This window comes from Mercurialis annua, linkage group LG3 (assembly GCF_937616625.2).
Source record: "Mercurialis annua linkage group LG3, ddMerAnnu1.2, whole genome shotgun sequence".
Lineage (NCBI taxonomy): Eukaryota > Viridiplantae > Streptophyta > Magnoliopsida > Malpighiales > Euphorbiaceae > Mercurialis > Mercurialis annua.
In genome coordinates, this window is record NC_065572.1 from 32,824,619 (window position 1) to 32,968,797 (window position 144,179).

At 33.1% G+C, this 144,179-nt stretch overlaps 1 long non-coding RNA gene across 1 annotated transcript; it reads right to left on the reverse strand.

The window, feature by feature from the left end:
• Positions 1-23,502: 23,502 nt before the first annotated feature.
• On the reverse strand, positions 23,503-25,117 carry LOC126671187 (uncharacterized). The gene is made up of 3 exons (XR_007638950.2): positions 24,986-25,117; positions 24,823-24,907; positions 23,503-23,716 (listed from the first exon to the last, which is right to left on the reverse strand). It is a non-coding gene; the product is annotated as an uncharacterized LOC126671187 (long non-coding RNA).
• Positions 25,118-144,179: the final 119,062 nt, after the last annotated feature.

Below are 144,179 nucleotides of genomic sequence, written 5' to 3' on the forward strand. Positions count from 1 at the left end.
AGCGATGAAAGCCAAACGTTTACAAACGTTACGAAACAAATCCAAACATCTCACATTTTTAGCGATTGAAACCAAACCTTTACAAACGTTAAGAAACAAATTCAAATGTTTCTCATATTTAACAATTTAAGCCAAACGTTTACAAAATTTACGAAACAAAACCAAGAGTTTCACCTTTTTAGCAATTTAAGACAAACGTTTACAAACGTTACGAAACAAAACCAAACGTTTCACATTTTTAGCAATTTTAAGCCAAACGTTTACAAACGGTACGAAAGAAATCCAAACGTTTCCCCTTTTTAGCGATTTAAGCCAAACGTTTACAAACGCTACGAAACAAATCCAAACGTTTCATCTTTTTAGCGATTTAAGCCAAACGTTTACAAACGTTAAGAAACAAATCCAAATGTTTCCCCATTTTAGCGATTTAAGACAAACGTTTAAAACGTTACAAAACAAATCCAAACATTTCACCTTTTTAGCGATTTATGCCAAACGTTTACAAACGTTACGAACAAATCCAAACGTTTCCCCTTTTAAGCGATTTAAGCCAAACGTTTACAAACGTTACGAAATAAATCCAAATGTTTCACCTTTTCAGCAATTTTAGCCAAATGTATACAAACTTTACGAAACAAATCAAAATGTTTCACCTATTAGAGATTTAAGCCAAACGTTTACAAACGTTGGGAAACAAATCCAAACGTTTCTCATATTTAATAATTTAAGCCAAACGTTTACAAACGTTACGAAACAAAACCAAGTGTTTCACCTTTTCAGCAATTTAAGCCAAACGTTAACAAACGTTACGAACAAATCCAAACGTTTCACCTTTTTATCGATTTAAGCCAAACGTTTCACCTTTTTAGCGATTTAAGCCAAACGTTTATAAACGTTAAAACCAAACTTTCAAAACGTTACGAAACGAATCCAAACGTTTACAAAAGCTACAAAACAATACCAAACGTTTCCCCATTTTAGGGATTTAAGGCAAACGTTTATAAACGTTACGAAACAAAACCAAACGATGGTAAACGTTATGAAACAAATCCATTTGTTTAACATTTTTAGTGATCTAAGCCAAACGTTACGAAAAAAATCCAAACGTTTCGCCATTTTAGTGATTGAAGCGAAACATTTACAAACGCTATGAAAAATATCCAAACGTTTCGAAACAAATCAAAAGGTTTAAAACGCTACGAAACAAATCTAGCCGTTTCACCTTTTTAGCAATTTAAGCCGAACATTTACAAAGGTTACAAAACAAATCCAAATATTTCACCTTTTCAGTAATTTAAGCCAAACGTTTACAAACGTTACGAAACTAATCAAAACGTTTAAAATGTTAAGAAACCCTTTTTAGCATTTTAAGCCAAATGTATACAAACGTTACGAAACAAATCCAAACGTTTCTTCTCTTTAGTGATATAAAACAAACGTTTACAAACGTTACGAAACAAATCCAAACGTTTGACCTTTTTTAGTGATTTAAGCCAAACGTTTACAAATGTAACAAAACAAAACCAAACGTTTCACCTTTTTAGCGATTTAAGCCAAACATTTACAAACATTACGAAACAAATCCAAAAGTTTCACCTTTTTAGCAATTTAAGCCAAACGTTTACAAATGTTACGAAACAAATCCAAACGTTTCCCCTTTTTATATATTTAAGCCAAAAGTTTACAAACGTTACAAAACAAATCCAAGCGTTTCACCTTTTTAGCTATTTAAGCCAAACATTTCAAAATGTTACGAAACAAATCCAAATGTTTTTGCTTTTTAGCGAATTAAGCCCAACGTTTGCAAACTTTATGAAACAAATCCAAACGTTTCATCTTTTTAGCGATTTAAGCCAAACGTTTACAAATGTTACGAAACAAAACATGACATTTCACCTTTTTTACGATTTAAGTCAAACGTTTACAAACATAACGAAACAAAACAGGACGTTTCACCTTTTTAGCGATTTAAGCCAAACATTTACAAACCTTACGAAACAAATCCAAACGTTTCACCTTTTAGCGATTTAAGCCAAACGTTTACAAACATTATAAAACAAATCCAAACGTTTCCAATATTTAACAATTAAAGCCAAACGTTTACAAATGTTATGAAACAAAACCAAGTGTTTACAAACATTACGAAACAAAACAGGATGTTTCACCTTTTTTAGCGATTTAAGCCAAACGTTTACAAACATTACGAAACAAAACATGACTTTTATCGTTTTTTAAAATTTAAGTCAAACGTTTATAAACATTACGATATGAAACCAAACGTTTAAAACGTTAGGAAACAAATCCAAACGTTTCACCTTTTTAGGGATTTATGCCAAACTCTTACAAACGCTACGAAACAAATCCAAACGTTTCACCTTTTTATCAATTTAAGCCAAACATTTCCAAACGTTACGAAACAAATCCAAGCTATTCACCTTTTTTAGCAATTTACGCCAAACGTTTACAAAAGTTACGATACAAATCCAATCGTTTCACCTTTTTAGCGATTTAGGCCAAACCTTTATAAAATGTTGCGAAACAAATCCAAATGTTTCCCCTTTTAAGAAATTTAAGCCAAACATTTACAAACGTTACAAAAAAAATCCAAACGTTCCCCCATTTTAGCGATTTAAGCCAAACGTTTAAAAAATTACGAAACGAATCCAAACGTTTTACCTTTTTAGCAATTTATGCCAAACGTTTACAAACGTTACGAAACAAATCCAAACATTTTACATTTTTAGCGATTGAAGCCAAACAAATCCAAACGTTACGAAACAAATCCAAACGTTTCTCATTTTTAGCAATTTAAGCCAAACATTTACAAACATTACGAAACAAAAACCAAGCCTTTTACATTTTTAGCAATTTAAGCCAATCGTTTACAAACGTTACGAAACAAATCCAAGCGTTTCACCTTTTTAGCAATTTAAACCAAACGTTTACAAACGTTATCAAACTAATCCAAGAGTTTCACCTTTTTAGCAATTTAAGCCAAACGTTTACAAACGTTAGGAAACAAATCCAAACGTTTCACATTTATAGCGATTTAAGCCAAACGTTTACAAACGTTACGAAACAAATCCAAACGTTTCACTTTTTTAGCGATTTAAGCCAAACATTTACAAACGTTACGAAAGAAATCCAAACATTTCACCTTTTAGCGATTTAAGCCAAACGTCGAAAAACGTTACGAAAAAAAACCAAACGTTTAAAATGTTATGAAACAAATGTTAGTAGTATATGCCCTAGGGCCATTTGATCGTGTATATTTGTAGAGTTAATCCCAATGGAAAAGATATATATGTTCTATTTGAATTAAGTGTCTCATCAACTAAGTGTTCATGTATTACATATTGTCCTTATCACATTGTGATAGAATCTATTCTTAAGGTGCTAAGAATATGAGTGAAAGATTCTATTATACAAGTGATCTAAATAACCGTTCACGATCGATGGGATCTTGCGAATAAGGTCATCGCATTATCACGGAAAGATTGTCACCTCTATTTATTCTCCTGATTAGTAAAGAGTTGCTAATTATAGGAAGTAGTGAGTCTCATAATACTTGATGGGGATCAGAATAAACATGTGCACACTCAAGGTGTTGAGTAAGTCGAACAAGTGACGCTAGATGACTTATACATGGTAATTCATTAAAGTCAATTTAATGTCATCTAGTTCATAATTGTACATATGTCCTTTGACTTGCGGTGACACTATCTTGTATATAGGTGATTAGAGTTTGATACTCCTTAACCCTAGATCTTTCATGAGCTAGGGCCGCAGGATGTGTTGGCTCTAGTTAGTTGTATATGGAGATAGGGGTTTAACCTAGAAAGGATTCATCACTCTGGATGAACGGAGACAAGATTCTATGCTATCTCAAATTATTCTTGATGGATGATAAAACCTGCGCAGGTGTATATGACTTACATAGAAAGTCGTTTCTAGTGGAAGTCATATTTATCAAGAATTAGAACTGAGAGATGAGGTCATATAATCAAGACATACAGTGTTTGACATAACCGTGAAACTAGTCAAGATTGGAATCTTAGATGAAGGGAATTTTGAGTGTACGGTAATTATGAACATTGGTTCAAAAAGAATGCATCGAAACATTCATCTCTATTTGGGGTCGTGATATGTTGCTAGACGTCACTCTCGATCTACGAGAATTAATAATTAAATGGGATTTAATTATTTAATATAATAAAGGCGTTTCTTATGTCTCTCGTTGCCATATATATGTGAACCTAGTTAGTCACACGCAATAGAGTGTGCAACCGATTGAGTTTACGAAAGATCAATTTCATATGGATACTAGCATATCTCGGAAATTAATCTAAGATGAAAAACAAGTACAAATTAGGGACTAATATGTATGAGTTATAAATTAGTATGAACCTAATTGTACTATGTCCAAGTTAATTAGGGACTAATTTATAAAAGTTATAAATTGGTAGGAACCTAATTTTATTTTAACCAAATTATGATTAAAAGGCTTAAGTAATTAATTAGTGTAATTAATGATACTTAAATCATTAATCATAAGCTAATGGAATGATGATGTCATGGTGATGATGTAATGAGATAAGCTTATGTCATATATGTGATATCATATGATGACATCACCTATATGATGTCACCTATGTGATGTCACCACATGAAAGGTGTCATGTGGTGGCAACACCTTTGCTTGGTGTGTGACACCTAGCATGCAAGGTGTTGCATTCTTAAGACATGCTCTAGCCTATAAATAGAGCATGTCCTTACTCATTTCAATATACCACACAACACACATCTCACTACAAAGTTGTAGAGAGAGAAAGCACTTGAAGGAGTTCAAGTAGTCATCAATCACGGGAAAAACTTGGCGACGTTTTTCATACATCCTAGCAAGGTAGTGATCGCGGCGAGAGTTTGAATTTAGGGCTGCTCGACAAGAGGAACTCTTGCAGATTACTTCAAGGCGAGGATTCAATCGGACGCATACTCGTGTGGACGAGCTTGAGGTCACCGTACTTTCGGGACTACAAGAATCGTTGGAGAATCGACATAGGTATTCTTCTTATGATTCCTAGATGCGTGCTTTAATTATTAAATGATAGGACGATCCATTTGTTGTTGATATGATCAACTTTAGGATCCGGATTGTTGGAATTTTGATTTTGAATTGAAATATATGATCCGGACCCGCGCCTCCCGCTGCGCCAACAACAAATCCAAACGTTTCAACGTTTTAGCGATTTGAGCCAAACTTTTAGAAACGATACAAAACAAATCCAAATGTTTAACCTTTTTAGCGATTTAAGCCAAATGTTTACAATCAGTACGAAACAAATCCAAACGTTTCCCCTTTTCAGCGATTTAAGCGAAACGTTTACAAACGCTACGACATCAATCTAAACGTTTCACCTTTTTAGCGATATAAGCCAAACGTTTACAAACGTTACTAAATAAATCCAAACGTTTCCCCTTTTTATCGATTTAAGACAAACCTTTGCAAACGTTACGAAACAAATCCAAACGTTAAACCTTTTTAGCGATTTAAGCCGAACGTTTACACACGTTAGGAAACAAATTCAAACGTTTCACCTTTTTAGCGATTTAAGCCGAACGTTTCCAAACGTTACGAAACAAATCCAAACGCTTTCCCTTTTTAGCGATGAAAGTCAAATGTTTACAAACGTTACAAAACAAATCCAAACGTTTCACATTTTTAGCGATTGAAACCAAACCTTTACAAACGTTACGAAACAAATTCAAATGTTTCTCATATTAAACAATTTAAGCCAAATGTTTACAAAATTTACGAAACAAAACCAAGAGTTTCACCTTTTTAGCAATTTAAGCCAAACGTTTACAAACGTTATGAAACAAATCTAAACGTTTCACATTTTTAGCGATTGAAGCCAAACATTTACAAACGATACGAAAGAAATCCAAACGTTTCCCCTTTTTAGCGATTTAAGCCAAACGTTTACAAACGCTACGAAACAAATCCAAACGTTTCACCTTTTTAGCGATTTAAGCCAAACGTTTACAAACGTTAAGAAACAAATCCAAATGTTTCCTCATTTTAGCGATTTAAGCCAAACGTTTAAAACGTTACAAAACAAATCCAAACATTTCACCTTTTTAGCGTTTTATGCCAAACGTTTACAAACGTTACGAACGAATCCAAACATTTCACCTTTTTAGCGATGTAAGCCAAACGTTTACAAACGTTACGACACAAATCCAAACGTTTCACCTTTTTATTGATTTAAGCCAAATGTATACAAACTTTACGAAACAAATCAAAACGTTTCACCTTTTAGCGAATTAAGCCAAATATTTACAAACGTTGGGTAACAAATCCAAACGTTTCTCATATTTAATAATTTAAGCCAAACATATACAAACGTTGCGAAACAAAACCAAGTGTTCCACCTTTTCAGCAATTTAAGCCAAACGTTAACAAACGTTATGAAACAAATCCGAACGTTTCACCTTTTTATCGATTTAAGCCAAACGTTTCACCTTTTTAGCGATTTAAGCCAAACGTTTACAAACGTTAAAACCAAACTTTCAAAACGTTACGAAACGAATCCAAACGTTTCCCCATTTTAGCTATTTAAGCCAAAAGTTTATAAACGCTACGAAACAAAACCAAACGATGGTAAATGTTACGAAACAAATCCAAACGTTTAACCTTTTTAGTGCTTTATGCCAAACGTTTACAAACGTTACGAAACAAATCCAAACGTTTCACACTTTTAGTGATTGAAACCAAACATTTACAGACGTTATAAAAAAGATCCAAACGTTTCGAAATAAATCAAAACGTTTAAAACGTTGAAACAAATCCAACTGTTTCACCTTTTTAGCAATTTAAACCGAACGTTTACAAAGGTTACAAAACAAATCCAAATGTTTCACCTATTCAATAATTTAAGTCAAGCGTTTACAAACGTTACGAAACTAATCAAAACGTTTAAAATGTTAAGAAACCCTTTTTAGCATTTTAAGCCAAATGTTTACAACGGTACGAAACAAATCCAAACAATTGACCTCTTTAGCGATATAAAACAAACGTTTACAAACCTTACGAAACAAATTCAAAAGTTTCACCTTTTTAGTGATTTAAGCCAAACGTTTACAAACGCAACAAAACAAAACCAAAAGTTTTACCTTTTTAGCGATTTAAGCCAAACATTTACAAACGTTAGGAAACAAATCCAAAAGATTTACCTTTTTAGCGATTTAAGCCAAACGTTTACAAATGTTACGAAACAAATCCAAACGTTTTCCCTTTTTATCTATTTAAGCCAAACGTTTACAAACGTTACGAAGAAAATCCAAGCGTTTCACCTTTTTAGCGATTTAAGCCAAACGTTTCAAAATGTTACGAAACAAATCCAAACATTTCTGCTTTTTAGCGAATTAGGAAACAAATATAAACATTTCACCTTTCTAGCGATTTAAGCCAAACGTTACGAAACAAATCCAATCGTTTTACATTTTTATCGATTTAAGCCAAACCTTTACAAAATATTTCGAAACAAATCCAAACGTTTCTCCTTTTAAGCAATTTAAACCAAACGTTTAAAAAGTTACGAAACAAATCCAAACGTTTTAACTTTTTAGCAATTTATGCCAATCGTTTACAAACGTTACGAAACAAATCCAAAATTTCACAGTTTTAGAGATTGAAGCAAAACAAATCCAAACGTTACAAAGCAAATCCAACGTTTCACATTTTTAGCAATTTAAGCCAAAATTAACAAACGTTACGAAACAAAAACCAAGCGTTTCACATTTTTATCAATTTAAGCCAAACGTTTACAAATATTACGAAACAAATCCAAGCGTTTCACCTTTTCAGCAATTTAAACCAAACGTTTACAAACGTTATCAAACAAATCCAAGAGTTTCACCTTTTTAGCAATTTAAGCCAAACGTATACAAACGTTAGGAAACAAATCCAAACATTTCACCTTTATAGCGATTTAAGCCAAACATTTACAAACATTGCGAAACAAATCCAAACGTTTCACCTTTTAGCATTTTAAGCCAAACGTCGAAAAACTCTACGAAAAAAAACGTTAAAAATGTTACGAAACATATACAGACGTTTCACCTTTTTAGCGATTTAAGCCAAACTTTTAGAAACGATACAAAACAAATCCAAACGTTTCACCTTTTTAGCGATTTAAGCCAAACGTTTACAATCGGTACGAAGCAAATCCAAACGTTTCCCCTTTTTAGCGATTTAAGCCAAACGTTTACAAACGCTACGAAATCAATCTAAATGTTTTACCTTTTTAGCAATATAAGCCAAGCGTTTACAAACGTTACGAAATAAATCCAAACGTTTCACCTTTTTAGCGATTTAAGACAAACGTTTGCAAACGTTACGAAACAAATCCAAACATTTAACCTTTTTGGCGATTTAAGCCGAACGTTTACACACGTTACGAAACTAATTCACATGTTTCACCTTTTTAGCGATTTAAGCCGAACGTTTCCAAACGTTACGAAACAAATCCAAACGCTTCCCCCATTTTAGCGATGAAAGCCAAATGTTTACAAACGTTACGAAACAAATCCAAACGTTTCACTTTTTTAGCGATTGAAACCAAACCTTTACAAACGTTACGAAACAAATTCAAATGTTTCTCATATTTAACAATTTAAGACAAACGTTTGGAAAATTTATGAAACAAAACCAAGAGTTTCACCTTTTTAGCAATTTCAGCCAAACGTTTACAAACGTTACGAAACAAATCCAAAAGGTTCACATTTTTAGCGATTTAAGCCAAACGTTTACAAACGGTACGAAAGAAATCCAAACGTTTCACCTTTTTAGCGATTTAAGCCAAACGTTTGCAAACGCTACGGTATCAATCCAAACGTTTCACCTTTTTAGCGATTTAAGCCAAACATTTACAAACGTTGAAACAAATCCAAATGTTTCCCAATTTTAGCGATTTAAGCCAACGTTTAAAACGTTACAAAACAAATCCAAACATTTCACCTTTTTAGCGATTTATGCCAAACGTTTACAAACGTTACGAACAAATCCAAACGTTTCCCCCTTTTAGCGATTTAAGCCAAACGTTTACAAAAATTACAAAACAAATCCAAACGTTTCACCTTTTCGCGATTTAAGCCAAACATTTACAAACGTTGGGAAACAAATCCAAACGTTTCTCATATTTAATAATTTAAGCCAAACGTTTACAAACGTTGCGAAACAAAACCAAGTGTTTCAGCTATTAAGCAATTTAAGCCAAACTTTACGAAACAAATTCAAACATTTCACCGTTTTATCGATTTAAGCCAAATGTTTCACCTTTTTAGCGATTGAAGCCAAACGTTTACAAACATTAAAACCAAACTTTCAAAATGTTATGAAACGAATCCAAACGTTTACAAAAGTTACAAAACAACACCAAACGTTTCCCCATTTTAGCGATTTAAGCCAAACGTTTAGAATAGTTACAAAACAAAACCAAACGATGGTAAACGTTACGAAACAAATCTAAACGTTTCGCATTTTTAGTGATTTAAGCCAAACGTTTACAAACGTTACGAAACAAATTCAAACGTTTCACCATTTTAGTGATTGAAGCCAAACATTTACAAATGATATGAAAAAAATCCAAACATTACGAAACGAATCCAAACATTTATAAAAAATACAAAACAACACAAAACGTTTCCCCGTTTTAGCGATTTAAGCCAAACGTTTATGAACGTTACGAAACAAAACCAAACGATGGTAAAAGTTACGAAACAAATCCAAACGTTTCACATTTTTAGTGATTTAAGCCAAACATTTACAAACGTTACGAAACAAATCCAAACGTTTCACCATTTTAGTGATTGAAGCCAAACATTTACAGACGTTATGAAAAAAATCCAAACGTTTCGAAACAAATCAAAACGTTTAAAACGTTACGAAACAAATCCAACTGTTTCACCTTTTTAGCAATTTAAGCCGAACGTTTACAAAGGTTACAAAACAAAACCAAACGTTTCACCTTTTTAGCAATTTAAACCAAACGTTTACAAACGTTACGAAACAAATCCAAACGTTTCACCTTTTTAGCGATTTAGGACAAATGTATACAAACTTTACAAAACAAATCAAAACGTTTCACCTTTTAGCGATTTAAGCCAAACGTTTACAAATGTTTGGAAACAAATCTAAACGTTTCTCATATTTAATAATTTAAGCCAAACGTTTACAAACGATACGAAACAAAACCAAGTGTTTCACCTTTTCAGCAATTTAAGCCAAACGTTAACAAACGTTACGAAACAAATCCAAACGTTTCACCTTTTTAGCGATTTAAGCCAAACGTTTACAAACGTTACGAAACAAATCCAAACGTTTCACCTTATAGCGATTTAAGCCAAACGTCGAAAAACGTTACGAAAAAAAACCAAACGTTTAAAATGTTACGAAACAAATCCAAACGTTTCACCTTTTTACCGATTTAAGCCAAACTTTTGGAAACGACACAAAACAAATCCAAATGTATCACCTTTTTAGCGATTGAAGCCAAACGTTTACAATTGGTACGAAACAAATCCAAACGTTTTCCCTTTTTAGCAATTTAAGCCAAACGTTTACAAACGCTACGAAATCAATCTAAATGTTTCCCCTTTTTAGCACTATAAGCCAAATGTTTATAATCGGCACGAAACAAATCCAAACGTTTCACCTTTTTAGCGATTTTAAGCCAAACGTTTCACCTTTTTAGCGATTTTAAGCCAAACGTTTCACCTTTTTAGCGATTTTAAGCCAAACGTTTACGAACGTTAAAACCAAACTTTCAAAACGTTACGAAACGAATCCAAACGTTTACAAAAGTTACAAAACAACACCAAACGTTTCCCCATTTTAGCGATTTAAGCCAAACATTTTTAAACGTTACGAAACTAAACCAAACGATGGTAAACGTTACGAAACAAATCCAAATGTTTCACATTTTTAGTGATTTAAGACAAACGTTTACAAACGTTACGAAACAAATCCAAACGTTTCACCATTTTAGTGACTGAAGCCAAACATTTACAAACGTTATGAAAAAAATCCAAACGTTTCGAAACAAATCAAAACGTTTAAAACATTACGAAAGAAATCCAACTGTTTCACCTTTTTAGCAATTTAAGCCGAACGTTTACAAAGGTTACAAAACAAATCCAAATGTTTCACCTTTTCAGTAATTTAAGTCAAACATTTACAAACGTTAAGAAACTAATCAAAACATTTAAAATGTTAAGAAACCCTTTTTAGCATTTTAAGCCAAATGTTTACAAACGTTAGGAAACAAATCCAAACGTTTCACCTCTTTAGCGATATAAAACAAACGTTTACAAACGTTACGAAACAAATTCAAACGTTTCACCTTTTTAGTGATTTAAGCCAAACGTTTACAAACGTAACAAAACAAAACCAAACGTTTCCCCTTATTAGCGATTTAAGCCAAACATTTACAAACGTTACGAAACAAATCCAAAAGTTTCACCTTTTTAGCGATTTAAACCAAACGTTTAAGATGTTACGAAACAAATCCAAACGTTTAACCTTTTTAGCGATTTAAGCCAAACTTTTAGAAATAATACAAAACAAATCCAAACGTTTCACCTTTTTAGCGATTTAAACCGAACGTTTCCAAACGGTACGAAGCAAATCCAAATGATTCCCCTTTTTAGCGATGAAAGCCAAGCGTTTACAAAAACGTTATGAAACAAATCCAAACATTTCACATTTTTAGCGATTGAAACCAAACCTTTACAAACGTTTCGAAACAAATTCAAATGTTTCTCATATTTAACAATTTAAGCCAAACGTTTACAAAATTTACGAATCAAAACCAAGAGTTTCACCTTTTTAGCAATTTAAGCCAAACGTTTACAAACGTTACGAAACAAATCCAAACGTTTCATATTTTTAGCGATTTAAGCCAAACGTTTACAAACGTTAAGAAACAAATCCAAATGTTTCCTCATTTTAGCGATTTAAGCCAAACGTTTAAAACGTAACAAAACAAATCCAAACATTTCACCTTTTTAGCGATTTATGCCAAACGTTTACAAACGTTACGAACAGATCCAAACATTTCACCTTTTTAGTGATTTAAGCCAAACTTTTACAAACGTTACAAAACAAATCCAAACGTTTCACCTTTTTAGCGATTTAAGCCAAATGTATACAAACTTTACGAAACAAATCAAAACGTTTCACCTTTTAGCGATTTAAGCCAAACATTTACAAACGTTGGGTAACAAATCCAAACGTTTCTCATATTTAATAATTTAAGCCAAACATTTACAAACGTTACGAAACAAAACCAAGTGTTTCACCTTTTCAGCAATTTAAGCGAAACGTTAATAAACGTTATGAAACAAATCCGAACGTTTCACCTTTTTATCGATTTAAGCCAAACGTTTCACCTTTTTAGCGATTTAAGCCAAACGTTTACAAACGTTAAAACCAAACTTTCAAAACGTTACGAAACGAATCCAAACGTTTACAAAAGTTACAATACAACACCAAACGTTTCCCCATTTTAGCGATTTAAGCCAAACGTTTATAAACGCTACGAAACAAAATCAAACGATTGTAAATGTTACGAAACAAATCCAAACGTTTAACCTTTTTAGTGCTTTAAGCTAAACGTTTACAAACGTTACGAAACAAATCCAAACGTTTCGCCATTTTAGTGATTGAAGCCAAACATTTACAGACGTTATAAAAAAGATCCAAACGTTTCGAAACAAATCAAAACGTTTAAAACGTTGAAACAAATCCAACCGTTTCACCTTTTTAACAATTTAAGCCAAACGTTTACAAAATTTACGAATCAAAACGAGGAGTTTCACCTTTTTAGCAATTTAAGCCAAACGTTTACAAACGTTACGAAACAAATCCAAACGTTTCACATTTTTAGCGATTTAAGCCAAACGTTTACAAACGTTAAGAAACAAATCCAAAAGTTTTCTCATTTTAGCGATTTAAGCCAAACGCTTAAAACGTTACAAAACAAATCCAAACATTTCACCTTTTTAGCGATTTATGCCAAACGTTTACAAACGTTACGAACAAATCCAAACATTTCACCTTTTTAGCGATTTGAGCCAAACTTTTACAAACGTTACGAAACAAATCCAAACGTTTCACCTTTTTAGCGATTTAAGCCAAATGTATACAAACTTTACGAAACAAATCAAAACGTTTCACCTTTTAGCGATTTAAGCCAAACATTTACAAACGTTGGGTAACAAATCCAAACGTTTCTCATATTTAATAATTTAAGCCAAACATTTACAAACGTTACGAAACAAAACCAAGTGTTTCACCTTTTCAGCAATTTAAGCCAAACGTTAATAAACGTTATGAAACAAATCCGAACGTTTCACCTTTTTATCGATTTAAGCCAAACGTTTCACCTTTTTAGCGATTTAAGCCAAACGTTTACAAACGTTAAAACCAAACTTTCAAAACGTTACGAAACGAATCCAAACGTTTACAAAAGTTACAAAACAACACCAAACGTTTCCCCATTTTAGCGATTTAAGCCAAACGTTTATAAACGCTACGAAACAAAACCAAACGATTGTAAATGTTACGAAACAAATCCAAACGTTTAACCTTTTTAGTGCTTTAAGCTAAACGTTTACAAACGTTACGAAACAAATCAAAACGTTTCGCCATTTTAGTGATTGAAGCCAAACATTTACAGACGTTATAAAAAAGATCCAAACGTTTCGAAACAAATCAAAACGTTTAAAACGTTGAAACAAATCCAACCGTTTCACCTTTTTAACAATTTAAGCCAAACGTTTACAAAATTTACGAATCAAAACGAGGAGTTTCACCTTTTTAGCAATTTAAGCCAAACGTTTACAAACGTTACGAAACAAATCCAAACGTTTCACATTTTTAGCGATTTAAGCCAAACGTTTACAAACGTTAAGAAACAAATCCAAATGTTTTCTCATTTTAGCGATTTAAGCCAAACGTTTAAAACGTTACAAAACAAATCCAAACATTTCACCTTTTTAGCGATTTATGCCAAACGTTTACAAACGTTACGAACAAATCCAAACATTTCACCTTTTTAGCGATTTAAGCCAAACTTTTACAAACGTTACGAAACAAATCCAAACGTTTCACCTTTTTAGCGATTTAAGCCAAATGTATACAAACTTTACGAAACAAATCAAAACGTTTCACCTTTTAGCGATTTAAGCCAAACATTTACAAACGTTGGGTAACAAATCCAAACGTTTCTCATATTTAATAATTTAAGCCAAACATTTACAAACGTTACGAAACAAAACCAAGTGTTTCACCTTTTCAGCAATTTAAGCCAAACGTTAATAAACGTTATGAAACAAATCCGAACGTTTCACCTTTTTATCTATTTAAGCCAAACGTTTCACCTTTTTAGCGATTTAAGCCAAACGTTTACAAACGTTAAAACCAAACTTTCAAAACGTTACGAAACGAATCCAAACGTTTACAAAAGTTACAAAACAACACCAAACGTTTCCCCATTTTAGCGATTTAAGCCAAACGTTTATAAACGCTACGAAACAAAACCAAACGATTGTAAATGTTACGAAACAAATCCAAACGTTTAACCTTTTTAGTGCTTTAAGCCAAACGTTTACAAACGTTACGAAACAAATCCAAACGTTTCACCATTTTAGTGATTGAAGCCAAACATTTACAGACGTTATAAAAAAGATCCAAACGTTTCGAAACAAATCAAAACGTTTAAAACGTTGAAATAAATCCAACCGTTTCACCTTTTTAGCAATTTAAACCGAACGTTTACAAAGGTTACAAAACAAATCCAAATGTTTCACCTTTTCAATAATTTAAGCCAAGCGTTTACAAACGTTACGAAACTAATCAAAACGTTTAAAATGTTAAGAAACCCTTTGTAGCATTTTATGCCAAATGTTTACAACGTTACGAAACAAATCCAAACAATTCACCTCTTTAGCGATATAAAACAAACGTTTACAAACCTTACGAAACAAATTCAAAAGTTTCACCTTTTTAGTGATTTAAGCCAAATGTTTACAAACATAACAAAACAAAACCAAAAGTTTTACCTTTTTAGCGATTTAAGCCAAACATTTACAAACGTTAGGAAACAAATCCAAAAGATTCACCTTTTTAGCGATTTAAGCCAAACGTTTACAAATGTTACGAAACAAATCCAAACGTTTCCCCTTTTTATCTATTTAAGCCAAACGTTTACAAACGTTACGAAGAAAATCCAAGCGTTTCACCTTTTTAGTGATTTAAGCCAAACATTTCAAAACGTTACGAAACAAATCCAAACGTTTCTACTTTTTAGCGAATTAGGAAACAAATATAAACATTTCACCTTTTTAGAGATTTAAGCCAAACGTTTACAAACGTTAGGAAACAAATCCAATCGTTTCACATTTTTATCGATTTAAGCCAAACCTTTACAAAATGTTTCGAAACAAATCCAAACGTTTCTCCTTTTAAGAAATTTAAACCAAACGTTTAAAAAGTTACGAAATAAATCCAAACGTTTTACCTTTTTAGCAATTTATGCCAATCGTTTACAAACGTTACGAAACAAATCCAAACATTTCACAGTTTTAGCGATTGAAGCAAAACAAATCCAAACGTTACAAAACAAATCCAATGTTTCACATTTTTAGCAATTTAAGCCAAAATTAACAAACGTTACGAAACAAAAACCAAGCGTTTCACATTTTTATCAATTTAAGCCAAACGTTTACAAACATTATGAAACAAATTCAAGCGTTTCACCTTTTTAGCAATTTAAATCAAACGTTTACAAACGTTATCAAACAAATTCAAGAGTTTCACCTTTTTAGCAATTTAAGCCAAACGTATACAAACGTTAGGAAAAACATCCAAACGTTTCACCTTTATAGCGATTTAAGCCAAACATTTACAAACGTTGCGAAACAAATCCAGACGTTTCACCTTTTAACATTTTAAGCCAAACGTCGAAAAACGCTACGAAAAAAAAAGGTTTAAAATGTTACGAAACAAATACATACGTTTCAACTTTTTAGCGATTTAAGCCAAACTTTTAGAAACGATACAAAACAAATCCAAACGTTTCATCTTTTTAGCGATTTAAGCCAAACGTTTACAATCGGTACGAAGCAAATCCAAACGTTTCCCCTTTTTAGCGATTTAAGCCAAACGTTTACAAACGTTAAAACCAAACTTTCAAAACGTTACAAAACGAATCCAAACGTTTACAAAAGTTACAAAACAACACCAAACGTTTCCCCATTTTAGCGATTTAAGCCAAACGTTTATAAACGCTACGAAACAAAACCAAACGATTGTAAATGTTACGAAACAAATCCAAACGTTTAACCTTTTTAGTGCTTTAAGCCAAACGTTTACAAACGTTACGAAACAAATCCAAACGTTTCACCATTTTAGTGATTGAAGCCAAACATTTACAGACGTTATAAAAAAGATCCAAACGTTTCGAAACAAATCAAAACGTTTAAAACGTTGAAATAAATCCAACCGTTTCACCTTTTTAGCAATTTAAACCGAACGTTTACAAAGGTTACAAAACAAATCCAAATGTTTCACCTTTTCAATAATTTAAGCCAAGCGTTTACAAACGTTACGAAACTAATCAAAACGTTTAAAATGTTAAGAAACCCTTTGTAGCATTTTATGCCAAATGTTTACAACGTTACGAAACAAATCCAAACAATTCACCTCTTTAGCGATATAAAACAAACGTTTACAAACCTTACGAAACAAATTCAAAAGTTTCACCTTTTTAGTGATTTAAGCCAAATGTTTACAAACGTAACAAAACAAAACCAAAAGTTTTACCTTTTTAGCGATTTAAGCCAAACATTTACAAACGTTAGGAAACAAATCCAAAAGATTCACCTTTTTAGCGATTTAAGCCAAACGTTTACAAATGTTACGAAACAAATCCAAACGTTTCCCCTTTTTATCTATTTAAGCCAAACGTTTACAAACGTTACGAAGAAAATCCAAGCGTTTCACCTTTTTAGTGATTTAAGCCAAACATTTCAAAACGTTACGAAACAAATCCAAACGTTTCTACTTTTTAGCGAATTAGGAAACAAATATAAACATTTCACCTTTTTAGAGATTTAAGCCAAACGTTTACAAACGTTAGGAAACAAATCCAATCGTTTCACATTTTTATCGATTTAAGCCAAACCTTTACAAAATGTTTCGAAACAAATCCAAACGTTTCTCCTTTTAAGAAATTTAAACCAAACGTTTAAAAAGTTACGAAATAAATCCAAACGTTTTACCTTTTTAGCAATTTATGCCAATCGTTTACAAACGTTACGAAACAAATCCAAACATTTCACAGTTTTAGCGATTGAAGCAAAACAAATCCAAACGTTACAAAACAAATCCAATGTTTCACATTTTTAGCAATTTAAGCCAAAATTAACAAACGTTACGAAACAAAAACCAAGCGTTTCACATTTTTATCAATTTAAGCCAAACGTTTACAAACATTATGAAACAAATCCAAGCGTTTCACCTTTTTAGCAATTTAAACCAAACGTTTACAAACGTTATCAAACAAATTCAAGAGTTTCACCTTTTTAGCAATTTAAGCCAAACGTATACAAACGTTAGGAAAAACATCCAAACGTTTCACCTTTATAGCGATTTAAGCCAAACATTTACAAACGTTGCGAAACAAATCCAGACGTTTCACCTTTTAACATTTTAAGCCAAACGTCGAAAAACGCTACGAAAAAAAAAGGTTTAAAATGTTACGAAACAAATACATACGTTTCAACTTTTTAGCGATTTAAGCCAAACTTTTAGAAACGATACAAAACAAATCCAAACGTTTCATCTTTTTAGCGATTTAAGCCAAACGTTTACAATCGGTACGAAGCAAATCCAAACGTTTCCCCTTTTTAGCGATTTAAGCCAAACGTTTACAAACGCTACGAAATCAATATAAACGTTTTACCTTTTTAGCAATATAAGCCAAGCGTTTACAAACGTTACGAAATAAATCCAAACGTTTCACCTTTTTAGCGATTTAAGACAAACGTTTGCAAACGTTACGAAACAAATCCAAACGTTTAACCTTTTTGGCGATTTAAGCCGAACGTTTACACACGTTACGAAACAAATTCACATGTTTCAACTTTTTAGCGATTTAAGCCGAACGTTTCCAAACGTTACGAATCAAATCCAAACGCTTCCCCTTTTTAGCGATGAAAGCCAAATGTTTACAAACGTTACGAAACAAATCCAAACGTTTCATTTTTTAGGGATTGAAACAAAACCTTTACAAACGTTACAAAACGAATTCAAATGTTTCTCATATTTAACAATTTAAGACAAACGTTTACAAAATTTACGAAACAAAACCAAGAGTTTCACCTTTTTAGCAATTTCAGCCAAACGTTTACAAACGTTACGAAACAAATCTAAACGTTTCGCATTTTTAGCGATTTAAGCCAAACGTTTACAAACGGTACGAAAGAAATCCAAACGTTTCACCTTTTTAGCGATTTAAGCCAAACGTTTGCAAACGCTACGAAATCAATCCGAACGTTTCACATTTTTAGCGATATAAGCCAAACGTTTACAAACGTTGAAACAAATCCAAATGTTTCCCAATTTTAGCGATTTAAGCCAACGTTTAAAACGTTACAAAACAAATCCAAACATTTCACCCTTTTAGCGATTTATGCCAAACGTTTATAAACGTTACGAACAAATCCAAACGTTTCCCCCTTTTAGCGATTTAAGCCAAACGTTTACAAAAATTACAAAACAAATCCAAACATTTCACCTTTTAGCGATTTAAGCCAAACATTTACAAACGTTGGGAAACAAATCCAAACGTTTCTCATATTTAATAATTTAAGCCAAACGTTAACAAACGTTACGAAACAAAACCAAGTGTTTCAGCTATTCAGCAATTTAAGCCAAATTTTACGAAACAAATTCAAACGTTTCACATTTTTATCGATTTAAGCCAAACGTTTCACCTTTTTAGCGATTGAAGCCAAAAGTTTACAAACATTCTGAAACAAATCCAAGTGTTTCACCTTTTTAATAATTTAAACCAAACATTTACAAACGTTACGAAACAAATACAAACGTTTCACCTTTTTAGCGATTGAAGCCAAACGTTTACAAATGTTACGCAACAAATCCAAACGTATCCCCTTTTTAGTGATTTAAGCTAAACGTTTACAAACGTTACGATACAGAATCCAAACGTTTCAGCTTTTTAGCGATTTAAGGCAAACGTTTACAAAGGTTATGAAACAAATCCAAATGTTTCAAGTTTTTAGCAAATTAAGCCAAATGTTTACAAACGTTGCGAAACAAATCCAAGCGTTTCCCCTTTTTAGCAATTGAAGCCAAACGTTTACAAATGTTTCGAAACAAATCCAAGCGTTTCACCTTTTTAGTAATTTATGCCAAGCGTTTACAAACATTATGAAACAAATCCAAGCGTTTCACCTTTTTAGCAATTTAAGCCAAACGTTTACAAACATTATGAAACAAATCCAAACATTTCCCTTTTTAGCGATTTAAAACAAACGATAACAAACGTTACGAAACAAAACCAAATATTTTAAACGTTACGAAAAAAATCCAAACGTTTCACATTTTTAGCAATTTAAGCCAAACCTTTACAAACGTTACGAAACAAAACCAAACGTTTCACCTTTTTAGAGATTTTAGCCTAATGTTTACAAACGTTTCGAAACAAAACCAAACGTTTAAAACGTTACGAAACAAATCCAAACGTTTTACATTTTTAGCGATTTAAGCCAAATCTTTACAAACGTTATGAAACCAAACCAAACGTTTAAAATGTTATGAAACCAATCCGAACGTTTCACATTTTTAGCAATTTAAGCCAAACCTTTACAAACGTTACGAAACAAAACCAAGCGTTTCACCTTTTTAGCAATTTAACCCAGACGTTTACAAACGTTACGAAACAAATCCAAGCGTTTCACCTTTTTAGCAACTTTATCCAAACATTTACAAACGTTCCAAAACAAATCCAAGCGTTTCATCTTTTTAGCAATTTAAGCCAAACGTTTACGAACGTTATGAAATGAATCTGAACGTTTCACCTTTTTAGCTATTGAAGCCAAACATTTAGAAACGTTACAAACAATTCCAAACGTTGCACCTCTTTAGCGATTAAAGCAAAATGTTTATAAACGCTACGAAACAAATCCAAACGTTTCCCCTTTATAGCATTTTAAGCCAAACGTTTACAAACGTTATGAAACAAATCAAATTTTTTCACCTTTTTAGCAATTTAAGCCAAATGTTATGAAACAAATCAAATTGTTTCACCTTTTTAGCAATTTAAGCCAAATGTTAGGAATTAAATCCATACGTTTCACCTTTTTAGGAATCAAAGCCAAATGTTTACAAACGTTTCGCCTCTTTAGCGATTTAAGCCAAACGTTTACAAACTTTACGAAAAAATCCAAATGTTTCATCTTTTTAGCGATTTAAGCCAAACGTTTACAAACGTTCTGAAACACATCCACACATTTTGCCTTTATAGCGATTTAAGCCAAACGTTTACAAACGTTACGAAACAAATCCAAACGTTTCACCTTTTTAGCAATTTAAGCCAATCGTTTAAAAACGTTACGAAACCACACCAAATGCTAAAAACGTTAAGAAACAAATCCAAACGTTTCACATTTTTAGGGATTTAAGCCAAACCTTTATAAACGTTACGAAATAAACCAAGCATTTCACCTTTTTAGCATTTGAAGCCAAACGTTACAAACATTATGAAACAAATCCAAGCGTTTCACCTTTTTAGCAATTTAAGCCAAACGTTTACAAACATTCTGAAACAAATCCAAGCGTTTCACCTTTTTAGCAATTTAAGCCAAACGTTTACAAACATTCTGAAACAAATCCAAGCGTTTCACCTTTTTAATAATTTTAACCAAACATTTACAAACGTTACGAAACAAATACAAACGTTTCACCTTTTTAGCGATTGAAGCCAAACGTTTACAAATGTTACGCGACAAATCCAAACGTATCCCCTTTTTAGTGATTTAAGCTAAACGTTTACAAACGTTACGAAACAGAACCCAAACGTTTCACCTTTTTAGCGATTTAAGGCAAACGTTTGCAAAGGTTATGAAACAAATCCAAATGTTTCAAGTTTTTAGCAAGTTAAGCCAAACATTTACAAACGTTGCGAAACAAATCCAAGCGTTTCCCCTTTTTAGCAATTGAAGCCAAACGTTTACAAATGTTTCGAAACAAATCCAAGCGTTTCACCTTTTTAGTAATTTATGCCAAGCGTTTACAAACGTTACGAAACAAATCCAAGCGTTTCACCTTTGTAGCAATTTAAGCCAAACGTTTACAAACGCTACGAAACAAATCCAAACATTTCCCCTTTTTAGCGATTTAAAACAAACGATAACAAACGTTACGAAACAAAACCAAATATTTTAAACGTTTCGAAAAAAATCCAAACGTTTCACATTTTTAGCAATTTAAGCCAAACCTTTACAAACGTTCCGAAACAAAACCAAACATTTCACCTTTTTAGAGATTTTAGCCTAATGTTTACAAACGTTTCGGAACAAAACCAAACGTTTAAAACGTTACGAAACAAATCCAAACGTTTTAAATTTTTAGCGATTTAAGCCAAATCTTTACAAACGTTATGAAACCAAACCAAACGTTTAAAATGTTATGAAACAAATCCGAACGTTTCACATTTTTAGCGATTTAAGCCAAACCTTTACAAACGTCACGAAACAAAACCAAACGTTTCACCTTTTTAGCAATTTAACCCAGACGTTTACAAACGTTACGAAACAAATCCAAACGTTTCACCTATTTAGCAGTTTTATCCAAACATTTACAAACGTTCCAAAACAAATCCAAGCATTTCACCTTTTTAGCAATTTAAGCCAAACGTTTACGAACGTTATGAAATGAATCTGAACGTTTCAACTTTTTAGCTATTGAAGCCAAACATTTAGAAACGTTACAAACAATTCCAAACGTTGCACCTCTTTAGCGATTAAAGCAAAATGTTTATAAACGCTACGAAACAAATCCAAACGTTTCCCCTATATAGCATTTTAAGCCAAACGTTTACAAATGTTATGAAACAAATCAAATTGTTTCACCTTTTTAGCAATTTAAGCCATATGTTAGGAATCAAATCCAAACGTTTCACCTTTTTAGGAATCAAAGCCAAATGTTTACAAACGTTTCGCCTCTTTAGCAATATAAGCCAAACGTTTACGAACGTTACGAAAAAATCCAAACGTTTCATCTTTTTAGCGATTTAAGCCAAACTTTTACAAACGTTCTGAAACACATCCACACATTTCGCCTTTATAGCGATTTATGCCAAACGTTTACAAACGTTACGAAACAAATCCAAATGTTTCACCTTTTTAGCAATTTAAGCCAATCGTTTACAAACGTTACGAAACCACACCAAATGTTAAAAAAGTTAAGAAACAAATCCAAACGTTTCACATTTTTAATGATTTAAGCCAAACCTTTATAAACGTTACGAAATAAACCAAGCATTTCACCTTTTTAGCATTTGCAGCCAAACGTTTACAAACATTATGAAACAAATCCAAGCGTTTCACCTTTTTAGCAATTTAACCCAAACATTTACAAACATTCTGAAACAAATCCAAGCGTTTCACCTATTTAGCAATTTAAGCCAAACGTTTACAAACATTCTGAAACAAATCCAAGCGTTTCACCTTTTTAATAATTTTAACCAAACATTTACAAACGTTACGAAACAAATACAAACGTTTCACCTTTTTAGCGATTGAAGCCAAACGTTTACAAATGTTACGCAACAAATCCAAACGTATCCCCTTTTTAGTGATTCACTACAAAAAATCCTGGTTTTTGTGACGGCCAAATCCGTCACAAATCCGTCACAAATTTGAGTTTGTGACGGATTTGTGACGGATTTACAGTCGTCTCTATAAACGTTGTCGCTAATTTTTTGTGACGGAAATCTATTTCCGTCACAAATTTGTGACGGAAATAGTGACGGATTTTCCGTCACAAACCTAATTTACTCACTCTAAATAAGCCGTCACAAAATGTGATGGTAGATTCTATCACTAATCCGTCACAAATTGTGACAGATTTGTGACAGAGTTTTCTCTCACTAAGTTTATTGTCGTCACAAATCCGTCACAAATTTGTGACGGATTTGTGACAGACTACCATTTTTGTTACAGCAAATTTCATTTCTAATCTGTCACAAATTGTGACTGATTTATGACAAAGATGTTGTCACAAAAATGGTATACCGTCACTAATCCGTCACAATCTTGCAAAATTGTGACTGAAATCTACATTTTTTTAAATAATGCAAATGCATTTCTTGTATTATGTAGCAAATGCAAAACATAATTTGTCCAAATCTCAATATATAAAAGTTTATACAACCAAATATTCAAATTAAAAGTTAACTCCTATGTTCAACATATGTCAATATATTGTAGTTTAAGGTATATAAGTACGATAGAAACATCATAATAATAAAAATAAGAAAGAAGACTCGATGGCCTGCGATCCTCAAATCCCTGCTCCTCCGCTAAGTGGCATACCATTTTGCATATTCTTCCACATCTCTTGCATCTGAAGTAACATTGTATCATGAATGAAGAAGTTAGCCGAGTTAACCCTTTACTCAATGATTTTCTCAAGCCCTACAATAATCTGTACAATATAGTATGCAGGTTTATAAAAGAATACTGCAGCAACTGTCAAATTAAGTAAGCAAACATGCAAAACTATAAAGACTGATGATGGTAGCAACCGTTTACAACAAGAGAGGAGATTCATGAATTTAAAAAAGATTACGAGTCACATAACATCAACTTAGTTTAGCAATTGCATCATGGGATATAAGTTTTTATAGACATTAAAGTCCAAGTACACTCAACTTAACATTTCTAGCATTATAAGCCATCAAAAAGATCCATAGAATATTCTTATTATGAGCAATTTCATTAGGACTTGACAATAAGTGAGGCTGCAAGAACATTTTATTAAGTACACAATCACATTTCAGCTACCAAAAAAATGGCATTTTGAAAGGAGTGACATAAAATGAACTTGGTACGTACATACTACATAATTTTAGACTACTTTACATTTAATAAGGATTCCAAAAACAGAGAGTACCTTTTAATGCTAAATACTAAACTAAAGTCACACATCAACCAATGTTTCTAATTTTTAATTTTCTAAACTTAAAGTCCATAATAGCAATTCTCTAATGTTTCCAATTTCCACAGCAACCAAAAACAATGTATAGTTTCTAACAATTACTGACAGTGCTTATTATAAACCATTCCAATTTCTGTATGACCGGTGTTCCAACATAAATACATGTTTATTTGCAAGATCCGCTACAGAGTTGGACGAGTAGTATGATAATCCATATGTTCATTCAAGAATTAGCAAATAAGATGCTAAATCATTGGATAAAAATATCAATGAAGGTTAGCTCAAAAATGTAAACTTTAATAAAATTATCTGAGAGGTAAACTAAGGCAAAATAACAAAAAAACATGTGCAAATATTTACATCCAAGATTCAAAAATATCGGTCCATAATTTAACCTAAGCCAAATTTAAGTAAAAAGGAAAATATTTCTAAATAGAATTTCGCGTTAATTTTCAAAACGACATCAGTAGCAACGACATTATCCGGTGATTTCAGTATTGGACAAAACTTACAGCTTCAGGTTTAATTTGAGAGACAATACGAACCCTATCGCGATTAACAAGCAGATCGCCATCCATAAAAGTACAGCTTTGAGTTCTGTCACCGATCCAGATTCAATCATTAGCCAAAAAAATACGAAATAATTAACATTATACAAAAAATTAAGGAACTCACAAGAATTTAGCGAAAGATTCTTCATCAGGAGGCGGAAGAGAAAGCTTCAGCTTCATATTTGGACAGCGGCGGAGAAAGGAAGGAGCACAACTGTTTGCACTTGAGAAAGAAAAGAGAAAATTAGGTCAAGGAGAAAATGGTAGGATCTAATTTGAGAGATTGGTATCTTTGTTTTTAATTTTGGCAAAATGTTCTTTTTTACCACAGAAAGTGGCGTTGGCAAAGGGAAGTTAGGGGTTGTTTCTTTTTTATGATTTATGATGGAAATAGCCGTCACAAATCCGTCACAAATTTGTGACGGAATTGTGACAGACAGTCGGAATTTTAATATTTGTGACGGATATGTCTGTCACAAATACTTGTGACGCCAAATCAGTTACAAATCCGTCACAATTTTGTGACGGAGTAGTTTCCTTCACAAATTTGTGACGGATTTATGACAGATTTGTCCCTCACAAATATTTGTGACGAATTTGTGATGGAATTTTCCGTCACAAAATTTGCAACGGAAATTTCCATCACAAATCCGTCAATATTTTACAATCTGTCACTAATTTGTAACAAATCCATCACTAATTTGTGACGGATTTTTTCCGTCACAAATTTCCGTCACAAAAGGCAGGTTTTCTGGTAGTGATTTAAGCTAAACGTTTACAAACGTTACGAAACAGAACCCAAACGTTTCACCTTTTTAGCGATTTAAGGCAAACGTTTACAAAGGTTATGAAACAAATCCAAATGTTTCAAGTTTTTAGCAAGTTAAGCCAAACGTTTACAAACGTTGCAAAACAAATCCAAGCGTTTCCCCTTTTTAGCAATTGAAGCCAAACGTTTACAAATGTTTCGAAACAAATTCAAGCGTTTCACCTTTTTAGTAATTTATGCCAAGCGTTTACAAACGTTACGAAACAAATCAAAGCGTTTCACCTTTGTAGCAATTTAAGCCAAACGTTTACAAACGCTACGAAACAAATCCAAACATTTCCCCTTTTTAGCGATTTAAAACAAACGATAACAAACGTTACGAAACAAAACCAAATATTTTAAACGTTACGAAAAAAATCCAAACGTTTCACATTTTTAGCAATTTAAGCCAAACCTTTACAAACGTTACGAAACAAAACCAAACGTTTCACCTTTTTAAAGATTTTAGCCTAATGTTTACAAACGTTTCGGAACAAAACCAAACGTTTAAAACGTTACGAAACAAATCCAAACGTTTTACATTTTTAGCGATTTAAGCCAAATCTTTACAAACGTTATGAAACCAAACCAAACGTTTAAAATGTTATGAAACAAATCCGAACGTTTCACATTTTTAGCGATTTAAGCCAAACCTTTACAAACGTTACGAAACAAAACCAAGCGTTTCACCTTTTTAGCAATTTAACCCAGACGTTTACAAACGTTACGAAACAAATCCAAGCGTTTCACCTTTTTAGCAGTTTTATCCAAACATTTACAAACGTTCCAAAACAAATCCAAGCGTTTCACCTTTTTAGCAATTTAAGCCAAACGTTTACGAACGTTATGGAATGAATCTAAACTTTTCACCTTTTTAGCAATTGAAGCCAAACATTTAGAAACGTTACAAACAATTCCAAACGTTGCACCTGTTTAGCGATTAAAGCAAAATGTTTATAAACGCTACGAAACAAATCCAAACGTTTCCCCTTTATAGCATTTTAAGCCAAACGTTTACAAATGTTATGAAACAAATCAAATTGTTTCACCTTTTTAGCAATTTAAGCCATATGTTAGGAATCAAATCCAAACGTTTCACCTTTTTAGGAATCAAAGCCAAATGTTTATAAACGTTTCGCCTCTTTAGCAATTTAAGCCAAACGTTTACAAACGTTACGAAAAAATCCAAACGTTTCATCTTTTTAGCGATTTAAGCCAAACGTTTACAAACGTTCTGAAACACATCCACACATTTCGCCTTTATAGCGATTTAAGCCAAACGTTTACAAACGTTACGAAACAAATCCAAATGTTTCACCTTTTTAGCAATTTAAGCCAATCGTTTACAAACGTTACGAAACCACACCAAATGTTAAAAAAGTTAAGAAACAAATCCAAACGTTTCACATTTTTAGTGATTTAAGCCAAACCTTTATAAACGTTACGAAATAAACCAAGCATTTCACCTTTTTAGCATTTGAAGCTAAACGTTTACAAACATTATGAAACAAATCCAAGTGTTTCACCTTTTTAGCAATTTAAGCCAAACGTTTACAAACATTCTGAAACAAATCCAAGCGTTTCACCTTTTTAGCAATTTAAGCCAAACGTTTACAAACATTCTGAAACAAATCCAAGCGTTTCACCTTTTTAATAATTTTAACCAAACATTTACAAACGTTACGAAACAAATACAAACGTTTCACCGTTTTAGAGATTGAAGCCAAACGTTTACAAATGTTACGCAACAAATCCAAACGTATCCCCTTTTTAGTGATTTAAGCTAAACGTTTACAAACGTTACGAAACAGAACCCAAACGTTTCACCTTTTTAGCGATTTAAGGCAAACGTTTGCAAAGGTTATGAAACAAATCCAAATGTTTCAAGTTTTTAGCAAGTTAAGCCAAACGTTTACAAACTTTGCGAAACAAATCCAAGCGTTTCCCCTTTTTAGCAATTGAAGCCAAACGTTTACAAATGTTTCGAAACAAATCCAAGCGTTTCACCTTTTTAGTAATTTATACCAAGCGTTTACAAACGTTACGAAACAAATCCAAGCGTTTCACCTTTGTAGCAATTTAAGCCAAACGTTTACAAACGTTATGAAACAAATCAAATCGTTTCACCTTTTTAGCAATTTAAGCCAAATGTTAGGAATCAAATCCAAACCTTTCACCTTTTTAGCGATTGAAGCCAAATGTTTACAAACGATACGAAATAAATTTAAACGTTTCGCCTCTTTAGCGATTTAAGAAAAACTTTTACAAACGTTACGAAAAAATCCAAACGTTTCATCTTTTTAGCGATATAAGCCAAACGTTTACAAACGTTCTGAAACACATCCACACATTTCGCCTTTATAGCGATTTAAGCCAAACGTTTACAAACGTTACGAAACAAATCCAAACGTTTCACCTTTTTAGCAATTTAAGCCAATCGTTTACAAAGGTTACGAAACAACACCAAATGTTAAAAATGTTACGAAACAAATTCAAACGTTTCACATTTTTAGCGATTTAAGCAAAACCTTTATAAACGTTACGAAATAAACCAAGCATTTCACCTTTTTAGCATTTGAAGCCAAACGTTTACAAACATTATGAAACAAATCCAAGCGTTTCACCTTTTTAGCAATTTAAGCCAAACGTTTACAAACATTCTGAAACAAATCCAAGCGTTTCACCTTTTTAGTAATTTAAGCCAAACATTTCCAAACATTACGAAACAAATACAAAAGTTTCACCTTTTTAGCGATTGAAGCGAAACGTTTACAAATTTTACGTAGCAAATCCAAACGTATACCCTTTTTAGTGATTTAAGCTAAACGTTTACAAACGTTACGAAATAGAATCCAAACGTTTCACCTTTTTAGCGATTTAAGGCAAACGTTTACAAAGGTTATGAAACAAATCCAAATGTTTCAAGTTTTTAGCAAGTTAAGCCAAACGTTCACAAATGTTTCGAAACAAATCCAAGCGTTTCACCTTTTTAGTAATTTCAGCCAAGCGTTTACAAACGTTACGAAACAAATCCAAACGTTTCACATTTTTAGCAATTTAAGCTAAACGTTTACAAACGCTACTAAACAAATCCAAACGTTTCCCCTTTTTAGCGATTTAAAACAAACGATAACAAACGTTACGAAACAAAACCAAATGTTTTAAACGTTACGAAAAAAATCCAAACGTTTCACATTTTTAGCAATTTAAGCCAAACCTTTACAAACGTTACGAAACAAAACCAAACGTTTAAAACGTTACGAAACAAATCCAAACGTTTCACATTTTTAGCGCTTTAAGGCAAACCTTTACAAACGTTACGAAACAAAACCAAGTGTTTCACCTTTTTATCAATTTAAGCAAAACGTTTACAAATGTTACGAAACAAATCAAAGCGTTTCACCTTTTTAGAAATTTAAGCCAAACGTACAAAACAAATCCAAACGTTTCGCCTTTTTAGCGATTTAAGCCAAACGTTACAAACGATACGAAATAAATCAAAACAATTCCCCTTTTTAGCGATTTAAGCCAAACGTTTACAAACGTTACGAAACAAATCCAAACGTTTCATCTTTTTAGCGATTTAAGCCAAACGTTCGAAACAAATCAAAACGTTTCGCCTTTATAGCGATTTATGCCAAACGTTTACAAACTTTACGAAACAAATCCAAACGTTTCTCCTTTTTAGCGATTTTAGCCAAACGTTTACAAACGTTACAAAACAAAACCAAACTTTTAAAACATTATGAAACCTATTCAAAGATTTCACATTTTTAGCGATTTAAGCCAAACCTTTACAAACATTACAAAACAAAACCAAGCATTTCACCTTTTTAGCAATTTAAGACAAACTTTTACCAACGTTACGAAACAAATTCAAAAGTTTTGCCTTTATAGCGATTTAAGCTAAACGTTTACAAACGTTACGAAACAAATCCAAACGTTTCTCCTTTTTAGCGATTTTAGCCAAACGCTTATAAACGTTACGAAACAAAACCAAACATTTAAAACGTTACAAACCCTATCCAAACATTTCACCTTTTTAGCGATTTAAGCCAAACCTTTACAAACGTTACGAAACAAAACCAAGCATCTCACCTTTTTAGCAATTTAAGCCAAACGTTTACAAACGTTCCGAAACAAATCCAAGCGTTTCACCTTTTTACAAATTTAAGTCAAACGTTTACAAACGTAACGAAACAAATCCAAGTGTTTAACCCTTTTAGCAATCTAAGCCAAACGTTTACAAACGTTACGAAAGAAATCCAAACATTTCACCTTTTAGTGATTTAAGCCGAACGTTTACAAATATTACGAATCAAATCCGAACGTTTCACCCTTTTAGCGATTTAGACAAAACGTTTGCAAACGTTGCAAAACAAATCGAAATTATTCCCCATTTTAGCGATTTAAGCCAAACGTTTACAAACGTTACGAAACAAATCCAAAAACTTTTCCCCTTTCTCCGATTGAAGCCAAACGTTTACAAACATTACGAAACAAATTCAAAGCGTTTCACCGTTTTAGAAATATAATTCAAACGTTTACAAACGTTACGAAACAAATCCAAACGTTTCACCTTTTTAGTGATATAAGTCAAACGTTTACAAACGTTACGAAACAAATCAAAATGTTTTCCCATTTTTGCGATTTAAAGCAAACGTATAAAACATACCGAAAGAAATCCAAACGTTTCACCTTTTTAGAGATTTAACCCAATTGTTTACAAATGTTACGAAACAAATCCAAACATTACACCTTTTCAGCGATGTAAGCCAAACGTTTACAAACGTTACGAAACAAATCCAAATGTTTTCCCATTTTAGCTATTTAAGCCAAACGTTTTGAAATTAAACCAAACGTTTCCCCTTTTTAGCGATTTAAGTGAAAAGTTTACAAACGTTACGGAACAAAAACCAACATTTCACCTTTTTAGCGATTTAAGCCAAACGTTTAAAATGTTGCGAAACAAATCCAAGCGTTTCACCTTATTTGCAATTTATGCCAAACATTTACATACGTTACGAAAAAAATCTAAACGTTACAACTTTTTAGCGATTTAAGCCAAACGTTTACAAACGTTGCAAAACAAATCCAAACATTTTCCCATTTTAGCGATTTAAGCCAAACGTTTACAAATGTTACGAAACATATCCAAGCGTTTCACCTTTTTAGCGATTTAAGCCAAAATTTTACAAATGATACAAAACAAAACCAAACGTTTAAAATGTTACAAAACAAATCCAAACGTTTCACCTTTTTAGCATTTCACCGTTTTAGCATTATAAACCAAACGTTTACAAACGTTTTAAAAGAAATCCAAGCGTTTCACCTTTTTAGCAATTTAAGCCAAACGTTTACTAGCATTACGAAACAAATCCAAACGCTTCACCTTCTTAGCGATTGAAGCAAACATTTACAAACATTGTGAAACAAAACAAACGTTTACAAACGTTACGAAGCAAATGCAAGCATTTAACCTTTTTAGCAATTTAAGCCAAACGTTTACAAACATTCCGAAACAAATCTAAAGGTTTAACCTTTTTTGTTATTTAAGCCAAACGTTTGCAATTTTTTAGTGAATGAAGCCAAACGTTACGAAACAGATCCAAACGTTTCACGTTTTTAGCTATTTAAGCCAAACATTTACAAACGTTACGAAACAAATCCAAACGTTTCCCCATTTTAACGATTGAAGCCAAACATTTACAAACGTTGCGAAACAAGTCCGAATGTTTTTCCTTTTTAGCGATTTAAGCCAAACGTTTACAAACGTTATGAAACAAATCCAAAAGTTTCCCCATTTTAGCGATTTAAGACAAACGTTACGAAACAAATACAAACGTTTCACCTTTTTAACGATTTAAGCCAAACGTTTACAAATGTTAAGAAACAAAACCAAACGTTTAAAACGTTACGAAAATCCAAACGTTTCATATTTTTAGCTATTTAAGCCAAACGTTTAAACGCTACGGAACAAAACAAAACGTTTTCCATTTTCGATTTAAGCCAAACGTTTGCAAATGTTACGAAACAAATCCAAGCATTTCACCTTTTTAGCGATTTAAGCCAAACGTTTACACAAGTTACGAAAAAAATCCAAGCGTTTCACCCTTTTAGCAATTTAAGCCAAATGTTTACAAACGTTATGAAACAAATCCAAACACTCCACCTTTTTAGCAATTTAAGCCAAACGTTTACAAACGTTACGAAAAAAATCCAAACGTTTACAAACGTTACGAAATAAAATCCAAACGCTTACAAACGTTACGAAACAAATCTAAACATTTTCCTATTTCAACGATTTAAGCCTAACGTTTACAAACGTTACGAAAAAATCCAAACTTTCACCTTTTTAGCGATTTAAGCCAAACGTTTACCAACGTTACGAAACAAATCCAAACCTTTACAAATATTACGGAACAAAAACAAACTTTTCTCATTTTTAGCAATTTAAGCCAAACATTTACAAACGTTACAAAACAAATCCAAACGTTTTACCTTTTTAGCGATTGAAGCCAAACATTTACATATGTTAAGAAACAAATCCAAACTATTCCCCATTTTAGCGATTTAAGCCAAATGTTTATAAACGTTATGAAACAAAACCCAAACGTTCACAAACGTTATGAAACATATCCAAATGTGTACAAACGTTACAAAACAAATCCAAACGTTTCACCATTTTTAGCAATTTAAGCCAAACGTTTACAAACGTCACGAAACAAATCCAAACGTTTCACCTTTTTAGCGATTTAAGCCAAACGTTTACAAATGTTACGAAATAAATCCAAAGGTTTTCCAATTTTAGCTATTTAAGCCAAACGTTTATAACGTTATGAAACAAATCTAAAAGTTTCCTCAATTTTAAGATTGAGGGCAAACGTTTACAAATATTACGAAACAAATCCAAAAGTTTCACCTTTTTAGCCATATAATCCAAATTTTTACAAACTTTACGAAACAAATCCAATCGTTTATTTCCCCTTTTTATTAATATAAGCAAAACGTTTACAAACGTTACGAAACAAATCCAAATGTTTCACCTTTTTAGCGATTAAAGCCAAACGTTTACAAACGTCACGAAACAAATCCAACTGTTTCACCTTTTTAGCAATTTAAGCCAAACGTTTACAAATGTTACGAAATAAATCCAAAGGTTTTCCAATTTTAGCAATTTAAGCCAAACGTTTATAACGTTATGAAACAAATCTAAAAGTTTCCTCAATTTTAAGATTGAGGGCAAACGTTTACAAATATTACGAAACAAATCCAAAAGTTTCACCTTTTTAGCCATATAATCCAAATTTTTACAAACTTTACGAAACAAATCCAATCGTTTATTTCCCCTTTTTATTAATATAAGCAAAACGTTTACAAACGTTACGAAACAAATCCAAATGTTTCACCTTTTTAGCGATTAAAGCCAAACGTTTACAAATGTCACGAAACAAATCCAACTGTTTCACCTTTTTAGCAATTTAAGCCAAACGTTTACAAATGTTACGAAATAAATCCAAAGGTTTTCCAATTTTAGCAATTTAAGCCAAACGTTTACAAACGTTACGAAACAAATCCAAACGTTTCCCCTTTTTCGCAATTGAAGGCAAACGTTTATAAAAATTACGAAACAAATCCAAAAGTTTCACCTTTTTAGCAATATAATCCAAACTTTTACAAACGTTACGAAACAAACCAAGCGTTTATTTCCCCTTTTTATCAATATAAGACAAACGTTTACAAACATTACGAAACAAATCCAAATGTTTCACCTTTTTAGTGATTTAAGTCAAACGTTTACAAACGTTACGAAACAATTCCAAATGTCTCCCCATTTTTAGCAATTTAAGCCAGACGTTTACAAACGTTACGAAACAAATCCAAACGTTTCACCTTTTTAGAGACTTAAGCCAAACGTTTACAAACGTTACTAAACATAGCCAAACGTTTCACCTTTTTAGAGATTGAAGCCAAACGTTTACAAATGTTACGAAATAAATCCAAACGTTTCACCTTTTTAGCAATTTAAGACAAACTATTACAAACTTTACGAAACAAATCCAAATGTTTCACCTTTTTAACGATTTATGCCAAACGTTTACAAACGTCACGAAACAATACCAAACGTTTAAAACATTACAAAACAAATTAAAAAATTTCACATTTTTAGCGATTTAAGCCAAACATTACACAAAACCAATCATTTACAAACATTACGAAACAAATCAAAACGTTTCCCCTTTTTAACAATTCAAGCCAAACAGTTACAAACGTTACGGAACAAATCCAAACCTTTTTCCTTCACCTTTTTAGCGATTTAAGCCGAACGTTTACAAACATTACGAAACAAAACCAAACTTTTCGCCTTTTTAGCAATTTAAGCCAAACGTTTACAAACGTTACAAAAAAAATCCAAACATTTCACCTTTTAAGCGATTTAAGCCGAACGTTTACAAACGCTACGAAACAAATCTAAACGTTTCACCTTTTTGTCAATTTAAGCCGAACGTTTACAAACGTTACTAAACAAAACCAAACCTTTACAAAAATTACAGAACAAAAACAAACTTTTCTCATTTTTAGCAATTTAAGCCAAACATTTACAAACGTTACAAAACAAATCCAAACGTTTCACCTTTTTAGCGATTGAAGCCAAACATTTACATACGTTAAGAAACAAATCCAAACTTTTCCCCATTTTAGCGATTTAAGCCAAATGTTTATGAACGTTACGAAACAAAACCCAAACGATTACAAACGTTACGAAACATATCCAAATGTGTACAAACATTACAAAACAAATCCAAACGTTTCACCATTTTTAGCGATTTAAGCCAAACGTTTACAAACGTCACGAAACAAATCCAAACGTTTCACCTTTTTAGCGATATATGCCAAACGTTTACAAATGTTACGAAATAAATCCAAAGGTTTTCCGATTTTAGCGATTTAAACCAAACGTTTACAAACGTTACGAAACAAATCCAAACGTTTCCCCAATTTTGAGATTGAAGGCAAACGTTTACAAATATTACGAAACAAATCCAAAAGTTTCACCTTTTTAGCAACATAATCCAAACTTTTACAAACGTTACGAAACAAATTCAAGCGTTTATTTCCCCTTTTTATCAATATAAGTCAAACGTTTACAAATGTTACGAAACAAATCCAAATGTTTTACCTTTTTAGCAATTTAAGTAAAACGTTTACAAGCGTTACGAAACAAATCCAAATGTTTCCCCATTTTAGCGATTTAAGCCAAACATTTAAAACGTTATGAAACAAATATAAACGTTTCACCTTTTTAGCGATTTAAGCCAAACGTTTACAAACGTTACTAAACAAATCCAAACATTTCACCTTTTTAGAGATTGAAGCCAAACGTTTACAAATGTTACGAAACAAATCCAAACGTTTCACCTTTTTAACAATTTAAGGCAAACTATTATAAACTTTACGAAACAAATCCAAATGTTTCACCTTTTTAGCGATTTAAGCCAAACGTTTACAAACGTTACGAAACAATACCAAACGTTTAAAACATTGCAAAACAAATTAAAAAATTTCACATTTTTAGCGATTTAAGCCAAACATTTACAAACATTGCGAAACAAAACCAATCGTTTACAAACATTTTGAAACAAATCAAAACGTTTCCCCTTTTTAGCAATTTAAGCCAAACATTTACAAACGTTACGGAACAAATCCAAACGTTTCCCCTTCATAGCGATTTAAGCCAAACGTTTACGAATGTTACGAAACAAAACCAAACGTTTCCCCTTTTTAGCCATTTAAGCCGAACGTTTACAAACGTTACTAAACAAAACCAAACATTTTACCTTTTTAGCCATTTAAGCCGAACGTTTACAAACATTACGAAACAAACCCAAACGTTTCGCCTTTTTAGCAATTTAAGCCGAACGTTTACAAACGTTACAAAAAAAATCCAAACATTTCACCTTTTTAGCGATTTATGGCAAACGTATACAAATATTACGTAACAAATCCAAACGTTTCACCTTTTAAGCGATTTAAAGCCAAACATTTACAAACGTTACGAAAAAAACCAAACGTTTCACATTTTTAGCAATTTAAGCCAAACGTTTACAAAGGTTACGAAACAAATCCAAGCGTTTCACCTTTTTAGCAATATAAGCCAAACGTTTACAAACGTTACGAAACAAATCCAAGCGTTTCACATTTTTAGCAATTTAAGCCAAACGTTTACAAACGTTGCGAAACAAATCCAAGCGTTTCACCTTTTTAGCAATTTAAACCAAACGTTTACAAACGTTATCAAACAAATCCAAGAGGTTCACCTTCTTAGAAATTTAAGCCAAACGTTTACAAACGTTAGGAAACAAATCCAAACGTTTAACCTTTATAGCGATATAAGCCAAACGTTTACAAACGTTACCAAACAAATCCAAACGTTTCACCTTTTTAGCGATTTAAGCCAAACGTTTAAAAACGTTACGAAACAAATCCAAATGTGTCACCTTTTAGCTATTTAAGCCAAACGTCAAAAAACGTTACGACAAAAAACAAAACATTTAAAATGTTACGAAGCAAACCCAAACGTTTTACCTTTTTAGCGATTTAATCCAAACTTTTAGAAACGATACAAAACAAATCCAAACGTTTCACCTTTTTAGCAATTTAAGCCAAACGTTTACAAATGTTACGAAATAAATCCAAAGGTTTTCCAATTTTAGCGATTTAAACAAAACGTTTAGAAACGTTAGAAACAAATCCAAACGTTTCCCCAATTTTGAGATTGAAGACAAACGTTTACAAATGTTACGAAACAAATCCAAAAGTTTCACCTTTTTAGCAACATAATCCAAACTTTTACAAACGTTACGAAACAAATCCAAGCGTTTATTTCCCCTTTTTATCAATATAAGTCAAACGTTTACAAATGTTACGAAACAAATCCAAATGTTTTACCTTTTTAGCAATTTAAGTAAAACGTTTACAAACGTTACGAAACAAATCCAAATGTTTCCCCATTTTAGCGATTTAAGCCAAACATTTAAAACGTTATGAAACAAATCTAAACGTTTCACCTTTTTAGCGATTTAAGCCAAACGTTTACAAACGTTACTAAACAAATCCAAACGTTTCACCTTTTTAGAGATTGAAGCCAAACGTTTACAAATGTTACGAAACAAATCCAAACGTTTCACCTTTTTAGCAATTTAAGGCAAACTATTATAAACTTTACGAAACAAATCCAAATGTTTCACCTTTTTAGCGATTTAAGCCAAACGTTTACAAACGTTACGAAACAATACCAAACGTTTAAAACATTGCAAAACAAATTAAAAAAATTCACATTTTTAGCGATTTAAGCCAAACATTTACAAAAACTGCGAAACAAAACCAATCGTTTACAAACATTACGAAACAAATCAAAACGTTTCCCCTTTTTAGCAATTTAAGCCAAACATTTACAAACGATACGGAACAAATCCAAACGTTTCCCCTTCATAGCGATTTAAGCCAAACGTTTACGAATGTTACGAAACAAAACCAAACGTTTCCCCTTTTTAGCTATTTAAGTCGAACGTTTACAAACGTTACTAAACAAAACCAAACATTTTACCTTTTTAGCCATTTAAGCCGAACGTTTACAAACATTACGAAACAAACCCAAACGTTTCGCCTTTTTAGCAATTTAAGCCAAACGTTTACAAACGTTACAAAAAAAATCCAAACATTTCCCCTTTTTAGCGATTTATGGCAAACGTATACAAATATTACGTAACAAATCCAAACGTTTCACCTTTTAAGCGATTTAAAGCCAAACATTTACAAACGTTACTAAAAAAACCAAACGTTTCACATTTTTAGCAATTTAAGCCAAACGTTTACAAACGTTACGAAACAAATCCAAGCGTTTCACCCTTTTAGCAATATAAGCCAAACGTTTACAAACGTTACGAAACAAATCCAAGTGTTTCACATTTTTAGCAATTTAAGCCAAACGTTTACAAACGTTACGAAACAAATCCAAGCGTTTCATCTTTTTAGCAATTTAAACCAAACGTTTACAAACGTTATCAAACAAATCCAAGAGGTTCACCTTTTTAGAAATTTAAGCCAAACATTTACAAACGTTAGGAAACAAATCCAAACGTTTCACCTTTATAGCGATATAAGCCAAACGTTTACGAACGTTACCAAACAAATCCAAACGTTTCACCTTTTTAGCGTTTTAAGCTAAACGTTTACAAACATTACGAAACAAATCCAAATGTTTCACCTTTTAGCTATTTAAGCCAAACGTCAAAAAACGTTACGAAAAAAAACAAAACGTTTAAAATGTTACGAAGCAAATCCAAACGTTTTACCTTTTTAGCGATATAATCCAAACTTTTAGAAACGATGCAAAACAAATCCCAACGTTTCAACTTTTTAGCGATTTAAGCCAAACGTTTACAATCGGTACGAAACAAATCCAAAAGTTTCCCCTTTTTAGCGATTTAAGCCAAACGTTTACAAACGCTACGAAATCAATCTAAAAGTTTCCCCTTTTTAGCAATATAAGCCAAACGTTTACAAACGTTACGAAATAAATCCAAACGTTTCACCTTTTTAACGATTTAAGACAAACATTTGCAAATGTTACGAAACAAATCCAAACGTTTAACCTTTTTAGCGATTTAAGCCGAACATTTACACACGTTACGAAACCAATTCAAACATTTCACCTTTTTACCGATTTAAGGCGAACGTTTCCAAACGTTACGAAACAAATCCAAACACTTACCCTATTTAGCGTTGAAAGCCAAACATTTACAAACGTTACGACACCAATCCAAACGTTTCACATTTTTAGCGATTGAAACCAAACCTTTACAAACGTTACGAAACAAATTCAAATGTTTCTCATATTTAACAATTTAAGCCAAACGTTTCACCTTTTTAGCGATTTAAGCCAAACGTTTCACCTTTTTAGCGATTTAAGCCAAACGTTTACAAACATTACGAAACAAATCCAAACGTTTCATATTTTTAGCGATTTAAGCCAAGCGTTTAAAAACGGTACAAAAGAAATCCAAACGTTTCACCTTTTTAGCGATTTAAGCCAAACGTTTACAAACGCTACGAAACAAATCCAAACGTTTCACCGTTTTAGCGATTTAAGCCAAACGTTTACAAACGTTAAGAAACAAATCCAAATGTTTCCCCATTTTAGCGATTTAACCAAACGTTTAAAACGTTTCAAAACAAATCCAAACATTTCACCTTTTTAGCGATTTAAGCCAAACGTTTACAAACGTTACGAAACAAATCCAAATGTTTCACCTTTTTGCTATATAACCCAAACGTCAAAAAACGTTACGAAAAAAAACCAAACGTTTAAAATGTTACGAACCAAATCCAAACGTTTTACCTTTTTAGCTATTTAATCCAAACTTTTAGAAACGATATAAAACAAATCAAAATGTTTCATCTTTTTAGCGATTTAAGCCAAACGTTTACAAACGTTACGAAATAAATCCAAACGTTTCACCTTTTTAACGATTTAAGACAAACGTTTGCAACCGTTACGAAACAAACACAAACGTTTAACCTTTTTAGCGATTTAAGCCGAACATTTACACACGTTATGAAACAAATTCAAACGTTTCACCTTTTTAGCGATTTAAGGCGAACGTTTCCAAACGTTACGAAAAAAATCCAAACACTTCCCCTATTTAGCGTTGAAAGCCAAACATTTACAAACGTTACGACACAAATCCAAAGGTTTCACATTTTTAGCGATTGAAACCAAACCTTTACAAACATTACGAAACAAATTCAAATGTTTCTCATATTTAACAATTTAAGCCAAACGTTTACAAAATTTACGAAACAAAACCAAGAGTTATAACTTTTTAGCAATTTAAGCCAAACGTTTACAAACGTTACGAAACAAATCCAAACGTTTCACATTTTTAGCGATTTAAGCCAAACGTTAACAAACGCTACGAAACAAATCCAAACGTTTCACCTTTTTAGCGATTTAAGCCAAACGTTTCACCTTTTTAGCGATTTAAGCCATACGTTTATAAACGTTAAAACCAAACTTTCAAAACGTTACGAAATGAATCCAAACATTTACAAAAGTTACAAAACAACACCAAATTAATGTTTCCCCATTTTAGCAATTTAAACCAAACGTTTACAAACGTTACGAAACAAAACCAAACGATGCTAAACGTTACGAAACAAATCCAAACGTTTCCCATTTTTAGTGTTTTAAGCCAAACGTTTACAAACGTTACGAAACAAATCCGAACATTTCACCATTTTAGTGATTGAAGCCTAACATTTACAAACGTTATGAAAAAAATCCAAACGTTTCGAAACAAATTTAAAACGTTAAAAACGTTACAAACAAATCCAACCGTTTCACGTTTTTAGCAATTTAAGCCGAACGTTAACAAAGGTTACAAAACAAATCCAAATGTTTCACGTTTTCAATAATTTAAGCCAAACGTTTACAAACGTTACAAAACTAATCAAAACGTTTAAAATGTTAAGAAACCTTTATTAGCATTTTAAGCCAAATGTTTACAAACCTTACGAAACAAATCCAAACGTTTCACCTCTTTAGCGATATAAAACAAATGTTTACAAACGTTACGAAACAAATTCAAATGTTTCACCTTTTTAGTGATTTAAGCCAAATGTTAACAAACGTAACAAAACAAAACAAAACCAAACATTTTACCTTTTTAATGATTTAAGCCAAATATTTACAAACCTTACGAAACAAATCCAAAAGTTTCACCTTTTTAGCGATTTAAGCCAAACATTTACAAATGTTACGAAACAAATCTAAACGTTTCCCCTTTTTATCTATTTAAGCCAAAAGTTTATAAATCCAAGCGTTTCACCTTTTTTGCGATTTAAGCCAAACGTTTCAAAACGTTACGAAACAAATCCAAACGTTCCTGCTTTTTAGCGAATTAAGCCAAACGTTTACAAACTTTATGAAACAAATCCAAACGTTTCACCTTTTTAGCGATTTAAGCCAAACATTTACAAACGTTACGAAACAAAACAGGACGTTTCACCTTTTTTACGATTTAAGTCAAACGTTTACAAACATTACGAAACAAAACAGGACGTTTCACCTTATTAGCGATTTAAGCCAAACATTACGAAACAAATCCAAACGTTTCACCTTTTAGAGATTTAAGCCAAACGTTTACAAACGTTATGAAACAAATCCAAACGTTTCACATATTTAACAATTTAAGCCAAACGTTTACAAACGTTATGAAATAAAACAAAGTGTTTACAAATATTACGAAACAAAACAGGATGTTTCACCTTTTTTTGCGATATAAGCCAAACGTTTACAAACATTACGAAACAAAACATGACGTTTATCCATTTTTAGAATTTAAGCCAAACGTTTACAAACATTACGATATGAAACCAAACGTTTAAAACGTTGCGAAACAAATCCAAACAATTCACCTTTTTAGCGATTTAAGCCAAACGTTTACAAACGCTACGAAACAAATCCAAACGTTTCACTTTTTTAGCTATTTAAGCCAAACGTTTACAAACGTTTCCAAACGTTACGAAACAAATCCAAGCATTTCACCTTTTTTAGCATTATTAGACAAACGTTTACAAAAGTTGCGAACAAATCCAATTATTTCATATTTTTAGCGATTTAGGCCAAACCTTTACAAAATGTTACGAAACAAATACAAACGTTTCGCCATTTAAGCAATTTAAGCCAAACATTTACAAACGTTACAAAACAAATCTAAACGTTTTCCCATTTTAGCGATTTAAGCCAAACGTTTAAAAAGTTACGAAACAAATCCAAACGTTTTACCTTTTTAGCAATTTATGCCAAACGTTTACAAACGTTACGAAACAAATCCAAACATTTCACATTTTTAGCGATTGAAGCCAAACAAATCCAAACGTTAAGAAACAAATCTAAATGTTTCACATTTTTAGCAATATAAGCCAAACATTTACAAAAGTTACAAAACAAAAACCAAGAGTTTAACATTTTTTGCAATTTAAGCCAAACGTTTACAAACGCTACGAAACAAATCCAAGCGTTTCACCTTTTTAGCAATTTAAACCAAACGTTTAAAAACATTATCAAACAAATCCAAGAGTTTCACCTTTTTAGCAATTTAAGCCAAACGTTTACAAACGTTGGGAAACAAATCCAAACGTTTTACCTTTATAGCGAATTAAGCCAAACGTTTACAAACGTTACGAAACAAATCCAAACGATTCCCCTTTTAGCGATGAAAGCCGAACGTTTACAAACGTTACGAAACAAATCCAAACATCTCATATTTTTAGCGATTGACACCAAACCTTTACAAACGTTACGAAACAAATTCAAATGTTTCTCATATTTAACAATTTAAGCCAAACGTTTACAAAATTTACGAAACAAAACCAAGAGTTTCACCTTTTTAGCAATTTAAGCCAAATGTTTACAAACGTTACGAAACATATCCAAATGTTTCACATTTTTAGCAATTTTAAGCCAAACGTTTACAAACGGTACGAAAGAAATCCAAACGTTTCCCCTTTTTAGCGATTTAAGCCAAACGTTTACAAACGCTACGAAACAAATCCAAACGTTTCACCTTTTTACCGATTTAAGCCAAACGTTTACAAACGTTAAGAAACAAATCCAAATGTTTCCCCATTTTAGCGATTTAAGCCAAACGTTTAAAACGTTACAAAACAAATCCAAACATTTCACCTTTTTAGCGATTTATGCCAAACGTTTACAAACGTTTCGAACAAATCCAAACGTTCCCCCTTTTAAGCGATTTAAGCTAAACGTTTACAAACGTTACGAAATAAATCCAAACGTTTCACCTTTTCAGCAATTTAAGCATAAAGTATACAAACTTTACGAAACAAATCAAAATGTTTCACCTATTAGCGATTTAAGCCAAACGTTTACAAACTTTGGGAAACAAATCCAAACGTTTCTCATATTTAATAATTTAAGCCAAACGTTTACAAACGTTACGAAACAAAACCAAGTGTGTCACCTTTTCAGCAATTTAAGCCAAACGTTAACAAACGTTACGAACAAATCCAAACGTTTCACCTTTTTATCTATTTAAGCCAAACGTTTCACCTTTTTAGCGATTTAAGCCAAACGTTTATAAACGTTAAAATCAAACTATCAAAACGTTACGAAACGAATCCAAACGTTTACAAAAGCTACAAAATAATACCAAACGTTTCCCCATTTTAGCGATTTAAGCCAAACGTTTATAAACGTTACGAAACAAAACCAAACGATGGTAAACGTTATGAAACAAATCCATTTGTCTAACATTTTTAGTGATCTAAGCCAAACGTTACAAAAAAAATCCAAACGTTTCACCATTTTAGTGATTGAAGCGAAACATTTACAAACGCTATGAAAAAAATCCAAACGTTTCGAAACAAATCAAAAGGTTTAAAACGCTACGAAACAAATACAGCCGTTTAACCTTTTTAGCAATTTAAGCCGAACGTTTACAAAGGTTATAAAACAAATCCAAATATTTCACCTTTTCAGTAATTTAAGCCAAACGTTTACAAACGTTACGAAACTAATCAAAACGTTTAAAATGTTAAGAAACCCTTTTTAGCATTTTAAGCCAAATGTTTACAAACATTGCGAAACAAATCCAAACGTTTCTTCTCTTTGGTGATAGAAAACAAACGTTTACAAACGTTACGAAACAAATCCAAACGTTTGACCTTTTTTAGTGATTTAAGACAAACGTTTACAAATGTAACAAAACAAAACCAAACGTTTCACCTTGTTAGCGATTTAAGCCAAACATTTACAAACGTTACGAAACAAATCTAAAAGTTTCACCTTTTTAGCGATTTAAGCCAAACGTTTATAAATGTTAAGAAACAAATCCAAACGTTTCCCCTTTTTATATATTTAAGCTAAAAGTTTACAAACGTTACGAAACAAATCCAAGCGTTTCACCTTTTTAGCTATTTAAACCAAACATTTCAAAACGTTACGAAACAAATCCAAACGTTTCTGCTTTTTAGCGAATTAAGCCCAACATTTGCAAACTTTATGAAACAAATCCAAACGTTTCACCTTTTTTAGCGATTTATGCCAAACGTTTACAAACATTACGAAACAAAACATGACATTTCACCTTTTTTACGATTTAAGTCAAACGTTTACAAACATTACGAAACAAAACAGGACGTTTCACCTTTTTAGCGATTTAAGCCAAACATTACGAAACAAATCCCAACGTTTCACCGTTTAGCGATTTATACAAACTTTATGAAACAAATCCAAACGTTTCCAATATTTAACAATTTAAGCCAAACGTTTACAAACGTTATGAAACAAAACCAAGTGTTTACAAACATTACGAAATAAAACAGGACGTTTCACCTTTTTTAGCGATTTAAGCCAAACGTTTACACACATTACGAAACAAAACATGACGTTTATCATTTTTTAGAATTTCAGCCAAACGTTTACAAACATTACTATATGAAACCAAACGTTTTAAACGTTAGGAAATAAATCCAAACGTTTCACCTTTTTAGGGATTTATGCCAAACCCTTACAAACGCTACGAAACAAATCCAAACGTTTCACCTTTTTAGCACTTTAAGCCAAACGTTACGAAACAAATCCAAGCTATTCACCTTTTTTAGCAATTTACGCCAAACGTTTACAAAAGTTACGATACAAATCCAATTGTTTCACCTTTTTAGCGATTTAAGCCAAACCTTTACAAAATGTTGCGAAATAAATCCAAACGTTTCACCTTTTCAGCAATTTAAGCCAAATGTATACAAACTTTACGAAACAAATCAAAATGTTTCACCTATTAGCGATTTAAGCCAAACGTTTACAAACGTTGGGAAACAAATCCAAACGTTTCTCATATTTAATAATTTAAGCCAAACGTTTACAAACGTTACGAAACAAAACCAAGTGTGTCACCTTTTCAGCAATTTAAGCGAAACGTTAACAAACGTTACGAACAAATCCAAACGTTTCACCTTTTTATCTATTTAAGCCAAACGTTTCACCTTTTTAGCGATTTAAGCCAAACGTTTATAAACGTTAAAACCAAACTTTCAAAACGTTACGAAACGAATCCAAACGTTTACAAAAGCTACAAAATAATACCAAACGTTTCCCCATTTTAGCGATTTAAGCCAAACGTTTATAAACGTTACGAAACAAAACCAAACGATGGTAAACGTTATGAAACAAATCCATTTGTTTAACATTTTTAGTTATCTAAGCCAAACGTTACGAAAAAAATCCAAACGTTTCACCATTTTAGTGATTGAAGCGAAACATTTACAAACGCTATGAAAAAAATCCAAACGTTTCGAAACAAATCAAAAGGTTTAAAACGCTACGAAACAAATCCAGCCGTTTAACCTTTTTAGCAATTTAAGCCAAACGTTTACAAAGGTTACAAAACAAATCCAAATATTTCACCTTTTCAGTAATTTAAGCCAAACGTTTACAAACGTTACGAAACTAATCAAAACGTTTAAAATGTTAAGAAACCCTTTTTAGCATTTTAAGCCAAATGTTTACAAACGTTGCGAAACAAATCCAAACGTTTCTTCTCTTTGGTGATAGAAAAAAAACGTTTACAAACGTTTCGAAACAAATCCAAACGTTTGACCTTTTTTAGTGATTTAAGAAAAACGTTTACAAATGTAACAAAACAAAACCAAACGTTTCACCTTTTTAGCGATTTAAGCCAAACATTTACAAACGTTAAGAAACAAATCTAAAAGTTTCACCTTTTTAGCGATTTAAGCCAAACGTTTACAAATGTTGAGAAACAAATCCAAACGTTTCCCCTTTTTATATATTTAAGCCAAAAGTTTACAAACGTTACGAAACAAATCCAAGCGTTTCACCTTTTTAGCTATTTAAGCCAAACATTTCAAAACGTTACGAAACAAATCCAAACGTTTCTGCTTTTTAGCGAATTAAGCCCAACATTTGCTAACTTTATGAAACAAATCCAAACGTTTCACCTTTTTTAGCGATTTATGCCAAACGTTTACAAACATTACGAAACAAAACATGACATTTCACCTTTTTTACGATTTAAGTCAAACGTTTACAAACATTACGAAACAAAACAGGACGTTTCACCTTTTTAGCGATTTAAGCCAAACATTTACAAACATTACGAAACAAATCCCAACGTTTCACCTTTTAGCGATTTAAGCCAAACGTTTACAAACTTTATGAAGCAAATCCAAACGTTTCCAATATTTAACAATTTAAGCCAAACGTTTACAAACGTTATGAAACAAAACCAAGTGTTTACAAACATTACGAAACAAAACAGGACGTTTCACCTTTTTTAGCGATTTAAGCCAAGCGTTTACAAACATTACGAAACAAATCATGACGTTTATCATTTTTTAGAATTTAAGCCAAACGTTTACAAACATTACGATATGAAACCAAACGTTTAAAACGTTAGGAAATAAATCCAAACGTTTCACCTTTTTAGGGATTTATGCCAAACCCTTACAAACGCTACGAAACAAATCCAAACGTTTCACCTTTTTAGCACATTAAGCCAAACGTTTCCAAACGTTACGAAACAAATCCAAGCTATTCACCTTTTTTAGCAATTTACGCCAAACGTTTACAAAAGTTACGATACAAATCCAATCGTTTCACCTTTTTAGCGATTTAAGCCCAACCTTTACAAAATGTTGCGAAACAAATCCAAACGTTTCCCCTTTTAAGAAATTTAAGCAAAACATTTACAAACGTTATAAAAAAAATCCAAACGTTCCCCCATTTTAGCGATTTAAGCCAAACGTTTAAAAAGTTATGAAACAAATCCAAACGTTTTACATTTTCAGCAATTTATGCCAAACGTTTACAAACGTTACGAAACAAATCCAAACATTTTACATTTTTAGCGATTGAAGCCAAACAAATCCAAACGTTACGAAACAAATCTAAACGTTTCACATATTTAGCAATTTAAGCCAAACATTTACAAACATTACGAAACAAAAACCAAGCCTTTTACATTTTTAGCAATTTAAGCCAATCGTTTACAAACGTTACGAAAGAAATCCAAGCGTTTCACCTTTTTAGCAATTTAAACCAAACGTTTACAAACGTTATCAAACTAATCCAAGAGTTTCATCTTTTTAGCAATTTAAGCCAAGCGTTTACAAACGTTAGGAAACAAATCCAAACGTTTCACATTTATAGCGATTTAAGCCAAACGTTTACAAACGTTACGAAACAAATCCAAACGTTTCACTTTTTTAGCAATTTAAGCCAAACATTTACAAACGTTACGAAAGAAATCCAAACGTTTCACCTTTTAGCGATTTAAGCCAAACGTCGAAAAATGTTACGAAAAAAAACCAAACGTTTAAAATGTTACGAAACAAATGTTAGTAGTATATGCCCTAGGGCCATTTGATCGTGTATATTTGTAGAATTAATCCCAATGGCAAAGATATATATGTTCTATTTGAACTAAGTGTCTCATCAACTAAGTGTTCATGTATTACGTATTGTCCTTATCACATTGTGATAGAATCTATTCTTAAGGTGTTAAGAATATGAGTGACAGATTCTATTATACAAGTGATCTAAATAACAGTTCACGATCGATGGGGTCCTGCGAATAAGGTCATCGCATTATCCCGGAAAGATTGTCACCTCTATTTATTCTCCTGATTAGTAAAGAGTTGCTAATTATAGGAAGTAGTGAGTCTCATAATACTTGATGGGGATCAGAATAAACATGTGCACACTCAAGGTGTTGAGTAAGTCGAACAAGTGACGCTAGATGACTTATACATGGTAATTCATTAAAGTCAATTTAATGTCATCTAGTTCATAATTGTACATATGTCCTTTGACTTGCGGTGACACTATCTTGTATATAGGTGATTAGAGTTTGATACTCCTTAACCCTAGATCTTTCATGAGCTAGGGCCGCGGGATGTGTTGGCTCTAGTTAGTTGTATATGGAGATAGGGGTTTAACCTAGAAAGGATTCATCACTCTGGATGAACGGAGACAAGATTCTATGCTATCTCAAATTGTTCTTGATGGATGATAAAACCTGCGCAGGTGTATATGACTTACATAGAAAGTTGTTTCTAGTGGAAGTCATATTTATCAAGAATTAGAACTGAGAGATGAGGTCATATAATCAAGACATACGGTGTTTGACATAACCGTGAAACTAGTCAAGATTGGAATCTTAGATGAAGGGAATTTTGAGTGTACGGTAATTATGAACATTGGTTCAAAAAGAATGCATCGAAACATTCATCTCTATTTGGGGTCGTGATATGTTGCTAGACGTCACTCTCGATCTACGAGAATTAATAATTAAATGGGATTTAATTATTTAATATAATAAAGGCGTTTCTTATGTCTCTCGTTGCCATATAGATGTGAACCTAGTTAGTCACACACAATAGAGTGTGCAACCGATTGAGTTTACGAAAGATCAATTTCATATGGATACTAGCATATCTCGGAAATTAATCTAAGATGAAAAACAAGTACAAATTAGGGAGTAATATGTATGAGTTATAAATTAGTATGAACCTAATTGTACTATGTCCAAGTTAATTAGGGACTAATTTATAAAAGTTATAAATTAGTAGGAACCTAATTTTATTTTAACCAAGTTTTATGATTAAAAGGCTTAAGTAATTAATTAGTGTAATTAATGATACTTAAATCATTAATCATAAGCTAATGGAATGATGATGTCATGGTGATGATGTAATGAGATAAGCTTATGTCATATATGTGATATCATATGATGACATCACCTATATGATATCACCTATGTGATGTCACCACATGAAAGGTGTCATGTGGTGGCAACACCTTTGCTTGGTGTGTGACACCTAGCATGCAAGGTGTTGCATTCTTAAGACATGCTCTAGCCTATAAATAGAGCATGTCCTTACTCATTTCAATATACCACACAACACACATCTCACTACAAAGTTCTAGAGAGAGAAAGCACTTGAAGGAGTTCAAATAGTCATCAATCACGGGAAAAACTTGGCGACGTTTTTCATACATCCGAGCAAGGTAGTGATCGCGGCGAGAGTTTGAACTTAGGGCTGCTCGACAAGAGGAACTCTTGCAGATTACTTCAAGGCGAGGATTCAATCGGACGCATACTCGTGTGGACGAGCTTGAGGTCACCGTACTTTCGGGACTACAAGAATCGTTGGAGAATCGACATAGGTATTCTTCTTATGATTCCTAGATTCGTGCTTTAATTATTAAATGATACGACGATCCATTTGTTGTTGATATGATCAACTTTAGGATCCGGATTGTTGGAATTTTGATTTTGAATTGAAATATATGATCCGGACCCGCGCCTCCCGCTGCGCCAACAACAAATCCAAACGTTTCACCGTTTTAGCGATTTAAGCCAAACTTTTAGAAACGATACAAAACAAATCCAAATGTTTAACCTTTTTAGCCATTTAAGCCAAATGTTTACAATCAGTACGAAACAAATCCAAACGTTTCCCCTTTTTAGCGATTTAAGCGAAACGTTTACAAACGCTACGAAATCAATCTAAACGTTTCACCTTTTTAGCGATATAAGGCAAACGTTTACAAACGTTACTAAATAAATCCAAACGTTTCCCGTTTTTATCGATTTAAGACAAACCTTTGCAAACGTTACAAAACAAATCCAAACGTTAAATCTTTTTAGCGATTTAAGCAGAACGTTTACACACGTTAGGAAACAAATTCAAACGTTTCACCTTTTTAGCGATTTAAGCCGAACGTTTCCAAACGTTACGAAACAAATCCAAACGCTTCCCCTTTTTAGCGATGAAAGCCAAACGTTTACAAACGTTACGAAACAAATCCAAACGTTTCACATTTTTAGCGATTGAAACCAAACCTTTACAAACGTTACGAAACAAATTCAAATGTTTCTCATATTAAACAATTTAAGCCAAATGTTTACAAAATTTACGAAACAAAACCAAGAGTTTCACCTTTTTAGCAATTTAAGCCAAACGTTTACAAACGTTATGAAACAAATCTAAATGTTTCACATTTTTAGCGATTGAAGCCAAACATTTACAAACGGTACGAAAGAAATCCAAACGTTTCCCCTTTTTAGCGATTAAAACCAAACGTTTACAAACGCTACGAAACAAATCCAAACGTTTCACCTTTTTAGCGATTTAAGCCAAACGTTTACAAACGTTAAGAAACAAATCCAAATGTTTCCTCATTTTAGCGATTTAAGTCAAACGTTTAAAACGTTACAAAACAAATCCAAACATTTCACCTTTTTAGCATTTTATGCCAAACGTTAACAAATCCAAACATTTCACCTTTTTAGCGATTTAAGCCAAACGTTTACAAACGTTACGAAACAAATCCAAACATTTCACCTTTTTAGCGATTTAAGCCAAATGTATACAAACTTTACGAAACAAATCAAAACGTCTCACCTTTTAGCGATTTAAGCCAAACATTTACAAACGTTGGGTAACAAATCCAAACGTTTCTCATATTTAATAATTTAAGCCAAACATTTACAAACTTTACGAAACAAAACCAAGTGTTTCACCTTTTCAGCAATTTAAGCCAAACGTTAACAAACGTTATGAAACAAATCCGAACGTTTCACCTTTTTATCGATTTAAGCCAAACGTTTCACCTTTTTAGCGATTTAAGCCAAACGTTTACAAACGTTAAAACCAAACTTTCAAAACGTTACGAAACGAATCCAAACGTTTCTCCATTTTAGCGATTTAAGCCAAACGTTTATAAACGCTACGAAACAAAACCAAACGATGGTAAATGTTATGAAACAAATCCAAACGTTTAACCTTTTTAGTGCTTTAAGCCAAACGTTTACAAACGTTACGAAACAAATCCAAACGTTTCACCATTTTATGATTGAAGCCAAACATTTACAGACGTTATAAAAAAGATCCAAACGTTTCGAAACAAATCAAAACGTTTAAAACGTTGAAACAAATCCAATCGTTTCACCTTTTTAGCAATTTAAACCAAACGTTTAAAAAGTTATGAAACAAATCCAAACGTTTTACCTTTTTAGCAATTTATGCCAATCGTTTACAAACGTTACGAAACAAATCCAAAATTTCACAGTTTTAGCGATTGAAGCAAAACAAATCCAAACGTTACAAAGCAAATCCAATGTTTCACATTTTTAGCAATTTAAGCCAAAATTAACAAACGTTACGAAACAAAAACCAAGCGTTTCACATTTTTATTAATTTAAGCCAAACGTTTACAAACATTATGAAACAAATCCAAGCGTTTCACATTTTTAGCAATTTAAACCAAACGTTTACAAACGTTATCAAGCAAATCCAAGAGTTTCACCTTTTTAGCAATTTAAGCCAAACGTATACAAACATTAGGAAACAAATCCAAACGTTTCACCTTTATGGCGATTTAAGCCAAACATTTACAAACATTGCGAAACAAATCCAAACGTTTCACCTTTTAGCATTTTAAGCCAAACGTCGAAAAACGCTACGAAAAAAAACGTTTAAAATGTTACGAAACAAATACAGACGTTTCACCTTTTTAAGCGATTTAAGCCAAACTTTTAGAAACGATACAAAACAAATCCAAACGTTTCACCTTTTTAGCGATTTAAGCCAAACGTTTACAATCGGTACGAAGCAAATCCAAACGTTTCCCCTTTTTAGCAATTTAAGCCAAACGTTTACAAACGCTACGAAATCAATCTAAACGTTTTACCTTTTTAGCAATATAAGCAAAGCGTTTACAAACGTTACGAAATAAATCCAAACGTTTCACCTTTTTAGCGATTTAAGACAAACGTTTGCAAACGTTACGAACAAATCCAAATGTTTAACCCATTTGGCGATTTAAGCCGAACGTTTACACACGTTACGAAACTAATTCACATGTTTCACCTTTTTAGCGATTTAAGCCGAACGTTTCAAACGTTACGAAACAAATCCAAACGCTTCCCCTTTTTAGCGATGAAAGCCAAATGTTTACAAACGTTACGAAACAAATCCAAACGTTTCACTTTTTTAGCGATTGAAACCAAACCATTACAAACGTTACGAAACAAATTCAAATGTCTCTCATATTTAACAATTTAAGACAAATGTTTGCAAAATTTACGAAACAAAACTAAGAGTTTCACCTTTTTAGCAATTTCAGCCAAACGTTTACAAACGTTACGAAACAAATCCAAAAGTTTCACATTTTTAGCGATTTAAGCCAAACGTTTACAAACGGTACGAAAGAAATCCAAACGTTTCACCTTTTTAGCGATTTAAGCCAAACGTTTACAAACGTTGAAACAAATCCAATGTTTCCCAATATTAGCGATTTAAGCCAACGTTTAAAACGTTGCAAAACAAATCCAAACATTTCACTTTTTTGACGATTTATGCCAAACATTTACAAACGTTACGAACAAATACAAACGTTTCCCCCTTTTAGCGATTTAAGCCAAACGTTTACAAAAATTACGAAACAAATCCAAACGTTTCACCTTTTAGCAATTTAAGCCAAACATTTACAAACGTTGGGAAACAAATCCAAACGTTTCTCATATTTAATAATTTAAGCCAATCGTTTACAAACGTTACGAAACAAAACCAAGTGTTTCAGCTATTCAGCAATTTAAGCCAAACATTACGAAACAAATTCAAACGTTTCACCTTTTTATCGATTTAAGCCAAACGTTTCACCTTTTTAGCGATTGAAGCCAAACATTTACAAACATTAAAACCAAACTTTCAAAATGTTATGAAACGAATCAAAACGTTTACAAAAGTTACAAAACAACACCAAACGTTTCCCCATTTTAGCGATTTAAGCCAAACGTTTAGAATAGTTAAGAAACAAAACCAAACGATGGTAAACGTTACGAAACAAATCTAAACGTTTCACATTTTTAGTGATTTAAGCCAAACGTTTACAAACGTTACGAAACAAATTCAAATATTTCATCATTTTAGTGATTGAAGCCAAACATTTACGAATGTTATGAAAAAAATCCAAACGCTACGAAACGAATCCAAACATTTACAAAAAATACAAAACAACACAAAACGTTTCCCCGTTTTAGCGATTTAAGCCAAACGTTTATAAACGTTACGAAACAAAACCAAACGATGGTAAAAGTTACGAAACAAATCCAAACGTTTCACATTTTTAGTGATTTAAGTCAAACATTTACAAATGTTACGAAACAAATCCAAACGTTTCACCATTTTAGTGATTGAAGCCAAACATTTACAAACGTTTTGAAAAAAATCCAAACGTTTCGAAACAAATCAAAACGTTTAAAACGTTACGAAACAAATCCAACCGTTTCACCTTTTTAGCAATTTAAGCCGAACGTTTACAAAGGTTACAAAACAAAACCAAACGTTTCACCTTTTTAGCAATTTAAACCAAACGTTTACAAACGTTACGAAACAAATCCAAACGTTTCACCTTTTTAGCGATTTAGGACAAATGTATACAAACTTTACGAAACAAATCAAAACGGTTCACCTTTTAGCGATTTAAGCAAAACGTTTACAAATGTTGGGAAACAAATCTAAACGTTTCTCATATTTAATAATTTAAGCCAAACGTTTACAAACGATACGAAACAAAACCAAGTGTTTCACCTTTTCAGCAATTTAAGCCAAACGTTAACAAACGTTACGAAACAAATCCAAATGTTTCACCTTTTTAGCAATTTAAGCCAAACGTTTACAAACGTTACGAAACAAATCCAAACTTTTCACCTTTTATCGATTTAAGCCAAACGTCGAAAAACGTTACGAAAAAAAACCAAACGTTTACAATGTTACGAAACAAATCCAAATGTTTCACCTTTTTACCGATTTAAGCCAAACTTTTGGAAACGATACAAAACAAATCCAAATGTTTCACCTTTTTAGCGATTTAAGCCAAACGTTTACAATCGGTACGAAACAAACCCAAACGTTTCCTCTTTTTAGCGATTTAAGCCACACGTTTACAAACGCTACGAAATCAATCTAAACGTTTCCCCTTTTTAGCACTATAAGCCAAACGTTTATAATCGGCACGAAACAAATCCAAACGTTTCACCTTTTCATTGATTTAAGCCAAACGTTTCACCTTTTTAGCGATTTAAGCCAAATGTTTACGAACGATAAAACCAAACTTTCAAAACGTTACGAAACGAATCCAAACGTTTACAAAAGTTATAAAACAACACCAAACGTTTCCCCGTTTTAGCGATTTAAGCCAAACATTTTTAAACGTTATGAAACTAAACCAAACGATGGTAAACTTTACGAAACAAATCCAAACGTTTCACATTTTTGGTGATTTAAGACAAACGTTTACAAACGTTACGAAACAAATCCAAACGTTTCACCATTTTAGTGACTGAAGCCAAACATTTACAAACGTTATGAAAAAAATCCAAACGTTTCGAAACAAATCAAAACGTTTAAAACATTACGAAACAAATCCAACTGTTTCACCTTTTTAGCAATTTAAGCCGAACGTTTACAAAGGTTACAAAACAAATCCAAATGTTTCACCTTTTCAGTAATTTAAGTCAAACATTTACAAACGTTAAGAAACTAATCAAAACATTTAAAATGTTAAGAAACCCTTTTTAGCATTTTAAGCCAAATGTTTACAAACATTACGAAACAAATCCAAACGTTTCACCTCTTTAGCGATATAAAACCAACGTTTACAAACGTTACGAAACAAATTCAAACGTTTCACCTTTTTAGTGATTTAAGCCAAACGTTTACAAACGTAACAAAATAAAACCAAACGTTTCACCTTTGTAACACCCCGTATTTTTTCTAACTTGTTCCGTTAGCCCAAACGATACCTTGGGTTCATTGAGTGGTTCGACCACTTAGATTCGCGTGTCGAAGGTTCCAAACCTTTTAAAATGTGTTTTAAGATGTATTAGAAGTAACCTCGGAGTTTGAAACGTTTTCGATTTAAATTTCAAAATCTCAAAATTTCATCGGAGGCAGTAGCATTTCGCGGGCGCGATATGCATGAATCACGGGCGCGATTCATGTATCGCGGGCGCGAAGGAGGTGTAGCGGGCGCGACGCGTGCACTGTGCAGTTCGCTGATTTCTATTTAAACTCACCTAATTCGACCTAAACTGATTTTACACTTTTCTAAAAACCCTAAAACGGCACATACTCTCTGATTTTCATATTCCACCTATTCATATCTTATATATCCTTGTGTTGTGTGCTCATTAGCTTTGGGTTGTTGTTCGTTCTTAGGCTGATTTGGATTGTTCTTATTGCTGGGTTTTCTTGTTGTGTGTTATCTCAAAAGGTTAGTACATCTAATCCCTTATTTTGTGTTGTTAAGATTGTTAACTTTTCGATTGGATTCGATACATTGGGTGGTTTGAGTATATTTTCTGTTTGTATTGATTTTAAATCTGTAAATGGTTGATTTAAGGTGTTATTGGCTTGTTCATATTACTTGTAACTTGGGTGGTTTGGTTTAGATGTTACAATTGAAAGGTTTATCAAATTGCTAACATTTTTGTGTTGTAAATTCTGTTTTGAAACTCTATTCAAATCTGGAAATTTCAAGCGAATGAATCATAGGGTGTTAGATACTTAACAATACTTTGGGTGGCTTGGAGAAATCGTTTAAGTAGATTAGTGTTGCATTTGATTAAAGTTTTTGGACTAAACTCTGTTTTGATTTAAAAACTAAATCTGGAAATTTCTTTTAAAAAGGTTAAAAGGGTGTTTGTTAACAATTGTTTCATTGAGTGATTTGAGGTAATTGTCTAATGGCTAAAACATATGTTAAATATGGTTTTGATGGTTTAAAACGCTGTTTTAAGAACATAGATATGTGGCTGGAAATTTGTAAGTTTAAGAATTTATTTTATAAAGTAAAATCAAATACTTTGGGTCTCTTTTGGTTGTTGGCTTAATTTGCTAAGTGTTGTGGTGTTGCCCTAACTTTGAGACATACTTAGGGTGATTTTAATCAAGTTACTAAGGGCTGAAAATTATTTACTAATTGGTTTTAACTTATTTCAGGATGTTAGTTCTATCTTAGGTTGTGGTTTGATTTTGATTAAACTATATAAGGCATATAAGAGTGTTAGTTGTCATGTAAGGTTTTGATTGATTTATTCTATTTTCAAGTTGATACTTAAAAGATGTTGAATCTTATTGATTCTATTTAAGGTGTTATATTTCAATGTACTTGGGGTGCTACTTCCTAAGTGTTAGCAAGCTTAATTGTTTATGGCATTATTAAGTTTCGGTGTGAGTTCTTATTTAAAAACTGAATTTGGTTTCATTTAAGGTTTGATTAAAGACTTTGGCTTTAAATTTGGTTTATGGTTGGGTCGGGTTAGACGTGGTCTTCCGACATGTTGTGTTAGGCTATACTGCAGTAAGGCCAACACACTACTTTGGGAACTGTTATTGTTTTGAAGATTATTTAAGTATGTAAGACTTTGGTTTTGTTTTTTTTAAAGATATGAACTCACCTAAACTGAACTTGCCTTATTTGGATAATTAGTTGTATGGATGTTTAGTTGTACTTTGATTACCTTGTTTGATTGTTGGTTGCAATGCTAGTCCTATGTGGAGTCTAGTATTCTTAGAGATAGGGGTTGTTCGGGAATTTAACTTATATTATGTTTTAGACCCGTCGACTGCTCGTGCTACGGAGTCTACGCAGGGTTAGCTGTTGCCAAGACTTACGTGGATAAGCAAGCAGTGAGTTTGTAGTGCTATTTACCGCTTTATTAAGTACCGCATCGTATTTTAATATTATAAATGTTTGTGAACTGTTTTTACGGATTATGGAACTGGATTGAAACGAGCTACTCGATAGGCTTGTATCGAGACTGTGTGCACCGGTAAGTACTCTGGGAAACGGCAAATTAAAGTCTTGCTTACGCTGGTATATATTTATGACGAGGATTTGTTCCCGTCCACTCTGGGTTTATCAGTATGCTATGTCATACTCACGCTGGGATCATTTCAATACTGTTTTTCCATAATCATATTATATTAGTATAAAAATGTTTTGATTTAAGGGTTTTAAACTTAATAAATGTAAATAGTATTGCGAACTCATCTCAGTATATCTGACCCCGTTGTTTTCCCAAATTTTCCAGGTTTATGATTTGAAAGCCGGTCCACTTCGATTCTTTTGATTCCTCAGAGGTTTTTATGTTATTAAACTAGTTTCTATTTTCGAACTCTTAGACCGCAGTAGAGCTAGTTTATATATTACATTTGTTATTGCATTGGGATTATCGATTAGACCGATTGTTTATTTTTAGCATGTTTACACTGGAATATTTTATTATTATATTTAAGGCATGTTGTTGAGCATTTCAGATATTTAAGTTATTTATAATAGAACTGTATTATAAATTGCTAGACTTAAGTTGGAGTCTCTGTTGCCCCAGAGCAGTTTTTCTGCAGGTTTAAATGTTCATTTGATTTCCGCAAGGCTTGCTACGGGTTTTGGTACAACCATACCCATACCCTAGCGCCGGTCACGATTCATGAAATTGGGTCGTGACAACCTTATTAGCGATTTAAGCCAAACATTTACAAACGTTACGAAACAAATCCAAAAGTTTCACCTTTTTAGCGATTTAAACCAAACGTTTAAGATGTTACGAAACAAATTCAAAAGTTTCACCTTTTTAGTGATTTAAGCCAAATGTTTACAAACGTAACAAAACAAAACCAAAAGTTTTACCTTTTTAGCGATTTAAGCCAAACATTTACAAACGTTAGGAAAAAAATCCAAAATATTCACCTTTTTAGCGATTTAAGCCAAACGTTTACAAATGTTACGAAACAAATCCAAACGTTTCCCCTTTTTATCTATTTAAGCCAAACGTTTACAAACGTTACGAAGAAAATCCAAGCGTTTCACCTTTTTAGTGATTTAAGCCAAACGTTTCCAAATGTTACGAAACAAATCCAAACGTTTATGCTTTTTAGCGAATTAGGAAACAAATATAAACATTTCACCTTTTTAGCGATTTAAGACAAACGTTTACAAACGTTACGAAACAAATCCAATCGTTTCACTTTTTTATCGATTTAAGCCAAACCTTTACAAAATGTTTCGAAACAAATCCAAACGTTTCTCCTTTTAAGCAATTTAAACCAAACGTTTAAAAAGTTACGAAACAAATCCAAACGTTTTACCTTTTTAGCAATTTATGCCAATCGTTTACAAACGTTACGAAACAAATCCAAACATTTCACAGTTTTAGTGATTGAAGCAAAACAAATCCAAACGTTACAAAACAAATCCAACGTTTCACATTTTTAGCAATTTAAGCCAAAATTAACAAACGTTACGAAACAAAAACCAAGCGTTTCACATTTTTATGAATTTAAGCCAAACGTTTACAAACATTACGAAACAAATCCAAGCGTTTCACCTTTTTAGCAATTTAAACCAAACGTTTACAAACGTTATCAAACAAATTCAAGAGTTTCACCTTTTTAGCAATTTAAGCCAAACGTATACAAACGTTAGGAAACAAATCCAAACGTTTCACCTTTATAGCGATTAAAGCCAAACATTTACAAACGTTGCGAAACAAATCCAAGCGTTTCACCTTTTAGCATTTTAAGCCAAACGTCGAAAAACGCTACGAAAAAAAAAGGTTTAAAATGTTACGAAACAAATACAGACGTTTCACCTTTTTAGCGATTTAAGCCAAACTTTTAGAAACGATACAAAACAAATCCAAACGTTTCATCTTTTTAGCGATTTAAGCCAAACGTTTACAATCGGTACGAAGCAAATCCAAACGTTTCCCCTTTTTAGCGATTTAAGCCAAACGTTTACAAACGCTACGAAATCAATCCAAACGTTTTACCTTTTTAGCAATATAAGCCAAGCGTTTACAAACGTTACGAAATAAATCCAAACGCTTCACCTTTTTAGAGATTTCAGACAAACGTTTGCAAACGTTACGAAACAAATCCAAACGTTTAACCTTTTTGGCGATTTAAGCCGAACGTTTACACACGTTACGAAACAAATTCACATGGTTCACCTTTTTAGCGATTTAAGCCGAACGTTTCCAAACGTTACGAAACAAATCCAAACGCTTCCCCTTTTAGCGATGAAAGCCAAATGTTTACAAACGTTACGAAACAAATCCAAACGTTTCATTTTTTAGCGATTGAACCCAAACCTTTACAAACGTTACGAAACAAATTCAAATGTTTCTCATATTTAACAATTTAAGACAAACGTTTACAAAATTTACGAAACAAAACTAAGAGTTTCACCTTTTTAGCAATTTCAGACAAACGTTTACAAACGTTACGAAACAAATCTAAACGTTTCACATTATTAGCGATTTAAGCCAAACGTTTACAAACGGTACGAAAGAAATTCATACGTTTCACCTTTTTAGCGATTTAAGCCAATCGTTTGCAAACGCTACGAAATCAATCCGAACGTTTCCCCTTTTTAGCGATTTAAGCCAAACGTTTACAAACGTTGAAACAAATCCAAATGTTTCCCAATTTTAGCGATGTAAGCCAACGTTTAAAACGTTACAAAAAAAATCCAAACATTTCACCTTTTTAGCGATTTATGCCAAACGTTTACAAACGTTACGAAAAAATCCAAACGTTTCCCCCTTTTAGCGATTTAAGCCAAACGTTTACAAAAATTACAAAACAAATCCAAATGTTTCACCTTTATCGATTTAAGCCAAACTTTTGGAAACGATACAAAACAAATCCAAATGTTTCACCTTTTTAGCGAATTAAGCCAAACGTTTACAATCGGTACGAAACAAATCCAAACGTTTCCCCTTTTTAGCGATTTAAGCCAAACGTTTACAAACGCTACGAAATCAATCTAAATGTTTCCCCTTTTTAGCACTATAAGCCAAACGTTTATAATCGGCACGAAACAAATCCAAACGTTTCCCTTTTTCATCGATTTAAGCCAAACGTTTCACCTTTTTAGCGATTTAAGCCGAACGTTTACAAAGGTTACAAAACAAATCCAAATGTTTCACCTTTTCAGTAATTTAAGTCAAACATTTAAAAACGTTAAGAAACTACTCAAAACATTTAAAATGTTAAGAAACCCTTTTTAGCATTTTAAGCAAAAAAATTTTTTACAAACGTTACGAAACAAATCCAAACGTTTCACCTCTTTAGCGATATAAACAAACGTTTACAAACGTTACGAAACAAATTCAAACGTTTCACCTTTTTAGTGATTTAAGCAAAACGTTTACAAACGTAACAAAACAAAATCAAATGTTTCACCTTATTAGCGATTTAAGCTAAACATTTACAAACGTTACGAAACAAATCCAAATGTTTCACCTTTTTAGCGATTTAAACCAACGTTTGAAATGTTACGAAACAAATCCAAACGTTTCACCTTTTTAGCGATTTAAGCCAAACTTTTAGAAATAATACAAAACAAATCCAAACGTTTCACCTTTTTAGCGATTTAAGCCAAACGTTTACAATCGGTACGAAAAAAATCAAAATGTTTCCCCTTTTTAGCGATTTAAGCAATATGTTTACAAACGCTACGAAATCAATCTAAACGTTTCACCTTTTTAGCAACATAAGCCAAACGTTTACAAATCTTACGAAATAAATCCAAACGTTTCACCTTTTTCGCGATTTAAGACAAACGTTTGCAAACGTTACGAAACAAATCCAAACTTTTAACCTTTTTAGCGGTTTAAGCCGAACGTTTACACACGTTACGAAACAAATTCAAACGTTTCACCTTTTAAGCGATTTAAGCCGAACGTTTCTAAACGGTACGAAACAAATCCATACGATTCCCCTTTTTAGCGATGAAAGCCAAACGTTTACAAACGTTACGAAACAAATCCAAACGTTTCACATTTTTAGCGATTGAAACCAAACCTTTACAAACGTTACGAAACAAATTCAAATGTTTCTCATATTTAACAATTTAAGCCAAACGTTTACAAAATTTACGAATCAAAACCAAGAGTTTCACCTTTTTAGCAATTTAAGCCAAACGTTTACAAACGTTACGAAACAAATCCAAACGTTTCACATTTTTAGCGATTTAAGCCAAACGTTTTCAAACGGTACGAAAGAAATCCAAACGTTTCCCCTTTTTAGCGATTTAAGCCAAATATTTAGAAACGCTACGAAACAAATCCAAACGTTTCACCTTATTAGCGATTTAAGCCAAATATTTACAAACGTTAAGAAACAAATCCAAATGTTTCCCCATTTTAGTGATTTAACTAAACGTTTAAAACGTTTCGAAACAAATCCAAACATTTCACCTTTTTAGCGATTTATGCCAAACGTTTACAAACGTTACGAACAAATCCAAACGTTTCACCTTTTTAGAGATTTAAACCAAACGTTTACAAACGTTACGAAACAAATCCAAACGTTTCACCTTTTTATCGATTTAAGCCAAATGTATACAAACTTTACGAAACAAATCAAAACGTTTCACCTTTTAGGGATTTAAGCCAAACGTTTACAAACGTTGGGAAACAAATCCAAGAGTTTCTCATATTTAATAATTTAAGCCAAACGTTTACAAATGTTACGAAACAAAACCAATTTTTTCACCTTTTCAGCAATTTAAGCCAAACTTTAACAAATGTTACAAAACAAATCCAAACGTTTCACCTTTTTATCGATTTAAGCCAAACGTTTCACCTTTTTAGCGATTTAAGCCAAACGTTTACAAACGATAAAACAAAATTTTCAAAACGTTACGAAACGAATCCAAACGTTTACAAAAGTTACTAATCAACACCAAATGTTTCCTTATTTTAGCGATTTAAGCCAAACTTTTATAAACATTATGAAACAAAACCAAACGATGGTAAACGTTACGAAACAAATCCAAACATTTCACATTTTTAATGATTTAAGCCAAACGTTTACAAACGTTACGAAACAAATCCGAACGTTTCACCATTTTAGTGATTGAAGCCTAACATTTACAAACGTTATGAAAAAAATCAAAATGTTTCGAAACAAATTTAAAACGTTTAAAACGTTACGAAACAAATCCAACCGTTTCACCTTTTTAGCAATTTAAGCCGAACGTTAACAAAGGTTACAAAACAAATCCAAATGTTTCACCTTTTCAGTAATTTAAGCCAAACGTTTACAAACGTTACGAAACTAATAAAAACGTTTAAAATGTTAAGAAACCCTTTTTAGCATTTTAAGCAAAATGTTTACAACGTTACGAAACAAATCCAAACGTTTCACCTCTTTAGCGATATAAAACAAACGTTTACAAACGTTACGAAACAAATTCAAACGTTTCTCCTTTTTAGTGATTTAAGTCAAACGTTTAGAAACATAACAAAACAAAACCAAACGTTTCCCCTTTTTAGTGATTTAAGCCAAACATTTACAAACGTTACGAAACAAATCCAAAAGTTTCACCTTTTTAGCGATTTAAGCCAAACATTTACAAATGTTACGTAACAAATCCAAACGTTTCACCTTCTAGCGATTTAAGCCAAATGTCAAAAAACGTTACGAAAAAACCAAACGTTTAAAATGTTACGAAACAAATCCAAACGTTTCACCTTTTTAGCGATTTAAGCCAAACTTTTAGAAATAATACAAAACAAATCCAAACGTTTCCCCTTTTTAGCGATTTAAGCCAAACGTTTACAATCGGTACGAAAAAAATCCAAACGTTTCCCCTTTTTAGTGATATAAGCCAAACGTTTACAAACCTTACGAAATAAATCCAAATGTTTCACCTTTTTAGCGATTTAAGACAAACGTTTGCAAACGTTACGAAACAAATCCAAACGTTTAACCTTTTTAGCGATTTAAGCCGAACGTTTATACACGTTATGAAACAAATTCAAACGTTTCACCTTCTTAGCGATTTAAACCGAACATTTCCAAACGGTACGAAACAGATCCAAACGATTCCCCTTTTTAGCGGTGAAAGCTAAACGTTTACAAACATTACGAAACAAATCCAAACGTTTCACATTTTTAGCGATTGAAACCAAACCTTTACAAACGTTACGAAACAAATTCAAATGCTTCTCATATTTAACAATTTAAGCCAAACGTTTACAAAATTTACGAAACAAAACCAAGAGTTTCACCTTTTTAGCAATTTAAGACAAACGTTTACAAAATTACGAAACAAATCCAAACGTTTCACATTTTTAGCGATTTAAGTCAAACGTCTACAAACGGTACGAAAGAAATCCAAACGTTTCCCCTTTTTAGCGATTTAAGCCAAACGTTTACAAACGCTACGAAACAAATCCAAACGTTTCACCCTATTAGCGATATAAGCCAAACGTTTACAAACGTTAAGAAACAAATCCAAATGTTTCCCCATTTTAGCGTTTTAACCAAACGTTTAAAACGTTTCAAAACAAATCCAAACATTTCACCTTTTTAGCGATTTATGCCAAACATTTAAAAACGTTACGAAAAAATTCAAACGTTTCACCTTTTTAGCGATTTAAGCCAAACGTTTACAAACGTTACGAAAAAAATCCAAACGTTTCACCTTTTTAGCAATTTAAGCCGAATGTATACAAACTTTACGAAACAAATCAAAACGTTTCACCTTTTTGCGATTTAAACCAAACGTCTACAAACGTTGGGAAACAAATCCAAACGTTTCTCATATTTAATAATTTAAGCCAAACGTTTACAAATGTTACGAAACAAAACCAAGTGTTTCACCTTTTCAGCAATTTAAGCCAAACGTTAACAAACGTTACGAAACAAATCCAAACGTTTTACCTTTTTATCGACTTAAGCCAAACGTTTCACCGTTTTAGTGATTTAAGCCAAATGTTTACAAATATTAAAACCAAACTTTCAAAACGTTACGAAACGAATCCAAACGTTTACAAAAGTTACAAATCAACACCAAATGTTTCCCCATTTTAGCGATTTAAGCCAAATGTTTATAAACGTTGCGAAACAAAACCAAACGATGGTAAACGTGACGAAACAAATCCAAATGTTTCACATTTTTAATGATTTAAGCCAAACGTTTAGAAAAGTTACGAAACAAATCCGAACGTTTCACCATTTTGGTGATTGAAGCCTAACATTTACAAACGCTATGAAAAAAATCCAAACGTTTCAAAACAAATTTAAAACGTTTAAAACGTTACGAAACAAATCCAACCGTTTCTCGTTTTTAACAATTTAAGCCGAACGTTAACAAACGTTGCAAAAGAAATCCAAATGTTTCACCTTTTCAGCAATTTAAGCGAAACATTTACAAACGTTACGAAACTAATCAAAACGTTTAAAATGTTAAGAAACCCTTTCTAGCATTTTAAGCCAAATGTTTACAAACGATACGAAACAAATCCAAACGTTTACAAACGCTACGAAACAAATCCAAACGTTTCACCTTTTTAGTGATTTAAGCCAAATATTTACAAACGTAACAAAACAAAATCAAACATTTCACCTGTTTAGCGATTTAAGCCAAACATTTACAAACGTTACGAAACAAATCCAAAAGTTTCACCCTTTTAGCGATTTAAGCCAAACGTTTACAAATGTTACGAAACAAATCTAAACGTTTTTCCTTTTTATCTGTTTAAACCAAAAGTTTACATACGTTACGAAACAAATCCAAGCGTTTCACCTTTTTAGCGATTTAAGTCAAACGTTTTGAAACGTTACGAAACAAATCCAAACGTTTCTGCTTTTTAGCGAATTAAGCCAAACGTTTACAAACTTAATGAAACAAATCCAAACGTTTCACCTTTTTAGCGATTTAAGCTAAACGTTTACAAACGTTACGAAACAAAACAAGACGTTTCAAATTTTTTACGATTTAAGGCTAACGTTTACAAACATTATTAAACAAAACAGGACGTTTCACCTTTTTAGCGATTTAAGCCAAACATTTACAAACATTACGAAACAAATCCAAACTTTTCACCTTTTAGCGATTTAAGCCAAACGTTTACAAACGTTATGAAACAAATCCAAACATTGCACATATTTAACAATTTAAGACAACGTTTACAAACGTTATGAAACAAAACCAAATGTTTACAAACATTACGAAACAAGACAGGATGTTTCACCTTTTTTAGCGATTTAAGCCAAACGTTTATAAACATTACGAAACAAAACAAGACGTTTATCCTTTTTTATAATTTAAGCCAAACGTTTACAAACATTACGATATTAAACCAAACGTTTAAAACGTTACGAAACAAATCCAAACGTTTCACCTTTTAAGCGATTTAAGCCAAACGTTTACAAACGCTACGAAATAAATCCAAACGTTTCACCTTTTTAGCAATTTAAGCCAAACGTTTAAAAACGTTTCCAAACGTTACGAAACAAATCCAAGCGTTTCACCTTTTTTAGCAATTTAAGACAAACGTTTACAAAAGTTGAGATACAAATCCAATTGTTTCACATTTTTAGCGATTTAAGCCAAACCTTTACAAAATGTTACGGAACAAATCCAAACATTTCGCTTTTGAAGCAATTTAAGCCAAACGTTTACAAACGTTACAAAACAAATCTAAACATTTTCCCATTTTAGCGATTTAAGCCAAACGTTTAAAAAGTTACGAAACAAATCCAAACGTTTTACCTTTTTAGCAATTTATGCCAAACGTTTACAAAGGTTACAAAACAAATCCAAACATTTCACATTTTTAGCGATTGAAGCCAAACAAATCCAAACGTTACGAAACAAATCCAAACGTTTCACATTTTTAGCAATTTAAGCCAAATATTTACAAACGTTACAAAACAAAAACCAAGCGTTTCACATTTTTTGCAATTTAAGCCAAACGTTTACAAACGTTACGAAACAAATCCAAGCGTTTCGCATTTTTAGCAATTTAAACCAAATGTTTACAAACGTTATCAAAAAAATCCAAGAGTTTCACCTTTTTAGCAATTTAAGCCTGACGTTTACAAACGTTAGGAAACAAATCCAAACCTTTCACCTTTATAGCGATTTAAGCCAAACGTTTACAAACGTTACTAAACAAATCCAAACGTTTTACCTTTTTAGCGATTTAAGCCAAACGTTTACAAACGTTACGAAACAAATCCAAACGTTTCACCTTCTAGCGATTTAAGCCAAACGTCGAAAAACGTTACGAAAAAAAAACGAAACTTTTAAAATGTTACGAAACAAATGCAGACGTTTCACCTTTTTAGCGATTTATGCAAAACTTTTAGAAATAATAGAAAACAAATCCAAACGTTTCCCCTTTTTAGCGATTTAAGCCAAACGTTTACAAACGCTACAAAATCAATCTAAACGTTTCACCTTTTTAGCAATATAAGACAAACGCTTACAAACCTTACGAAATAAATCCAAATGTTTCACCTTTTTAGCGATTTAAGAAGAACATTTGCAAACGTTACGAAACAAATCCAAACGTTTAACCTTTTTAGCGATTTAAGCCGAACGTTTACACACGTTACGAAACAAATTCAAACGTTTCACCTTTTAAGCGATTTAAGCCGAACGTTTCCAAACGGTACGAAACAAATCCTAACGATTCCCCTTTTTAGCGATGAAAGCCAAACGTTTACAAACGTTACGAAATAAATCCATACGTTTCACATTTTTAGCGATTGAAACCAAACCTTTACAAACGTTACGAAACAAATTCAAATGTTTCTAATATTTAAAAATTTAAGCCAAACGTTTACAAAATTTACGAAACAAAACCAAGAGTTTCACCTTTTTAGCAATTTCAGCCTAATGTTTACAAACGTTACGAAACAAATCCAAACATTTCACATTTTTAGCGATTTAAGCCAAACGTTTACAAACAGTACAAAAGAAATCCAAATGTTTCAACTTTTTAGCGATTTAAGCTAAACGTTTACAAACGCTACGAAACCAATCCAATCGTTTCACCTTTTTAGCGATTTAAGCCAAACGTTAAGAAACAAATCCAAATGTTTCCCCATTTTAGCGATTTAAACCAAACTTTTAAAACGTTACAAAACAAATCCAAACATTTCACCTTTTTAGCGATTTATGCCAAACGTTTACAAACGTTACGAACAAATCCAAACGTTTCACCTTCTTAGCGATTTAAGCCAAACGTTTACAAACGTTACGAAACAAATCCAAACGTTTCACCTTTTTAGCGATTTAAGCAAAATGTATACAAACATTACGAAACAAATCAAAACGTTTCACCTTTTAGCGATTTAATCCAAACGTTTACAAACGTTGGGAAACAAATCCAAACTTTTTTCATATTTAATAATATAAGCTAAACGTTTACAAACGTTACGAAACAAAACCAAGTGTTTCACCTTTTCAACAATTTAAGCCAAACGTTAACAAACGTTACGGAACAAATCGAAATGTTTCACCTTTTTATTGATTTAAGCCAAACGTTATGAAACAAATCCAAACGTGTCACCTTTTTAGAGATTTAAGCCAAACGTTTACAAACGTTACGAATCAAAACAGGAAATTTCACCTTTTTTACGATTTAAGTCAAACGTTTACAAACATTACGAAACAAAATAGGACGTTTCACCTTTTTAGCGATTTAAGCCAAACATTTACAAACATTACGAAACAAATCCAAACGTTTCACCTTTTAGCGATTTGAGCCAAACGTTTACAAACGTTATGAAACAAATCAAAACGTTTCACATATTTAACAATTTAAGCCAAATGTTTACAAACTTTATGAAACAAAACCGAGTGTTTACAAACATTACGAAACAAAACAGGACGTTTCACCTTTTTTAGCGATTTAAGCCAAACGTTTACAAACATTGCGAAACAAAACATGACATTTATCCTTTTTTAGAATTTAAGCCAAACGTTTACAAACATTACGATATGAAACCAAACGTTTAAAACGTTACGAAACAAATACAAACGTTTCACCTTTTTAGGGATTTATGCCAAACCTTTACAAACGCTACGAAACAAATTTAAACGTTTCACGTTTTTAACAATTTAAGCCAAACGTTTACAAACGTTACGAAACAAATCCAAGCGATTCACCTTTTTTAGCAATTTAACCCAAACGTTTGCAAAAGTTACGATACAAATCCAATCGTTTCACATTTTTAGCGATTTAAGCCAAACCTTTACAAAATGCTGCGAAACAAATCCAAACGTTTCGCCTTTTAAGCAATTTAAGCCAAACATTTACAAACGTTACAAAACAAATCAAAAGGTTCCCCCATTTTAGCGATTTAAGCCAAACCTTTAAAAAGTTACGAAAGAAATCCAAACGTTTTACCTTTTTAGCAATTTATGCCAAACGTTTACAAACGTTACGAAACAAATCCAAACATTTCACATTTTTAGCGATTAAAGCCAAACAAATCCAAACGTTACGAAACAAATCCAAACGTTTCACATTTTTAGCAATTTAAGCCAAACATTTACAAACGTTACGAAACAAAAATCAAGCGTTTCATATTTTTAGCAATTTAAGCCAAACGTTTACAAACGTTACGAAACAAATCCAAGCGTTTCACCTTTTTAGCAATTTAAACCAAACGTTTACAAATGTTATCAAACAAATCCAAGAGTTTCACCTTTTTAGCAATTTAAGCCAAACGTTTACAAACGTTAGGAAACAAATCCAAACGTTTCACATTTATAGCAATTTAAGCTAAACGTTTACAAACGTTACGAAACAAATCAAAAGTTTCACCTTTTTAGCGATTTAAGCCAAACATTTACAAACGTTACGAAACAAATCCAAACGTTTCACCTTTTAGCGATCAAGCCAAACGTCGAAAAACGTTACGAAACAAACCAAACATTTAAAATGTTACGAAACAAGTGTTAGTATTATATGCCCTAGGGCCATTTGATCGTGTATATTTGTAGAATTAATCCCAAATGGCAAAGATATATATGGTCTATTTGAACTAAGTGTCTCATCAACTAAGTGTTCATGTATTACGTATTATCCTTATCACATTGTGATAGAATCTATTCTTAAGGTGTTAAGAATATGAGTGACAGATTCTATTATACATGAGATCTAAATAACCGTTCACGATCGATGGGGTCCTGCGAATAAGGTCATCGCATTATCCCGGAAAGATTGTCACCTCTATTTATTCTCCCGATTAGTAAAGAGTTGCAAATTATAGGTAGTAGTGAGTCTCATACTAATTGATGGGGATCAGAATAAACATGTGCACACTCAAGGTGTTGAGTAAGTCGAACAAGTGACGCTAGATGACTAATACATAGTAATTCATTAAAGTCAATATAATGTCATCTAGTTCATAATTGTACATATGTCCTTTGATTTGCGGTTACACTATCTTGTATATAGGTGATTAGAGTTTGATACTCCTTAACCCTAGATCTTTCATGAGCTAGGGCCGCGGGATGTGTTGGCTCTAGTTAGGTGTATATGGAGATAGGGGTTTAACCTAGAAAGGATTCATCACTCTGGATGAACGGAGACAAGATTCTATGCTATCTCAAATTGTTCTTGATGGATGATAAAACCTGCACAGGTGTATATGACTTACATAGAAAGTTGTTTCTAGTGGAAGTCATATTTATCAAGAATTAGAACTGAGAGATGAGGTCATATAATCAAGACATACAGTGTTTGACATAACCGTGACACTAGTCAAGATTGGAATCTTAGATGAAGGGAATTTTGAGTGTACGGTAATTATGAACATTGGTTCAAAAAGAATGCATCAAAACATTCATCTCTATTTGGGGGTCGTGATATGTTGCTAGACGTCACTCTCGCTGTACGAGAATTAATAATTAAATGGGATTTAATTATTTAATATAAGAAAGGCGTTTCTTATGTCTCTCGTTGCCATATAGATGTGAACCTAGTTAGTCACACACAATAGAGTGTGAAATCGATTGAGTTTACGAAAGATCAATTTCATATGGATACTAGCATATCTCAAAAATTAATCTAAGATGAAAAACAAGTACAAATTAGGGACTAATATGTATGAGTTAAAAATTAGTATGAACCTAATTGTACTATGTCCAAGTTAATTAGGGACTAATTTATAAAATTATAAATTAGTAGGAACCTAATTTTATTTTAACCAAGTTTTATGATTAAAAGGCTTAAGTAATTAATTAGTGTAATTAATGATACTTAAATCATTAATCATAAGCTAATGGAATGATGATGTCATGGTGATGATGTAATGAGATAAGCTTATGTCATATATGTGATGTCATATGATGACATCACCTATATGATGTCACCTATGTGATGTCACCACATGAAAGGTGTCATGTGGTGGCAACACCTTTGCTTGGTGTGTGACACCTAGCATGCAAGGTGTTGCATTCTTAAGACATGCTCTAGCCTATAAATAGAAATGTCCTTGCTCATTTCAATATACCACACAACACACATCTCACTACAAAGTTGTAGAGAGAGAAAGCACTTGAAGGAGTTCAAGTAGTCATCAATCACGGGAAAAACTTGGCGACATTTTTCATACATCCGAGCAAGGTAGTGATCGCGGCGAGAGTTTGAGCTTAGGGCTGCTCGACAAGAGGAACTCTTGCAGATTACTTCAAGGCAAGGACTCAATTGGACGCATACTCGTGTGGACGAGCTTGACGTCACCGTACTTTCGGGACTACAAGAATCGTTGGAGAATCGACATAGGTATTCTTCTTATGATTCCTAGATGCGTGCTTTAATTACTAAAAGATACGACGATCCATTTGTTGTTGATATGATCAACTTTAGGATCCCGATTGTTGGAATTTCAATTTTGAATTGAAATATATGATCCGGACCCGCGCCTCCCGTTGCGCCAACAACAAATCCAAACGTTTCACCTTTTTAGCGATTTAAGCTAAACTTTTAGAAACTTTATGAAACAAATACAAACGTTTCCCCTTTTTAGCGATTTAAGCCAAACGTTTATAAACGTTACGAAACAAAACAGGACGTTTCACCTTTTTTACGATTTAAGTCAAACGTTTACAAACATTTTGAAACAAAACAGGACGTTTCACCTTTTTTGCAATTTAAACCAAACATTTACAAACATTACGAAACAAATCCAAACGTTTCACCTTTTAGCGATTTAAGCCAAACGTTTACAAATGTTATGAAACAAATCCAAACGTTTCCCATATTTAACAATTTAAGCCAAACGTATACAAAGGTTATGAAACAAAACCAAGTATTTACAAATATTACGAAACAAAACAGGACGTTTCACCTTTTTTAGCAATTTAAGCCAAACGTTTACAAACATTACGAAACAGTCACGACCCAAATTATTGAGCCGCGACCGGCGCTAGGGAACGGGAGTGGTAGCTCCGGAACCCGTAGAAAGCCTAAAACCAATGTAAATTTTTTTGCGATTAAAACGTACTATTATATTTAATACATTATCAGAAATCTTCTTTAAATAATATAATTCAATTATTAAAATATCGTATTCCTTTTCTGAAAACATTCGCGAAACAATTCTTAGAAACCAGGGTCTTACCGAGCGATATCTCATATCCAGCAACGCCCTGTTTCTGATCACAAACATCACCAATTCCACTCACGGCAATTGGTATCAAATTCAAACGGATAAACGCCATCTTTCTAAACAACTCATTCATAAAATTTATATCAGAGTTCACATTTTAAATACCGTTTGAAATCAAATCATAAATATTATTTTGACGCCTATTGACTACTGTAGCTCTAAGGACTCGTACTTTGCGCAAGTCAGAAGACTTCCAACACAAAGGATATGGTCTGTCTGATCCGACTCCGATCACCTGAAATAAAACACTGTGAGGGAGTCAGTATTTTGGGAAATACTGAGTGAGCTTGCAAGTTACTAACGGTATTAATATAAAAATATAACATCGCATCTCAAGAAAACAATAATATAAAACATATAAACAGGTATTTGATCCGTGCGAAACTAATATTCTAGCATGCGACACATTTCGCGAATAATCATATATCATTCAACCCAATCGTAAATTTCAAGTTGTGAGTCCAACTCACTGGTGGGTCCAACCCACTAGATACGGGAACTTCCAGACTACACCGTAGCCGAGTTCACTCTCGTATCGAAGTCATATCATATCATACGTATCCAGTCATTTCTCAAATGCAACCACACTAGACTGACTCAATACTGGTGATCACACAGCCTATTGACACCCAATAGGTAGCTAGTTTCTTCGGATCGCATACTAGTCCTCGTATATAGAAATTAATAAAACGTATAACATTTCAATCAATTATATATAATGCGATGCGTGTAAACAATATATATATCTATATAAAATAACTTTAATATATAATACACGAAAGTAAAGTGCAACTCACAGTGACCGCTATCCCAAAATTGCATTATCGTCAATTCATCACGTAGGTTCCGTGTGTCATATGATCTTGTAGCTATTCCAGCTCGTCGGCCAGGTAGCTCGTCGATACATCCGTTTCCTATTCAAATTACTTGTACGTTTAATTCATAAACGTAAACTGAATACTAAAATACTAAGTTATAAACTTAGTTTAACACGATCTTATTCTAAATATGTCTTTTAACTTTGATCGTGTTTTAATACTTAGTCGAGATACTTGTTATATCTATTGTTAATCGATTTCCAATCATATGTTTCTTATACCTCGATATCCTAATCGAACACGTCATGTTCGATATCCAAATTTCTTGTTTTTGGGGCCCATGTTTCCTTTTGAATGTCCGACACTCTTAAAGTCGGAAAACGGGGTCATACCGGGGCGGAAATAATCATTAGGTGCTTCGAATAAGTTGTGCGCCCGCATAGCCTTTATGCGCGCCCGCGCAAAGTGATTGCGCGGCCGCGCAAGATTGTTACGCGCCCGCGTAACATACTTACGTGCCCGCATAAGATAGTTACGCCCCCGCGATACATTTGTTACGCGCCCGCTTGACATAGTTACGCGCCCGCGTCACTTGCTTACGTGCCCGCGTAACATAGTTACGCGCCCGCATGACTTGCTTACGCGCCCGCGTGACTTGCTTAAGCGCCCGCGTGACTTGTTTACGCGCCCGCGTGACTTGCTTACGCGCCCGCGTGACTTGCTTACGCGCCCGCGTGACTTAGTTACGCGCCCGCGTAGTTTCTGAACTCGTTCTCGGACTATTCCGACGTGATTAAACTCGATTCCTTCATGCTCCTATTTCAATTTAACACAATCTTAACTCCAATTCACCATTTTACACTATAAATCTATCAAAATAACTCGATTGCTATACGTACGATTCGACCGTAACTATTTCATTACAAACTGCCACGAAATCAGCATATTTCACCATCAAAACGAAACTCTTACCTTGATTTGAGGCTGCAAAGTGATAGAGGATCCTTTCCTCGTTCCGTGGCCGCGAGAATCGCTCAATTTGGATGAGAAACGAAGAAACGGCGATCGATCGGAGTTTTGGATCGTTAAAGGAAAATAGCTACGAATTTCTTTCCTCTTTTCACCTTCTGGGTTCTTCTTAAGAGAAGAATCAATTCCTGATTGATAAGGAAAGGATAAATATCATGGCCAATTTGCTCTTTGGTTCCTCAATTCCTTTGTTTAAACCATTTCTCTTTCAAACTTTCTAATTTAACCAAACGGTTAACTATTCATTTTAACTCAATTACTTACGTATTATTTATATCTAAATAAATAATACTAACCCAAGATTATTATTTTCCGTCAATAATCTTCTAATTGCTATTCTCGAGGCTTAATTGACCAATTTGCACTTTAGCCCTTGAACTTTTCAAAAATTACATTTTAGCCCAAAATGCATCCGCGTCCAAATTTTAAAAGGTCTCCGATTGACCCGAAACTTTTACCACATATACTATAAAACATTTCGCGGATCTTGGCGAAATAATTTTCACTTCGGAATTTATATGGCTAAATTATAATTTTAGTCCCTGTACTTTATTTTGCGACTTTCTTAACATTTTTCTTTTCTAACTTCAATTCCAACTTTTTTAGCGATTTAAGCCAAACGTTTACAAAATGTTTCGAAACAAATCCAAACGTTTCGCCTTTTAAGCAATTTAAACCAAACGTTTAAAAAGTTACGAAACAAATCCAAACGTTTTACCTTTTTAGCAATTTAGGCCAAAACGTTTACAAAAATTTAGCAATTTAAACCAAACGTTTACAAAAATTACGAAACAAATCCAAACATTTCACATTTTTAGTGTTTGAAGCCAAACAAATCCAAACGTTACAAAACAAATCCAAATGTTTCACATTTTTAGCAATTTAGGCCAAAATTTACAAACGTTACGAAACAAAAACCAAGCGTTTCACATTTTTAGCAATTTAAGCCAAACGTTTTACCTTTATAGCGATATAAGCCAAAAGTTTACAAACGTTACGAAACAAATCCAAACGTTTCACCTTTTTAGCGATTTAAGCCAAACATTTACAAACGTTGCGAAACAAATCCAAACGTTTCACCTTTTAGCGATTTAAGCAAAACGTCAAAAAACGTTACGAAAAAAAACCAAACGTTAAAAATGTTACGAAACAAATCCAAACATTTCACCTTTTTAGCGAATTAAGCTAAACTTTTAGAAACGATACAAAACAAATCAAAACGTTTCATCTTTTTAGCGATTTAAGCCAAACGTTTACAATCGGTACGAACAAATCCAAATGTTTCCCCTTTTTAGTGATTTAAGCCAAACGTTTACAAACGCTACAAAATCAATCTAAACGTTTTACCTTTTTAGCAATATAAGCCAACCGTTTACAAACGTTACAAAAGAAATCCAAACGTCTCACCCTTTTAGCGATTTAAGAAAAACGTTTGCAAACGTTACCAACAAAATCCAAACGTTTAACTTTTTTAGCGATTTAAGCTGAACGTTTACACACGTTACGAAACAAATTCAAACGTGTCACCTTTTTAGCGATTTAAGCCGAGCGTTTCCAATCGTTACGAAACAAATCCAAACGCTTCCCCTTTTTAGCGATGAAAACCCAACGTTTACAAACGTTACGAAACAAATCCAAACGTTTCACATTTTTAGCGATTGAAACCAAACCTTTAGAAACGTTACGAAAAAAATTCAAATGTTTCTCATATTCAACAATTTAAACCAAACGTTTATAAAATTTACGAAACAAAACCAAGAGTTTCACCTTTTTAGCCATTTAAGCCAACTGTTTACAAACGTTACGAAACAAATCCAAACGTTTCACATTTTTAGCGATTTAAGCCAAACGTTTACAAACGGTACGAAAGAAATCTAAATGTTTCCCATTTTTAGCGATTTAAGCCAAACGTTTACAAACGCTACGAAACAAATCCAAATGTTTCACCTTTTTTGCGACTTAAGCCAAACGTTTATAAACGTTAAGAAACAAATCCAAATGTTTCCCCATTTTAGCGATTTAAGCCAATCGTGTAAAACGTTACAAAACAAATCCAAACATTTCACCTTTTTAGCGATTTATGCCAAACGTTTACAAACGTTACGAACAAATCCAAACGTTTTCCCTTTTTAGCGATTTAAGCTAAACGTTTACAACCGTTACGAAACAAATCCAAACGTGTCACCTTTTTAGAGATTTACGCCAAATGTATATAAACTTTACGAAACAAATAAAAACGTTTCACCTTTTAGCGATTAAAGCCAAACGTTTACAAAGGTTGGGAAACAAATCCAAACGTTTCTCATATTTAATAATTTAAGCCAAACGTTTACAAACGTTACGAAACAAAACCAAGTGTTTCACCTTTTCAGCAATTTAAGCCAAACGTTAACAAACGTTACGAAACAAATCCAAACGTTTCACCTTTTTATCGATATAAGCCAAACATTTCACCTTTTTAGTGATTTAAGCCAAACGTTTACAAACTTTCAAAACCTTACGAAACGAATCCAAACGTTTACAAAAGTGACAAAACAACACCAAACGTTTCCCCATTTTAGCGATTTAAGCCAAACGTTTAGAAACGTTACGAAACAAAACCAAACGATGGTAAACGTTACGAAACAAATCCAAACGTTTAACATTTTTAGTGATTTAAGCCAAACGTTTACAAACTTTACGAAACAAATCCAAACGTTTCACCATTTTAGTGATTTTACCAAAACATTTACAAACGTTATGAAAAAAATCCAAACATTTCGAAACAAATCAAAACGTTTAAAACGTTACGAAACAAATCCAAGCGTTTCACCTTTTTAGCAATTTAAGCCGAACGTTTACAAAGGTTACAAAACAAATCCAAATGTTTCACCTTTTTAGTAATTTAAGCCAAACGTTTACAAACGTTACGAAACTATTCAAAACGTTTAAAATGTTAAGACACCCTTTTTAGAATTTTAAGCCAAATGTTTACAAACGTTACGAAACAAATCCAGACGTTTCACCTCTTTAGCAATATAAAACAAACGTTTACAAATGTTACGAAACAAATTAAAACGTTTCACTTTTTTAGCGATTTAAGCCAAACGTTTACAAATGTAGCAAAACGAAACCAAACGTTACACCTTTGTAGGGATTTAAGCCAAACATTTACAAACGTTCCGAAACAAATCCACAAGTTTCACCTTTTTAGCGATTTAAGCCAAACGTTTACAAATGTTACGAAACAAATCCAAACGTTTCCCTTTTTTGTCTATTTAAGCCAAAAGTTTACAATCGTTACGAAACAAATCCAAGCGTTTCACCTTTTTAGCGATTTAAGCCAAACGTTTCAAAACGTTACGAAACAAATCCAAACGTTTCTGCTTTTTAGCGAATTAAGCGAAACGTTTACAAACTTTATGAAACAAATCCAAACGTTTCACCTTTTTAGTGACTTAAGCCAAATGTTTACAAACATTACAAAACAAAACAGGATGTTTCACCTTTTTTACGATTTAAGTCAAACGTTTACAAACATTATGAAACAAAACAGGACGTTTCACCTTTTTGGCGATTTAAGACAAACATTTACAAACATTACGAAACAAATCCAAACGTTTCACCTTTTAGCGATTGAAGCCAAACAAATCCAAACGTTTCACATTTTTTGCAATTTAAGCCAAACATTTACACACGTTACGAAACAAAAACCAAGCGTTTCACACTTTTAGCAATCTAAGCCAAACATTTACAAACGTTACGAAACAAAAACCAAGCGTTTCACATTTTTAGCAATTTAAGCCAAATGTTTACAAACATTACGAAACAAATCCAAGTGTTTTACCCTTTTAGCAATTTAAACCAAATGTTATCAAACAAATCCAAGAGTTTCACCTTTTTAGCAACTTAAGCAAAACGTTTACAAACGTTAGGAAACAAATCCAAACGTTTCACCTTTATAGCGATTTAAGCCAAACGTTTACAAACGTTACGAAACAAATCCAAACGTTTCACCTTTTTAGCGATTTAAGCCAAACATTTACAAACGTTACGAAACAAATCCAAACGTTTCACCTTTTAGCAATTTAAGCCAAACGTCGAAAAACGTTACAAAAAAAAACCAAACGTTTAAAATGTTACGAAACAAATCGAAACGTTTCACCTTTTTAGTGATTTAAGCCAAACTTTTAGAAACGATACAAAACAAATCCAAACGTTTCACCTTTTTAGCGATTTAAGCCAAACGTTTACAATCGGTACGAAACACACCCAAACGTTTCCCCTTTTTAGCGATTTAAGCCAAATATTTACAAACGCAACGAAATCAATCTAAACGTTTCACCTTTTTAGCAATTTAAGCCAAACGTTTACAAACTTAACGAAATAAATCCAAACGTTTCACCTTTTTAGCGATTTAAGACAAATGTTTGCAAACGTTACGAAACAAATCCAAACGTTTAACCTTTTTAGCGATTTAAGCCGAACGTTAACACATGTTACGAAAAAAATTCAAACGTTTCACCTTTTTAGCGATTTAAGCCAAACCTTTCCAAACATTACGAAACAAATCCAAACGCTTCCCCTTTTTAGCGATGAAAGCCAAATGTTTACAAACGTTACGAAACAAATCCAAACGTTTCACATTTTTAGCGATTGAAACCAAACCTTTACAAACGTTACGAAAGAAATTCAAATGTTTCTCGTATTTAACAATTTAAGCCAAACGTTTACAAAATTTACGAAACAAAACCAAGAGTTTCACCTTTTTAACAATTTCATCCAAACGTCTACAAACGTTATGAAACAAATCCAAACATTTCACATTTTTAGCGATTTGAGCCAAACGTTTACAAACGGTACGAATGAAATCCAAACGTTTCACCTTTTTAGCTATTTAAGCCAAACGTTTACAAACGCTACGAAATCAATCCAAAGGTTTCACCTTTTTAGCGATTTAAGCCAAACGTTTACAAACGTTAAGAAACAAATTCAAATGTTTCCCAATTTTAGCGATATAAGCGAAACGTTTAAAACGTTATAAACAAATCCAAACATTTCACCTTTTTCGCGATTTATGCCAAACGTTTACAAATGTTCCGAACAAATCCAAACGTTTCACCTTTTTAGCGATTTAAGCCAAACGTTTACAAACGTTACAAAACAAATCCAAATGTTTCACCTTTTAGCGATTTAAGCCAAACATTTACAAACGTTGGGAAACAAATCGAAACGTTTCTCATATTTAATAATTTAAGCCAAACGTTTACAAACGCTATGAAACAAAACCAAGTGTTTCACCTATTCAGCAATTTAAGCAAAAATTTACGAAACAAATTCAAACGTTTAACCTTTTTATCGATTTAAGCCAAATGTTTCACCTTTTTAGCAATTGAAGCCAAACCAAACTTTCAAAACGTTATGAAACGAATCCAAACGTTTACAAAAGTTACAAAACAACACCAAACGTTTCCCCATTTTAGCGATTTAAGCCAAACGTTTTGAAACGTTTCGAAACAAAACCAAGCGATGGTAAACGTTACGAAACAAATCCAAACGTTTCACATTTTTAGTGATTTAAGCCAAATGTTTACAAACGTTACGAAACAAATTCAAACGTTTCACCATTTCAGTGATTGAAGCCAAACATTTACAAACTTTATGAAAAAAATCCAAATGTTACGAAACGAATCCAAACGTTTACAAAAGTTACAAAACAACACTAAACGTTTCCCCGTTTTAGCGATTTAAGCCAAACGTCTATAAACGTTACGAAACAAAACCAAACGATGGTAAACGTTACGAAACAAATCCAAACGTTTCACATTTTTAGTGATTTAAGCCAAACGTTTACAAACGTTACAAAACAAATCCAAACGTTTCACCATTTTAGTGATTGAAGCCAAACATTTACAAACGTTATGAAAAAATCCAAACGTTTCGAAACAAATCAAAACGTTTAAAACGTTACGAAACAAATCCAACCGTTTCACCTTTTTTGCAATTTAAGCCGAACGTTTACAAAGGTTACAAAACAAAACCAAACGTTTCACCCTTTTAGCGATTTTAGCCAAACATTGACGAACGCTACGAAACAAATCCAAACGTTTCACCTTTTTAGCGATTTAAGCCAAACGTTCACAAACGTTACGAAACAAATCCAAGCGTTTCACCTTTTTAGCAATTTAAGCCAAACGTTTACAAACGTTACGAAACAAATCCAAGCGTTTCACCTTTTTAGCAATTTAAACCAAACGTTTACTAACGTTACAAAATAAATCTAAACGTTTCACAATTTTAGCAATTTAAGCCAAACGTTTACAAATGTTACGAGACAAATCCAATCATTTCATCTTTTTAGCGATTTAAGCCAAACGTTTACAAATGTTACAAAACAAACCCAAACGTTTCCCCTTTTAGCGATTTAAGCCGAACGTTTACAAACGTTACAAAATAAAATCAAACGTTTACCTTTTTTGAGATTTAAGCCAAACGTTTTCAAACGTTACGGAACAAATCCAAACGTTTCGCCTTTTTAGCGATTTCAGCCAAACGTTTACAAACATTACGAAGCAAATCCAAACGTTTCATCTTTTTACCAATTTAAGCCAAACCTTTACAAAGGTTATGAAACAAAACCATACGTTTCACCTTTTTAGCGATTTAAGCAAAACATTTAAAAAGGTTATGAAACAAATCCAATTTTTTTACCTTTTTAGCGATTTAAGCCAAACGTTTACAAATGCTACGAAGCAAATCCAAACGTTTCCCCTTTTTAGCTATTTAAGCCAAACGTTTACAAACATTACGAAAAAAATCCAAAAGTTTCACCTTTTAGCGATTTAAGCAAACGTTTACAAACGTTATGAAACAAATCCAAGCGTTTCACCTTTTTAGCGATTTAAGCCAAACATTTACAAACGCTACGAAACCAATCCAAATGTTTCCTCTTTTAAGCGATTTAAGCCAAACGCATACAAACGCTACGAAACAAATCCAAACGTTTCCCCTTTTTAGCGATTTAAGCCAAACGTTTACAAGCATTATGAAAAAAAATCCAAACGTTTCACCTTTTTAGCAATTTAAGCCAAACATTTACAAACGTTACGAAACAAATCCAAGCGTTTCACCTTTTTAGCGATTTAAACCAAACGTTTAAAACATTATGAAACAAATCCAACCGTTTCACCTTTTTAGCGATTTAGGCCGAACGTTTACAAAGGTTACAAAAAAAAACCAAACGTTTCACATTTTTAGCGATTTAAGCCAAATGTTTACAAATGTTAAGAAACAAATCCAAACGGTTCACCTTTTTAGCGATTTAAGCCAAACGTTTACAAATGTTACGAAACAAATCCAAGCGTTTCACCTTTTTTTGCAATTTAAGCCAAACGTTTTCAAACGTTACGGAACAAATCCAAACGTTTCCCCTTTTTAGCGATTTAAGCAAAACGTTTACAAACATTACGAAACAAATCGAAACGTTTCATCTTTTTAGCGATTTAAGCCAAACATTTACAAAGGTTATGAAACAAAACCAAACGTTGCCCCTTTTTAGCAATTTAAGCAAAATGTTTATAAAGGTTACGAAAAAATTCCAAACGTTTTACCTTTTTAGCGATTTAAGCCAATCGTTTACAAACCCTACGAAACAAACCCAAATATTTCCCCTTTTTATCGATTTAAGCCAAACGTTTACAAATATTACGAAACAAATCCAAACGTTTCACCTTTTAGCGATATAAGCCAAATGTTTACAAACATTACGAAACAAAACCAAACGTTTAAAACGTTACCAAAAAAATCCAAACGTTTCACCTTTTTAGTGATTTAAGCCAAATGTTTCGAAACAAAACCAAACGTTTTGCCGTTTTAGCGATTTAAGCCAAACATTTACAAACGGTACGAAATAAATCCAAACGTTTCACCTTTTTAGTGATTTAAGCCAAACGTTTACAAACGCTACAAAATCAATCCAAACGTTGTTCCTTTTTATCAATTTAAGTCAAACGTTTACAAACGTTACGAAACAAATCCAAATGTTTCACCTTTTTAGCGATTTAAGCCAAACATTTGCAAACATTACGAAATAACTACAATCGTTTCACCTTTTCGGCGATATAAGCAGAACGTTTACAAACGTTACGAAACAAATCCAAACGTTTCACCTTTTTAGCTATTTAAGCCCAACATTTGCAAACGTTATGAAACAAATCCAAATGTTTCACCTTTTTAGCGATTTAAGCCCAACATTTACAAACGTTACGAAAAAAATCCAAACGTTTCTCATATTAAACAATTTAAGCCAAACGTTTACAAATATTACTAAACAAAACCAAGAGTTTCACCTTTTTAGCAATTTAAGCCAAACGTTTACAAACGATACGAAACAAATCCAAACGTTTCCCCTTTTTACCGATTTAAACCAAACGTCTACAAACGGTACGAAACAAATCCAAATGTTTCACCGTTTTAGCGATTTAAGCCAAACGTTTACAAACGCTACGAAACAAATCCAAACGTTTCACCCTTTTAGCGATTTAAGCCAAACGTTTACAAACGTTACAAAACAAATCCAAATGTTTCCCCATTTTAGCGATTTAAGCCAAAGGTTTAAAACTTTACGAAACAAATCCAAACATTTCAGCTTTTTAGCAATTTATGCCAAACGTATACAAACGTTACGAAACAAATCCAAACGTTTCGCCATTTTACGCGATTTAAGCCAAACGTTTACAAACCATACGAAACAAATTCTAACGTTTCATCTTTTTAGCAATTTAAGCCAAACGTTTACAAACATTACGAAAAAAATCTAAACTATTCACCTTTTAGCGATTTCAGCTAAACGTTTACAAACGTTACGAAACAAATCCAAACGTTTCTCATATTTAACAATTTAAGCCAAACGTTTACAAACGTTACGAAACAAAACATAGTTTTTCACCTTTTTAGCAATTTATGCCAAACGTTTACAAACTTTACGAAACAAATCTAAACGTTTCCCCTTTTTAGCGATTTAAGCCAAACGTTTCACCTTTTTAGCGATTTAAGCCAAATGTTTACAAACGTTACGAAACAAAACAAAACTTTTAAAACGTTACGAAACAAATCCAAACGTTTACAAACGTTACAAAACAACATGAAACGTTTCCCCATTTTAGCGATATAAGCCAAACGTTTATAAATGTTACGAAACAAAACCAAACGTTTGTAAACGTTACGTAACAAATCCAAACGTTTCACATTTTTAGTCATTTAAGCCAAACGTTTACAAACAATATGAAACAAATCCAAATGTTTCACCGTATTAGTGATTGAAGCCAAACTTTTACAAGCGTTATGAATCAAATCCACACGTTTCGAAACACATCAAAACGTTTAAAACATTATGAAACAAATCTAACTGTTTCACCTTTTTAGCGATTTAGGCCGAACATTTACAAAGGTTACAAAATAAAACCAAACGTTTTAGCTTTTTAGCGATTTAAGCCAAACGTTTACAAACGTTAAGAAACAAATCCAAACGGTTCACCTTTTTAGCGATTTAAGCCAAACGTTTACAAATGTTACGAAACAAATCCAAGCGTTTCAACTTTTTAGCAAATTAAGCCAAACGTTTACAAACGTTACGAAACAAATCCAAGTGTTTCACCTTTTTAGCAATTTAAACCAAATGTTTAAAACGTCACTAAACAAATCTAAACGTTCCACATTTTTAGCAATTTAAGCCAAATGTTTACAGATGTTACGAGACAAATCCAATCGTTTCACCTTTTCAGCGATATAAGCCAAATGTTTGCAAATGCTACAAAACAAATCCAAACATTTCACCTTTTCAGCGATTTAAGCAGAACGTTTACAAACGTTACGAAATAAAACCAAACGTTTAACCTTTTTTGCGATTTAAGCCAAATGTTTTCAAATGTTACGGAACAAATCCAAACGTTTCACCTTTTTAGCGATTTAAGCCAAACGTATGCAAACGTTACGAAACAAATACAAATGTTTCACCTTTTTAGCGATTTAAGTCAAGCGTTTAAAAACGTTAAGAAACAAATACAAAACTCTCACCTTTTTAGCGATTTAAGCCAAACGTTCACAAAGGTTACGAAACAAATCCAAACGTGTCACCTTTTTAAAAATATAAGCAAAATGTGTACAAACGTTTCGAAACAAATCCAAACGTTTCATCTTTTTAGCGATTTAAGCCAAACCTTCACAAAGGTTATGAAACAAAACCAAACATTTCACCTTTTTAGCGATTTAAGCCAAACGTTTACAAGGGTTACAAAACAAATCCAAACGTGTCACCTTTTTAGCAATTTAAGCCAAACATTTACAAACGTTACGTAACAAATAAAAACGTTTCACCTTTTTTGCGATTTAAGCCAAACGGTAACAAACGTTACGAAACAAACACAAACGTTTCACATTTTTAACGATTTTAGCCGAACGTTTACAAACATTACGAAACAAAACCAAACGTTTAAAACGTTACGAAACAAATCCAAAAGTTTCACCTTTTTAGAAATTTAAGCCAAACGTTTACAAACGTTACGAACCAAATCCAAGCGTTAGCAATTTAAGCCAAACATTTACAAACGTTTACAAACGTTACAAAATTTTAAACGTTTCACTTTTTTAGCGATTTAAGACAAACGTATACAAACGTTACAAAACAAATCCAAACTTTTCAGCTTCTTAGCTATTTAAGCCAAACGTTTACAAACGTTATGAAACAAATCCAAACGTTTCACCTTTTTAGCGATTTAAGCCAAACGTTTACAAACATTACGAAACAAATCCAAACGTTTCACCTTTTAGCGATTTAAGCCAAACGTTTACAAACGTTACGAAACAAATCCAAATGTTTCTCATATTTAACAATTTAAGCCAAACGTTTACAAACGTTACAAAACAAATGAAAACGTTACACCTTTTTAGCGATTGAAGCCAAACGTTTACCAACGTTATGAAACAAATCCAAACGTTTCCCCATTCCAGCGATATTAGCCGAACGTTTACAAATGTTACGAAATAAAACCAAACGTTTCGCCTTTTTTGCGATTTAAGCCAAACGTTTTCAAACATTACGGAACAAATCGAAACGTTTCCCCTTTTTAGTGATTTAAGTGAAATTTTTACAAAGTTTATGAAACAAAACCAAACGTTTACCCTTTTTAGCGATTTAAGAAAAACATTTATAAAGGTTACGAAAAAAATCCAAATGTTTTACCTTTTTAGCGACTTAAGCCAAACATTTACAAACGCTAAAAAACAAACCCAAATGTTTCCCCTTTATAGCGATTTAAGCCAAACGTTTACAAATATTACGAAACAAATCCAAACGTTTCACCTTTTAGCGATTTAAGCCAAATGTTTACAAACATTACGAAACAAAACCAAACGTTTAAAACGTTACGAAAAAAATCCAAACATTTCACCTTTTTAGTGATTTATGCCAAACGTTTCGAAACAAATCCAAACGTTTCACCTTTTTAGCGATTTAAGCCAAACGTTTACAAATGGTACGAAATCATTCCAAACGTTTCGCCTTTTTAGCGATTTAAGCCAAACGTTTACAAACGCTACAAAATCAATCCAAACGTTTCTCCTTTTTATCAATTTAAGTCAAACGTTTACAAACGTTACGAAACAAATCCAAATGTTTCACCTTTTTAGCGATTTAACCCAAACGTTTGCAAAAATTACGAAATAACTACAAACGTTTCACTTTTTTGGCGATATAAGCAGAACGTTTACAAACGTTACGAAACAAATCCAAACGTTTCATCTTTTTAGAGATTTAAGCCCAACATTTGCAAACGTTATGAAACAAATCCAAATGTTTCACCTTTTTAGCGATTTAAGCCCAACATTACGAAACAAATCCAAACGTTTCTCATATTAAACAATTTAAGCCAAACGTTTACAAATATTACTAAACAAAACCAAGAGTTTCACCTTTTTAGCAATTTAAGCCAAACGTTTACAAACGTTACGAAACAAATCCAAACGTTTCCCCTTTTTAGCGATTTAAGCCAAACGTTTACAAACGGTACGAAACAAATCTAAATGTTTCACCGTTTTAGCGATTTAAACCAAACGTTTACAAACTCTATGAAACAAATCCAAACGTTTCACCTTTTTAGCGATTTAAGCCAAACGTTTACAAACGTTACAGAACAAATCCAAATGTTTCCCCATTTTAGCGATTTAAGCCAAACGTTTAAAACGTTACGAAACAAATCCAAACATTTCAGCTTTTTAGCGATTTATGCCAAACGTTTACAAACGTTACGAAACAAATCCAAACATTTCACCTTTTTACGCGATTTAAGCCAAACGTTTACAAACGCTACGAAACAAATCCAAACGTTTCACCTTTTTAGCGATTTAAGCCAAACGTTTACAAACATTAGGAAACAAATCCAAACGTTTCACCTTTTAGCGATTTAAGCCAAAAGTTTACAAACGTTACGAAACAAATCCAAACGTTTCTCATATTTAACAATTTAAGCCAAACGTTTACAAATGATACGAAACAAAACCAAGTTTTTAACCTGTTTAGCAATTTAAGCAAAACGTTTACAAACTTTACGAAACAAATCTAAACGTTTCCCCTTTTTAGCGATTTAAGCGAAACGTTTCACCTTTTTAGTGATTTAAGCCAAATGTTTACAAACGTTACGAAACAAAACCAAACTTTTAAAACGTTATGAAACAAATCCAAACGTTACAAAACAACACAAAACGTTTCCCCATTTTAGCGATTTAAGCCAAACGTTTACTAATGTTACGAAACAAAATCAAACGTTTGTAAACGTTACGAAACAAATCCAAACGTTTCACATTTTTAGTGATTTAAGCCAAACGTTTACAAACGTTATGAAACAAATAGAAACGTTTCACCATATTAGTGATTGAAGCCAAACATTTGCAAACGTTATGAAAAAAAAAACATTTCGAAACACATCAAAACGTTTAAAACATTACGAAACAAATCCAACTGTTTCACCTTTTTAGCGATTTAGGCCGAACGTTTACAAAGGTTATAAAACAAAACCAAACGTTTCACCTTTTTAGCGATTTAAGCTAAACGTTTACAAACGCTAAAAAACAAATCCAAACGGTTCACCTTTTTAGCGATTTAAGCCAAACGTTTACAAATGTTACGAAACAAATCCAAGCGTTTCAAATTTTTAGAAATTTAATCCAAACGTTTACCAACGTTACGAAACAAATCCAAGAGTTTCACCTTTTTAGCAATTTATACCAAACGTTTAATACGTTACGAAACAAATCTAAACGTTCCACATTTTTAGCAATTTAAGCCAAACGTTTACAAATGTTATGAGACAAATCCAATCGTTTCACCTTTTCAGCAATTTAAGCCAAAAGTTTACAAATGTTATAAAACAAATCCAAACGTTTCACCTTTTCAAGGATTTAAGCAGAACGTTTACAAACATTACGAAATAAAACCAAACGTTTAACCTTTTTTGCGATTTAAGCCAAATGTTTTCAAACGTTATGGAACAAATCCAAACGTTTCACCTTTTTAGCAATTTATGCCAAACGTATACAAACGTTACGAAACAAATCCAAATGTTTCACCTTTTTAGCGATTTAAGTCAAACGTTTATAAACGTTAAGAAACAAATACAAACATCTCACCTTTTTAGCGATTTAAGCAAAACTTTCACAAAGGTTACGAAACAAATCCAAACGTGTCACCTTTTTAGCCATATAAGCAAAATCTGTACAAACATTGCGAAACAAATCCAAACATTTCATCTTTTTAGCGATTTAAGCCAAACCTTCACAAAGGTTATGAAACAAAACCAAACATTTCACCTTTTTAGCGATTTAAACCAAACGTTTACAAGGGTTACAAAACAAATCCAAACGTGTCACCTTTTTAGCAACTTAAGCCAAACATTTACAAACGTTACGAAACAAGTAAAAATGTTTCACCTTTTTTGCGATTTAAGCGAAATGTTTACAAACGTTACGAAACAAATACAAACGTTTCACATTTTTAACGATTTTAGCCGAACGTTTACAAACGATACGAAATAAAACCAAACGTTTCACCTTTTTTGCGATTTAAGTCAAACGTTTTCAAACAATACGGAACAAATCGAAACGTTTCACCTTTTAAGTGATTTAAGCAAAACGTTAAGAAACGTTACGAAACAAATCGAAACGTTTCATCTTTTTAGTGATTTAAGTGAAACTTTTACAAAGGTTATGAAACAAAACCAAACGTTTCCCCTTTTTAGCGATTTAAGAAAAATATTTATAAAGGTTACGAAAAAAATCCAAATATTTTACCTTTTTAGCGACTTAAGCCAAACATTTACAAACGCTACAAAACAAACCCAAACGTTTCCCCTTTATAGCGATTTAAGCCAAACGTTTACAAATATTACGAAACAAATCCAAACATTTCATCTTTTTGCGATTTAAGCCAAATGTTTACAAACATTACGAAACAAAACCAAACGTTTAAAACGTTACAAAAAAAATCCAAACGTTTCCCCTTTTTAGTGATTTAAGCCAAACGTTTCGAAACAAATCCAAACGTTTCACCTTTTTAGCGATTTAAGCCAAACATTTACAAATGGCACGAAATCAATCCAAACGTTTCACCTTTTTAGCGATTTAAGCCAAACGTTTAGAAACGCTACGAAATCAATCCAAACGTTTCTCCTTTTTATCAATTTAAGTCAAACGTTTACTAACGTTACGAAACAAATCCAAATGTTTCACCTTTTTAGCGATTTAAGCCAAACGTTTGCAAAAATTACGAAATAACTACAAACGTTTCACTTTTGCGGCGATATAAGCAGAACGTTTACAAACGTTACGAAACAAATCCAAACGTTTCACCTTTTTAGCGATTTAAGACCAACATTTGCAAACGTTATGAAACAAATCCAAATGTTTCACCTTTTTAGCAATTTAAGCCCAACATTTACAAACGTTACGAAACAAATCCAAACGTTTCTCATATTAAACAATTTAAGCCAAACCTTTACAAATATTACTAAACAAAACCAAGAATTTCACCTTTTTAGCAATTTAAGCCAAACGTTTACAAACGTTACGAAACAAATCCAAACATTTCCCCTTTTTAGCGATTTATGCCAAACGTTTACAAACGGTACGAAACAAATCCAAATGTTTCACCGTTTTAGCGATTTAAGCCAAACATTTACAAACGCTACGAAACAAATCCAAACGTTTCACCTTTTTAGCGATATAAGCCAAACGTTTACAGACGTTACAGAATAAATCCAAATGTTTCCCCATTTTAGCGATTTAAGCCAAACGTTTAAAACGTTACGAAACAAATCCAAACATTTCAGCTTTTTAGCGATTTATGCCAAACGTTTACAAACGTTACGAAACATATCCAAACGTTTCACCTTTTTACGCGATTTAAACCAAACGTTTACAAACGTTACGAAACAAATCCAAACATTTCACCTTTTTAGCGATTTAAGCCAAACGTTTACAAACATTAGGAAACAAATCCAAACGTTTCACCTTTTAGCGATTTAAGCCAAAAGTTTACAAACTTTACGAAACAAATCCAAACGTTTCTCATATTTAACAATCTAAGCCAAACGTTTACAAATGCTACGAAACAAAACCAAGTTTTTCACCTTTTTAGCAATTTAAGCAAAACGTTTACAAACTTTACGAAACAAATCTAAACGTTTCCCCTTTTTAGCGATTTAAGCCAAACGTTTCACCTTTTTAGCGATTTAAGCCAAATGTTTACAAACGTTACGAAACAAAACCAAACTTTTAAAACGTTACGAAACAAATCCAAACGTTTACAAACGTTACAAAACAACACGAAACGTTTCCCCATTTTAGCGATTTAAGCCAAACGTTTATTAATGTTACGAAACAAAATCAAACGTTTGTAAACGTTACGAAACAAATCCAAACGTTTCACATTTTTAGTGATTTAAGCCAAACGTTTACAAACGTTATCAAACAAATCCAAACGTTTCACCATTTTAGTGATTGAAGCCAAACATTTGCAAACGTTATGAAAAAAAACATTTCGAAACACATCAAAACGTTTAAAACATTACGAAACAAATCCAACTGTTTCACCTTTTTAGCGATTTAGGCCGAACGTTACAAAGGTTATAAAACAAAACCAAACGTTTCGCCTTTTTAGCGATTTAAGCTAATCGTTTACAAACGCTAAGAAACAAATCCAAACGGTTCACCTTTTTAGCGATTTAAGCCAAACGTTTACAAATGTTACGAAACAAATCCAAGCGTTTCAACTTTTTAGAAATTTAAGCCAAACGTTTACAAACGTTACGAAACAAATCCAAGAGTTTCACCTTTTTAGCAATTTATACCAACCGTTTAAAACATTACGAAACAAATCTAAACGTTCCACATTTTTAGCAATTTAAGCCAAACGTTTACAAATGTTACGAGACAAATCCAATCGTTTCACCTTTTCAGCAATTTAAGCCAAAGGTTTACAAATGTTATAAAACAAATCCAAACGTTTCACCTTTTCAAAGATATTAGCAGAACGTTTACAAACGTTACGAAATAAAACCAAACGTTTAACATTTTTTGCGATTTAAGCCAAATGTTTTCAAACGTTACGGAACAAATCCAAACGTTTCACCTTTTTAGCGATTTATGCCAAACGTATACAAACGTTACGAAACAAATCCAAATGTTTCACCTTTTTAGCGATTTAAGCCAAACGTTTACAAATGTTACAAAACAAATCCAAACGTTTCCCCATTTCAGCGATTTAAGCCAAACAGTTAAAACGTTACGAAACAAATCCAAACATTTCGCCTTTTTTAGCGATTTATGCGAAACGTTTACAAACGTTAAGAAATAAATCTAAACGTTTCACCTTTTTAGCGATTGAAGCCAAACTTTTACAAACATTACGAAACAAAACCAAGCATTTCACCTTTTTAACAGTTTAAACCAAACGTTTAAAACGTCACGAAACAAATCTAAACGTTCCACATTTTTAGCAATTTAAGCCAAACGTTTACAAATATTACGAGACAAATTCAATCGGTTCACATTTTTAGGGATTTAAGCCAAACGTTTACAAATGTTACAAAACAAATCCAAACGTTTCCAAATTCCAGCGATATTAGCCGAACGTTTACAAATGTTACGAAATAAAACCAAACGTTTCACCTTTTTTGCGATTTAAGCCAAACGTTTTCAAACATTACGGAACAAATCCAAACGTTTCACCTTTTTAGCAATTTAAGCAAAACATTTACAAATATTACCAAACAAATCGAAACGTTTCATCTTTTTAGCGATTTAAGCGAAACTTTTTCAAAGGTTATGAAACAAAACCAAACGTTTCCCCTTTTTAGCGATTTAAGAAAAATGTATATAAAGGTTACGAAAAAAATCCAAATGTTTTACCTTTTTAGCGATTTAAGCCAAACATTTACAAACGCTACGAAACAAACCCAAACGTTTCCCCTTTATAGCGATTTAAGCCAAACGTTTATAAATATTACGAAACAAATCCAAACGTTTCGCCTTTTAGCGATTTAAGCCAAATGTTTACAAACATTACGAAACAAAACCAAACGTTTAAAACGTTACGAAAAAAATCCAAACGTTTCACCTTTTTAGTGATTTAAGCCAAACTTTTCCAAACAAATCCAAACGTTTCCCCTTTTTAGCGATTTAAGCCAAACGTTTACAAACGGTACGAAATCAATCCAAACGTTTCACTTTTTTAGCGATTTAAGCCAAACGTTTACAAACGCTACGAAATCAATCCAAACGTTTCTCCTTTTTATCAATTTAAGACAAACGTTTACTAACGTTACGAAACAAATCCAAATATTTCATCTTTTTAGCAATTTAAGCCAAACGTTTGCAAAAATTACGAAATAACTACAAACGTTTCACTTTTTTGGCGATATAAGCAAAACGTTTACAAACGTTACGAAACAAATCCAAACGTTTCACCTTTTTAGCGATTTAAGCCCAACATTTGCAAACGTTATGAAACAAATCCAAATGTTTCACCTTTTTAACGATTTAAGCCCAACATTTACAAACGTTACGAAACAAATCCAAACGTTTCTCATATTAAACAATTTAAGCCAAACGTTTACAAACATTACTAAACAAAACCAAGAGTTTCACCTTTTTAGCAATTTAAGCCAAACGTTTGCAAACGTTACGAAACAAATCCAAAAGTTTCCCCTTTTTAGCGATTTAAGCCAAACGTTTACAAACGGTACAAAACAAATCCAAATGTTTCACCGTTTTAGCGATTTAAGCCAAACGTTTACAAACGCTACGAAACAAATCCAAACGTTTCACCTTTTTAGCGATTTAAGCCAAACGTTTACAAACATTACAGAACAAATCCAAATGATTCCCTATTTTAGCGATTTAAGCCAAACGTTTAAAACGTTACGAAACAAATCCAAACATTTCAGCTTTTTAGCGATTTATGCCAGACGTTTACAAACGTTACGAAACAAATCCAAACGTTTCACCTTTTTACGCGATTTAAGCCACACGTTTACCAACATTACGAAACAAATCCAAACGTTTCACCTTTTTAGCTATTTAAGCCAAAAGTTAACAAACGTTACGAAACAAATCCAAACGTTTCTTATATTTAACAATTTAAGCCAATTGTTTACAAACGCTACGAAACAAAACCAAGTTTTTCACTTTTTTTAGCAATTTAGGCCAAACGTTTACAAACTTTAGGAAACAAATCTAAATGTTTCCCCTTTTTAGCGATTTAAGCCAAACGTTTCAACTTTTTAGCGATTTAAGCCAAACGTTTACAAACGTTACGAATCAAAACCAAACTTTTAAAACGTTACGAAACAAATCCAAACGTTTACAAACGTTACGAAACAAATCCAAACGTTTACAAACGTTACAAAACAACATGAAACGTTTTCCCATTTTAGCGATTTAAGCCAAACGTTTATTAATGTTACGAAACAAAACCAAACTTTTGTAAACGTTACGAAACAAATCCAAACGTTTCACATTTTAAGTGATTTAAGCCAAACGTTTACAAACGTTATGAAACAAATCCAAACGTTTCACCATTTTAGTGATTGAAGCCAAACATTTACAAACGTTATGAAACAAATCCACAAGTTTCCAAACACATCAAAACGTTTAAAACATTACGAAACAAATTCAACCGTTTCACCTTTTTAGCGATATAGGCCGAACGTTTACAAAGGTTACAAAACAAAACCAATCGTTTCACCTTTTTAGCGATTTAAGCCAAACTTTTAAAAACGCTAAGAAACAAATCCAAACGGTTCACCTTTTTAGCGATTTAAGCCAAACGTTTACAAATGTTACGAAACAAATCCAAGCGTTTAATTTTTTTAGCAATTTAAGTCAAAAGTTTACAAACGTTACGAAACAAATCCAAGAGTTTCACCTTTTTAGCAATTTAAACCAAACGTTTAAAACGTTAAGAAACAAATCTAAACGTTCCACATTTTTAGCAATTTAAGCCAAACGTTTACAAATGTTACGAGACAAATTCAATCGTTTCACCTTTTCAGCGATTTAAGCCAAATGTTTACAAATATTATAAAAAAATCCAAACGTTTCACCTTTTCATCGATTACAAAGGTTATGAAACAAATCCAAACGTGTCACCTTTTTAGCAATATAACCAAAATGTGTACAAACATCACGAAACAAATCCAAATGTTTCATCTTTTTAGCGATTTAAGCCAAACGTTTACAAGGGTTATGAAACAAATCCAAACGTGTCACCTTTTTAGCAATTTAAGCCAAACATTTACAAACGTTACGAAACAAATATAAACCTTTCACCTTTTTAGCGATTTAAGACAAACGTATACAAACGTTACAAAACAAATCCAAACGTTTCACCTTCTTAGCGATTTACGCAAAACATTTACAAACGTCACGAAACAAATCCAAACGTTTCACCGTTTTAGCGATTTAAGCCAAACGTTTACAAACATTACGAAACAAATCAAAACGTTTCACTTTTAGCGATTTAAGCCAAATGTTTACAAACATTATGAAACAAATCCAAACGTTTCTCATATTTAACAATTTAAGCCAAACGTTTACAAACGTTACGAAACAAATCAAAACGTTACACCTCTTTAGCGATTGAAGCCAAATGTTTACAAACGTTATGAAACAAATCCAAACGTTTCCCTTTTTTGGCGATATAAAGGCAAACGTTTACAAACGTTGCGAAACAAAACCAAACATTTCATCTTTTTAGCAATTTAAGCCAAACGTTTACAAACATTAGGAAACAAATCCAAATGTTTCACCTTTTAGCTATTTAAGCCAAAAGTTTACAAACGTTACGAAACAAATCCAAACGTTTCTCATATTTAACAGTTTAAGCCAAACGTTTACAAATGCTACGAAACAAAACCAAGTTTTTCACCATTTTAGCAATTTAAGCCAAACATTTACAAACGTTTACAAATGTTACAAAATCTCAAACCTTTCACCTTTTTAGCGATTTAAGACAAACGTATACAAACGTTACAAAACAAATCCAAACGTTTCACCTTCTTAGCGATTTAAGCCAAACGTTTACAAACGTCACGAAACAAATCCAAACATTTCACCGTTTTAGCAATTTAAGCCAAACGTTTACAAACATTACGAAACAAATCAAAACGTTTCACCTTTTAGCGATTTAAGCCAAATGTTTACAAACGTTATGAAACAAATCCAAACGTTTCTCATATTTAACAATTTAAGCCAAACGTTTACAAACGTTACGAAACAAATCAAAACATTACACCTCTTTAGCGATTGAAGCCAAATGTTTCTAAACGTTATGAAACAAATCCAAACGTTTCCCCTTTTTGGCGATATAAAGGCAAACGTTTACAAACGTTGCGAAACAAAACCAAACATTTCATCTTTTTAGCAATTTAAGCCAAACGTTTACAAACGTTACGAAATACATCCAAACGTTTCCCCATTTCAGCGATTTAAGCCAAATGTTTAAAACGTTACGAAACAAATCCAAACATTTCACCTTTTTGCGATTTATGCAAAACGTTTACAAACGTTAAGAAACAAATCTAAAGGTTTCACCTTTTTAGCGATTGAAGCCAAACTTTTACAAACATTAAGAAACAAAACCAAGCGCTTCTCCTTTTTACCAATTTAAGCCAAACGTTTACAAACGTTACGAAACAAGTCCAAACGTTTCCCATTTTAGCGATTTAAGCTAAACGTTTAAAACGTTATGAAACAAATCCAAACATTTCACCTTTTTAGCGATTTATGCCAAACGTTTACAAACATTACGAAACAAATCCAAACGTTTCCCGTTTTTAGCTATTGAAGCCAAACGTTTACAAACATTACAAAACAAATCTAAACGCTTCACCTTTTTATCGATTTAAGCCGAATGTTTACAAACGTTAAGAAACTAAACCTAACATTTCACCTTTTTAGCAATTTAAGCCAAACGTTTACAAATGTTACGAAACAAATCCAAACGTTTCCCCATTTCAGCGATTTAAGCCAAACGTTTAAAACGTTACAAAACAAATCCAACCATTTCACATTTGTAGCGATTGAAGCCAAACTTTTACAAACATTACGAAACAAAACCAAGCGCTTCACCTTTTTAGCAATTTAAGCCAAACGTTTACAAACGTTACAAAACAAATCCAAAAGTTTCCCCATTTTAGCGATTTAAGCCAAACGTTTACAACGTTATGAAACAAAACCAACCATTTCATCTTTTTAGCGATTTATGCCAAACGTTTACAAATATTACGAAATAAATCCAAAAGTTTCCCCTTTTAGCGATTGAAGCCAAACGTTTACAAACGTTACGAAATAAATCGAAACGTTTCACCTTTTTAGCGATTTAGGCCGAACGTTTACAAACGTTACGAAACAAAACCAAACATTTCACCTTTTTAGCAATTTAAGCCAAACGTTTACAAACGTTACAAAATAAATCCAAACGTTTCCTCATTTTAGCGATTTAAGCCAAACGTTTAAAACGTTACGAAACGAGTCCAAACATTTCACCTTTTTAGCGATTTATGCCAAACGTTTACAAACATTACAAAACAAATCCAAATGTTTCACCTTTTTAGCAATTTAAGCCAAGCGTTTACAAACGTTACGAAACAAATCCAAGCGTTTAATTTAGCAATTTAAGCCAAACGTTTACAAACTTTGCAAAACAAATCCAACCGTTTCCCCTTTTTAGCAATTTAAGCCAAACGTTTACAAACGTTACGAAACAAATCCAAATGGTTCACCTTTTTAGCGATTTAAGCCAAACGTTTACAAACGTTACGAAACAAATCAAAATGTTTCACCTTTTTAGCGATTTAAGCCAAACGTTTACGAACGTTACAAAACAAATCCAAACGTTTCCCATTCTTAGCGATTTAAGCCAAACATTTATAAACGTTACAACAAAAATCCAAACGTTTCACCTTTTTAGCGATTTAACAAAATGTTTCGAAACAAATCCTAACGTTTTGCCTTTTTAGCAATTTAAACCAAACGTTTACAAACGTTACAAAACTAATCCAAACGTTTACCCTTTTTAGCGATTTAAGCTAACCGTTTACAAACGTTACGAAAAGAAAAACGTTCAAAACATTATGAAACAAATCCAAATGTTTAAAACGTTACGAAACAAATCCAAACGTTTCTCATTTTTAACGATTTAAACCAAACCTTTACAAACGTTACGAAACAAAACCAATCGTTTCACCTTTTTACTAATTTAAGCCAAACGTTATGAAACTGTCACGACCCAAAATATTGAGCCGAGACCGGCGCTAGGGAACGGGAGTGGTAGCTCCGGAACCTGTAGCAAGCCTAAAATCACTATTAACTTTTCGCAAAATAATAAATACATAATATTAACACAACATATGCAAACATAAATATCATATGTATACAAGTATTTACACTAACTATTTTGTTAACCTCGTGGGCTCTAGTTACCCTACCCTGTAAGAACTGGCCTCACGGTACTGTATACATAAAACACGTAGCCTACAAAAGTATAAACAAAACAGAAAGTAATATATATAACCAAAATCTACTGCTGTCTAAGCTACGACTCTGTCGACGCAGGACCACTACTGCAGCATTCACAGAAGTCAGAGAACTATACATACATAGCTGACTTCCGGATCCAAAATTGGCTTCTAGCTAATTCCACACTCTAAGTACCTGAAAGACATCAAAAGTGAGGGGTCAGTATTTGGGAAAATATTGAGTGAGTAGGCACATTACTAATAGTATTGCTAAAACATAACATCGCATACGATAAAACATATAAGTAAAATCAATAATTGATATCAAAATATAATATAACATGCTATCATATAATCCAAGTATTAGATCCGATTGAAACCCTAATCACAATACTCAATACGGTCCATAATTTATGTACGATTCAATACGATAAATATCAATTCAATCGATCCATTTGGTAGGGTCCCGAGATAGTTCAACCGAGTTAAACCTCTACCATCGCTTAATCCAAAGGTGTGGGTCCCGAGATAGTTCACCGAGTTAAACCCACTGGATACGGGTCCCGAGATAGTTCAACCGAGTTAAACCTTGTATCCAATTCGATATACATATTCCAACTTCGATACGAATCGATAAGCGATGTTCGATATTCGATATAATTCCATGACACGATAACAATCTAGACACGCTAGACTGACACACTTACCGGTGATCACACAGTCCTATTGACGCCCAATAGGTAGCACGTTTCCTCGGATCACACACTGGTTTCAAAACTATAATAATTCGATAAACGATATAATAATCACTAATAACGATAAACGATAATCAATCAAAGCAATTCGATAAGCGATATATCAAATCATATACCATGCGATGTGTTTATTCTAATATATCAAAATAATAACTTTTAAATAACAATAAACAAAAGTAAAGTGCCACTCACAGAAACCGCTATCCAATCTATGACGTGGTCGATGAAATGATATGCTCGCACTATCCCACGTCTGGTGCCCTCACCGCTCGCTGACACGACTGATAAAACGTTTGATGGTCAGACGTGAATTTCATGTTTATATGTATAATACTTTTAAGTTCTAAGTTTAAGTTGATTGGATTCCACTTCTAGTTTGCTCGTAAACCTGATGATCCTTAGTCGTACTTACGACTTACCAAATACCGTCTCTCAATTCCGATAACTTCTTAATTAATCCATATGCTTATCTTGATTACTCATTATGTTAATGTTTATTTCTATAATGTCCTTTTAGTATTCATTTCAAGATATTTATAAGAGTTCTACACCCATATCACGTTATCGGAAGCTATTTTTTGCTCCCGGAGGTCTTGGTCGAGGTAGGGCACGTCCTGCCAGTTTGGCACATCGTGCCCTTCATTTTTCATGAAGGGCACGACGTGCCCTTCACTGGTGCACGTCGTGCACCCCTGTGGCGCACGTCGCGCAATAGCACGACGTGCTGAAGTGCAGCACGTTGTGCACCAATCGGGTGTGATATTTCTCGGCATCTCCGGACAATTTACGGAGCTCCAAAACTCCCAAAATCCACACCAATACATACGACTTCATTTATACACTTATCGCATCATTTTACAACTCAAAAACGTCAAAAACAACTCGATTCCTAACCGTACGATTTGAACATAACTTTCTATACAAAACAACCCCTTAATCTTCATTTTTCGTGGTAAAAACGTGTAACTCACCTTGTTTTGATGCTTGGGAGAGATAGAGGCTTGAATTCCAATGAGATTGACGCAAAAATCGTCCGAAACGGACGCCGAACGGCGAAACGGCCAAGTGACGAAGTGAATCGCGAAATGAACTAAATCTCTCGATCTTTCTCTTCTCTTCTCATCCTGATCCTTTTCTTTAATAATCAATTCCTTATATATCATGACTAAAAGGCCTCTTTGATCCTTGTTTTATTCTTTTGTTATTAACTATCCTTTAAACTTTTTTTTTTGTTCAATTTAGTCCATAACTAAATCGATTAACTCTTTAATCATAACTTATACGTATTATATATATCCGATAAACAATACGAATCCCAATATTAATATTTTCCCTTCAAAACTTATAAATTTCCATTTTTGAGACGTAGTGGTTAAATTACCATTTTAGTCCAAGAACTTCATTTTGTGACTTTTCTTGACATTTTTTGTTTTAATTCCAATTCCAACTTTCCAGCTAGGATATAATATAAAATACTGCATCGTTAACTTCTCGAAACCGACCAACTTAGATTTGTGTTCACTTTAACTTCTCGGAAATCCTTCAGACATCGTCACTCCGGCCACCCAAAACTGGACACGTGGTCGAATTAGATAATTAAATATCTTGGGGTATTACAGAAACAAATCCAAGCGTTCCACCTTTTTAGCAATTTAACCCAAAACGAAACAAATCCAAACGGTTCACCTTTTTAGCGATTGAAGCCAAACGTTTACAAACGTTGCGAAAAAAATCTAAACGTTTCACACATTTTTAACAATTTAAGCCAAACGTTTACGAACGTTACGAAACAAAAACCAAGCGTTTCACCTCTTTAGCAAATTAAGCCAAACATTTCCAAAAGTAACGAAATAAATCCAATTGTTTCACCTTTTTAGCAATTTAAGCCAAACGTTTACAAACGTTACGAAACAAATCCAAGAGTTTCCCCTTTTTAGCAGTTTAAGCCAAACGTTTACAAATGTTATGAAACAAATTCAAGCATTTCATCTTTTTAGAAATTTAAGCCAAACGTTTACAAATGTTTCGAAACAAATCTAAGCGTTTCACCTTTTTAGCAATTTAAGTCAAATATTTACAAACGTTACGAAACAAATCCAAACGTTTCACCTTTTTAGCGATTTAAGCCAAACGTTTACAAATGTTACGAAACAAATCCAAACGTTTCACCTTTTTATAGATTTAAGCCAAACGTTTACAAACTTTACGAAATAGAACCAAACGTTTAAAACGTTAGGAAACAAATCCAAACGTTTCATATTTTTACCGATTTAAGCCAAACCTTTACAAACGTTATGAAACAAAACTAATCGTTTCACCTTTTTAGCACTTTAAGCCAAAAGTTTACAAACGTTACGAAACAAATCTAAGCGTTCCACTTTTTTAGCAATTTAAGCTAAACGTTTACAAACGTTCCGAAACAAATCCAAGGGTGTCAACTATTTAGTAATTTAAGCTAAACGTTTATAAAAGTCACGAAAGAAATCCAAGCGTTTCACATTTTTAACAGTTTAAGCCAAACGTAAACGAACGTTACGGAAAAAAACCAAGTGTTTCACCTCTTTAGCAATTTAAGCCACACGTTTACAAACGTTGGGAAACAAATCCAAGCGTTTCACCATTTTAGCAATTTAAGCCAAACGTTTACAAACGTTACGAAAAAAATCCAAGCGTTTCCCCTTTTTAGCAATTTAAGCCAAACGTTTACAAATGTTACGAAACAAATCCAAGCGTTTCATCTTTTTAGCAATTTAAGCCAAACGTTTACGAATGTTTCGAAACAAATCCAAGCGTTTCACTTTTTTAGCAATTTAAGCCAAATGTTTACAAATGTTACGAAACAAATCCAAACGTTTCCCCTTTTTAGCGATTTAAGCCAAACGTTACGAAACAAATAAAAACGTTTCACCTTTTTAACGATATAAGCCAAACGTTAACAAACGTTATAAAACAAATCCAAACGTTTCACCTTCTTAGCGAATTAACCCAAACATTTACAAACGTAACAAAACAAATCCAAACGTTTCACCTTTTTAGCGATTTAACAAAATATTACGAAACAAATCCAAACGTTTCGCCTTTTTAGAAATTTAAGCCAAACGTTTATAAACATTACAAAACATATCCAAACGTTTCCCCTTTTTAGATATTTAGCCAAACGTTTACAAACTTTACGAAACAAAATCAACGTTTAAAACGTATGGAAACAAATCCAAACGTTTCATATTTTTAGCGATTTAAGCAAACCTTTAAAACGTTACGATACAGAACCAATTGTTTCACCTTTTTAGCAATTTAAGCCAAACGTTTACAAACGTTACGAAACAAATCCAAGCGTTCCACCTTTTTAGCAATTTAAGCTAAACGTTTACAAACGTTCCGAAACAAATCCAAGGGTGTCAACTATTTAGTAATTTAAGCTAAACGTTTATAAAAGTCACGAAAGAAATCCAAGCGTTTCACATTTTTAACAGTTTAAGCCAAACGTAAACGAACGTTACGGAAAAAAACCAAGTGTTTCACCTCTTTAGCAATTTAAGCCACACGTTTACAAACGTTGGGAAACAAATCCAAGCGTTTCACCATTTTAGCAATTTAAGCCAAACGTTTACAAACGTTACGAAAAAAATCCAAGCGTTTCCCCTTTTTAGCAATTTAAGCCAAACGTTTACAAATGTTACGAAACAAATCCAAGCGTTTCATCTTTTTAGCAATTTAAGCCAAACGTTTACGAATGTTTCGAAACAAATCCAAGCGTTTCACTTTTTTAGCAATTTAAGCCAAATGTTTACAAATGTTACGAAACAAATCCAAACGTTTCCCCTTTTTAGCGATTTAAGCCAAACGTTACGAAACAAATAAAAACGTTTCACCTTTTTAACGATATAAGCCAAACGTTAACAAACGTTATAAAACAAATCCAAACGTTTCACCTTCTTAGCGAATTAACCCAAACATTTACAAACGTAACAAAACAAATCCAAACGTTTCACCTTTTTAGCGATTTAACAAAATATTACGAAACAAATCCAAACGTTTCGCCTTTTTAGAAATTTAAGCCAAACGTTTATAAACATTACAAAACATATCCAAACGTTTCCCCTTTTTAGATATTTAGCCAAACGTTTACAAACTTTACGAAACAAAATCAACGTTTAAAACGTATGGAAACAAATCCAAACGTTTCATATTTTTAGCGATTTAAGCAAACCTTTAAAACGTTACGATACAGAACCAATTGTTTCACCTTTTTAGCAATTTAAGCCAAACGTTTACAAACGTTACGAAACAAATCCAAGCGTTCCACCTTTTTAGCAATTTAAGCTAAACGTTTACAAATGTTCCGAAACAAATCCAAGCGTTTCAAGTTTTTAGTAATTTAAGCCAAACGTTTACAAACGTTACGAAACAAATCCAAGTGTTTCACCTTTTTAGCAATTTAAGTCAACGTTTACAAACGTTACGAAACAAATCCAAACGTTTCATCATTTTAGCTATTTAAGCCGAACGTTTACAAACGATACGAAATAAAACCAAACGTTTCACCTTTTTAGCAATTTAAGTTAAACGTTTACAAACGTTACGAAACAAATCCAAATGTTTCCCCATTTTAGAGATTTAAGCCAAACGTTTAAAACGTCTCGAAACAAATCCATATATTTCACCTTTTTAGCGATTTATGCCAAACGTTTACAAACGTTACGAAACAAATCCAAACGTTTCACCTTTTTAGCGATTGAAGCCAAACGTTTACAAATGTTACGAAACAAATCCAAACATTTCACCTTTTTAGCGATTGAAGCCAAACTTTTACAAACAGTACGAAACAAATCCAAACGTTTCACCTTTTTATCGATTTAAGCCAAACGTTTATAAACACTATGAAACAAATCCAAATGTTTCACCTTTTTAGCAATGTAAACCAAACGTTTACAAACGCTACAAAACAAATACAAACGTTTCACCTTTTTAGCAGTGTAAGTCAAACGTTTACAAACGCTACGAAACAAATCCAAGCGTTTCACCTTTTTAGCAATTTAAGCCAGACGTTTACAAACCTTACGAAAAAAATCCAAGCGTTTCACCTTTGTAGCGATTTAAGCCAAACGTTTACAAATGTTGCGAAACAAATTCAAACGTTTCATCTTTTTAGCGATTTAAGCCGAACGTTTACAAACGTTACGAAATAAAACCAAACTTTTCACCGTTTTAGTAATTTAAGCCTAATCATTACAAACGTTACGCAATAAATCAAAACGTTTCCCATTTAAGCTATTTAAGCCAAACGATTAAAACGTTACAAAACAAATCCAAACATTTCGCCTTTTTAGCGATATATGCCAAACGTTTACAAACGTTACGAAACAAATCCAAATGTTTCACCTTTTTAGCGATTGAAGCCAAACGTTTACAAACAATAGGAAACAAATCCAAACGTTTCACCTTTTTAGAGACTTAAGCCAAACGTTTACAAACATTACGAAACAAATCCAAACGTTTCACTTTTTTAGGGGTTTAAGCCAAATATTTACAAACGTTATGAAACAAATGCAAATGTTTCACCTTTTTCGAAATTTAAGCCAAACGTTTACAAATGTTACGAAACAAATCCAAGAGTTCCACCTTTTTAGCAATTTATGCCAAACGTTTACATATGTTACGAAACAAATCCAAGTGTTTCCCCTTTTTAGCAATATAAGCCTGTCACGACCAAATTTCATGGATCGTGACCGGCGCTAGGGTATGGGTATGGTCGTACCGAAACCCGTAGCAAGCCTCGCGGAAAACCTTATATTCAATATAACCTGCAAGAAAACCAATGCTCGGGGGCAACCGAGACTTCAGCCTAAGTCTAACAACTTATATAGCAGTTCTAGTATAATTACTTGATAGCAATTCGAAAACTATGAAACATGCCTCATATATAAATAATCCAATGCAACATACCAAAGTATAATAATATAAAAGTCGTACCACTACGACAACCAAAGTACAATAATAGAGACAATTAGTTCTACTGCGGTCTAAGAGGTAAAACAGTTGACTAGTCTAATAACATAAAAAGACCTCCGAGGAATCAAATGATCGGAGATGACCAACGCTCTAAAAATCATAAACCTGGAAAGTTTGGAAAACAACGGGGTCAGATATACTGAGATGAGTTCATAATGCTATCTACATTTATTAAGTTTAAAACCCTTAAAACAAATCCTTTTATACTAATATATATACTTGATTATGGAAAACAGTATTGAAATGAAATCCCAAAGTATTTAATCCAAAGTAGATGGGAACATATCCTCATAGATTCCCAAAGTAGGCCATACATTAGTCAGCCAATCCTAAAGTACTTACCGGTGCACACAGTCTCGATACAAGCCTATCAAGTATCTCGTTTCAATCCAGATCCATAATCCTTAAAACAGTTCATAAACATTTGATATACTAAAATAACTTGCGGTACTTAATAAAGCGGTAAATAACACTATAAACTCACTGCTTGCTTATCCACGTGAACCTTGGCAAACAGCTAACCCTGCGTAGACTCCGAAGCAAGAGCAGTCAACGGGTCTAAAACATTATATAAGTCAAAATCCGAACAACCCCTAACTCTAAGAATACTAGACTCCACATAGGACTAGCATTTCATAACGCAACCAAAGATTCAAACAAGGTAATCAAAATACAACCAAGTATCCATACAACCAATTTACAAATAAGGCAAGTTAAGCTTAGGTGAGTTCTTATCTTTTAAAACGAAACCAAAGTACTTAAATACTTAAATAGTCTTTACAAAACAATTACAGTTCCCAAAGTAGAGTGTTAGCCTTTCTGCAGTATAGCTCAACACAACATGTCGGGAGACCACGTCTAACCCGACCCATCCATAAACCAAGTTTAAAACCAAAGTCTTTAATCAAACCTTAAATGAAATCAAAGTTATTTAAAATAAGAACTCACACCGTATCTTAATAATGCCATAAACAATTTAGCTTGCTAACACTTAGCAAGTAGCACTCCAAGTACATTTAATTATGCCTCCTCAAATAGAACCAATAAGATTCAACACTTTTCAAGTATCAACTTGAAGTTAAAATAGTTCAACCGAAACCCTACATGACATATAAAGCCTTGTATGCCTTATATTATTTAATTCAAGACAAACCATATCCTAAGATAATCTAACATTTTTTTAACAAGTTTTAAACCATCTCCTAAACAATTTCCAGCGCTTAGTAATAAGTTCAAACTGAGTTAAAATTCAAAAATGTTAACCAACCTATACGCTATTCCATTTAAACGATTTCTCAAAACCAACCCGTGTATTGTTTATCATCTAATACCCTATGATCCATTACTTTAAAATTTCCAGATTTTTGTTTAATCTTAAAAAATAATTTTATCTCAAAAGCATTAATCAAACGATACTAAAATCCATTCACAAGATTCCCCCAACACACCCAATGTACGTTTGATGTCTAACAACCTAAGATTAGCTTTTAAGAAATTTTCAGATTTTTAAATAAGCATAAAAAATAGTTTATAACCCAAAATCTTTAGCAGTTCGATAAGTCTATCAATTGTAACATTAAAACCAAATCACCCAATGTACAATTGAAATTCAAGAGACTAATATAACATCAAGTTAAGATTTCCAGAATTTATAATTCAAAGCAATATAGAAATAATATCAAACCACCCAAAGTATTGATTCATACAACGATCTAGCAATCATTACACCACATAAGAAAAGGGAATTGAACCACATACCTTTTGATTAGGATAATAGCAATAAAACTATGAATTCAACCAACCCAAATCAGCCTACAATCACACACATATAAGCTATTATGATGGAGGAATGACCTAAGATAGAGCCTCAGCCGAATTAGGGTTTTTAGAGAAGCTAAAAGTGTTTAAAATCTGTTTTAGGTCGAGTTAAGGTGAGTTTAAATAGAAATCAGCGAACTGCACAGTGCACGCGTCGCGCCCGCTACACCTCCTTCGCGCCCGCGAAACATGAATCGCGCCCGTGATTCATGCATGTCGCGCCCGCGAAATGCTACTACCTCCGATGAAAATTTGAGATTTTGAAATTGAAATCAAAAGCGTTTCAAACTCTGAGATTACTTCTAATACCTCTTAAAACACATTTTAAAAGGTTTGGAACCTTTGACACGCGAATCTAAGTGGTCGAACCACTCAAATGAACCCAAGGTATCTTTTAGGCTTAATGAAACAAGTTAGAAAAAATACGGGGTGTTACATTCTCCCCAACATAAAACAAAATCGTCCTCGATTTTACAACAACGAAACTGAACAACAAATCACATAAACACACCAAAGTAATGCACATAGTACAATGCCCAAAATATCAATCACCAAGTAGCACATAAATACACACATAACCCAACGTACTAACATAGCATAAAAGCAACCAACAATACTAACGTACCTCAAGAAAAGAGGAAAGGATAACGGTTCCTCATGTCGGACTCCGTCTCCCAAGTGCATTCTTCTACAAAGTGATTCTGCCACAGAACTTTGACCATCGGAATCTCCTTGTTCCGCAACCTACGCACCTGCATATCGACAATCTCAACAGGCTGTTCCTCATAAGACAGCTCTTGGTCAACCTCAACACTCCGTGGTACAATCACTTGAGAAGGTTCAGAAACGCACTTCCGCAACATCGAGATATGAAATACTGGATGCACCAAAGACATGTCTGGCGGCAAAGTCAAACGATAAGCAACTGCCCCAACTCTCTCCGTAATCTCATACGGACCAACAAACCTAGGCGCTAACTTTCCCTTAACACCAAAACGCACAACGCCCTTCATAGGCAAAACTCGAAGAAATACATAGTCGCCAACCTGAAACTCAAAGTCCTTCCGCTTAAGATCAGCATAGCTTTTGTGCCGACTAAAGGCAGTCTCAAGCCTACGCTTGATCAAAGGTACCTTCTCAGAGGAATCTGGATAATCTCAGCTCCAGAAAGTTTACGCTCGCCGACCTCTTCCCGACATATAGGAGATCGACACTTGCGCCCGTACAAAGGCTCATAGGGTGCCATCTCAATACTAGCGTGGTAACTGTTGTTGTAGGAAAATTCAATCAAAGGCAAATGAGTATCCCAGCTACCTTGAAAATCCAGAATAGACATCCTGAGCATGTCCTCCAAAGTCTGAATAGTCCTCTCAAATTGTCCGTCAGTCTGAGGATGAAATGTAGTACTGAAATCCAACCTCGAACCCAAGGATTCCTACAATGCCTTCCAAAACCGAGAGGTGAAAATCGAACCTCTATCCGAAACTATCGACACTGGTACACCATGAAGACTAACAATCCGATCGATGTACAACTGTGCCAACTTCGAAGCCTGGTAAGTAACCTTGATCGGTAAGAAGTGAGCTGACTTGGTCAAATGGTCAAATATCACCCAAATCGAATCATACCCCTGCCGGGTACTTGGTAAACCAACCACAAAATCCATAGCGATCTGCTCCCGTTTCCACTCTGGAATATGTGGCGGTTGCAGATATCCAAACGGTCTCTGATGTTCTAACTTTACCTGCTGGCCAGTCAAACACTTAGACACAAACTCTGCAACGTCCTTTTTCATTCCGCTCCACCAGTACGTACCCTTGAGATCATGATACATCTTGGTAGAACCCGGATGAACACTATAAGCTGACTTGTGCGCTTCCTCCAGAATCTGGTCTCTCAAACCATCTGAATCCGGAACACACAGTCGAGAACCGAACCTGAGAACTCCATCCACCAGAACAAACTCAGAATTTCCATCCAGATGGATCTCATCCATAATCCGTTTCAATTGTGGATCATCAGCTTGTGAAGCTTTGATCCTATCAATCAAAACCGGTTGCACCTGCAATTGTGCCAACATACAACCTTTCTACGAAACCTTAAATCTGTATCCCAAAATAACAAACTATGCCACTCATGGACCATGGGTCTCCGCCCAACCTCAGAAATATGGGCCAAACTGCCCAAAGACTTGCGACTGAACGCATCGGCCACCACATTAGCCTTACCCGGATGGTACTGAATAGAACAATCGTAGTCTTTCAGTAGCTCCAACCATCTCCGCTGCCTCAGATTCAACTCCCGCTGATCAAAGATGTACTTCAGACTCTTATGATTAGTAAAGATCTCGCAAGTAGCCCCGTACAAATAATGCCTCCAAATCTTAAGAGCAAAAACCACAGCTGCTAACTCCAGATCATGAGTAGGATAATTCACCTCATGCTTCTTCAGCTGACGAGAAGAATAGGCAATCACCTTACCATGTTGCATTATCACACAGCCCAAACCGATACGAGAAGCATCACAATATACAGTAAACCCCTCAATGCCAGATGGAAAAGCCAACACAGGAGCTGTAGTCAAAATCTCTTTGAGCTTCTCAAAGCTCGCCTCACACTTGTCAGTCCATTCAAACTTAACACCCTTCTGTGTCAGTTTAGTCAACGGTGCAGATATTCTGGAGAAATCTTGCACGAACCGACGATAGTAGCCAGCCAACCCAAGAAAACTTCTGATCTCAGTAACTGACCTTGGCCTATGCCAATCCATAACCTCCTCAATCTTCTTCGGATCAACCTTGATCCCATCCTTCGACACCACGTGTCCTAAGAAAGTAACTTGGTCCAGCCAGAATTCGCACTTTGAGAACTTGGCATACAGCTGATGCTCACGCAAAGTCTGCAGTATTGTCCTCAAGTGGAAAGCATGCTCCTCCTCACTCCGAGAGTAAATCAGTATGTCATCAATAAACACAATAACGAACTGATCCAGAAAAGGCTTGAACACCCGGTTCATCATATCCATAAATGATGTTGGTGCGTTATTAACCCAAAAGACATGACCAGAAACTCGAAGTGCCCATAACGCGTTCTGAAAGAAATCTTAGGCACGTCGACGTCTCGGATACGAAGTTGATGATACCCGGATCTCAAGTCAATCTTCAAAAAACACTTAGCACCCTCTAACTGATCGAACAAATCATCAATACGAGGAAGAGGATACCTGTTCTTGATAGTAACTTTGTTCAGCTGTCTGTAGTCAATACACAGCCGAAAAGAACAATCCCTCTTCTTAACAAACAACACAGGAGCACCCCACGGAGAAGTACTCGGTCTTATAAAACGATTATCCAGTAACTCTTGCAACTGTTCCTTCAACTCTTTTAGCTCTGTAGGAGCCATTCGATACGGAGGTATCGAAATAGGAGCTGTTCCAGGAACAACATCGATACAGAACTCAATATCACGGTCAGGTGGTAATCCAGGTAACTCTTCTGGAAACACATTAGTGAACTCATTCACTATCGAGACACTATGCGCATTACCACTAACAGCCTCTAAGTCACGAACCACCGCTAAGAAACTACCTTCTCCCCATGGAAAGAAAAAGGTACATCACCAGGAACCCCAAACACAACCGACTTCCCTCGACAGTCGATAGAAGCAAAATGGCGTGAAAGCCAATCCATCCACAAGATAACATCAAAAGATAACACGTCAAGTACAATCAAATCAGCCCTAAGATCTCTACCATGAATAACCACAAAACAAGACGGATAAACCACGTCCACCACAACACAGTCAGACAAAGGTGTAGATACAAATAAAGGCTCTAGCAACCTAGATGGTGTTTCACTAAACTTAGCAGCAAAACTCGAAGAAACAAAAGAGTGAGTTGCACCCGCATCAAACAAAACCACTACATCTACAAAAGAAATCGGAATAGTACCTTGCACCACGGCGTTTGATGCACGAGCATCCTGAGGAGTCAAAGCAAACACTCTAGCCTGACCCTGTCCCTGCTGCGGTGCCTGAGCATAACTCAAACTACCCGAACCTCTACCACCGTTACCACGGCCACCAAAACCACATCCTCCTGAACCACGGCCCCGCTAGTCACCAAACGAAGCGGCGGGCTGAGAATATCCCGCCGAAGGAGTAAAAGCAGTCCTCTGCTGCTGAAAAGATGGCTGAGTAACACTAGCCGACGACACCTGCTCCCTAGATGTCGGACACTCTCTCGCAAAATGGCCCGATTGGCCACAAGCATAGCAGCTACCCGGTGCTACCGTACAAACTCCAATGTGCCTGCATCTGCAGTTCTGACAAAAAGGAACACTGGATGCTCCACTGCTACCCTGTCCAAAACTACGGCTACCCCCGCTGTAACTAGAACTGTGGGAATACGGCTGGTATCCCCTCTGTTCACCCCCTTTCTTACTCTTGTACTGGGAAGACTTGGACTGATAGCTACTGCTACCACTCTGTTGCCCACTACTCTGAACAACACCGCCCGCCTTCTTGGTCTCAGTCATTTTCCCAAAGTGTAGTAAATTTGCCTCCATACGACGGGCACAATCCACTAGAACCGGAAATGCCTTGCTCGTCTCAGTCAGAAGACTGATAAAATCTGAGCCTAAACCTTTCACATACCTGTCGTTCACCCTTTGCTGCTGAGTCTGCAGATCTGGGGCAAAACGACAAAGCCTCACAAACTCGGTAGTGTACTCGTCCACCGACCTGTCTCCCCTTTTCAAAACCAGCAATCTGTCTCTATGACCTTCGGTCACTGAAAAAGGCAAGTAAAAGTTCTTGAATCGAGTCACAAAATCCTCCCAAGTAATAGTAGCCATTTCAGCACAAATGGCACTACGAAACCAATCACTTGCAGAACCCTTCAAGGACATTTCTACTAACATTACAGTTTGCCTCTCAGTAGCCTGCAATCTCTGAGCATTCCGCTCAACTCCCTCCAGAAAGTCTAGGGCATCGCCGTCGCCCGAAAACTCAATCGACTTTAGTCTTGCATAAGCCAACACCAAATGTTTGTCAGTGGTTCCGCCACCACCAACTGCAACACCACCAGCCTGTGGCACCTGCTGCTGTACAATCTGTCCCAGCATAGCATACAGGTTCTGCATGGCTATCTGTCCCGTCTCCAGTTGCACTTGATTATCTGGAGTGCAGTGATCCCAGCTAGAAACGTCGTGAAGTCAAATGGATCCATAGGAGATTGTGGTACACCTGGTGCCTGAACGCCTGCACCACCACGTCCCCTACCTCTGCCTCCAGCAGCTTGTCCTCTGCCACCCCGTCCTCTGCCAGCTCGGCCTCTACCAGCTGGAACTCCACCTGCACGTCCCCTGCCAACTTGAACCTCTAGTTCATGTTGGTCAACTTCAATCGACATAGCGTCATCAGCTTCAGCCTCAGCCTGAGCAGCAGCACGCCTACGAGTATTCATTCCTAAGAATGAAACAGATAAATCTCAAACAATGCCCATATGGCAACACCCAGAGTAAATTTAAATAGCTCAAAAATCCACAATTTATCCAAGTAATAACAACAACATTTCAAAGTAAAGCATAACTTGCAAAATAAAACATCAGTAACAAATAAGACCGACTCAAACATTCCTAAAGGTGAAGGTAGAAAGTTTTGAAAACAAATGATGACGTTTCAAAAGACAAGACTTGAATCCTAAGTCCGCAGTAGATCCTATAACACAATAGTAACACTTAACATGCCTTAAAGCGATAAACACATAACATGCAAAAATTTGGCCTTAGTTGATACCAACTTTGTCACGACCCAATTTCATGGATCGCGACCGGAGCTAGGGTATGGGTATGGTCGTACCGAAACCCGTAGCAAGCCTCGTGGAAAACCTTATATTCAATATAACCTGCAAGAAAACCAATGCTCAGGGGCAACCGAGACTTCAGCCTAAGTCTAACAACTTATATAGCAGTTCTAGTATAATTACTTGATAGCAATTCGAAAACTATGAAACATGCCTCATATATAAATAATCCAATGCAACATACCAAAGTATAATAATATAAAAGTCGTACCACTACGACAACCAAAGTACAATAATAGAGACAACTAGTTCTACTGCGGTCGAAGAGGTAAAACAGTTGACTAGTCTAATAACATAAAAAGACCTCCGAGGAATCAAAAGATCGGAGATGACCAACGCTCTCAAAATCATAAACCTGGAAAGTTTGGAAAACAACGGGGTCAGATATACTGAGATGAGTTCATAATGCTATCTACATTTATTAAGTTTAAAACCCTTAAAACAAATCCTTTTATACTAATATATATACTTGATTATGGAAAACAGTATGGAAATGAAAACCCAAAGTATATAATCCAAAGTAGATGGGAACATATCCTCATCGATTCCCAAAATAGGCCAGACATTAGTCAGCCAATCCCAAAGTACTTACCGGTGCACACAGTCTCGATACAAGCCTATCGAGTAGCTCGTTTCAATCCAGATCCATAATCCTTAAAACAGTTCATAAGCATTTGATACACTAAAATAACTTGCGGTACTTAATAAAGCGGTAAATAACATGATAAACTCACTGCTTGCTTATCCACGTGAATCTTGGCAAACATCTAACCCTGCGTGGACTCCGAAGCACGAGCAGTCGACGGGTCTAAAACATTATATAAGTCAAAATCCGAACAACCCCTAACTTTATGAATACTAGACTCCACATAGGACTAGCATTTCATAACGCAACCAAAGATTCAAACAAGGTAATCAAAATACCACCAAGTATCCATACAACCAATTTACAAATAAGGCAAGTTAAGCTTAGGTGAGTTCTTATCTTTTAAAACGAAACCAAAGTACTTAAATACTTAAATAGTATTTACAAAACAATTACAGTTCCCAAAGTAGTGTGTTAGCCTTTCTGCAGTATAGCTCAACACAACATATCGGGAGACCACGTCTAACCCGACCCATCCATAAACCAAGTTTAAAACCAAAGTCTTTAATCAAACCTTAAATGAAATCAAAGTTATTTAAAATAAGAACTCACACCGTAGCTTAATAATGCCATAAACAATTTATCTTGCTAACACTTAGCAAGTAGCACCCCAAGTACATTTAATTATGCCTCCTCAAATAGAACCAATATGATTCAACACCTTTCAAGTATCAACTTGAAGTTAAAATAGTTCAACCAAAACCCTACATGACATATAACTCCTTGTATGCCTTGTATTATTTAATTCAAGACAAACCACATCCTATGATAATCTAACATTCTTTTAACAAGTTTTAAACCATCTCCTAAACAATTTCCAGCTCTTAGTAATAAGTTCAAACCGAGTTTAAATTCAAAAATGTTAACCAAACTATACGCTATTCCATTTAAACGATTTCTCAAAACCACCCCATGTATTGTTTAGCATCTAATACCCTATGATCCATTACTTTGAAATTTCTAGATTTTAGTTTAATCTTAAAACATAATTTTATCTCAAAAGCATTAATCAAACGATACTAATATCCATTCACAAGATTCCCCCAACACACCCAATGTACGTTTGATGTCGAACAACCTAAGATTAGCTTTTAAGAAATTTCCAGATTTTTAAATAAGCATAAAAAACAGTTTATAACCCAAAATCTTTAGCAGTTCGATAAGTCTATCAATTGTAACATTAAATCCAAATCACCCAATTTACAATTGAAATTCAAGAGACTAATATAACATCAAGTTAAGATTTCCAGAATTTATAATTCAAAGCAATATAGAAATAATATCAAACCACCCAAAGTATTGATTCATACAACGATCTAGCAATCCCTACACCACATAAGAAAAGGGAATTGAACCACATACCTTTTGATTAGGATAATAGCAATAAAACTCTGAATTCAACCAACCCAAATCAGCCTACAATCACACACATATAGGCTATTATGATGGAGGAATGACCTAAGATAGAGCCTCAGCCGAATTAGGGTTTTTAGAGAAGTTAAAAGTGTTTAAAATCTGTTTTAGGTCGAGTTAAGGTGAGTTTAAATAGAAATCAGCGAACTGCACAGTGCACGCGTCGCGCCCGCTACACCTCCTTCGCGCCCGCGAAACATGAATCGCGCCCGTGATTCATGCATGTCGCGCCCGCGAAATCCTACTGCCTCCGATGAAAATTTGATATTTTGAAATTGAAATCAAAAGCGTTTCAAACTCTGAGATTACTTCTAATACATCTTAAAACACATATTAAAAGGTTTGGTACCTTCGACACACGAATCTAAGTGGTCGAACCACTCAAATAAACCCAAGGTATCGTTTAGGCTTAACGGAACAAGTTAGAAACAATACGGGGTGTTACAAACACAAACGTTTACAAACGTTATAAAACAAATCCAAACGTTTCACCTTTTTACCGATTTAAGCCAAATGTTTACAAACGTTACGAAACAAATAAAAACGTTTCACCTTTTTAGCGATTTAAGCCTAACGTTTACAAACTTACAAAACAAATCCAAACGTTTAACCTTCTTAGCGATTTAAGCCAAAAATTTACAAACATTACAAAACAAAGCTAAACGTTTCACCTATTTAGCTATTTAGCAAAATGATAGGAAACAAATCCAAACGTTTCGCCTTTTTTGCCTTTTACAAATGTTACGAAACAAATCCAAACGTTTCACCTTTTTATAGATTTAAGCCAAACGTTTACAAACTTTACGAAACAAAACCAAACGTTTAAAATGTTAGGAAACAAATCCAAACGTCTCACATTTTTAGCGATTTAAGCCAAACCTTTACAAACGTTACGAAACAAAACCAATCGTTTCACCTTTTTCGCATTTTAAGCCAAACGTTACGAAACAAATCTAAGGGTTCCACCTTTTTAGCAATTTACGCTAAACGTTTACAAACGTTCCGAAACAAATCCAAGGGTTTTAACTATTTAGTAATTTAAGCCAAACGTTTACAAACATTACAAAAGAAAACCAAGCGTTTCACCTCTTTAGCAATTTAAACCAAATGTTTACAAACGTAACGAAAAAAATCCAAGCGTTTCACCTTTTTAGCAATGTAAGCCAAACGTTTACAAACGTTACGAAACAAATCCAAGCGTTTCACCTTTTTAGCAATTTAAGCCAAACGTTTACAAACGTTACGAAACAAATCCAAGAGTTCCACCTTTTTAGCAATTTAAGCCAAACGTTTACAAAAGTTACGAAACAAATCCAAGTGTTTCACCTTTTTAGCAATTTAAGCCAAACGTTTACAAACGTTGCGAAACAAATCCAAACGTTTCACCTTTTTAGCGATTTAAGCCAAACGTTTACAAATGTTACGAAACAAATAAAAACGTTTTACCTTTTTAGCGATATAAGCCAAACGTTAACAAACGTTATAAAACAAATCCAAACGTTTCACCTTCTTAGCGAATTAACCAAAGCATTTACAACGTAACAAAACAAATCCAAACGTTTCACCTTTTTAGCGATTTAACAAAATGTTACGAAACAAATCCAAACGTTTCACCTTTTTAGAAATTTAAGCCAAACGTTTACAAACGTTACGAAATAAATCCAAACGGGCCCCCTTTTTAGCGATTTAAGCCAAACGTTAACAAACTTTACGAAACAAAACCAAAAACGTCTGGAAACAAATCCAAATATTTTATATTTTTAGCGATTTAAGCAAACCTTTACAAACGTTACGAAACAAAACCAATAGTTTCACCTTTTTAGCAATTTAAGCCAAACGTTTAGAAACGTTACGAAACAAATCCAAGCGTTCCACCTTTTTAGCAATTTAAGCTAAATGTTTACAAACGTTCCAACACAAATCCAAGCGTTTCAAGTTTTTGGTAATTTAAGCCAAACGTTACGAAACAAATCCAAGTGTTTCACCTTTTTAGCAATTTAAGTCAACGTTTACAAACATTACGAAACAAATCCAAATGTTTCATCATATTAGCTATTTAAGCCGAACGTTTACAAATGATACGAAATAAAACCAAACATTTCACCTTTTTAGCAATTTAAGTCAAACGTTTATAAACGTTACGAAACAAATCCAAACGTTTCCCCATTTTAGAGATTTAAGCCAAACGTTTAAAACATCTCGAAACAAATCCATACGTTTCACCTCTTTAGTGATTTATGCCAAACGTTTACAAACGTTATGAAACAAATCCAAACATTTCACCTTTTTAGCGATTGAAGCCAAACGTTTACAAACGTTACGAAACAAATCCAAACGTTTCACATTTTTAGATGTTTAAGCCACACGTTTACAAACGTTACGAAACAAAAACCAAGCGTTTCACCTCTTTAGAAATTTAAGCTAAATGTTTACAAACGTAAAGAAACAAATCCAAGCGTTTCACCTTTTTAGCAATTTAAGCCAAACGTTTACAAACGTTACGAAACAAGTTCAAGCGTTTCGCCTTTTTAGCAATTTAAGCCAAACGTTTACAAATGTTACGAAACAAATCCAAGCGTTTCCCCTTATTAGCAATTTAAGCCAAATGTTTACAAACGTTACGAAACAAATCCAAGCGTTTACCCATGTTAGCAATTTAACCAAAACGTTTACAAACATTACGAAAATAATCCAAACGTTTCATATTTTTAGCGATTTAAGCCAAACGTTTACAAACGTTACGAAACAAATAAAAACGTTTCACCTTTTTAGCGATTTAAACCAAACGTTAACAAATGTTACAAAACAAATCCAAACGTTTCCCCTTCTTAGCGAATTAAGTAAAACATTTACAAACGTAACAAAACAAATCCAAAAGTTTCACCTTATTAGCGATTTAACAAAATGTTACGAAACAAATCCTAACGTTTCGCCTTTTTAGCAATTTAAGCCAAACGTTTACAAACGTTTCGATACAAATCCAAATGTTTCACCTTTTTAGCGATTTAAGCCAAACGTTTACAAACTTTACGAAACAAAACCAAATGTTTAAAACGTCTAGAAACAAATCCAAACGTTTCACATTATTAGCGATTTAAGCAACCTCTACAAACGTTATGAAACAAAACCAATAGTTTCAACTTTTTAGCAATTTAAGCCAAACGTTTACAAACGTTACGAAACAAATCCAAGAGTTCCACCTTTTTAGCAATTTAAGCTTAACGTTTACAAACGTTCCGAAACAAATCCAAGCGTTTCAAGTTTTTAGTAGTTTAAGCCAAACATTTATAAACGTTACGAAACAAATCCAAGTGTTTCATCTTTTTGGCAATTTAAGCCAAACGTTTCCAAAAGTAACGAAATAAATCCAACTGTTTTACCTTTGTAGCAATTTAAGCCAAACGTTTACAAACGTTATGAAACAAATCCAAGTGTTTCACCTTTTTAGCAATTTAAGCCAAACGTTACGAAACAAATCCAAATATTTCACCTTTTTAGCGATTGAAGCCAAATGTTTACAAAGGGTACGAAACAAATCCAAACGTTTCACCTTTTTAGCGATTTAAGCCAAACGTTTACAAACGCTATGAAACAAATCCAAATGTTTCACCTTTTTATTAGGGTTAATTCCTAAAAAAATCACGAACTTTACACGAAGTTTTATTTTAATCATGACCTTTAAAAGTTGTCATTTAAAGGCACGAACTTTCATTTTGTTTCAAATCTATCATTTCAGTGTATTTTTATTGACTAAATTCTTCAATAAACCATTAATGAAAGACATAAATTATAAATCGACATTAAATCTTATTATCTTTTAGTTAGAGTATATAGGATTAGGAATTTTTGGTTCGATAAAATACACCGGATTTTACTTTGACGATAGATTTGAAACAAAATGAAAGTTCGTGCCTTTAAATGACAACTTTTAAAGTTCATGATTAAAATGAAACTTCGTGTAAAGTTCGTGATTTTTTTTAGGAATTAACCCTATTTATTAATGTAAACCAAACGTTTACAAACGCTACGAAATAAATCCAAACGTTCACCTTTTTAGCAATGTAAGCCAAACGTTTACAAACGTTATGAAACAAATCCAAGCGTTTCACCTTTTTTGCAATTTAAGCCAAACGTTTACAAACTTTACGAAACAAATCCAAGCGTTCACCTTTTTAGTAATTTAAGCCAAATGTTTAGAAACGTTATGAAACAAACGGTGAAACGTTTCATCTTTTTAGCGATTTAAGCCAAACATATACAAACGTTACGAAATAAAACCAAACGTTTCACCGTTTTAGTAATTTAAGCCAAACAAATACTAACGTTACGAAACAAATCCAAACGTTTCCCCATTTTAGCGATTTAAGCCAAACGTTTAAAACGTTACGAAACAAATTCAAATATTTCGCCTTTTTAGCGATATACGCCAAATGTTTAGAAAAGTTACGAAACAAATCCAAACGTTTCCCCTTTTTAGAGATTAAAGCCAAACGTTTACAAACGTTACGAAACAAATCCAAACGTTTCTCCTTTTTAGAGATTTAATCCAAACGTTTACAAACATTACGAAACAAATCCAAACTGTAATATCCGTAAAATTTTAAATTATTTTTCCGTTAATTTTCCGGTGGTTTTCTGGTCATTTTATTATTTTTTTGTGATTTTGGACTTCCGGTTTGGTTTGTGGTTCAACCGGAGGGTTGAACCACCTTTCTTAGTTATCAGGTCTCATTTTGAGACCTGATTATGTTTGTCTCGTACGAGACCTGAAGGTCTCGTACGAGACCTCTCCATTTTCTGCCCTGGTCTCGTTCGAGACCAGGCAGTCTCAAACGAGACCTCAGCAGTTTTGCTGAGTCTCGTACGAGACTTGTAACGTCCGTATGGGGGCTTTGATTTCTGCCATTACTATTCTGATTTCCTTCCTTTTCTAGCTGATTTGATTTCTCATTTTCCTTTCCTACATATTCAGAAAACTCTTGCTTCCATTCCCTTCGTTTTTCCCCATAGTTTTCACCTCCAAATTCTGCTCCAAACTCAGCTCCATTGGTAAGTATTCTTAAGTTGTAATTTCAGTTTTCTTGTTTTAAACACCTTTCGGTTTTCTGATCCGTGTGTGTTCGTTTCTAGATCGAAACTGAAACCGTTTGATCTCAGGCGTTCTAAACTCGTATACCTTCGATTCAATTCGTTTGCTTCGCTTAACGGTACGCCGTTGATCTCGTTATCTTGCCGTTCGGTTTATCGTTTTTAATTGCCATTTACTGTTCTTATTTCTTTTTGGCTCTGCCGAATGTTATCATCTTCCCTTGGCCATGGGTTTGTTTGTTTGAACTTTTGATCTCTTGGGTAATTGTTAGTTTATGATTTCATGGAGTTATCAATCCGTTTTCCATTTTTGTGTTAAGGATTTGGTTTCGGCAGTTAACGTTTGATGTTTGATTCTCCTTGTTAATTGATTATGGGTGTGTAGCAATGGTGTTGTGTTGATTTGGATTGATTTATGGCTATTAGGTTGCTTTGGTTTGATGAGAATTGATAAATGGACTTAGCTTCAGAAACTTAAAAATGGTGATATGCTAATACAAGGGTGGCGGGTTGTTTGATAATTGAATTGGAGAAGATGGTTGAATTCTCACTTTAGTCACCCATGTCTTTTACTTAAAACAAATTAATCCTTAAGGTTAAACTTTAAACTAATAACTTGGGTTTTTATATTATGTAGAAATTAAATAGTGGAAATGATAGATAACTATAAATTAGGTTAATATAATTACTCGGGTAGTTATATTTGCTTTCGATGTCGTTTTGTCAAAAGTTGGCTAAATTACAATTTAGCCCCTGAACTTATTTATAACCTTATTAAGTAGATTTTTGATTAGTAACTATATATTGGGTTTTAATTATAAACAAAAACAATTAATTTGATTTCGGATATCATTTTGGCTAAAGTACAATTTAGTCCCTAATTGGCTAAAGTACAATTTAGTCCCTAAACTTTTTATAGCTTATTTAATTAAGTTTTTGGGTCGTAACTTGGGTTACTTGATATTGAAGTTATTGAGTTCCGTTTTTAAAATGGATTATTATTTTGTTAATTTATTTTATAAATATAAACTTGGGTTTATATTTGATAAACGTTTGGAATCGGGTTAGACTTGGGTCGCCCGACAAGTGAGGTTAGCTTGGTAGTTTGTGATAACTCGGCTAACCCACTATTTGGAAATTATTTATTATTTAAAATTATTAAATAATATTTATAAATTGAATTATAAGCGAGAACTCAATAGACTTATATTAATTGGGTTTTATTACCTAATGTGTATTATTTGTGTGTGCCTTGGATTATAAATTCCGACGTGTTAATTGTGCTAGTCCTATGTGGTGTCTAGTACTCTTTAGAGTTAGGGTCTGATTTTAATAATTATTTTATTTTGTCTAGACTCGTCTACTGTTCGTGCTTCAGAGGCGAACCAGAGTTAGTTGCTTGCCGGTATTTCACGCGGATTAGCAAGCAGTGAGTTTATATTTACTATTTACCGCTTTATTAAGTAAATTGTTATTTTAATATTAAATATATATACTGTACGTATATTTCGAACTGTTTTTATATTATGGCTCTTAGTTGGAACATGCTACCTAATGGGCATCATTAGGACTGCGTGCGCACCGGTATTGATCTGGGTAAGGTATATATGGAAATGTGGTAACTCGGTGCGAGCATAGCTCTCGGGACCAGGTAGAGTAACTCGGTGTAGCTCAGCTCTCGGGACTCTGGTATAAGTGTGGTCAGTGGTAACTCGGTGTAGCTCAGCTCTCGGGACCAGACCTATTGGATTATGATTATTATTTTAGAATTGTGGATTAGGGTTCCAACTATTATCTGTAATATCGTTATTAAATGTTCTAAACGTTTTAAAGGTTTTCCACTTAATAAATGTAAATAGTGGTATGAACTCATCTCAGTATATCTGACCCCGTTGTTTTCCCAAAAAATTTCCAGGGTTATGATCTGAGAGAGTCTGGTGATCTCCGCATTTACTTTTCCTCGGAGCTTCCATTTATTTTGATAAGCTGTCAAAATATTTTATTCTTAGACCGTAGTAGTTGACTAGACGTCTTTATTATTATAACAGTTGTTTGTCGGATTGGTCTGACTAGTTATATTGTTCTGGCATGTTATGTAATTATTTCGGATTATTTATGATATGCCTATTTTAGACTCAGAATTGAATAAGCATGTTATATTATTTGTTGTATATTATATCTGTTAGATTTAGGCTGAAGTCTCGGTTGCCCCCGAGCATTGGTTTTCTGCAGGTTTATGTGTTTATGTGTTAAATGAAAGGCTAGCTACGGGTCTCGGTACTACATTACCCATACCCTAGCGCCGGTCGCGATTCATGAAAATGGGTCGTGACACAAACGTTTCACCTTTTTAGCGATTTAAGCCAAACATTTACAAAGGTTATGAAACAAATCCAAATGTTTCACCTTTTTAGCAATTTAAGCCAAACGTTTACAAAAGTTACGAAACAAATCCAAGAGTTCAACCTTTTTAGCTATTTAAGCCAAACGTTTACAAATGTTACGAAACAAATCCAAGCGTTTCACCTCTTTAGCAATTTAAGCCAAACGTTTACAAACGTTACAAAACAAATCCAAACGTTTCACCTTTTTAGCGATTTATGCCAAATGTTTAAAAACGTTACGAAACAAATAAAAACGTTTCACGTTTTTAGCGATATAAGCCAAACGTTTACAAACGTTACCAAACAAATCCAAAAGTTTCACCTTTTTAGAGATTTAAGCCAAACGTTTACAAACATTACGAAACAAATCCAAATGTTTCACCTTTTTAGCGATTTAAGTCAAACGTTTACAAACGTTACGAAACAAATCCAAACGTTTAGCCTTTTTAGAGATTTAGGCCAAACGTTTACAAACATTACGAAACAAATCCAAACGTTTCCCTTTTTTAGCGATTTAAGCCAAACATTAACAAAGGTTATGAAACAAATCAAAATATTTCACCTTTTTAGCAATTTAAGCCAAACATTTACAAAGGTAACGAAACAAATCCAAGAGTTCCAACTTTTTAGCAATTAAAGCCAAACGTTTACAAATGTTCCGAAACAAATCCAAGCGTTTCCCCTTTTTAGCAATTTTAGCCAAACGTAAACAAACGTTACGAAACAAATCCAAACATTTCACCGTTTTAGCGATTTATGCCAAATGTTTACAAACGTTACGAAACAAATAAAAACGTTTTGCCTTATTAGCGATTTAAGCCAAACGTTTACAAACGTTACAAAACAAATCAAAACGTTTCACATTCTTAGCGATTTAAGCCAAACATTTACAAACGTTACAAAATAAAGCTAAATGTTTCACCTTTTTGCGGTTTAGCAAAATGATACGAAGCAAATCCAAACGTTTTGCCTTTTTAGCAATTTAAGCCAAACGTTTACAAATGTTACGAATCAAATCCAAACGTTTCACCTTTTTAGAGATTTAAGTTAAACGTTTACAAACTTTTCCAATCAAAACGAAACGTTTAAAACGTTAGGAAACAAATCCAAACGTTTCACATTTGTAGCGATTTAAGTCAAACCTTTACAAACGTTACGAAACAAAACCAATCGTTTCACCTTTTTAGCACTTTAACCCAAACGTTTACAAACGTTACGAAACAAATCTAAGCGTTCCACCTTTTTAGCAATTTAAGCTAAACGTTTACAAACGTTGCGAAACAAATCCAAGAGTTTTAACTATTTAGTAATTTAAGCCAAACTTTTACAAAAGTCACGAAACAAATCCAACAGTTTCACCTTTTAAGCAATTTAAGTCAACGTTTACAAACGTTACGAAACAAATCCAAACGTTTCATCATTTTAGCTATTCAAGACGAACGTTTACAAACGATACGAAATAAAACCAAACGTTTCACCTTTTTAGCAATTTAAGCCAAACGTTTACAAACGTTACGAAACAAATCCAAACGTTTCCCCATTTTCGCAATTTAAGCCAAATGTGTAAAACGTTACGAAAAAAATCCATACATTTCACCTTTTTAGCGATTTATGCCAAACGTTTACAAATGTTACGAAACAAATCCAAAGATTTCTCCTCTTTAGCGATTGAAGCCAAACGTTTACAAACGTTACGAAATAAATCCAAACGTTTCACATTTTTTGCAGTTTAAGCCAAACGTTTACGAACGTTACGAAACAAAAACCAAGCGTTCCACCTCTTTAGCAATTTAAGCCAAACGTTTACCAACGCTACGAAACAAATCCAAACGTTCCGCCTTTTAGCGATTTAAGCCAAACGTTTACAAACGTTACGAAACAAATAAAAACGTTTCCCCTTTTTAGCTATTTAAGCCAAACGTTAACAAACGTTACAAAACAAATCCAAACGTTTCACCTTTTTAGCGATTTAACAAAATGTTACGAAACAAATCCTAACGTTTCGCCTTTTTAGCAATTTAAGCCAAACGTTTACAAACGTTTCGATACAAATCCAAATGTTTCACCTTTTTAGCGATTTAAGCCAAACTTTTACAAACTTTACGAAACAAAGCCAAACGTTTAAAACGTCTGGAAACAAATCCAAACGTTTCACATTTTTAGCGATTTAAGCAAACCTTTACAAACGTTACGAAACAAAACCAATAGTTTCACCTTTTTAGCAATTTAAGTCAAACGTTTAGAAACGTTACGAAACAAATCCAAGCGTTCCACCTTTTTACCAATTTAAGCTAAACGTTACAGATGTTCCGAAAAAAATCCAAGCATTTCAAGTTTTTAGTAATTTAAGCTAAACGTTTACAAACGTTACGAAACAAATCCAAGTGTTTCACCTTTTTTGCAATTTAATCAAACGTTTACAAACGTTACGAACCAAATCCAAACGTTTATTCTTTTTAGCGATTTAAGCCGAACATTTACAAACGATACGAAATAAAACCAAACGTTTCACCTTTTTAGCAATTTAAGCGAAACGTTTACAAACGTTACGAAACTAATCCAAACGTTTCCCCATTTTAGCGATTTAAGCCAAACGTTTAAAATGTTACGAAACAAATCCATAAATTTTACCTTTTTAGCGATTTATGCCAAACGTTTACAAACTTTACGAAACAAATCCAAACGTTTTACTTTTTTAGCGATTGAAGCCAAACGTTTACAAACGTTACAAACAAATCCAAACGTTTCACATTTTCAGCAATTTCCGCCAAACGTTTACGAAGGTTACAAAACAAAAACCACGTGTTTCACCTCTTTAGCGATTTAAGCCAAACTTTTCCAAAGGTAACGAAACAAAACCATGCGTTTCACCTTTTAGCAATTTAAGCCAAACGTTTACAAACGTGACGAAACAAATCAAAGTGTTTCCCCTTTGTAGCAATTTAAGCCAAACGTTTACAAACGTTACGAAACAAATCCAAGCGTTTCACCTTTTTTGCAATTTAAGCCAAACATTTACAAATGTTACGAAACAAATCCAAGCGTTTCGCCTTTTTAGCAATTTAAGCCAAACGTTTACAAACGTTACGAAACAAATCCAAGTGTTTCATCTTTTTAGTGATTTAAGCCAAACGTTTACAAACGTTATGAAATAAATCAAATGTTTCACCTTTTTAGCGATTTATGCCAAGCGCTTACAAATGTTACAAAACAGATCCAAACGTTTCACCGTCTTAGCGATTTAAGCCAAACATTACAAAACAAATACAAACGTTTGACCTTTTTAGCGATTTAACAAAATTTTACGAATCAAATCCAAACGTTTCGCCTTTTTAGCAATTTAGGCCAAACGTTTACAAACGTTACGAAACAAAACAAAATGTTTAAAACGTTAGGAAACAAACCCAAACATTTCACATTTTTAGTGATTTAAGACAAACCTTTACAAACGTTACGAAAACAAAACCAATCCTTTCACCTTTTTAGCAATTTAAGCCAAACTTTACGAAACAAATCCAAGCCTTATACCTTTTTAGCAATTTAAGCTAAACGTTTACACACGTTCCGAAACAAATCCAAGCGTTTCAACTTTTAAGTAATTTAAGCCAAACTTTTACAAATATTACGAAACAAATCCAAGAGTTTCACCTTTTTAGCAATTTAGGTCAAACGTTTACAAATGTTACGAAACAAATCCAAACGTTTCATCTTTTTAGCAATTTAAGCCGAACGTTTACAAACGATATGAAATAAAACCAAATGTTCCACCTTTTTAGCAAATTAAGCCAAATGTTTACAAACATTACGAAACAAATCCAAATGTTTCCCCATTATAGCGACTTAAGCCAAACTTTTAAAACGTTACGAAACAAATCCATACGTTTCACCTTTTTAGCAATTTATGCCAAACGTTTACAAAAGTTAAGAAACAAATCCAAACGTTTCACCTTTTTAGCAAATAAAGCCAAACGTTTACAAATGTTATGAAACAAATCCAAGCATTCCACCTTTTTAGTAATTTGAGCCAAACGTTTACAAACGTTTCGAAAGAAATCCAACAGTTTCACCTTTTTAGCAATTTAAGCCAAACGTTTACAAACATTACGAAACAAATCCAAGCGTTCACCTTTTTAGCAATTTAAGCCAAATGTTTAGAAACGTTTCGAAACAAATCCAAACGTTTCATCTTTTCAGCGATTTAAGGCAAACGTATACAAACGTTACGAAATAAAACCAAACGTTTCACCGTTTTAGTAATTTAAGCCAAACAAATACTAACGTTACGAAACAAATCCAGACGTTTTCCCATTTTAGCGATTTAAGCCAAACATTTAAAACGTTACGAAACAAATCCAAACATTTTGCCTTTTTGGCGATATATGCCAAACGTTTAGAAACGTTTAGAAAGAAATCCAATTATTTCCCCTTTTTAGAGATTAAAGCCAAACGTTTACAAACGTTACGAAAAAAATCCAAACGTTTCACCTTTTTAGAGATTTAATCCAAATGTTTACAAACCTTACAAAACAAATCCAAACGTTTCGCCTTTTTAGCGATATATGCCAAACGTTTAGAAACGTAACGAAACAAATCCAAATGTTTCTCCTTTTTAGCAATTTAAGCCAAACCTTTTTAGCAATTTAAGCCAAACGTTTACAAATGTTACGAAATAAATCCAAACGTTTCACTTTTTTAGCGATTGAAGCCAAACGTTTACAAAGGTTATGAAACAAATCCAAATGTTTCACCTTTTTAGCAATTTAAGCCAAACGTTTACAAACGTTACGAAACAAATCCAAGAGTTCCACCTTTTTAGCAATTTAAGCCAAACGTTTACAAATGTTACCAAACAAATCCAAACGTTTCACCTTTTTAGAGATTTAAGCCAAACGTTTACAAACATTACGAAACAAATCCAAACATTTCACCTTTTTAGCGATTTAAGCCAAACGTTTACAAAAGTTACGAAACAAATCCAAACGTTTAGCCTTTTTAGAGATTTAGGCCAAACGTTTACAAACATTACAAAACAAATCCAAACGTTTCACTTTTTTAGCGATTTAAGCCAAACGTTTACAAAGGTTATGAAACAAATCAAAATGTTTCACCTTTTTAGCAATTTAAGCCAAACGTTTACAAACGTTACGAAACAAATCCAAGAGTTCCACCTTTTTAGCAATTTAAGCCAAACGTTTACAAAAGTTACGAAACAAATCCAAGTGTTTCACCTTTTTAGCAATTTAAGCCAAACGTTTACAAACGTTACGAAACAAATCCAAACGTTTCACCTTTTTAGCGATTTATGCCAAATGTTTACAAACGTTACGAAACAAATAAAAACGTTTCGCCTTATTAGCGATTTAAGCCAAACGTTTGCAAACGTTATAAAACAAATCCAAACGTTTCACATTCTTAGCTATTTAAGACAAACATTTACAAATGTTACAAAACAAAACTAAACGTTTCACCTTTTTGCGATTTAGCAAAATGATACGAAAAAAATCCAAACGTTTTGCCTTTTTAGCAATTTAAACCAAACGTTTACAAATATTACGAAACAAATCCAAACGTTTCACCTTTTTAGCGATTTAAGGCAAACGTTTACAAACTTTACGAAACAAAACGAAACGTTTAAAACATTAGGAAACAAATCCAAACGTTTCACATTTTTAGCGATTTAAGTCAAACCTTTACAAACGTTACGAAACAAAACCAATCGTTTCACCTTTTTAGAACTTTAACCCAAACGTTTACAAACGTTACGAAACAAATATAAGCGTTCCACCTTTTTAGCAATTTAAGCGAAACGTTTACAAACGTTCCGAAACAAATCCAAGAGTTTCAACTATTTAGTAATTTAAGTCAAACGTTTACAAAAGTCACGAAACAAATCCAACAGTTTCATCTTTTAAGCAATTTAAGTCAACGTTTACAAACGTTACGAAACAAATCCAAACGTTTCATAATTTTAGCTATTCAAGCAGAACGTTTACAAACGATACGAAATAAAACCAAACGTTTCACCTTTTTAGCAATTTAAGCCAAACGTTTACAAACGTTTCAAAACAAATCCAAATGTTTCCCCATTTTCGCAATTTAAGCCAAACGTGTAGAACATTACGAAACAAATCCATACATTTTACCTTTTTAGCGATTTATGCCAAACGTTTACAAACGTTTCGAAACAAATCCAAACACTTCACCTTTTTAGCGATTGAAGCCAAACGTTTACAAACGTTATGAAACAAATCCAAACGTTTCACATTTTTAGCAGTTTAAGCCAAACGTTTACGAACGTTACGAAACAAAAACCAAGCGTTTCGCCTCTTTAGCAATTTAAGCCAAACGTTTACAAACGTTACGAAACAAATCCAAAAGTTTCGCCTTTTTAGCGATTTAAGCCAAACATTTACAAACGTTACGAAACAAATAAAAACGTTTCCCCTTTTTAGCGATATAAGCCAAACGTTAACAAACGTTACAAAACAAATCCAAACGTTTAAACTTCTTAGCGAATTAAGCCAAACATTTACAAATGTAACAAAACAAATCCAAACGTTTCACCTTTTTAGCGATTTAACAAAATGTTACGAAACAAATCCAAGGGTTTCCCCTTATTAGCAATTTAAGCCAAACGTTTGCAAACGTTACGAAACAAATCCAAGCGTTTACCCATGTTAGCAATTTAACCAAAACGTTTACAAACATTACGAAAATAATCCAAACGTTTCATATTTTTAGCGATTTAAGCCAAACGTTTACAAACGTTACGAAACAAATAAAAACGTTTCACCTTTTTAGCGATTTAAACCAAACGTTAACAAACGTTACAAAACAAATCCAAATGTTTCCCGTTCTTAGCGAATTAAGTAAAACATTTACAAACGTAACAAAACAAATCCAAAAGTTTTACCTTTTTACCGATTTAACAAAATGTTACAAGACAAATCCAAACGTTTCGCCTTTTTAGAAATTTAAGCCAAACGTTTACAAACGTTACGAAACAAATCCAAACATTTCCCCTTTTTAGCGATTTAAGCCAAACGTTTACAAACTTTACGAAACAAAATCAAACGTTTAAAACGTCTAGAAACAAATCCAAACGTTTCACATTATTAGCGATTTAAGCAACCTCTACAGACGTTACGAAACAAACCAATAGTTTCAACTTTTTAGCAATTTAAGCCAAACGTTTACAAACGTTACGAAACAAATCCAAGTGTTTCATCTTTTCGGCAATTTAAGCCAAACGTTTCCAAAAGTAACGAAATAAATCCAACTGTTTCACCTTTGTAGCAATTTAAGCCAAACGTTTACAAACGTTATGAAACAAATCCAAGCGTTTCACCTTTTTAGAAATTTAAGCCAAACGTTACGAAACAAATCCAAATATTTCACCTTTTTAGCGATTGAAGACAAACGTTTACAAACGGTACGAAACATATCCAAACGTTTCACCTTTTTAGCGATTTAAGCCAAACGTTTACAAACGCTATGAAACAAATCCAAATGTTTCACCTTTTTATTAATGTAAACCAAACGTTTACAAACGCTACGAAACAAATCCAAACGTTCACCTTTTTAGCAATGTAAGCCAAACGTTTACAAACGTTATGAAACAAATCCAAGCGTTTCACCTTTTTTGCAATTTAAGCCAAACGTTTACAAACTTTACGAAACAAATCCAAGCGTTCACCTTTTTAGCAATTTAAGCCAAATGTTTAGAAACGTTACGAAACAAATCCAAACGTTTCATCTTTTTAGCGATTTATGCCAAACATATACGAACGTTACGAAATAAAACCAAACGTTTCACCGTTTTAGTAATTTAAGCCAAACAAATACTAACGTTACGAAACAAATCCAAACGTTTCCCCATTTTAGCGATTTAAGCCAAACGTTTAAAACGTTACGAAACAAATTCAAATATTTCGCCTTTTTAGCGATATACGCCAAACGTTTAGAAAAGTTACGAAACAAATCCAAACGTTTCCCCTTTTTAGAGATTAAAGCCAAACGTTTACAAACGTTACGAAACAAATCCAAACGTTTCTCCTTTTTAGAGATTTAATCCAAACGTTTACAAACATTACGAAATAAATCCAAACGTTTCACCTTTTTAGCGATTTAAGCCAAACGTTTACAAAGGTTATGAAACAAATCCAAATGTTTCACCTTTTTAGCAATTTAAGCCAAACGTTTACAAACGTTACGAAACAAATCCAAGAGTTCAACCTTTTTAGCTATTTAAGCCAAACGTTTACAAATGTTACGAAACAAATCCAAGCGTTTCACCTTTTTAGCAATTTAAGCCAAACGTTTACAAACGTTACAAAACAAATCCAAACGTTTCACCTTTTTAGCGATTTATGCCAAATGTTTAAAAACGTTACGAAACAAATAAAAACATTTCACGTTTTTAGCGAGTTAAGCCAAACGTTTACAAACGTTACAAAACAAATCCAAAAGTTTCACCTTTTTAGAGATTTAAGCCAAACGTTTACAAACATTACGAAACAAATCCAAACGTTTCACCTTTTCAGCGATTTAAGTCAAACGTTTACAAACGTTACGAAAAAAATCTAACCGTTTAGCCTTTTTAGAGATTTAGGCCAAACGTTTACAAACATTACGAAACAAATCCAAACGTTTCACTTTTTTAGCGATTTAAGCCAAACATTAACAAAGGTTATGAAACAAATCCAAGCGTTTCACCTTTTTTGCAATTTAAGCCAAACGTTTAAAAACTTTACGAAACAAATCCAAGCGTTCACCTTTTTAGCAATTTAAGCCAAATGTTTAGAAACGTTACGAAACAAATCCAAACGTTTCATATTTTTAGCGATTTAAGCCAAACATATACAAACGTTACGAAATAAAACCAAACGTTTCACCGTTTTAGTAATTTAAGCCAAACAAATACTAACGTTACGAAACAAATCCAAACGTTTCCCCATTTTAGCGATTTAAGCCAAACGTTTAAAACGTTACGAAACAAATTCAAATATTTCGCCTTTTTAGCGATATACGCCAAACGTTTAGAAAAGTTACGAAACAAATCCAAACGTTTCCCCTTTTTAGAGATTAAAGCCAAACGTTTACAAACGTTACGAAACAAATCCAAACGTTTCTCCTTTTTAGAGATTTAATCCAAATGTTTACAAACATTACGAAACAAATCCAAACGTTTCACCTTTTTAGCGATTTAAGCCAAACGTTTACAAAGGTTATGAAACAAATCCAAATGTTTCACCTTTTTAGCAATTTAAGCCAAACGTTTACAAACGTTACGAAACAAATCCAAGAGTTCAACCTTTTTAGCTATTTAAGCCAAACGTTTACAAATGTTACGAAACAAATCCAAGCGTTTCATCTTTTTAGCAATTTAAGCCAAACGTTTCCAAACGTTACAAAACAAATCCAAACGTTTCACCTTTTTAGCGATTTATGCCAAATGTTTAAAAACGTTACGAAACAAATAAAAACATTTCACGTTTTTAGCGAGTTAAGCCAAACATTTACAAACGTTACAAAACAAATCCAAAAGTTTCACCTTTTTAGAGATTTAAGCCAAACGTTTACAAACATTACAAAATAAATCCAAACGTTTCACCTTTGCAGCGATTTAAGTCAAACGTTTACAAACGTTACGAAACAAATCCAAACGTTTAGCCTTTTTAGAGATTTAGGCCAAACGTTTACAAACATTACGAAACAAATCCAAACGTTTCACTTTTTTAGCGATTTAAGCCAAACATTAACAAAGGTTATGAAACAAATCAAAATAGTTCACCTTTTTAGCAATTTAAGCCAAACGTTTACAAAGGTAACGAAACAAATCCAAGAGTTCCAACTTTTTAGCAATTTAAGCCAAACGTTTACAAATGTTCCGAAACAAATCCAAGCGTTTCCCCTCTTTAGCAATTTAAGCCAAACGTAAACAAACGTTATGAAACAAATCCAAACATTTCACCGTTTTAGCGATTTATGCCAAATGTTTACAAACGTTACGAAACAAATAAAAACGTTTTGCCTTATTAGCGATTTAAGCCAAACGTTTACAAACGTTACAAAACAAATCCAAACGTTTCACATTCTTAGCGATTTAAGCCAAACATTTACAAACGTTACAAAATAAAGCTAAATGTTTCACCTTTTTGCGGTTTAGCAAAATGATACGAAGCAAATCCAAACGTTTTGCCTTTTTAGCAATTTAAGCCAAACGTTTACAAATGTTACGAATCAAATCCAAACGTTTCACCTTTTTAGAGATTTAAGTTAAACGTTTACAAACTTTTCGAAACAAAACGAAATGTTTAAAACGTTAGGAAACAAATCCAAACGTTTCACATTTTTAGCGATTTAAGTCAAACCTTTACAAACGTTACGAAACAAAACCAATCGTTTCACCTTTTTAGCACTTTAACCCAAACGTTTACAAACGTTACGAAACAAATCTAAGTGTTCCACCTTTTTAGCAATTTAAGTTAAACGTTTACAAACGTTGCGAAACAAATCCAATAGTTTTAACTATTTAGTAATTTAAGCCAAACGTTTACAAAAGTCACGAAACAAATCCAACAGTTTCACCTTTTAAGCAATTTAAGTCAACGTTTACAAACGTTACGAAACAAATCCAAACGTTTCATCATTTTAGCTATTCAAGCCGAACCTTTACAAACGATACGAAATAAAACCAAACGTTTCACCTTTTTAGCAATTTAAGCCAAACGTTTACAAACGTTACGAAACAAATCCAAGTGTTTCATCTTTTTGGCAATTTAAGCCAAACGTTTCCAAAAGTAACGAAATAAATCCAACTGTTTCACCTTTGTAGCAATTTAAGCCAAACGTTTACAAACGTTATGAAACAAATCCAAGCGTTTCACCTCTTTAGCAATTTAATCCAAACTTTACGAAACAAATCCAAATATTTCACCTTTTTAGCGATTGAAGCCAAACGTTTACAAACGGTACGAAACAAATCCAAACGTTTCACCTTTTTAGCGATTTAAGCCAAACTTTTACAAACGCTGTGAAACAAATCCAAATGTTTCACCTTTTTATTAATGTAAACCAAACGTTTACAAACGCTACAAAACAAATCCAAACGTTCACCTTTTTAGCAATGTAAGCCAAACGTTTACAAACGTTATGAAACAAATCCAAGCGTTTCACCTTTTTTGCAATTTAAGCCAAACGTTTACAAACTTTACGAAACAAATACAAGCGTTAACCTTTTTAGCAATTTAAGCCAAATGTTTAGAAACGTTACGAAACAAATCCAAACGTTTCATCTTTTCAGCGATTTAAGGAAAACGTATACAAATGTTATGAAATAAAACCAAACGTTTCACCGTTTTAGTAATTTAAGCCAAACAAATACTAACGTTACGAAACAAATCCAGACGTTTTCCCATTTTAGCGATTTAAGCCAAACGTTTAAAACATTACGAAACAAATCCAAACATTTTGCCTTTTTGGCGATATATGCCAAACGTTTAGAAACGTTACGAAACAAATCCAAATATTTCCCCTTTTTAGAGATTAAATCCAAACGTTTACAAACGTTACGAAAAAAATCCAAACGTTTCACCTTTTTAGAGATTTAATCCAAATGTTTACAAACATTACAAAACAAATCCAAAAGTTTCACCTTTTTAGAGATTTAAGTCAAACGTTTACAAACATTACAAAACAAATCCAAACGTTTCACCTTTGCAGCGATTTAAGTCAAACGTTTACAAACGTTACGAAACAAATCCAAACGTTTAGCCTTTTTAGAGATTTAGGCCAAACGTTTACAAACATTACGAAACAAATCCAAACGTTTCACTTTTTTAGCGATTTAAGCCAAACATTAACAAAGGTTATGAAACAAATCAAAATAGTTCACCTTTTTAGCAATTTAAGCCAAACGTTTACAAAGGTAACGAAACAAATCCAAGAGTTCCAACTTTTTAGCAATTTAAGCCAAACGTTTACAAATGTTCCGAAACAAATCCAAGCGTTTCCCCTCTTTAGCAAATTAAGCCAAACGTAAACAAACGTTACGAAACAAATCCAAACATTTCACCGTTTTAGCGATTTATGCCAAATGTTTACAAACGTTACGAAACAAATAAAAACGTTTTGCCTTATTAGCGATTTAAGCCAAACGTTTACAAACGTTACAAAACAAATCCAAACGTTTCACATTCTTAGCGATTTAAGCCAAACATTTACAAACGTTACAAAATAAAGCTAAATGTTTCACCTTTTTGCGATTTAGCAAAATGATACGAAACAAATCCAAACGTTTTGCCTTTTTAGCAATTTAATCCAAACGTTTACAAATGTTACGAATCAAATCCAAACGTTTCACCTTTTTAGAGATTTAAGTTAAACGTTTACAAACTTTTCGAAACAAAACGAAATGTTTAAAACGTTAGGAAACAAATCCAAACGTTTCACATTTTTAGCGATTTAAGTCAAACCTTTACAAACGTTACGAAACAAAACCAATCGTTTCACCTTTTTAGCACTTTAACCCAACGTTTACAAACGTTACAAAACAAATCTAAGTGTTCCACCTTTTTAGCAATTTAAGTTAAACGTTTACAAACGTTGCGAAACAAATCCAAGAGTTTTAACTATTTAGTAATTTAAGCCAAACGTTTACAAAAGTCACGAAAAAAATCCAACAGTTTCACCTTTTAAGCAATTTAAGTCAACGTTTACAAACGTTACGAAACAAATCCAAACGTTTCATCATTTTAGCTATTCAAGCCGAACGTTTACAAACGATACGAAATAAAACCAAACGTTTCACCTTTTTAGCAATTTAAGCCAAACGTTTACAAACGTTAGGAAACAAATCCAAGTGTTTCATCTTTTTGGCAATTTAAGCCAAACGTTTCCAAAAGTAACGAAATAAATCCAACTGTTTCACCTTTGTAGCAATTTAAGCCAAACGTTTACAAACGTTATGAAACAAATCCAAGCGTTTCACCTCTTTAGCAATTTATGCCAAACGTTACGAAACAAATCCAAATATTTCACCTTTTTAGCGATTGAAGCCAAACGTTTACAAACGGTACGAAACAAATCCAAACGTTTCACCTTTTTAGCGATTTAAGCCAAACTTTTACAAACGCTGTGAAACAAATCCAAATGTTTCACCTTTTTATTAATGTAAACCAAACGTTTACAAATGCTACGAAACAAATCCAAACGTTCACCTTTTTAGCAATGTAAGCCAAACGTTTAGAAACGTTATGAAACAAATCCAAGCGTTTCACCTTTTTTGCAATTTAAGCCAAACGTTTACAAACTTTACGAAACAAATCCAAGCGTTAACCTTTTTAGCAATTTAAGCCAAATGTTTAGAAACGTTACGAAACAAATGCAAACGTTTCATCTTTTCAGCGATTTAAGGCAAACGTATACAAACGTTACGAAATAAAACCAAACGTTTCACCGTTTTAGTAATTTAAGCCAAACAAATACTAACGTTACGAAACAAATCCAGACGTTTTCCCATTTTAGCGATTTAAGCCAAACGTTTAAAACATTACGAAACAAATCCAAACATTTTGCCTTTTTGGCGACATATGCCAAACGTTTAGAAACGTTACGAAACAAATCCAAATATTTCCCCTTTTTAGAGATTAAAGCCAAACGTTTACAAACGTTACGAAAAAAATCCAAACGTTTCACCTTTTTAGAGATTTAATCCAAATGTTTACAAACATTACAAAACAAATCCAAAAGTTTCACCTTTTTAGAGATTTAAGCCAAACGTTTACAAACATTACAAAACAAATCCAAACGTTTCACCTTTGCAGCGATTTAAGTCAAACGTTTACAAACGTTACGAAACAAATCCAAATGTTTAGCCTTTTTAGAGATTTAGGCCAAACGTTTACAAACATTACGAAACAAATCCAAACGTTTCACTTTTTTAGCGATTTAAGCCAAACATTAACAAAGGTTATGAAACAAATCAAAATAGTTCACCTTTTTAGCAATTTAAGCCAAACGTTTACAAAGGTAACGAAACAAATCCAAGAGTTCCAACTTTTTAGCAATTTAAGCCAAACGTTTACAAATGTTCCGAAACAAATCCAAGCGTTTCCCCTCTTTAGCAAATTAAGCCAAACGTAAACAAACGTTACGAAACAAATCCAAACATTTCACCGTTTTAGCGATTTATGCCAAATGTTTACAAACGTTACGAAACAAATAAAAACGTTTTGCCTTATTAGCGATTTAAGCCAAACGTTTACAAACGTTACAAAACAAATCCAAACGTTTCACATTCTTAGCGATTTAAGCCAAACATTTACAAACGTTACAAAATAAAGCTAAATGTTTCACCTTTTTGCGATTTAGCAAAATGATACGAAACAAATCCAAACGTTTTGCCTTTTTAGCAATTTAATCCAAACGTTTACAAATGTTACGAATCAAATCCAAACGTTTCACCTTTTTAGAGATTTAAGTTAAACGTTTACAAACTTTTCGAAACAAAACGAAATGTTTAAAACGTTAGGAAACAAATCCAAACGTTTCACATTTTTAGCGATTTAAGTCAAACCTTTACAAACGTTACGAAACAAAACCAATCGTTTCACCTTTTTAGCACTTTAACCCAAACGTTTACAAACGTTACGAAACAAATCTAAGTGTTCCACCTTTTTAGCAATTTAAGTTAAACGTTTACAAACGTTGCGAAACAAATCCAAGAGTTTTAACTATTTAGTAATTTAAGCCAAACGTTTACAAAAGTCACGAAAAAAATCCAACAGTTTCACCTTTTAAGCAATTTAAGTCAACGTTTACAAACGTTACGAAACAAATCCAAACGTTTCATCATTTTAGCTATTCAAGCCGAACGTTTACAAACGATACGAAATAAAACCAAACGTTTCAGCTTTTTAGCAATTTAAGCCAAACGTTTACAAACGTTACGAAACAAATCCAAGTGTTTCATCTTTTTGGCAATTTAAGCCAAACGTTTCCAAAAGTAACGAAATAAATCCAACTGTTTCACCTTTGTAGCAATTTAAGCCAAACGTTTACAAACGTTATGAAACAAATCTAAGCGTTTCACCTCTTTAGCAATTTAAGCCAAACGTTACAAAACAAATCCAAATATTTCACCTTTTTAGCGATTGAAGCCAAACGTTTACAAACGGTACGAAACAAATCCAAACGTTTCACCTTTTTAGCGATTTAAGCCAAACTTTTACAAACGCTGTGAAACAAATCCAAACGTTTCACCTTTTTAGAGATTTAATCCAAATGTTTACAAACATTACAAAACAAATCCAAACGTTTAGCCTTTTTAGCAATTTAAGTCAAACGTTTAGAAACGTTACGAAATAAATTCAAGCGTTCCACCTGTTTAGCAATTTAAGCTAAACGTTTACAAACGTTACGAAACAAATCCAAGCATTCCAAGTTTTTAGCTATTTAAGCCGAACGTTTACAAATGTTACGAAACAAATCCAAGCGTTTCACCTTTTTAGCAATTTATGCCAAACGTTTACAAACGTTACAAAACAAATCCAAACGTGTCACCTTTTTAGCGATTTATGCCAAATGTTTAAAAACGTTACGAAACAAATAAAAAAGTTTCACGGTTTTAGCGATTTAGGCCAAACGTTTACAAACGTTACCAAACAAATCCAAAAGTTTCACCTTTTTAGAGATTTAAGCCAAACGTTTACAAACATTACGAAACAAATCCAAACGTTTCACCTTTTCAGCGATTTAAGTCAAACGTTTACAAACGTTACGAAACAAATCCAAACGTTTAGCCTTTTTAGAGATTTAGGCCAAACGTTTACAAACATTACGAAACAAATCCAAACGTTTCACTTTTTTAGCGATTTAAGCCAAACATTAACAAAGGTTATGAAACAAATCAAAATATTTCACCTTTTTAGCCATTTAAGCCAAACGTTTACAAAGGTAACGAAACAAATCCAAGAGTTCCAACTTTTTAGCAATTTAAGCCAAACGTTTACAAATGTTCCGAAACAAATCCAAGCGTTTCCCCTTTTTAGCAATTTAAGCCAAACGTAAACAAACGTTACGAAACAAATCCAAACATTTCACCGTTTTAGCGATTTATGCCAAATGTTTACAAACGTTACGAAACAAATAAAAACGTTTTGCCTTATTAGCGATTTAAGCCAAACGTTTACAAACGTTACAAAACAAATCCAAACGTTTCACATTCTTAGCGATTTAAGCCAAACATTTACAAACGTTACAAAATAAAGCTAAATGTTTCACCTTTTTGCGATTTAGCAAAATGATACGAAACAAATCCAAATGTTTTGCCTTTTTTAGCAATTTAGGCCAAACGTTTACAAATGTTACGAATCAAATCCAAACGTTTCACCTTTTTAGCGATTTAAGTTAAACGTTTACAAACTTTTCGAAACAAAACGAAACATTTAAAACGTTAGGAAACAAATCCAAACGTTTCACATTTTTAGCGATTTAAGTCAAACCTTTACAAACGTTACGAAACAAAACCAATCGTTTCACCTTTTTAGCACTTTAACCCAAACGTTTACAAACGTTACGAAACAAATATAAGCGTTCCAGCTTTTTACCAATTTAAGTTAAACGTTACAGATGTTCCGAAAAAAATCCAAGCATTTCAAGTTTTTAGTAATTTAAGCTAAACGTTTACAAACGTTACGAAACAAATCCAAGTGTTTCACCTTTTTTGCAATTTAAACAAACGTTTACAAAAGTTACGAAACAAATCCAAATGTTTATTCTTTTTAGCGATTTAAGCCGAACATTTACAAACGATACGAAATAAAACCAAAGGTTTCACCTTTTTAGCAATTTAAGCGAAACGTTTACAAACATTACGAAACAAATCCAAACGTTTCCCCATTTTCGCAATTTAAGCCAAACGTTTAAAATGTTACGAAACAAATCCACACATTTCACCTTTTTAGCGACTTATGCCAAACGTTTACAAACTTTACGAAACAAATCCAAACGTTTTAATTTTTTAGCGATTGAAGCCAAACGTTTACAAACGTTACAAACAAATCCAAACGTTTCACATTTTCAGCAATTTCCCCCAAACGTTTACGAAGGTTACGAAACAAAAACCACGCGTTTCACCTCTTTAGCGATTTAAGCCAAACTTTTCCAAAGGTAGCGAAACAAAACCAAGCGTTTCACCTTCTAGCAATTTAAGCCAAACGTTTACAAACGTGACGAAACAAATCTAAGTGTTTCCCCTTTGTAGCAATTTAAGCCAAACGTTTACAAACGTTACGAAACAAATCCAAGCGTTTCACCTTTTTTGCAATTTAAGCCAAACATTTACAAATTTTACGAATCAAATCCAAGCGTTTCACCTTTTTAGCAATTTAAGCCAAACGTTTACAAACGTTACGAAACAAATCCAAGTGTTTCATCTTTTTAGTGATTTAAGCCAAACGTTTACAAACGTTATGAAATAAATCAAATGTTTCACCTTTTTAGCGATTTATGCCAAACGCTTACAAATGTTACAAAACAAATCCAAACGTTTCACCTTCTTAGCGATTTAAGCCAAACGTTTACAAACGTTACAAAACAAATACAAACGTTTGACCTTTTTAGCGATTTAACAAAATTTTACGAAACAAATCCAAACGATTCGCCTTTTTAGCAATTTAGGCCAAACGTTTACAAACGTTACGAAACAAAACAAAATGTTTAAAACGTTAGGAAACAAACCCAAACATTTCACATTTTTAGTGATTTAAGACAAACCTTTACAAACGTTACGAAAACAAAACCAATCATTTCACCTTTTTAACAATTTAAGCCAAACTTTACGAAACAAATCCAAGCGTTATACCTTTTTAGCAATTTAAGCTAAACGTTTACACACGTTCCGAAACAAATCCAAGCGTTTCAACTATTAAGTAATTTAAGCCAAACTTTTACAAACATTACGAAACAAATCCAAGAGTTTCACCTTTTTAGCAATTTAGGTCAAACGTTTACAAAGGTTACGAAACAAATCCAAACGTTTCATCTTTTTAGCAATTTAAGCCGAACGTTTACAAACGATACGAAATAAAACCAAATGTTTCACCTTTTTAGCAAATTAAGCCAAACGTTTACAAACATTACGAAACAAATCCAAATGTTTCCCCATTATAGCGACTTAAGCCAAACTTTTAAAACGTTACGAAACATATCCATACGTTTCACCATTTTAGCAATTTATGCCAAACGTTTACAAAAGTTAAGAAACAAATCCAAACTTTTTACCTTTTTAGCTAATAAAGCCAAACGTTTACAAATGTTACGAAAGCGTTCCACCTTTTTAGTAATTTGAGCCAAACGTTTACAAACGTTCCGAAATATATCCAAGTCAAACGTTTACAAACGTTACAAAACAAATCCAAACGTTTATTCTTTTTAGCGATTTAAGCCGAACATTTAAAAACGATACGAAATAAAACCAAACTTTTCACCTTTTTAGCAATTTAAGCGAAACGTTTACAAACGTTACGAAACAAATCCAAACGTTTCCCCATTTTAGCGATTTAAGCTAAACGTTTAAAATGTTACGAAACAAATCCATACATTTCACCTTTTTAGTGATTTATGCCCAAACGTTTACAAACGTTACGAAACAAATCGAAACGTTTCACCTTTTTAGAGATTTAGGCTAAACATTTACAAACATTACAAAACAAATCCAAACATTTCACTTTTTTAGCGATTTAAGCCAAACGTTTACAAAGGTTAGGAAACAAATCAAAATGTTTCACCTTTTTAGCAATTTAAGCCAAACGTTTACAAACGTTACGAAACAAATCCAAGAGTTCCACCTTTTATGCAATTTAAGCCAAACGTTTACAAACGTTACGAAACAAATCCAAGTGTTTCACCTTTTTAGCAATTTAAGCCAAACGTTTACAAACGTTACGAAACAAATCCAAACGTTTCACCTTTTTAGCGATTTATGCCAAATGTTTACAAACGTTACGAAACAAATAAAAATGTTTCGCCTTATTAGCGATTTAAGCCAAACGTTTGCAAACGTAATAAAACAAATCCAAACGTTTCACATTCTTAGCTATTTAAAACAAACATTTACAAACGTTACAAAACAAAACTAAACGTTTCACCTTTTTGCGATTTAGAAAAATGATACGAAAAAAATCCAAACGTTTTGCCTTTTTTAGCAATTTAAACCAAACGTTTACAAATATTACGAAACAAATCCAAACGTTTAGCCCTTTTAACAATTTAAGTCAAACGTTTAGAAACGTTACGAAATAAATTCAAGCGTTCCACCTGTTTAGCAATTTAAGCTAAACGTTTACAAACGTTACGAAACAAATCCAAGCATTTCAAGTTTTTAGTAATTTAAACCAAACGTTTACAAACGTTACGAAACAAATCCAAGTGTTTCACCTTTTTAGCAATTTAAGTCAAACGTTTACAAACGTTACGAAACAAATCCAAACGTTTATTCTTTTTAGCGATTTAAGCCGAACATTTAAAAACGATACGAAATAAAACCAAACTTTTCACCTTTTTAGCAATTTAAGCAAAACGTTTACAAACGTTACGAAACAAATCCAAACGTTTCCCCATTTTAGCGATTTAAGCTAAACGTTTAAAATGTTACGAAACAAATCCATACATTTCACCTTTTTAGCGATTTATGCCCAAACGTTTACAAACGTTACGAAACAAATCGAAACGTTTCACCTTTTTAGAGATTTAGGCTAAACGTTTACAAACATTACAAAACAAATCAAAACGTTTCACTTTTTTAGCGATTTAAGCCAAACGTTTACAAAGGTTAGGAAACAAATTAAAATGTTTCACCTTTTTAGCAATTTAAGCTAAACGTTTACAAACGTTACGAAACAAATCCAAGAGTTCCACCTTTTAAGCAATTTAAGCCAAACGTTTACAAACGTTACGAAACAAATCCAAGTGTTTCACCTTTTTAGCAATTTAAGCCAAACGTTTACAAACGTTACGAAACAAATCCAAACGTTTCACCTTTTTAGCGATTTATGCCAAATGTTTACAAACGTTACGAAACAAATAAAAACGTTTCGCTTTATTAGCGATTTAAGCCAAACGTTTGCAAACGTTATAAAACAAATCCAAACGTTTCCCATTCTTAGCTATTTAAGACAAACATTTACAAACGTTACAAAACAAAACTAAACGTTTCACCTTTTTGCGATTTAGAAAAATGATACGAAAAAAATCCAAACGTTTTGCCTTTTTAGCAATTTAAGCCAAACATTTACAAATATTACGAAACAAATCCAAACGTTTCACCTTTTTAGAGATTTAAGGCAAACGTTTAAAAACTTTACGAAACAAAACGAAACGTTTAAAACATTAGGAAACAAATGCAAACGTTTGACATTTTTTGCGATTTAAGTCAAACCTTTACAAACGTTACGAAACAAAACCAATCGTTTCACCTTTTTAGAACTTTAACCCAAACGTTTACAAACGTTCCGAAACAAATCTAAGCGTTCCACCTTTTTAGCAGTTTAAGCTAAACGTTTACAAACGTTCCGAAACAAATCCAAGAGTTTCAACTATTTAGTAATTTAAGTCAAACGTTTACAAAACTCACGAAACAAATCCAACAGTTTCATCTTTTAAGCAATTTAAGTCAACGTTTACAAACGTTACGAAACAAATCCAAACGTTTCATCATTTTAGCTATTCAAGCAGAACGTTTACAAACGATACGAAATAAAACCAAACATTTCACATTTTTAGCAATTTAAGCCAAACGTTTACAAACGTTTCAAAACAAATCCAAATGTTTCCCCATTTTCGCAATTTAAGCCAAACGTGTAAAACATTACGAAACAAATCCATACATTTTACCTTTTTAGCGATTTATGTCAAACGTTTACAAACGTTACGAAACAAATCCAAACATTTCACCTTTTTAGAGATTGAAGCCAAACGTTTACAAACGTTATAAAACAAATCCAAACGTTTCACATTTTTAGCAGTTTAAGCCAAACGTTTATGAACGTTACGAAACAAAAACCAAGCGTTTCACCTCTTTAGCAATTTAAGCCAAACGTTTACAAACGTTACGAAACAAATCCAAACGTTTCGCCTTTTTAGCGATTTAAGCCAAACGTTTACAAACGTTACGAAACAAATAAAAACGTTTCCCCTTTTTAGCGATTTAAGCCAAACGTTAACAAACGTTACAAAACAAATCCAAACGTTTAACCTTCTTAATGAATTAAGCCAAACATTTACAAACGTAACAAAACAAATCCAAACGTTTCACCTTTTTAGCGATTTAACAATATGTTACGAAACAAATCCAAACGTTTCGCCTTTTCAGCAATTTAAGCCAAACGTTTACAAACGTTTCGAAACAAATCCAAACGTTTCCCCTTTTTAGCGATTTAAGCCAAACGTTTAAAACGTTTGGAAACAAATCCAAAAGTTTCACATTTTTAGCGATTTAAGCAAACCTTTACAAATGTTACGAAACAAAAACAATAGTTTCACCTTTTTAGCAATTTAAGTCAAACGTTTAGAAATGTTACGAAATAAATTCAAGCGTTCCACCTGTTTAGCAATTTAAGCTAAACGTTTACAAACGTTCCGAAAAAAATGCAAGCATTTCAAGTTTTTAGTAATTTAAGCCAAACGTTTACAAAAGTTACGAAACAAATCCAAGTGTTTCACCTTTTTAGCAATTTAAGTCAAACGTTTACAAACGTTACGAAACAAATCCAAACGTTTATTCTTTTTAGCGATCTAAGCCGAACATCTAAAAACGATACGAAATAAAACCAAACGTTTTACCTTTTTATCAATTTAAGCGAAACATTTACAAACGTTACGAAACAAATCCAAACGTTTCCCCATTTTAGCGATTTAAGCTAAACGTTTAAAATGTTACGAAACAAATCCATACATTTCACCTTTTTAGGGATTTATGCCCAAACATTTACAAACGTTACGAAACAAATCGAAACGTTTCACCTTTTTAGAGATTTAGGCTAATCGTTTAAAAACATTACAAAACAAATCCAAACGTTTCACTTTTTTAGCGATTTAAGCCAAACGTTTACAAAGGTTAGGAAACAAATCAAAATGTTTCACCTTTTTAGCGATTTATGCCAAACGCTTACAAATGTTACAAAACAAATCCAAACGTTTCACCTTCTTAGCGATTTAAGCCAAACATTTACAAACGTTACAAAACAAATACAAACGTTTGACCTTTTTAGCGATTTAACAAAATTTTACGAAACAGATCCAAACGTTTCGCCTTTTTAGCAATTTAGGCCAAACGTTACAAACGTTACGAAACAAAACAAAATGTTTAAAACGTTAGGAAACAAACCCAAACATTTCACATTTTTAGTGATTTAAGACAAACCTTTACAAACGTTACGAAAACAAAACCAATCCTTTCACCTTTTTAGCAATTTAAGCCAAACTTTACGAAACAAATCCAAGCGTTATACCTTTTTAGCAATTTAAGCTAAACGTTTACACACGTTCCGAAACAAATCCAAGCGTTTCAACTATTAAGTAATTTAAGCCAAACTTTTACAAACATTACGAAACAAATCCAAGAGTTTCACCTTTTTAGCAATTTAGGTCAAACGTTTACAAAGGTTACGAAACAAATCCAAATGTTTCATCTTTTTAGCAATTTAAGCCGAACGTTTACAAACGATACGAAATAAAACCAAATGTTTCACCTTTTTAGCAAATTAAGCCAAACGTTTACAAACATTACGAAACAAATCCAAATGTTTCCCCATTATAACGACTTAAGCCAAACTTTTAAAACGTTACGAAACAAATCCATACGTTTCACCATTTTAGCAATTTATGCCAAACGTTTACAAAAGTTAAGAAACAAATCCAAACGTTTTACCTTTTTAGCTAATAAAGCCAAACGTTTACAAATGTTACGAAAGCGTTCCACCTTTTTAGTAATTTGAGCCAAACGTTTACAAACGTTCCGAAATAAGTCCAACAGTTTCACCTTTTTAGCAATTTAAGCCAAACGTTTACAAACATTACGAAACAAATCCAAGCGTTCACCTTTTTAGCAATTTAAGCCAAATGTTTAGAAATGTTACGAAACAAATCCAAACGTTTCATCTTTTCAGCGATTTAAGGCAAACGTATACAAACGTTACGAAATAAGACCAAACGTTTCACCGTTATAGTAATTTAAGCCAAACAAATACTAACGTTACGAAACAAATCCAGACGTTTTCCCATTTTAGCGATATAAGCCAAACGTTTAAAACGTTACGAAACAAATCCAAACATTTTGCCTTTTTGGCGATATATGCCAAACGTTTAGAAACGTTACGAAATAAATTCAAGCGTTCCACCTGTTTAGCAATTTAAGCTAAACGTTTACAAACGTTACGAAACAAATCCAAGCATTTCAAGTTTTTAGCTATTTAAGCCAAACGTTTACAAATGTTACGAAACAAATCCAAGCGTTTCACCTTCTTAGCAATTTAAGCCAAACGTTTACAAACGTTACAAAAAAAAATCCAAACGTTTCACCTTTTTAGAGATTTAATCCAAATGTTTACAAACATTACAAAACAAATCCAAACGTTTAGCCTTTTTAGCAATTTAAGTCAAACGTTTAGAAACGTTACGAAATAAATTCAAGCGTTCCACCTGTTTAGCAATTTAAGCTAAACGTTTACAAACGTTACGAAACAAATCCAAGCATTTCAAGTTTTTAGTAAATTAAGCCAAACGTTTACAAACGTTACGAAACAAATCCAAGTGTTTCACCTTTTTAGCAATTTAAGTCAAACGTTTACAAACGTTACAAACAAATCCAAACGTTTATTCTTTATAGCGATTTAAGCCGAACATTTAAAAACGATACGAAATAAAACCAAACTTTTCACCGTTTTAGCAATTTAAGCGAAACGTTTACAAACATTACGAAACAAATCCAAACGTTTCCCCATTTTAGCGATTTAAGCTAAACGTTTAAAATGTT